This window comes from Salmo salar, unplaced genomic scaffold (genome assembly GCF_965601325.2).
Source record: "Salmo salar unplaced genomic scaffold, fSalSal1 ptg000578l, whole genome shotgun sequence".
Lineage (NCBI taxonomy): Eukaryota > Metazoa > Chordata > Actinopteri > Salmoniformes > Salmonidae > Salmo > Salmo salar.
The window spans coordinates 656,332-800,510 of NW_027675424.1; the positions used below are offsets into that span (position 1 = coordinate 656,332).

Genomic DNA, 144,179 nt, shown 5'->3' on the forward strand with positions numbered 1-144,179 from the left:
TACTGTTAATATATATATCAGAACTAATAGCAGCAGGAATGGTTATACAGCTAGAGACACAATACTGTTCAAATATAAATATCAGTATATTATGTAAACCAGGTATTGCAGGTAAAAACAATTATAATTAACCACATACACCCCAACCCACCCTCCATCCCCTCCTGGACCACCCCAACCCCTCCTGGGACCACCCCAACCCACCCTCCAACCCCTCCTGGGACCACCCCAACCCACCCTCCATCCCCTCCTGGGACCACCCCCACCCCAACCCACCCTCCAACCCCTCCTGGGACCACCCCAACCCACCCTCCATCCCCTCCTGGGACCACCCCAACCCACCCTCCATCCCCTCCTGGGACCACCCCAACCCCTCCTGGGACCACCCCAACCCACCCTCCATCCCCTCCTGGGACCACCCCCACCCCAACCCACCCTCCAACCCCTCCTGGGACCACCCCGCCCCACCCTCCATCCCCTCCTGGGACCCCTCCAACCCCTCCAGTGACCACCCCAACCCACCCTCCATCCCCTCCTGGGACCCCTCCAACCCCTCCAGGGACCACCCCAACCCACCCTCCATCCCCTCCTGGGACCACCCCACCCCAACCCACCCTCCAACCCCTCCAGGGACCACCCCACCCCACCCTCCATCCCCTCCTGGGACCACCCCAACCCACCCAACCTGATCGCTATGAAATAAAATACAAAATCAGTAAAAAATCAGTAAGGCCACATTTGCACTAAAATTAGAATGAACGTCAATCAGTTGGGTAAAAAACAAACTTGTATAGTTTCAGCTGCAGATAACCAGCTGTCAATTGTTTTATAAATTATATCTATAAAAGTGCTGATCCAATGAGGTGTGGTGGTAGCCCCATGGATCCTAGCAGTGGATAGTTGATAATAAATTATATGTATAAAGTGCTGATTCAATGAGGTGTGGTGGTAGCCCCATGGATCCTAACAGTGGATAGTTGATAATAAATGATATGTATAAAGTGCTGATTCAATGAGGTGTGGTGGTAGCCCCATGGATCCTAACAGTGGATAGTTGATAATAAATGATATGTATAAAGTGCTGATCCAATGAGGTGTGGTGGTAGACATCTTAGGTCCAACATCTGTTTAGCTGCTGTCAAACCTGACAACATTAAACATCTTTCTGTAATGATAGTGGTGAATGATCATTAAGTGATAACAGCTTGGGGGAACAAGGTATGATGATATCCACTACAGCAGATAAGACAGAGGGTACCTCTTTCCAAAACATGTCCCCTGGTCACTCCCAGTACATCTGATTAAAGGAGGCCAAGGCACCTTGATTACATAGATCACACAGAGGAGAGGTTCTGATTTTCATTACATGATGTTTTCTACGTGGAAGGTCTTCATTACATAGATCACACAGAGGAGAGGTGATGATTTTCATTACATGATGTTTTCTAGGTGTGAAGGTCTTCATTACATAGATCACACAGAGGAGAGGTCCTGATTTTCATTAAAAGATGTTTTCTACGTGGAAGGTGAACCCTGTGTATGAGATTACAATGTATCAGCTGGTGATTAGGATTGTTAGATGAATCCACTAAGTTCCTGATGAACTCAACTGGTGAGCCTCTTTAGCAGCTAGTTCCATGGACACACTGATTTCCATGTCCTTCACCAAGGTCAGATGACTTTCAGTCAACAGTCTCTTCTGTGTAGCTTCACTCCGTAGCCCACATACTAGTCTGTCTCTAATGATGTCATTTACAACACCATTCAACTCAGTGTTCTGATAGTTTATTTAATGCAAAAGCAAACATTGGTACTGATTCTCCCTCTTCCTGATGTCTCCTGTGTGTCACAGGCCAGCTCATAGCCTGTGGCAAAAATGAGAGGACATCAACAACCGGTATAGGCCAATTCAAAAAGTTCTTTATTATAAAACAAAACTATTAATTCTAAACAAAGACAAAAGAATGAGGTGTGGAAATGTCATAAAGTAGGGTGTATGTAGGGTGCATGGATGCGTGAATATGTGTGTGTGAACATGACTGAGTGGAAACTAAATAAACCAACAAAGGAACAAACATAACAGGATCATACCTGGAGGAGCAGGGAGAGGGAGAGCAAGCCCAGCGAGAGAGGTTGGTGGAGCAGTTTGTTAAATACCCTGAGCCCAGGTGGCTCCAATCACACCAGCTCCAATCACTAACGACCCTCCTCTGCCTGCAGGAGGAACCGCCCCTGCACTGCAGAGGAGGAACCGTGACATGTGGAACCTGAACCTTTCAGCATTAACTAGTCGTTCTGGTGAAAAATGTCCTTTAAGTATCTCCACAATATCCCCATACATCTTATTACCTGTTCTGTCTGGCTGTAGCTGGCTGACTAGTAAATTAAATGTATTTGGTCCTATTACACTAACAACTGTAAGCACAGTGTTGTCATCATCAATGTAATTTGCAAGAACAAAATATTCAAACCGTTCTGTATATGAGCTCCACTCAATACTTTCATCAAACTGTCCATGGTTTCCAACAATTCAGACATTTTTCATTTCTCAATAGGCTCATGATTGTCACTCACTTCAGTATTGTCCTCAACCACAGCAATATTTTCCTCAGTCACATGATCATCCTTCACTTCACTCACTGACGTTTCCTCCTCAAGTTTGCTTATTTAGCAGTTTTTAATTCCAAAGTTCATCTTCACAGTTGAATAAATGTCCTTTTCTTTAATCAATATACACTGCTCAAAAAAATAAAGGGAACACTTAAACAACACAATGTAACTCCAAGTCAATCACACTTCTGTGAAATCAAACTGTCCACTTAAGAAGCAACACTGATTGTCAATAAATTTCACATGCTGTTGTGCAAATGGAATAGACAACAGGTGGAAATTATAGGCAATTAGCAAGACACCCCCAATAAAGGAGTGGTTCTGCAGGTGGTAACCACAGACCACTTCTCAGTTCCTATGCTTCCTGGCTGATGTTTTGGTCACTTTTGAATGCTGGCGGTGCTTTCACTCTAGTGGTAGCATGAGACGGAGTCTACAACCCACACAAGTGGCTCAGGTAGTGCAGCTCATCCAGGATGGCACATCAATGCGAGCTGTGGCAAGAAGGTTTGCTGTGTCTGTCAGCGTAGTGTCCAGAGCATGAAGGCGCTACCAGGAGACAGGCCAGTACATCCGGAGACATGGAGGAGGCCGTAGGAGGGAAACAACCCAGCAGCAGGACCGCTGCCTCCGCCTTTGTGCAAGGAGGAGCAGGAGGAGCACTGCCAGAGCCCTGCAAAATGACCTCCAGCAGGCCACAAATGTGCATGTGTCTGCTCAAACGGTCAGAAACAGACTCCATGAGGGTGGTATGAGGGCCCGACATCCACAGGTGGGGGTTGTGCTTACAGCCCAACACCGTGCAGGACGTTTGGCATTTGCCAGAGAACACCAAGATTGGCAAATTCGCCACTGGCGCCCTGTGCTCTTCACAGATGAAAGCAGGTTCACACTGAGCACGTGACAGACGTGACAGTCTGGAGACGCCGTGGAGAACGTTCTGCTGCCTGCAACATCCTCCAGCATGACCGGTTTGGCGGTGGGTCAGTCATGGTGTGGGGTGGCATTTCTTTGGGGGGCCGCACAGCCCTCCATGTACTCGCCAGAGGTAGCCTGACTGCCATTAGGTACCGAGATGAGATCCTCAGACCCCTTGTGAGACCATATGCTGGTGCGGTTGGCCCTGGATTCCTCCTAATGCAAGACAATGCTAGACCTCATGTGGCTGGAGTGTGTCAGCAGTTCCTGCAAGAGGAAGGCATTGATGCTATGGACTGGCCCGCCCGATCCCCAGACCTGAATCCAATTGAGCACATCTGGGACATCATGTCTCGCTCCATCCACCAACGCCACGTTGCACCACAGACTGTTCAGGAGTTGGCGGATGCTTTAGTCCAGGTCTGGGAGGAGATCCCTCAGGAGATCATCCGCCACCTCATCAGGAGCATGCCCAGGCGTTGTAGGGAGGTCATACAGGCACGTGGAGGCCACAAACACTACTGAGCCTCATTTTGACTTGTTTTAAGGACATTACATCAAAGTTGGATCAGCCTGTAGTGTGGTTTTCCACTTTAAATTTGAGTGTGACTCCAAATCCAGACCTCCATGGGTTGATAGATTGGATTTCCATTGATTATTTTTGTGTGATTTTGTTGTCAGCACATTCAACTATGTAAAGAAAAAAGTATTTAATAAGATTATTTAATTCATTCAGATCTAGGATGTGTTATTTTAGTGTTCCCTTTATTTTTTTGAGCAGTGTATATTCCTTCTTTTTAAATCAAGTTGTTTTCCAGACCTGGCATCCGTCTCGGGTTCTTTTCAGCCGTCTATGCTAACTCTCTCTCTTTGCTAGCTCCGCTATGCACTTGCCTTTGCTAGCAGTACACTGTGGTAACATTAGCCTGGACTGTACCACAGAAAATAACCATTTTAAATAGTTGTAAAAACATACTTCTTCCAGACAGAATAGTTCTTGTAGGTTCAGAATTACCCATCACCAATCTGTTGTTATGTCTGGTGGGTTTCATAACCACGTCTGTATAACAATTCAATAATGATGAGACGGGAGACAGGAATCAGTTCAACCATTTATCTGGAACGTGATCATCTCAACATATACAAACCCTCTGTCACGTCCTGACCATAGAAAGCTTTTATTTTCTATGGTAGAGTAGGTCAGGGTTTTCTAGTTGTTATTTTCTATGTGGGGTTCTAGTTTAGTTTTTCTATGTTTGGTGATTGGTGTGATTCCCAATTAGAGGCAGCTGGTAATCGTTGTCTCTAATTGGGGATCATACTTAAGTAGCTTGTTTTTCACTTGGGGGTTATGGGATATTGTTTATGTTTAGTTGCATTGTAGTCACGGTTCGTCTATTCTTTATTTGTTTTGTATTTGCATTACGTTTCACTTTATAATAAATTATGTGGAACGCTACTCACGCTGCACCTTGGTCCGATCATTCTAACGGACGTGACACCCTCTGTGCTCTGCGGCACAATTCCAATACACAGCAAATACATAATAAATAAGTAAATGGACGCTTAGCAAAACTCAGAGGACTTTAAATGTTTAGTTCTAGAAAGTAGGGCCATGGAATAGGGTCAGAAAGGTCAGTATGTTTGATAGCTGGTTACAGAGGTGACATAACAAGCATAAGGTCCATTATAACACAGTGAACTAGAGGTGGGATAGGGTCAGAAAGGTCAATATGTTTGATAGCTGGTTACAGAGGTGACATAACAAGCATAAGGTCCATTATAACACAGTGACGTAGATGTGGGCGCTAAAATCAGACATGGACAGTGAGACTGTGTGAGGAGGTCAGGGGTCAAACACTAGATCAGGACAGGTAGAAATGGCAGGGCTGGAAATAGACAGAGACACATTCTGATCATGGCTCAGACCTGACCTGAGACTCCCAAACAGAAGATGCCATAACAGTCCTGTCCAGTAGGCTATATGGGATTTTCTTTCATCAACATCCACAACATCAACATCCACAACATTTAAATGAGTCTGTCAATTAAAAGTTACTTTAGAGATTTAGTGAAAGGATGGAATGACTTAGTGTTACTACCATTTAGTGAAAGGATGGAATTACTTTTATTTTTTGTATTTTTATTTTACCATTGTTTTACCAGTTAAGTTGACTGAGAACACATTCTCATTTACAGCAACAACCTGGGGAATAGTTACAGGGGAGAGGAGGGGGATGAATGAGCCAATTGTAAGCTGGGGATGATTAGGTGGCCGTGATGGTATGAGGGCCAGATTGGGAATTTAGCCAGGACACCGGGGTTAACACCCCTACTCTTACGATAAGTGCAATGGGATCTTTAATGACCTCAGAGAGTCAGGACACCCGTTTAACGTCCCATCCGAAAGACGGCACCCTACACAAGGCAATGTCCCCAATCACTGCCCTGGGGCATTGGGATATTTTTTAGACCAGAGGAAAGAGTGCCTCCTACTGGCCCTCCAACACCACTTCCAGCAGGATCTGGTCTCCCATCCAGGGACTGACCAGGACCAACCCTGCTTAGCTTCAGAAGCAAGCCAGTAGTGGGACTTAGTGTTACTAACATCGTATCAAACATAAAACATTTACAACTGATATTTTTATTATACTGAACAAAACAATAAACCCAACATGCAACAATTTCAAAGATTTTACTGAGTTACAGTTCATATAAGAAAATCAGTTAGTTGAAATGCATTCATTAGGCCCTAATCTATGGATTTCACATGACTGGGAATACAGATATGCATCTGTTTATCAGATACCTTAATAAAACAGTAGGAGTGTGGTAACTCCATTGTGTCCTCCTCCCAGAGTGCTAAGAACCTTGGAGTGACCCTGGACAACACCCTGTCGTTCTCCACTGACATCAAGGCGGTGACCCGATCCTGTAGGTTCATGCTCTACAACATTCGCAGAGTACGACCCTGCCTCACACAGGAAGCGGCGCAGGTCCTAATCCAGGCACTTGTCATCTCCCGTCTGGATTACTGCAACTCGCTGTTGGCTGGGCTCCCTGCCTGTGCCATTAAACCCTTACAACTCATCCAGAACGCCGCAGCCCGTCTGGTGTTCAACCTTCCCAAGTTCTCTCACGTCACCCCGCTCCTCCGCTCTCTCCACTGGCTTCCAGTTGAAGCTCGCATCCGCTACAAGACCATGGTGCTTGCCTACGGAGCCGTGAGGGGAACGGCACCTCCGTACCTTCAGGCTCTGATCAGTCCCTACACCCAAACGAGGGCACTGCGCTCATCCACCTCTGGCCTGCTGGCCCCCCTACCTCTGAGGAAGCACAGTTCCCGCTCAGCCCAGTCAAAACTGTTCGCTGCTCTGGCACCCCTATGGTGGAACAAGCTCCCTCACGACACCAGGACAGCGGAGTCAATCACCACCTTCCGTAGACACCTGAAATCCCACCTTTTTAAGGAATACCTGGGATAGGGGAGAGGTCAGACTTGTCTTTTACTTGTCTCTGTTGCTCTGCAGAATATCAGCAAGAGAGGAGGACAGAATGAAATATTGTCTTCATATGTGAATGTCTCTTTACCTATGCTTAAACCACGTGAAGGGATGGCGTGATTACTGGGAAACCAATGACTTGTCTCCACAATGTCTGTGAGCAAGTCACACCCTCCTTTTCCTTATTGTGGGGAGGTTTATGGCAGTGTCTGGGACCATGGTCTCTTAGATCTCACCCTTATCCTGTGATAATATATGGCCTAGAGGCTCACTCCCTCCAGTGAGCCTGTCCAGGAGTGGGGTCAAGAGGGGGTTTGCTTGAGATGGGAGTATCTAGAGTTGACAATTGATATATGCCATTGGATGAAATAGTTCTGTTCAATATCGTACCAGGGAGGGACGGTTCTAAGGAGTTCTAAGTAACTCCTCATTTGGTAATGCGGAAATTAGCCACCACATTTGGCGACGAGGATGGGATGTGAATCTTCACTTGGTGATCGCTCCTGACGACCCAGGTAAATCGTGCACGAGGGATCCCTCTAACTTGGGATCTCAGGGAGACCACACTTCAGGAACTTAGCAGATGGACCCACCTTTGATCTGAGAGGCAGCGAGCCGAGTGGATACCACATTTCGAACTTATTTTTTTTTAAAGAAAGAGGTGAGCAAAACACACTTGAAGTCGAGTTTTTAGAAATTAGCCTCTGTTACGTGAGCTCTGAGTGTGTATTCCTTTGTGAGGGGGGCACCTTGGAGGCGTAAACAGGGCCGAGTCAGAGGAGAGCAATCTGAGAGTTTGCAGACTCAATGATACTCTGCCACTGGTCTGTTGTGGGCGACCTAGAGCCGTCCTGACACTGAATTGATCACAGTGGGGATTGGTGCGGTTTGTGGGGGTGAGGGGCCAGGGTTACTGTGTGTTCTGTGTGACACATGGTACCTGGTGAAGCCCTATTGGAATAAGGACCTAGTTCTGAGAATGTCTGTGTGACTGTCTAAGTGACCCTCAGAGGTGGTGAATTCCAATTATTTTAAATGTGCTAGCCAGGTATGCCCTGGGTTACTCTGTGTGAGTATTTTGTTAAAGTTACCACTAGGTAATCTTTGTAGGAGCGTTCTGTGTGAGCGTGAGTAGGTTTCCTCTGTATGAGTAACCTTTCAATTATGTTCTGATGTTCTGTGTGAGTATCGGGCCAATCCTGTGTGGGTGATCCCCTCTTACATCTAGACGTTCCGCTAGCGGAACACCTGCTCCAATATCCAATGATGGGCGTGGCGCGAAATATAAACTCCTCTAAAATGCAAAAACGTCCATTTTTCAAACATATTACTATTTTACAGCATTTTAAAGACAAGACTCTCATTAATCTAACCACACTGTCCGATTTCAAAAAGGCTTTACAGCGAAAGCAAAACATTAGATTATGTCAGCAGAGTACCCAGCCAGAAATAATCAGACACCCATTTTTCAAGCTAGCATATAATGTCACAAAAAACAAAACCACAGCTAAATGTAGCACTAACCTTTGATGATCTTCATCAGATGACAACCCTAGGACATTATGTTATACAATGCATGCATGTTTTGTTCAATCAAGTTCATATTTATATCAAAAACCAGCTTTTTTACATTAGCATGTGACGTTCAGAACTAGCATACCCCCCGCAAACCTCCGGTGAATTTACTAAATTACTCACGATAAACGTTCACAAAAAACATAACAATTATTTTAAGAATTATAGATACAGAACTCCTCTATGCACTCGATATGTCCGATTTTAAAATAGCTTTTCGGTGAAAGCACATTTTGCAATATTCTCAGTAGATAGCCCGGCATCACAGGGCTAGCTATTTAGACACCCAGCAAGTTTAGCCTTCACCAAACTCCGATTTACTATTAGAAAAGTTTGATTATCTTTGGTGTTCTTCATCAGAATGCACTCCCAGGACTTCTACTTCAATAACAAATGTTGGTTTGGTCCAAAATAATCCATAGTTATATCCAAAAAGCGGCGTTTTGTTCGTGCGTTCAAGACACTATCCGAAGTGTAAATAAGGGTCACGAGCATGGCGCATTTCGTGACAAAAGATTTCTAAATATTTCATTACCGTACTTCGAAGCATGTCAACCACTGTTTAAAATCTATTTTTATGCAATTTTTCTCGTAAAAAAGCGATAACATTCCGACCGGGAAAGCGTGTATACATACAAAGAGAGAGAAAATAAAAGCATGGGATCCCCTCGTGCACGAGCCTGAGTCTCATAGTACTGTTACTGGCCACTATCCAAACGCGCTAATGTTTTTCAGCCAGAGCCTGCAAAGCCACGATTCAGCTTTTTGCCGCCTTCTGAGATCCCATGGGAGCCGTAGGAAGTGTCACGTAACAGCAGAGATCCCCTGTAATGGATAGAGATAATCAAGAAGGGCAAGAAATGGTCAGACAGGGTACTTCCTGTACAGAATCTTCTCAGGTTTTGGCCTGCCAAATGAGTTCTGTTATACTCACAGACACCATTCAAACAGTTTTAGAAACTTTGGAGTGTTTTCTATCCAAAGCTAATAATTATATGCATATTCTAGTTTCTGGGCAGGAGTAATAATCAGATTAAATCGGGTACGTTTTTTATCCGTCCGTGAAAATACTGCCCCCTAGCCATAACAGGTTAAAGTTCTGTGTGAGTACCTAAAAGTTTCTAATGTTTTATATGGATTCTGTGAAAATATGATAAATTGTATGTGTGTGTATAATCGATTACTAGAGATTTGATAAAGTAATGGTGAGAATATAATTAGATACAATTTAAACCATCCATTCGTAGACGTACGTGGGTTTTGAGTTGGTATCTTTAATGGATAATTTGATAAAGATTAGGTTTTAAGCATTATTAAACTGTCTACAATGTTTGGGAAATTGTGCTCTAGAAACTGATTGGAGTGTGTCCACTTTTGGTTATCTTACCCTAACGATGTAACTATAAATGCTTATTGTATTATCCCCATCTGGGTACAACAGTTGAAATAAAAATGCCCTTAACCTCTTGGGGCTATGTGGGACGCTAGCGTGCGTTTTGTAACGTTTTGATAGCTTGATTAGTTTAAATTGAAAGGCTAACTAATTAGAAAATAATAGCGAGGGAATGTTGATATGATACGTTGTCTGTTGCTGGAACTGACATACAGAGAAAGAGTTGAATGAAGTATTTTATAAGTATGGCGATTTACATGTTACTTTTAAAGTCTTGGATATTTCATAAGTGTGAAGCTGAAAGAGAAGAGGAAGTTGTGAAGTTGGGTTTTAATCTTACTATAGAGGTAAGGCAGAACGTTGGTTGAGTAGTGGGTTATATTTTTGCTTACGGGTAAAACAAAAGATGAGAAGAGAATTGGTTATGTGCGCTGAGCTATGCTTGGGCTATGTTTGGCTGGAAGGAAGCATTTTGTGATGTGAAGCTGGTTATTGATTCTTGGTTTGAACGTTTAGGTAACACCAGTGAATTAGAAAAGGAAGTTTATGTATTTAAACATTATACTCTGTTTCCATTACGTGGAAAAATGTCAGGACAGTACAGTGGATTGCAGGTTGAGTTAGTTTTATTTTACAGGGACAGGGCAAATTCATCACAGTTGTGCGTGTGCTTGGCCGGTATGCGCGTTCCTGTAAGACGTAAGATAGCGCGAGGACGAGCTTTGTGAGGGGGTGAGTGTAACCGATGTGAAATGGCTAGTTAGTTAGCGGTGGTGCGCGCTAATAGCGTTACTCGCTCTGAGACCTTGAAGCATAGTTTTGTTACTTCTGTAGTAAAACAATTTCATATGTTTTGGAAATTAGCTAGGTTGCATATGGTTATTTGAAGAATTTTTTTTCATTTGCTTTTAAAAGAGAGGTTGGAATCAAGTATGATGCCGTGGAACTTAAAATCAGATATCACGTGAAACTTTTCCCCTGATACAATAGACTTCTGTCTCAGGGGCATCAGTTGTTTTCCTTGTAAGGAACATGCAGACTGTGTTTGGTGTTTTTTAATTTTATTGAGATGCAAACATGAGTCTCTTAGCAACTTTGTCATCTGAACCATTACAGTAGTGAGTTTTTTGTGTAGGTTGTTTGTTAATTGCATGCATTTATCACTGTATCATCTGCATACATTGGAACTTCAGACCCTGTACAGACAGAAGGAAGATCATTCATGTATGAGCTGAACAGTATTGACCTTTGGGGAATTAAAACATTGTATATTATGAATGGAAAAAAGTTTGTTTTGATTCTTACGCTGATGAGACAGCACACATTTTTTGAAAGGTTTTAGATTTGTTAAACAAGGATTGTTGTACTAAATTTATGCAACAGGTTGAAATGATTTGATTGCTGGAAAGAGGTTATGGGTTTGTTTATTGTTTACTGTTTATTTTTGGTGTTGTTTTCACTTAATTAAACATTGTATTATCTGATGTGTTTGAGTAGGATTCTTTCCTCCAGGACGGATGAAAGTCAACTGAAGTATGTATGTTAAAGGCGACATGAGAGAACACGTCTCAAACTACATTTTATTAAATGCCTGGGATTAAATATTGCTGAACAATCCAAAGGTGAAAAAGCTATCACATATTTGTTGGACATTGGTCTAGTAATGATACCAGGATAATTGTGTCTAAGGGTCAATTAAGCATGCATATACAATTGATGCAGATTAAAACTAATAATTAATGATGAGGGAGTACAGTGGAATTATCATTAGGTTTTGTTTGTAGTTAACTTTTGGGTTTCTGAATCAGTTGTATAATGAATGCTAACGAAGTGTTTTGTGTTTGTCTTTGGGAAAATGGGGATTTCATTGTCTCTCTTTGGAATGTTTCCTGGGACTATAATCTTGGGTGAGTGAGATTGAGGCTGTAAACTACCTAAATGGAAAAGGCCTGGACATGTTTTGTTTGTTTTTACTTTAGGGTTTGATAATACCCACACACAACACTGTCATGACGTTGGCCTGTGGGTAAGGTTTATGACCCCCCCCCCATAAATACCTTTCTCTCTTCCCCTCTCTGAATCTACTGAAGGACCTGAATAGACTGTGTTAAATATAGAGGTTTATGACCCCCCCCCCTATAAACATATTTCTAAATATATATTTTTCTACAACCTTATTTTTTGAAAAACTCACTAGCTTCTAGAACTCTCATCACCCCAATCAGGAACCAAGTCGTCCAAAAGAGGAAAACACAAATCTTTTTAACTGCCCACCCTTGAGACAATCAGAAACCAAGTTGTCCTTATCACAGACATGTCTGATTTCAAGAGGAAACTCCTGCAATATCCATAGTAACTTTCCACCTCACTGCAGAGCTTCTCTCTCTTTTCAGGGTTCACTAGATAGGCATGTTGTTGGATCGGGGCCCAGTCCCCAATGTCATGCTCTAGTACATTTGGGTTGGCACATCTGAGAATGAACCCTGATATTCTAAAAGCAGGGCAACAATGTCAATATAATTGTACCAAAAACCCCCAAATTGTCAGTTGGTTGCATAAATAATTATCAGTACTAAATGTTACATGTAAATATGAAATATTTGATTGTCTTATTTTCAATGACATGTTGCTAGGTGGGATATCCCCAATGTCAAAACACAGTTTAAACGTGTCCAAATCATTAACCAATATGCGGAAACAGTTTGTGATAAATTGAAAACATAAAATGTGCTACATACACAAACATCTGCCACAATAATCATATTACTTGTATTTTTTAAAACAAGCACCTTATAAAATGCACAAGCACCAAAAACGCTGTTGTTTTGACAAGTAGCTATAAATCACTGATATCGATTAGGGGGGAAATCAGGTTGTACATGATGTTGAAACTAACACAACTAAAAAATAAACATATGGAAATGGGAGATATATTTTACCTCACTGGTTAGAGGACAACCTGCAGAAGACAGTCAGCTACATTTTGGAGTGATACATTTAAATTTAGGGGTCGCTAAACAAAGGAACACAACACTTATTTGTCATAACTCATCGCTAAAATCAATTGTGCCGAGAGGAGGGAGATGAGGTTGCACGTCCTGTTAAAACTAACAGCTCAAAAACCACACGGAATCTGGGAATAATGTGTACATCCCCGGTTAGAGGACAACTTGTAGAAAACAGCTAGCTACATTTTGAAGTGTTGCATTTTGATTCAAGTGGGTCACCAACGTGGTAAGTGTAACAGAGCTCTTTTTGTGTTAGTCACTTTTTGTTAAATCACATAAATAGTAACTCTTCCATTTCAGAGCCTGGATTTTCCCCCTGAGGTTAATATCCATATCATGTTGAAATCAATAGAACAGGGGACAAACGTTTAGGGTTCTACATTGTGACATCATTACAATACTCCTTCTACAATGTTTAAACATTCTACATTGTGACATCATTTCATTGATATCACGAAACAACTCCATGTATTTTCTGATGTTTAATCAGAGAGGTTTTATCAGAGTATCTCTGGTCACATTGACCACAGCCAAAAGATTTCTCTCCTGTGTGTGTTCTCTGGTGTACAGTCAGATGTCCATATCGACCAAAACTCTTCCCACATTGATCACAGCTATAAGGTTTCTCTCCTGTATGTATTCTCTGGTGTATAGTCAGATGTCCAGATCGACCAAATCTCTTCCCACATTGATCACAGCTATAAGATTTCTCTCCTGTGTGTGTTCTCTGATGAATTTTAAAGCTTGCTGATGAGGTGAATCTCTTCCCACAGTCAGAGCAGCAGTGAGTTCTCTTCCCTGTGGGTCTCTGCAGGTGATTATTGAGGAGTTCTGATGTGGAGAGACTCTTCTCTGCCTCGTCAGCATCATGAGGTTGTTGAGGCTCCCCAGAGGATCCAAGATAGTCCCGTCTCTCTCCTGTGTGAACAACAAAGTCAGACAGACGGTTAAAGTCCCACAACAGCAGAAATCCACAGTTTATTTGAGGTAAAAGGTGATGCCCAGATCATACCCATGAAGTTGTACAACAATTGATGTCTGTTAAATTATTTGACCATTAAGATAGTCAAGTTAGCAACAATCATATTTTGTCTTGTTTTCACAATAGTGGTAACTAGAAATAAGTTATTAAAGTTGTTGAAACTCTAAGCAGTGTGCCAGATGACTTTTGGTCTCCAATATAGGTCCCTTTCTGTGTTTAATAAAATTGCAGCACGAGGGTGATGCACACATAAATTGATTGCAGAAACTCCTCCCTGCTAACGAGGAAACCCCTAGTTATGGATGTAGTATATCTGGTAACGAGGAAACCACTAGTTATGGATGTAGTATATCTGGTAACGAGGAAACCACTAGTTATGGATGTAGTATATCTGGTAATGAGGAAACCACTAGTTATGGATGTAGTATATCTGGTAATGAGGAAACCACTAGTTATGGATGTAGTATATCTGGTAATGAGGAAACCACTAGTTATGGATGTAGTATATCTGGTAATGAGGAAACCACTAGTTATGGATGTAGTATATCTGGTAATGAGGAAACCACTAGTTATGGATGTAGTATATCTGGTAACGAGGAAACCACTAGTTATGGATGTAGTATATCTGGTAACGAGGAAACCACTAGTTATGGATGTAGTATATCTGGTAACGAGGAAACCACTAGTTATGGATGTAGTATATCTGGTAACGAGGAAACCACTAGTTATGGATGTAGTATATCTGGTAATGAGGAAACCACTAGTTATGGATGTAGTATATCTGCTAATGAGGAAACCACTAGTTATGGATGTAGTATATCTGGTAATGAGGAAACCACTAGTTATGGATGTAGTATATCTGGTAATGAGGAAACCACTAGTTATGGATGTAGTATATCTGGTAATGAGGAAACCACTAGTTATGGATGTAGTATATCTGGTAATGAGGAAACCACTAGTTATGGATATAGTATATATGCCTGGAGCAAAAAATAGTGAGCAAAGATTTTAGTTTTCACAATGTATTCTGAATATTACAGCACAAGATCAGGAGTGCTACTCAAGGAAACTCACATTAAGCTCTGTGTCTATTCACTAATTCACCACCGTGGGGGAAAACTCAGGGGAGTTCTCATAGACTGACAGCAAAAATAGCCTCCATTTACAGGTTGCTTATGAGTGCATTTCACATTAAATATGGATTATAATTGTAAGACTCGCTTGAATCACCTGCTTAATATGTTTGTGTTATTGTCGCATATCAACTGCTTTATACTTAAAAAACACTTCAACCAGTAAAATGCTCTTTGGCTTTGCCATCAGCCTGACAATGAGGGTTTGTACACTGTTTGCCAAATTGGCCCATAACTTCACCTAACAATAACATAGACCTACTGTAGGACCCATAACTTCACCTAACAATAACATAGACCTACTGTAGGACCCATAACTTCACCTAACAACAACACAGACCTACTGTAGGACCCATAACTTCACCTAACAATAACGTAGACCTACTGTAAGACCCATAACTTCACCTAACAATAACATAGACCTAGGACTATAAATCATTTAATATTTCAGGTGAAACATGGAAACTAAAATGTTTTTGTCATGACAATTCATAACCTGATCACCAGATAATTTTGTGAATAATCCCACTAGGCTACTCTGTAATGTGTTGTCATTCTAAATGTCCTGAATAAAGGAAAATAGCTCTGTGTGTTGAACAATAGCCTATCCATCAAGGAACAGTTCTCTACACATTATGAGCTAAGTATCTCCGTTTCCAAACAGACTAACGAGACCCTACAGTAAATCAAGTAGACAATAAGACATTATAAACATCAATTTGTTAGGGATGTTGGATCCAACATGGAGCACGGCATAACTGTCTTTACCAGAGTAATGAATGAAGAAGCACTTTGGTTGTTGTTGCATGTCCTGATGTTTGTCATGTGACTGCCATTCAGAAAATGATTTCCTGGATCAGCTGATGATAGTTGAACATGTGACTGTAACTAAACAGCTACAGTATTAAGTATTATGTGTAATTATTGAAGAACGATGTTAATGACAGTATCTATTTGGGTGTTGTCAATAAAGTTAAGGTGACTCTCGGTTAGAACCATTGGATTTAGCAAACTCTGAAATTATTTAGTATTTCTGTGCCCATGAAAACTGTTTTTCCAGCGTAACATAAGGAGACACTAAATGTTACGTAGGTAGAGAGCATTTCAGAGATCTGAATACAAAAAACTGTCCTAACAGGACAATAACCTAAACCACAAGGCCAAATCTACACTGGAGGAGCTTACCAAGATGACATTGAATGTTCCTGAGTGGCCTAGTTACAGTTTGGACTTAAATCATCTTGAAAGTCTATAGCAAGACTTGAAAATGGCTTTCTAGCAATGATCAACAACCAACTTGACAGAACATTAAGGATTTTAAAAAGAATAATGAATATTCACATGAAGATCAGTCTCCTATTGGATGACATCACGACTTCCCATCAAGCCAACTCCTTGAAGGCCTTACTATGACATCACTCACTCCTTCTAGTTTGCAGTTGTTAAAAAAAACACTATTTTGCTCAAAACATGTATTTGTTTCCCATTAGTGTGTTTATACTTTACTGTATTTATATCACTTTTCAACAGGAAAAGTTTAAAAATCCCTGGAGGACGTCATGAACAATTCATACAGTACAAAAACATATTCAAGTGTAGAATGCCCTTTTAAAAATCACACATTAGTTCAACATCTGCAGAGTTTGTGTCCCTGTTTTATTAGATAGTACTCACTGTATTTACTGGTGTTAATCAGATCAATGTCCCTGTTTTATTAGATAGTACTCACTGTATTTACTGGTGTTAATCAGATCAATGTCCCTGTTTTATTAGATAGTACTTACTGTATTTACTGGTGTTAATCAGATCAATGTCCCTGTTTTATTAGATAGTACTCACTGTATTTACTGGTGTTAATCAGATCAATGTCCCTGTTTTATTAGATAATACTCACTGTATTTACTGGTGTTAACCAGATCAATGCCCCTGTTTTATTAGATAGTACTCACTGTATTTACTGGTGTTAATCAGATCAATGTCCCTGTTTTATTAGATAGTACTCACTGTATTTACTGGTGTTAATCAGATCAATGTCCCTGTTTTATTAGATAGTACTCACTGTATTTACTGGTGTTAATCAGATCAATGTCCCTGTTTTATTAGATAGTACTCACTGTATTTACTGGTGTTAATCAGATCAATGTCCCTGTTTTATTAGATAGTACTCACTGTATTTACTGGTGTTAATCAGATCAATGTCCCTGTTTTATTAGATAGTACTCACTGTATTTACTGGTGTTAATCAGATCAATGTCCCTGTTTTATTACATAGTACTCACTGTATTTACTGGTGTTAATCAGATCAATGTCCCTGTTTTATTAGATAGTACTCACTGTATTTACTGGTGTTAATCAGATCAATGTTCCTGTTTTATTAGATAGTACTCACTGTATTTACTGGTGTTAATCAGATCAATGTCCCTGTTTTATTAGATAGTACTCACTGTATTTACTGGTGTTAATCAGATCAATGTTCCTGTTTTATTAGATAGTACTCACTGTATTTACTGGTGTTAATCAGATCAATGTCCCTGTTTTATTAGATAGTACTCACTGTATTTACTGGTGTTAATCAGATCAATGTCCCTGTTTTATTAGATAGTACTCACTGTATTTACTGGTGTTAATCAGATCAATGTCCCTGTTTTATTAGATAGTACTCACTGTATTTACTGGTGTTAATCAGATCAATGTCCCTGTTTTATTAGATAGTACTCACTGTATTTACTGGTGTTAATCAGTTCTCCAGTCTTCTCTTCTTCGTCCTCCTCTAATGTGACAGTAATCTCCCCCTCTTCATCTTTCATTCCAAAAACGTCTTCATCTTCTTTCACTTCATCCTCCACTCCAAAAACTGCATCTTCCTCCTCTTCTTTCACAGTAACATCCTCCTCCTCTTTCACGCTGAACGCTTCCTCTTCTTTAACTGAAACGTCTTTCTCTTCTTCTTTCACGGTAACAGCCTCACCCTCTACTTGTTTTTGTATTGAAACAGCCTCCTCTTCCTCCTCCTCTTTCACGAGAGTTTCTTTCTCCGTCCAACAGACCTCCTCTTCTTTAACAGGAGGAGAGTAGCTTAGTGAACTCATGGTCGGAGATAATAGCTAGTTACCATTAGCGACTAGACTAGTGCTAACTTAACCAGCCAGCTAGCTGACTTACAACGTAAATATTACATAAAATGGAGTACTATGTTTAAATCACAGTGGCAATTAAACCACGAAATTGTCTAAAGAACTTGAATGTTCAGACTTTGTCGGCTAGCGAGCTACCGAGGTGGCTGCAGTTGTTGAAGAGTTCCGTCCACTAGATTTTACGTCACACTAGAAACATCGCCTGAAAGACACATATCGCCATCTGCTGTCTGGAGGGAGGAAACGCAGTTGAGGAGGGAAAACTATTTTTATTCTTCATTGAATTATAATATTATAAAGCAGTTTAGGGAAACGTTTTTTCTCTCCATTAAATATGAATATTATATCAACACGTACAAAGAGCAACAAGTGTTGTTTGATTAGTTCAGATTTTTTATGAGAATTTTAAACAAACTCTACATCTACTCCACATCTGTATTTCTGATTCAGTCAAATAACTAGATATCAAAATAAGCACCTAGTTATTGATACCCTTGATAAAGATGAGCTAAAATTACTGTATGAAATAAATAAATTAACTTTACCCACTACCAGGATATTTTAGCCCAAAACCTGGTTACCTCTCTGCTAGGAGGCTGAGACTTGGCCATAAGTGGATGTTCCAGCAAGACACATCAACATCCACAAAGAAATGGTTATTTGGCACAAAATCAACATTTTCAATGGCCATCTCAGTCTTCGGACTTGAACTCCATTGAAAACCTGTGGTTTGAATTGAACAGGGCAGTCCATAAGACAGACTAAATAAAACAAGGACCTGGAGAGATTCTGTATGGAGGAAGGGTCTAAGGTCCCACCCAATGTGTTCTCTAATCTCATTAAACATTTCAGTGTTGTTATCCTCCCAAGGGGAGGGTGCTGGAGTATTGAAAACATGGGTGGCAATAATTCAGACCCCAACCTTTTGAGAATTACATGTTAAACTAAATCTCTTTCTCTGAGCAATTGTATTAGTATAAAATAATATAATTTCCTTTTTTTGTGTTGGTGTAACAATACATCATGTAGATGTATATAATGAACAGACTAGGTCTATACTGCTCCTACATGGTGTAACAATACATCATGTAGATGTATATAATGAACAGACTAGGTCTATACTGCTCCTACATGGTGTAACAATACATCATGTAGATGTATATAATGAACAGACTAGGTCTATACTGCTCCTACATGGTGTAACAATACATCATGTAGAAGTATATAATGAACAGACTAGGTCTATACTGCTCCTACATGGTGTAACAATACATCATGTAGATGTATATAATGAACAGACTAGGTTCTATCCTATTCTGCTGTATCTGTCTATGTATTACTCATCACATATGTATATACTGTATTCTATCCTATTCTACTGTATCTTAGTCTATGTATTACTCATCTCATATGTATATACTGTATTCTATCCTATTCTACTGTATCTGTCTATATATTACTCATCTCATATGTATATACTGTATTCTATACTATTCTACTGTATTTTAGTCTATGCCACTCTGACGTTGCTCGTCCAAATATTTATATATTCTTAATTCCATTCCTTTACTTTAGATGTGTGTATTTGTTGTGAAGTTGTTACATATTATTGCACTGTTGTCCTTGAGTGGTCCAGCCAGAGCCCGGACTTGAACCCGATCAAACATCTCTGGAGAGACCTGAAAATAGTTGTGCAGCGATGCTCCCCATCCAACCTGACAGAGCTTGAGAGGATCTGCAGAGAAGAATGGGAGAAACTCCCCAAATACAGTTGTGCCAAGCTTCTAGTGTCATACCCAAGAAGACTCAAGGCTGTAATCGCTGCCAAAGGTGTTTCAACAAAGTACTGAGTTAAGGGTCTGAACACTTATGTAAATGTAGGATTGGGCCGTTGTCATCAAACTTCCATGATTAATAAGAATTAGGGTAGATTTATAGGACTATTGTTTTTATGATTCATACATACTTTCCTAACCCTAAAATGTACCTAAATAATCTACAAGATCAGAGTATTTTTAAATCTACCAGTTGGTGTTGAAACAGAGACGAATGATGACTTTCTTGAATTGATCCCTAGTTTCTGACTCCGTGTATTCTATTGAGTCCGTCAACAAAATTAGAATTAAAAGGTATTTAAAGGTACAACATTCTAATTAAAGGTATTACCGTATTTAAAAGAATGGCTTAAGATGAAATGGACTCTAAACCCTATTGAATGAAAACTCCATGACAAAATCTGTTGGCCAACAACTGTGAGGGTTTTCAGCCAGGTATCAACACATGCAGAGTGTGAGTAAGCAAGACATACATTCCTAAATGGGGATCGGCCCCAGTCTCCTGGTAAAACACCAGAACCCTCCCCCTACAGCATTTATGTTCATTTTGAGAAAGTAGCACTACAGTCTCCAGGTAAAAAACTACTTTTGGGTAAAAATAGACGCGACACCTGTCTATGAATTTGAGAGGTTACATTGATGCTCCAGATACTCAACTAGTCTAAAGCAGACCAGTTTTATTGCTTCTTTAATCATAACAACAGTTTTCAGCTGTGCTAACATAATTGCAAAAGGGTTTTCTAATGATCAATTAGCCTTTTAAAATGATAAACTTGGATTAACTAACACAACGTGCCATAGGAACACAGGAGTGATGGTTGCTGATAATGGGCCTCTGTACGCCTATGTAGATATTCCATTAATAATCATCTGTTTCCAGCTACAATAGTCATTTACAACATTAACAATGTCTACACTGTATTTCAGATCAATTTGATGTTATTTTAATGGACAAAAAATTGCTTTCTTTTAAAAACAAGGTTATTTCTAAGTGACCCCAAACTGTTGAACGGTAGTGTACATCTACATCCTCCCATGTTGCTGAACCACTGATCAATAACTCCCTATTACAGGAAAAAACACTATTTCCATTGGTTGTTAGTACTGTACTGACCTCTCGTCCTCTGTCTCTCTCGTACTCTGCCTTGTGTATTTATCTTCAAAATATTCTTATAGTCCCAACATAGAACCAAATAGACTTCCCAAAAACAATATGGCATTTACTTTATTTCACATTTATTTAATCAGATATGTCAATTGAGAACCAATACGCATTTACAATGGCAATCTGAATGAAGAAATACTAATATCAATCTATTTAATAATTAACATGTTTGAAATATCCCAATGATATAGTGAACAACATTTAGGGGTTTACACTTGCATTCAATCAATCTTAAGTTCATAATCAAAACATTTTTTTTTACTCTTTTAATCCGATTTTCGACATGATCATGTCTTGAGCTGGGAAAAACATGTAGACCTATTTTTCAGTATGATTTCATTCATACAATATTATTTAATGTAGAATGAACAAAAACACAATTTCTCAATCAAAAACATAAGTCAGAACACAGCCTCTCTATTCTCTCGTGTGATTTCAGGTCCTCTGACTGGGAAAATGTCTTTTCACAATGAGAGCAGTGGTATGTCTTCTCCTCCTGTGTATTAGTATGTTGGAAAGGCTTTTCTCCTGTGTGTGTTCTCTCATGCTTTTTCAAGCTCCCTAACCGGGTAAAACTCTTTTCACATCGGGAACATTTGTAAGGCTTTTCTCCTGAGTGTATTCTCTCATGCGCTTTCAGGCTCCCTCGATGGGTAAAACTCTTTTCACAATTGGAACAGTGGTAAGGCTTTTCTCCTGTGTGTATTCTCTCATGCTCCTTCAGGCTCGCATACCACCTAAAATTCCTTCCACAGTGGGAACAGTGATAAGGCTTCTCTCCAGTGTGTCCCCTCTCATGTGGTTTCAGGCTCCCTAACTGAGTAAAACTCTTTACACAGTGGGAACAGTGGTACGGCTTCTCTCCAGAGTGTCTTCTCATATGTATTTTCAGGTTCCCTAACCCAGTAAATATCTTTCCACACTGAGAGCAGTGGTAGGTCTTCCTATCTTCTGTGTGTATTTCTTCATGTTGTTTCAGGTACCGTAACTGGGTAAACCTCTTTCCACACTGGGAACATTGGAAACTCTTTTCTCTTGTGTGTGTCCTCTCATGCTCTTTTAGGTTCCCTAACTTGGTAAAACTCTTTCCACAGTGGGAGCATTCGTAAGGGTTTTCTCCTGTATGCGTTCTCTCATGTACTTTCAGGTTCCTTAACCACTTAAAACTCTTTCCACACTGGGAACAGTGGTGTTGTCTCGCTGGTTTGGGCGTCTCTGGGTCTGGTTCCCCTAAAGGAGTCTCCCTGCTGTCAGAGTGAGAGTCTGGTCCCTCTCCTACCAAAGACAGAGTATTTAGTTAAATATTAAACAGAGAACTGAATTAAACCTCCATGAAATAAAACTGTCTTCCTGTGAGGCTAGATTCCTCAAAAACCTGAAGTCAGTTTTCAGAACATTACATAATTTAATAAAAACTTGGTGGCCGCCCTAATAATAATAATAATGTAGAACATAAAATCTAATCTTTCTCTCATGTTTATAGGCTGAGCAGAGCTCTACAATAGGGAAAGGGGGATACCTAGTCAACTGAATGGATTCAACTGAAATGTGTGTCCCGTATTTAACCCAACCCCTCTGAATCAGAGAGGTGTGGGGGGCTGCCTTAATAGACATCCACGTCATCGGCAGCCAGGGAACAGTGGGTTAACTTCCTTGCTCAGGGGCAGAATGACAGCGTTTTTACCTTGTCAGCTCGGGGATTTGATCCAGCAACCTTTCGGTTACTGGCTCCTACCTGCCAGGCTACATAATGTCGTATTTTAGGCTGAGCAGAGCTCTATAATAATAGATAATGTCATGTTTATAGGCTGAGCAGAGCTGTATAATAATAGATCATGTTTATAGGCTGAGCAGAGCTGTATAATAATAGATAATGTCATGTCTATAGGCTGAGCAGAGCTCTATAATAATAGATAATGTCATGTTTATAGGCTGAACAGAGCTCTATAATAATAAATAATGTCATGTTTACAGGCTGAGCACAGCTCTATAATAATAGATAATGTCATGTTTACAGGCTGAGCAGAGCTCTATAATAATAGATAATGTCATGTTTATAGGCTGAGCAGAGCTCTATAATAATAGATCATGTTTATAGGCTGAGCAGAGCTCTATAATAATAGATCATGTTTATAGGCTGAGCACAGCTCTATAATAATAGATAATGTCATGTTTATAGGCTGAACAGAGCTCTATAATAATAGATCATGTTTATAGGCTGATCAGAGCTCTATAATAATAGATAATGTCATGTTTATAGGCTGAACAGAGCTCTATAATAATAGATAATGTCATGTTTATAGGCTGAGCAGAGCTCTATAATAATAGACAATGTCATGTTTATAGGCTGAACAGAGCTCTATAATAATAGATAATGTCATGTTTATAGGCTGATCAGAGCTCTATAATAATAGATAATGTCATGTCTTCAGGCTGATCAGAGCTCTATAATAATAGATAATGTCATGTTTATAGGCTGAGCAGAGCTCTATAATAATAGATAATGTCATGTTTACAGGCTGATCAGAGCTCTATAATAATAGATAATGTCATGTTTACAGGCTGATCAGAGCTCTATAATAATAGATAATGTCATGTTTCCAGGCTGATCAGAGCTCTATAATAATAGATAATGTCATGTTTACAGGCTGATCAGAGCTCTATAATAATAGATAATGTCATGTTTACAGGCTGAGCAGAGCTCTATAATAATAGATAATGTCATGTTTATAGGCTGAACAGAGCTCTATAATAATAGATAATGTCATGTTTATAGGCTGAACAGAGCTCTATAATAATAGATCATGTCATGTTTATAGGCTGAACAGAGCTCTATAATAATAGATCATGTCATGTTTATAGGCTGATCAGAGCTCTATAATAATAGATCATGTTTATAGGCTGAGCAGAACTCTATAATAATAGATAATGTCATGTGTATAGGCTGATCAGAGCTCTATAATAATAGATAATGTCATGTTTATAGGCTGAACAGAGCTCTATAATAATAGATAATGTCATGTTTATAGGCTGATCAGAGCTCTATAATAATAGATAATGTCATGTTTATAGGCTGATCAGAGCTCTATAATAATAGATAATGTCATGTTATAGGCTGAACAGAGCTCTATAATAATAGATAATGTCATGATTATAGGCTGAACAGAGCTCTATAATAATAGATCATGTTTATAGGCTGAGCAGAGCTCTATAATAATAGATCATGTTTATAGGCTGAGCAGAACTCTATAATAATAGATCATGTTTATAGGCTGAACAGAGCTCTATAATAATAGATAATGTCATGTTTATAGGCTGATCAGAGCTCTATAATAATAGATAATGTCATGTTATAGGCTGATCAGAGCTCTATAATAATAGATCATGTTTATAGGCTGAGCAGAGCTCTATAATAATAGATAATGTCATGTTATAGGCTGATCAGAGCTCTTTAATAATAGATAATGTCATGTTATAGGCTGATCAGAGCTCTTTAATAATAGATCATGTCATGTTATAGGCTGATCAGAGCTCTATAATAATAGATAATGTCATGTTTATAGGCTGATCAGAGCTCTATAATAATAGATCATGTCATGTTATAGGCTGATCAGAGCTCTATAATAATAGATAATGTCATGTTTATAGGCTGATCAGAGCTCTATAATAATAGATAATGTCATGTTATAGGCTGATCAGAGCTCTATAATAATAGATAATGTCATGTTTATAGGCTGAGCAGAGCTCTATAATAATAGATAATGTCATGTTTATAGGCTGATCAGAGCTCTATAATAATAGATAATGTCATGTTATAGGCTGATCAGAGCTCTATAATAATAGATAATGTCATGTTTATAGGCTGATCAGAGCTCTATAATAATAGATAATGTCATGTTTACAGGCTGATCAGAGCTCTATAATAATAGATAATGTCATGTTTATAGGCTGGTCAGAGCTCTATAATAATAGATAATGTCATGTTTATAGGCTGAGCAGAGCTCTATAATAATAGATAATGTCATGTTTATAGGCTGAACAGAGCTCTATAATAATATATAATGTCATGTTATAGGCTGATCAGAGCTCTATAATAATAGATAATGTCATGTTTATAGGCTGAACAGAGCTCTATAATAATAGATAATGTCATGTTATAGGCTGATCAGAGCTCTATAATAATAGATAATGTCATGTTTACAGGCTGATCAGAGCTCTATAATAATAGATAATGTCATGTTATAGGCTGATCAGAGCTCTATAATAATAGATAATGTCATGTTATAGGCTGAACAGAGCTCTATAATAATAGATAATGTCATGTTATAGGCTGATCAGAGCTCTATAATAATAGATCATGTTTATAGGCTGATCAGAGCTCTATAATAATAGATAATGTCATGTTATAGGCTGAACAGAGCTCTATAATAATAGATAATGTCATGTTTATAGGCTGATCAGAGCTCTATAATAATAGATAATGTCATGTTTATAGGCTGATCAGAGCTCTATAATAATAGATAATGTCATGTTTATAGGCTGATCAGAGCTCTATAATAATAGATAATGTCATGTTTATAGGCTGATCAGAGCTCTATAATAATAGATAATGTCATGTTATAGGCTGATCAGAGCTCTATAATAATAGATAATGTCATGTTTATAGGCTGATCAGAGCTCTATAATAATAGATAATGTCATGTTATAGGCTGATCAGAGCTCTATAATAATAGATAATGTCATGTTTATAGGCTGATCAGAGCTCTATAATAATAGATAATGTCATGTTATAGGCTGATCAGAGCTCTATAATAATAGATAATGTCATGTTTATAGGCTGATCAGAGCTCTATAATAATAGATAATGTCATGTTATAGGCTGATCAGAGCTCTATAATAATAGATAATGTCATGTTTATAGGCTGAGCAGAGCTCTATAATAATAGATAATGTCATGTTTATAGGCTGATCAGAGCTCTATAATAATAGATAATGTCATGTTATAGGCTGATCAGAGCTCTATAATAATAGATAATGTCATGTTTATAGGCTGATCAGAGCTCTATAATAATAGATAATGTCATGTTTACAGGCTGATCAGAGCTCTATAATAATAGATAATGTCATGTTTATAGGCTGGTCAGAGCTCTATAATAATAGATAATGTCATGTTTATAGGCTGAGCAGAGCTCTATAATAATAGATAATGTCATGTTTATAGGCTGAACAGAGCTCTATAATAATATATAATGTCATGTTATAGGCTGATCAGAGCTCTATAATAATAGATAATGTCATGTTTATAGGCTGAACAGAGCTCTATAATAATAGATAATGTCATGTTATAGGCTGATCAGAGCTCTATAATAATAGATAATGTCATGTTTACAGGCTGATCAGAGCTCTATAATAATAGATAATGTCATGTTATAGGCTGATCAGAGCTCTATAATAATAGATAATGTCATGTTATAGGCTGAACAGAGCTCTATAATAATAGATAATGTCATGTTATAGGCTGATCAGAGCTCTATAATAATAGATCATGTTTATAGGCTGATCAGAGCTCTATAATAATAGATAATGTCATGTTATAGGCTGAACAGAGCTCTATAATAATAGATAATGTCATGTTTATAGGCTGATCAGAGCTCTATAATAATAGATAATGTCATGTTTATAGGCTGATCAGAGCTCTATAATAATAGATAATGTCATGTTTATAGGCTGATCAGAGCTCTATAATAATAGATAATGTCATGTTATAGGCTGAGCAGAGCTCTATAATAATAGATCATGTCATGTTTATAGGCTGATCAGAGCTCTATAATAATAGATAATGTCATGTTATAGGCTGTAGTTGATCCAATGTAAATAACATTTTGTTGGTGTCCCACTTCATCTCTAAAGTAATAATTACCATATTTTCTAAATGATAATTCTTTAGTTCAGCCTTTCCTTGAAATGGCTATTTTATTTTATGTTTTTTTGTAGACTTACAAACGTTTGCTAATATGTTCAGTCTCCCCAAAACGCTTGTCCTTTTGCTAATATGTTCAGTCTCCCCATAACACATGTCCATTTCATGTCAATAATGCATCTTATTTTATGTATTTCTCCAACATTATTTAGAAATCTGCTTTTTGTTGGTATACACACTCCACACAAGGCCTACAATAGACACACGTCAAAAGTTTCATTTATAACTTGTTTGCCATTCTGTGAGACAATTAAGTTGTTATTTTGTGGTGGAAGGGACTCTGATGGTATGCACATGTTACAGTTAAGCAATAAGACCAGAGGAAGTGTGGTATATGGCCAATATAGCACGGTTAAAGACTGTCCTTATGTACAACACAGCACAACGTGCCTGGATACAGCCCTTAGCCGTGGTATATTGGCCATATATCACAAACCAGAGGTGGCTTATTGCAATTATAAACTGGTTACCAATGTAATCAGAACAGTAAAAATGCATGTTTTGTCATACCCATGGTATACGGCCTGATATACCACGGCTGTCAGCCAATCAGCATTCAGGGCTTTAATCACCCATTTTAAAATGTAGCTTTAACATTATATTATAACATAAATTGCTATAGTACAGAACAACATTTTCAAGTATAGAATTTTAGTAGCATGCTGCTTTAAAACAACACATTCGTTTAAAATTGTTGGACAGTTAGAGCCCGTTTTTAAGACAGTACTTACTGATGGTAATCAGATCTCCTGACTCCTCTGTCAATATGACAGTAATCTCTCCCTCTTTCTCCTCCTTCACTTCAAAAACTACATCCTCCTCTTTCTCCTCTTCTTTTACAGTAACAGCTTCACCCTCTACTTCTTCTTTTACTGTAACAGCTTCCTCTTTCTCTTCCTCCTCTTCTTTCACTGTAACAGCTTCACCCTCTACTTCTTGTTTTACTGTGACATCCTCCTCTTCCTTCTCCTCTTTCACGACAATGTTCAGCCCCAGAGCTTCTTTCTCCGTCCAGCAGACCTCCTCTTCTTTAACAGGAGGGGAGTAGTTTAGGGAGTTCATGTTCGGGGATATTAGCTAGCTAGCTAGTTAGCATGAGCGACTAGTTTAGTGCTAGGCTAACTTATCAAGCCAGCTAGTTGACTAACAATGTACCTATAACATGTAAATGGGGGCAATTAACTAGATGTCAGAAGTATATTTAAAACACAGAGGCAAATATGCACAGAAACAGTCTAAATGTTTCTGCGTCACGCTGCAGCATCACCTGAAAGACGCACATCGCCGTCTGCTGACTGGAGGGAAACGTAGTTAAGATACGTTTTTTGTTGTTGTTGCACACAAATTTATTTTTCATTCCTTTCATGAAATAATAATATTATATTGAGACGTTCAAATAGAGCAATGCATATTTTAAGTGAGAATTTAAAACATACTATCATTCACATCTGTATTTAAGGCAGTTTCATATTCATTCATTAATTTGGTCACTGCGCTCAATGCAATGGCACTTACAAATGTAGATACTTCAAACACCCCCAAACAGGGAAACAGATCCCAATCACAGGTGTTATCAGGTGCACCACTAAGGCAGTTATTTATCTTTTCATTTGTCCTTGTGGTAAAATCTTTTTGGAAGCGAACCCCTTGATTTCGTCCCTACATTATATCGGCATCGAACACGTCACCCTCCCTAGGAGAGGGGGTGACCTCGACAATTTATTGTTAAAAACAAGAGGCTGTCTGGATCTTTAATTTAAAGACCTTTGCTCCCGTCTGTCTCAACGTAGCCATTATTGTAATATTGCTATTCATTGTAAATGTTTGGAGGTCTATGTATCCATTATTGTAATATTGCTATTCATTGTAAATGTTTGGAGGTCTATGTATCCATTATTGTAATATTGCTATTCATTGTAAATCTTTGGAGGTCTATGTATCCATTATTGTAATATTGCTATTCATTGTAAATGTTTGGAGGTCTATGTATCCATTATTGTAATATTGCTATTCATTGTAAATCTTTGCAGGTCTATGTATCCATTATTGTAATATTGCTATTCATTGTAAATGTTTGGAGGTCTATGTATCCATTATTGTAATATTGCTATTCATTGTAAATGTTTGGAGGTCTATGTATCCATTATTGTAATATTGCTATTCATTGTAAATGTTTGGAGGTCTATGTATCCATTATTGTAATATTGCTATTCATTGTAAATGTTTGGAGGTCTATGTATCCATTATTGTAATATTGCTATTCATTGTAAATGTTTGGAGGTCTATGTATCCATTATTGTAATATTTCTATTCATTGTAAATGTTTGTAGGTCTACATAGCCAAATTGTATCTATGATCGTATGCTATCCATTTATGTTTTCATATGTTCTATTTATATCTGTAAATTAACCAATGATATCAGGCCACACTCAGACATGATTACAGACACCTGTGTGTGTCCTTTGACACAATATAAACCAGTTACCTGCAGTGTTTGTCATTATACCGTGATGAAGACAGCTTGTCTGTGGAAACGTTGGTTATTAGGTTATTAAATTATTGCATCTGAGCTCCTGGAGCGTGAAGTTCTCCTTTTCTTTTTCAGGCCACCGGGGTCTGACAACTTGGATGGAAAAATGACTGAGGATAATAGAGGACGACATCGCCACTCCTATTTGCCATATGTTCAATATAAGCCTACTAGAAAGTGAGAAAACCCTACCTTGTCACAACACAACTGATTGGCTCAAATGCATTAAGGAAAGACATTTCACAAATGAACTTTTTATTATTATTTGTTCTGTGACAAATGGTGAATTAGTTATTGATTTATACCACTTTTAAATGGCATTTTATATATTTATGTATTTCTATAAAATCAAAACTGGAATTTTTGTTTAAAAAAAGTTGTAAAAGTATGCTAGACATGTATATAATAAATCTAGTTTGATGTTTCTGTGATAATCAATGAATTAGTTATTGATTTATACCATTTTAAATGGCTTTTGGCCAATGTCTGTTGAATATCTGAATGTGTGAATATAAATCCAACTTTACCTCGGTCTTAACTTTCATTGCCTAGGTCTCATTTTTAGCCATCTTACTCATTGCTATAACCAGGACATTGTGATTAGGAAACTATGAGAACCACACAAAGTCCAGGGGTTGATCACACTCTACCACTAAGGGTCAGTTTAGTTGGAGCAACGTAAGACAGTCTCGTGTTCCAATTGTATGTTTTAGTAGCATGAATTGTTCCGGTTCACACCGAGGTGAAGAGCGGAATAATGGAAGGAATGAATCACAGCCTGACGCTCATCACCTGTGGAAGGCGGGACTTCCAGTCCGGAGCGGATTTCATTGGCCTTTTCAGGTGTGATTTTAGATCCTTCAACCGAAGTCGCGACTCCCTATAGTATGTTGTACCAAAGTTGACTGACCCTGAAGGGAACTACACTGCCATAAATACAAGGAAAGTCAAGTAGTGTTAAATTAAAAAAAAATAAAAAAATACAAATCCAGCAAGGCACCAACTTTGAGAAGGGTTTAAAACAAAGGTTTCAGACAATGTATAAATGTTATTGAATGTAGGTATGTTTCTCCTTTAATGTAATGGCATTGAAAACAATTGAAAAAAGGCGAATATCTGTGTTTGACTACCCATACTAACATACTGTATACAACTTACTTAATGAGTATATACTACATACTATTAGTTAATTGTAGTATACTGTAACTACATACTTAATGAGTATATACTACATACTATTAGTTAATTGTAGTATTCTGTAACTACATACTTAATGAGTATATACTACATACTATTAGTTAATTGTAGTATACTGTATATTAGATACTTAATGAGTATATACTACATACTATTAGTTAATTGTAGTATACTGTAACTACATACTTAATGAGTATATACTACATACTATTAGTTAATTGTAGTATTCTGTAACTACATACTTAATGAGTATATACTACATACTATTAGTTAATTGTAGTATACTGTAACTACAACCTGTTATGGCTAGGGGGCAGTATTTTCACGGCCGGATAAAAAACGTACCCGATTTAATGTGATTATTACTCCTGCCCAGAAACTAGAATATGCATATAATTATTAGCTTTGGATAGAAAACACCCTAAAGTTTCTAAAACTGTTTGAATGGTGTCTGTGAGTATAACAGAACTCATTTGGCAGGCCAAAACCTGAGAAGATTCCTTACAGGAAGTGCCCTCGCTGACCATTTCTTGGCCTTCTACACTCTCTTTATTGAAAACTGAGGATCTCTGCCGTAACGTGACACTTCCTACGGCTCCCATAGGCTCTCAGAAGGCGGCAAAATGGTGAATGATGACTCTGCTGTCTCTGGCTGAAAAACAGTGCTGTCACGTCCTGACCAGTAAAAGGGGTTATTTGTTATTGTAGTTTGGTCAGGGTGTGGCAGGGAGTGTTTGTTTTGGGTGTTTTGGGTGATGTTCTATGTTTGTATTGACTGCTATGTAGGTTAAATGTACACTTCAAATGCAGCTGTCCTACAACATATCTGTACCTTCTTGATCCCAATTGCATTGTGTCCATGTTCTGTCCTATAAGAATTTCAAAGGAAGAGAAAATGTGTCAAAGAATAGTCTTACAAGTATTAATATATATATATATATATATATATATATATTTTTTTTTTAAATGAATATTGAAAGATATATGGCATCGACATACAATGTAATGTAAAATAGAAGAACATATTGGAGAAAGCACTAGCCAATACAGTACTGCCATACAGTAACAGTACTGCCATACAGGCCTAATATCACATTTCAAGATATCTTTGTACACAAATTGTTCAATATTTTATCAGGCTGACTTGAAAGATTATACGCAACATTTTGCTGCGTGGCAATACTGTGTTTGGATTCTGAAGGGCATTTATACAAAAGAGGTAGTCTAGACACTGATGGTATCCACTATATATACTATACTGATGGTATCCACTATATATACTATACTGATGGTATCCACTATATATACTATACTGATGGTATCCACTATATATACTATACTGATGTTATCCACTATATACACTATACTGATGGTATCCACTATATATACTATACTGATGGTATCCACTATATATACTATACTGATGGTATCCACTATATATACTATACTGATGGTATCCACTATATATACTATACTGATGGTATCCACTATATATACTATACTGATGGTATCCACTATATATACTATACTGATGTTATCCACTATATACACTATACTGATGGTATCCACTATATATACTATACTGATGGTATCCACTATATATACTATACTGATGGTATCCACTATATATACTACACTGATGGTATCCACTATATATACTATACTGATGGTATCCACTATATATACTATACTGATGGTATCCACTATATATACTATACTGATGGTATCCACTATATATACTATACTGATGGTATCCACTATATATACACTACACTGATGGTATCCACTATATATACTACACTGATGGTATCCACTATATATACTATACTGATGGTATCCACTATATATACTACACTGATGGTATCCACTATATATACTACACTGATGGTATCCACTATATATACTACACTGATGGTATCCACTATATATACTATACTGATGGTATCCACTATATATACTACACTGATGGTATCCACTATATATACTACACTGATGGTATCCACTATATATACTATACTGATGGTATCCACTATATATACTACACTGATGGTATCCACTATATATACTATACTGATGGTATCCACTATATATACTATACTGATGGTATCCACTATATATACTATACTGATGGTATCCACTATATATACTACACTGATGGTATCCACTATATATACTATACTGATGGTATCCACTATATATACTATACTGATGGTATCCACTATATATACTATACTGATGGTATCCACTATATATACTATACTGATGGTATCCACTATATATACACTACACTGATGGTATCCACTATATATACTACACTGATGGTATCCACTATATATACTACACTGATGGTATCCACTATATATACTATACTGATGGTATCCACTATATATACTACACTGATGGTATCCACTATATATACTATACTGATGGTATCCACTATATATACTACACTGATGGTATCCACTATATATACTATACTGATGGTATCCACTATATATACTACACTGATGGTATCCACTATATATACTACACTGATGGTATCCACTATATATACTATACTGATGGTATCCACTATATATACTACACTGATGGTATCCACTATATATACTATACTGATGGTATCCACTATATATACTATACTGATGGTATCCACTATATATACTACACTGATGGTATCCACTATATATACTACACTGATGGTATCCACTATATATACTATACTGATGGTATCCACTATATATACTATACTGATGGTATCCACTATATATACTACACTGATGGTATCCACTATATATACTACACTGATGGTATCCGCTATATATACTACACTGATGGTATCCGCTATATATACTACACTGATGGTATCCGCTATATATACTATACTGATGGTATCCGCTATATATACTACACTGACGGTATCCGCTATATATACTATACTGGCGGTATCCGCTATATATACTATACTGACGGTATCCGCTATATATACTATACTGACGGTATCCACTATATATACTATACTGACGGTATCCACTATATATACTATACTGACGGTATCCACTATATATACTATACTGACGGTATCCACTATATATACTATACTGACGGTATCCACTATATATACTATACTGACGGTATCCACTATATATACTATACTGATGGTATCCACTATATATACTATACTGATGGTATCCACTATATATACTATACTGATGGTATCCACTATATATACTATACTGATGGTATCCACTATATATACTATACTGATGGTATCCACTATATATACTATACTGATGGTATCCACTATATATACTATACTGATGGTATCCACTATATATGCTATACTGATGGTATCCACTATATATACTATACTGATGGTATCCACTATATATACTATACTGATGGTATCCACTATATATACTATACTGATGTTATCCACTATATATACTATACTGATGGTATCCACTATATATACTATACTGATGGTATCCACTATATATACTATACTGATGGTATCCACTATATATACTATACTGATGGTATCCACTATATATACTATACTGATGGTATCCACTATATACACTATACTGATGGTATCCACTATATATACTATACTGATGGTATCCACTATATACACTATACTGATGCTATCCACTATATATACTACACTGATGGTATCCACTATATATACTATACTGATGGTATCCACTATATATACTATACTGATGGTATCCACTATATATACTATACTGATGGTATCCACTATATATACTATACTGATGGTATCCACTATATATACAATACTGATGGTATCCACTATATATACTATACTGATGGTATCCACTATATATACTATACTGATGGTATCCACTATATATACTATACTGATGTTATCCACTATATACACTATACTGATGGTATCCACTATATACACTATACTGATGGTATCCACTATATATACTATACTGATGGTATCCACTATATATACTATACTGATGGTATCCACTATATATACTATACTGATGGTATCCACTATATATACTATACTGATGGTATCCACTATATATACTATACTGATGGTATCCACTATATATACTATACTGATGGTATCCACTATATATACTATACTGATGGTATCCACTATATATACTATACTGATGGTATCCACTATATATACACTACACTGATGGTATCCACTATATATACACTACACTGATGGTATCCACTATATATACTACACTGATGGTATCCACTATATATACTATACTGATGGTATCCACTATATATACTACACTGATGGTATCCACTATATATACTACACTGATGGTATCCACTATATATACTACACTGATGGTATCCACTATATATACTATACTGATGGTATCCACTATATATACTACACTGATGGTATCCACTATATATACTACACTGATGGTATCCACTATATATACTATACTGATGGTATCCACTATATATACTACACTGATGGTATCCACTATATATACTATACTGATGGTATCCACTATATATACTATACTGATGGTATCCACTATATATACTATACTGATGGTATCCACTATATATACTACACTGATGGTATCCACTATATATACTATACTGATGGTATCCACTATATATACTATACTGATGGTATCCACTATATATACTATACTGATGGTATCCACTATATATACTATACTGATGGTATCCACTATATATACACTACACTGATGGTATCCACTATATATACTACACTGATGGTATCCACTATATATACTACACTGATGGTATCCACTATATATACTATACTGATGGTATCCACTATATATACTACACTGATGGTATCCACTATATATACTATACTGATGGTATCCACTATATATACTACACTGATGGTATCCACTATATATACTACACTGATGGTATCCACTATATATACTACACTGATGGTATCCACTATATATACTACACTGATGGTATCCACTATATATACTATACTGATGGTATCCACTATATATACTACACTGATGGTATCCACTATATATACTATACTGATGGTATCCACTATATATACTATACTGATGGTATCCACTATATATACTACACTGATGGTATCCACTATATATACTACACTGATGGTATCCACTATATATACTATACTGATGGTATCCACTATATATACTATACTGATGGTATCCACTATATATACTACACTGATGGTATCCGCTATATATACTACACTGATGGTATCCGCTATATATACTACACTGATGGTATCCGCTATATATACTACACTGATGGTATCCGCTATATATACTATACTGACGGTATCCGCTATATATACTACACTGACGGTATCCGCTATATATACTATACTGACGGTATCCGCTATATATACTACACTGACGGTATCCGCTATATATACTATACTGACGGTATCCACTATATATACTATACTGACGGTATCCACTATATATACTATACTGACGGTATCCACTATATATACTATTCTGACGGTATCCACTATATATACTATACTGACGGTATCCACTATATATACTATACTGATGGTATCCACTATATATACTATACTGATGGTATCCACTATATATACTATACTGATGGTATCCACTATATATACTATACTGATGGTATCCACTATATATACTATACTGATGGTATCCACTATATATACTATACTGATGGTATCCACTATATATACTATACTGATGGTATCCACTATATATACTATACTGATGGTATCCACTATATATACTATACTGATGGTATCCACTATATATACTATACTGATGGTATCCACTATATATACTATACTGATGGTATCCACTATATATACTATACTGATGGTATCCACTATATATACTATACTGATGGTATCCACTATATATACTATACTGATGGTATCCACTATATATACTATACTGATGGTATCCACTATATACACTATACTGATGGTATCCACTATATATACTATACTGATGGTATCCACTATATACACTATACTGATGGTATCCACTATATATACTACACTGATGGTATCCACTATATATACTATACTGATGGTATCCACTGTATATACTACACTGATGGTATCCACTATATATACTATACTGATGGTATCCACTATATATACTATACTGATGGTATCCACTATATATACTATACTGATGGTATCCACTATATACACTATACTGATGGTATCCACTATATATACAATACTGATGGTATCCACTATATATACTATACTGATGGTATCCACTATATATACTATACTGATGTTATCCACTATATACACTATACTGATGGTATCCACTATATATACTATACTGATGGTATCCACTATATATACTATACTGATGGTATCCACTATATATACTATACTGATGGTATCCACTATATATACTATACTGATGGTATCCACTATATATACTATACTGATGGTATCCACTATATATACTATACTGATGGTATCCACTATATATACTATACTGATGGTATCCACTATATATACTATACTGATGGTATCCACTATATATACTATACTGATGGTATCCACTATATATACTATACTGATGGTATCCACTATATATACTATACTGATGGTATCCACTCGGCTCGCTGCCTCTCAGATCAAAGGTGGGTTCATCTGCTCCGTTCCCGCAGTGTGGTCTCCCTGAGATCCCAAGTTAGAGGGATCCCTGGTGCACCATTTACCCAGGTCATCAGGAGCGGTCACCAAGTCAAGATTCACATCCCCATCGCCAAATGTGGTGAATTTCTTTAATATTAATTGAGACAAACTTATCTTAAACTAAATCTTTATTCACTTATAAGGGAGCAGGTCAATACAACACACATATAAAGTCAATCAATTGGGTGCCCTATGATAATGATGGCTGGTCGAACAATCACCCCCAGATGATTCATTGAGAGATGAATCACCCCCAGATGATTCGTTGAGAGATGAATCAACCCCAGATGATTCGTTGAGAGCCACAATACAAAAGTACAAAGGTCTTTTACAGCCAAGATACACCCCTTTCAACCTACATGACCAACAACAGATCTATAGAACGGGTCGCAAGGTTAAGATTTGTATGAAAGATACTTATAATTCTCAGCAGACAGTATCTGCTTTAAAAACAGTACTCTTTGTGTAGAGACCAGGGTCTGGCCCTGGGGTCATCTCTCCCTGGTACCATATAGAACAGAAACATTAACTCATGTTCTGGAATGCGGTCTCTTTAGGTTTTATCACCCAAAAGACATTGTAAATCTCCTGTCAGTGTTTTCTCCCAGAGGCCCATCCTCCGTAGAACACACAGACACAATAGTTATAAGAACCCTCTATTCTGTTGCATAAAACAACCATTTGATGCAATAAAAGTATTATAACATAATGTTGCAGTTCTGCTCTCAGTGTCCACTGAAAGTTGACTAGTAACAACAACTGGGACCTAAAAGACACCCACCATGAGACCCACTAAATCTGCCCAAGAAGAGGCAAACAAAATAAAAACCCACACCAAACTTAAAGACAGGAAGCAAACCAAAAAGGTGGAGCAACTAAAGGTGTTGACTCTCCACATGTATCAAGATAACTGGAGCACTGGGCCAGACACTCTTAAATAGAACCTGGACCAGCTCAGGTGAAACACCTTCCCACTAACGAGATGGACAAGCCAGCACAGGTGTAACACATACTGACTAACGAGGTGACACCAATCAGTGCGTCCTACGTGCTAACGAGCTAGACGGGCTAACGGTGCTAGACGGGCTAACGAGCTAGACGTGCTAACGAGCTAGACGTGCTAACGAGCTAACGAGCTAGACGTGCTAACGAGCTAGACGTGCTAACGAGCTAGACGTGCTAACGAGCTAGACGTGCTAACGAGCTAGACGGGCTAACGAGCTAGACGGGCTAACGAGCTAGACGTGCTAACGAGCTAGACGTGCTAACGAGCTAGACGGGCTAACGAGCTAGACGTGCTAACGAGCTAGACGTGCTAACGAGCTAAAGTCCAACCTCAAAACATAAATGGAAAAACCAAAGCCTGTAACACCTTCCCCCTTAAGACAACAAATATATCCTATAGTTTGCTCACCACCAACAGAAAACAACTTCCATTTCACATGATAATCAACTACAATGCTTCACCTTCACCAATATAAACATGGTGTCTACTGGATGTCAACAATTAAAAACAAGAAAAAACACGTATTTCTAAATAATAATATACAATAGTATTATTTGTTTCTCCTTTTTCTTTCTATAGAATCCTAAATCCCACTAGCTTCTAGAACTCTCGTCTTCCTAAAACTCACTAGCTTCTAGAACTCTCGTCTTCCTAAATCCCACTAGCTTCTAGAACTCTCGTCTTCCTAAAACTCACTAGCTTCTAGAACTCTCGTCTTCCTAAAACTCACTAGCTTCTAGAACTCTCGTCTTCCTAAAACTCACTAGCTTCTAGAACTCTCGTCTTCCTAAAACTCACTAGCTTCTAGAACTCTCATCTTCCTAAAACTCACTAGCTTCTAGAACTCTCGTCCCCTTGGAACGAGCCCAAACAAAACTCATCTCCAATACGGAAAAACGTGCAGTCAAAATACATTGTGATCCATGGCAACGCACTAGCTAAACGCAAAACTTTTTAACTGCCAACCCTTGAGACAATCAGAAACCAAGTTGTCCTGACCACAGACATGTCTGATTTCAAGAGGAAACTCCTGCAATATCCATAGTAACTTTCCACCTCACTGCAGAGCTTCTCTCTCTTTTCAGGGTTCACTAGATAGGCATGTTGTTGGATCGGGGCCCAGTCCCCAATGTCATGTTCTAGTACATTTGGGTTGGCACATCTGAGAATGAACCCTGATATTTTAAAAGCAGGGCAACAATGTCAATATAATTGTACCAAAAATTGTCAGTTGGTTGCATGAATAAATATCATCAATAAATCGATTACTAAATCTGATCATGAAATGTAAATATGAAATATTTGGTTGCATAGTCATATTTTCGATGTCTTTTCAATGACATGTTGCTAGGTGGGATATCCCCAATGTCAAAACACAGTTTTATCGTGTCCTAATCAATAACCAATATGCAGAAACAGTTTGGGATAAATTGAAAACCTAAACATAAAATGTGCTATATACACAAACATCTGCCACAATAATCATATTACTTAAACAAGCACCTTATAAACTGCACAAGCACCAAAAATGCTGTTGTTTTGACAAGTAGCAATAAATCACTGATATCGATTAGGGGGGGAAATCAGGTTGTACGTGATGTTGAAACTAACAACTAAACAAAAACACATGGAAATGGGAGATATATTTTACCTCACTGATTAGAGGACAACCTGCAGAAGACAGTCAGCTACATTTTGGAGTGATGCATTTAAATGTAGGGGTCACTAAACAAAGGAACACAACACTTATTTGTCATAACTCATCGATATCATGTTAAAATCATTTGTGTGACAGGAGGGAGATGAAGTTGCACGTCCTGTTAAAACGAACAGCTCAAAAAGCACACGGAATCTGGGAATAATGTGTACATCCCTGGTTAGAGGACAATTTGTAGAAAGCAGCTAGCTACATTTTGAAGTGTTGCATTTTGATTCAAGTGCATCACCAACGTGGTAAGTGGAACACAACTCTTTTTTTGTTAGTCACTTTTTGTTAAATCACATAAATAGTAACTCTTCCATTTCAGAGCCTGGATTTTCCCCCTGAGGCTAATATCCATATCATGTTGAAATCAATAGAACAGGGGACAAACGTTTAGGGTTCTACATTGTGACATCATTAAAATATTCCTTCTACAATGTTAAAACATTCTACATTGTGAGATTAATTCATTGATATCATGAAACAACTCCTTCATGTATTTTTTGATGTTTGATCAGAGATCTTTAATCAGATTATCTCGGGTCACAGCTATAAGGTTTCTCTCCTGTGTGTATTCTCTGGTGTTTAGTCAGATGGCTAGATGAAACAAAACTCTTCCCACATTGATCACAGTTATAAGGTTTCTCTCCTGAGTGTATTCTCTGGTGCACTGTCAGCGCTCCAGATTGACCAAAACTCTTCCCACATTGACCACAGCTATAAGGTTTCTCTCCTGTGTGTGTTCTCTGGTGTACAGTCAGAGAGCCAGATGTAGTAAAACTCTTCCTACAATGATCACAGCTATAAGGTTTCTCTCCTGTGTGTGTTCTCTGGTGTGATACCAGATGGCTAGACATACCAAAACTCTTCCCACATTGATCACAGCTATAAGGTTTCTCTCCTGAGTGTATTCTCTGGTGCACTGTCAGCGCTCCAGATTGACCAAAACTCTTCCCACATTGATCACAGCTATAAGGTTTCTCTCCTGTGTGTGTTCTCTGGTGTGATACCAGATGGCTAGACATACCAAAACTCTTCCCACATTGATCACAGTTATAAGGTTTCTCTCCTGTGTGTATTCTCTGGTGTACAGTCAGAGAGCTAGATATAGTAAAACTCTTCCCACATTGATCACAGATATAAGATTTCTCTCCTGTGTGTGTTCTCTGGTGTGATACCAGATGGCAAGATTGACCAAAACTCTTCCCACATTGATCACAGCTGTAAGATTTCTCTCCTGTGTGTGTTCTCTGATGCATTTTAATGCCTGATGAGGTGAATCTTTTCCCACACTCAGAGCAGCGGTGAGTTCTCTTCCCTGTGGGTCTCTGCAGGTGTTTCCTGAGGTGTTCTAATGTGGAGCAACTCTTCTCTGCCTCTTCAGCATCATGAGGTTGTTGAGGCTCCCCAGAGGATCCACGATAGTTAAGTATCTCTCCTGTGTGAACAACAAAGTCAGACAGATGATTAAAGGCCCACAACAGCGGTAATCCACTGTAAAAGGTGATGCCAACAGTGGAGCCATGATGTTGTACAACAATTGACGTCTGTAATGAATGTTAAAATTATTTGACAATTGTCTTAAAATGAGTAGGAATAGTCATATTTTGTCTTCTTTTCACATTAGTAGTGACATCGATGATTGTAGGCTAGAAATAAGTTATTCATGTTGTTGAAACTCTAAGCAGTGTGCCAGACGACTAATTGGTCTCCAATATAGGCCCCTTTCTGTGTTTGCTAAAATTGCAGCACGAGGGCAATTTGATTGCAGAAACTCCTCCCTGCTAATGAAGAAACCGATAGTTATGGATGTAGTATATCTGCCAGGAGCAAAAATGGTGAGCAAAGATTTTAGTTTTTCACAATGTATTCTGAATGTGAATGGGGGAGACTCAGGGGAGTAACCTCCATTTCCAGGTTGCTTATGAGTACATTTCACACTACTTTGGATTATAATTGTAAGGCTCATTTGAATGTCCTGTTTAATATAATATTTGCAACAGTATTATGAATTGTGTGTAATTATTGAAGAACCGTGTTAATGACAGTATCCATTTGGGTGTTGTCAATAAAGTTAAGATTTTATTTTTTATTTCACCTTTATTTAACCAGGTAGGCCAGTCGAGAACAAGTTCTCATTTACAACTGCGACCTGGCCAAGATAAAGCAAAGCAGTGCGACAAAAACACAACAGAGTTACACATGGGATAAACAAACGAACAGTCAATAACACAATAGAAAAATCTGGACTACGGAGGAAAAGCAATAAATAGGCCATAGTAGCGAAGTAATTACAATTTAACACTGAAGTGATGGATGTGCAGATGATGATGTGCAAGTAGAAATACTGGTGTGCAAAAGAGCAGAGAAAGTAAATAAAAACATGGGGATGAGGTAGGCAGTTGGATGGGCTATTTACAGATGGGCTGTGTACAGCTGCAGCGATCGGTAAGCTGCTCAGATAGCTGATGCTTAAAGTTAGTGAGGGAGATATAAGTCTCCAACTTCAGAAATTTTTGCAATTCGTTCCAGTGATTGGCAGCAGAGAACTGGAAAGAAATGTGTCCAAAGTAGGTGTTGGCTTTGGGGATGACCAGTGAGATATACCTGCTGGAGCGCGTGCTATGGGTGGGTGTTGCTATGGTGACCAGTGAGCTGAGTTAAGGCGGCCTAGCAAAGACTTATAGATGACCTGGAGCCAGTGGGTTTGGCGACGAATATGTAGCGAGGGCCAGCTGACGAGAGCATACAGGTCCCAGTGGTGGGTGGTATATGGGGCTTTGGTGACAAAACGGATGGCACTGTGATAGACTGCATCCAGTTTGCTGAGTAGAGTGTTGGAGGCTATTTTGAAAATGACATCGCCAAAGTCAAGGATCGGTAGGATAGTCAGTTTTACGAGGGTATGTTTGGCAGCGTGAGTGAAAGAGGCTTTGTTGCGAAATAGGAAGCCGATTCTAGATTACATTTTGGATTGGAAATGCTTAATATTAGCCTGGAAGGAGAGTTTACAGTCTAGCAAGACACCTAGGTATTTATAGTTGTCCACATATTCTAAGTCAGAAACGTCCAGAGTAGTGATGCTGGATGGGCGGGTGCAGGCAGCGATCGGTTGAAGAGCATACATTTAGTTCTACTAGCGTTTAAGAGCAGTTGGAGGCCATGGAAGGAGTGTTGTATGGCATTGAAGCTCGTTTGGAGGTTTGCAAACACAGTGTAAACAGAATGGGCCAGATGTAAACAGAATGGTGTCTTCTGCGTAGAGGTTGATCAAAGAATCACCCGCAGCAAGAGCAACATCATTGGTATATACAGAGAAAAGAGTCGGTCCGAGAATTGAACCCTGTGGTACTCCCATAGAGACTGCCAGAGGTCCGGACAACAGGCCCTCCGATTTGACACACTGAACTCTGTCTGAGAAGTAGCTGGTGAACCAGGGGAGTCAGTCATTTGAGAAACCAAGGCTATTGAGTCTGCCGATAAGAATACGGTGATTGACAGAGTCGAAAGCCTTGGCCAGGTTGATGAAGACGGCTGCACAGTACTGTCTTTTATCGATGGCGGTTATGATATCATTTAGTACCTTGAGCGTGGCTGAGGTGCACCTGTGACTAGCTCGGAAACTGGATTGCACAGCGGAGAAGGTACGATGGGATTCAAAATGGTCAGTGATCTGTTTGTTAACCTCTTATGGCTAGGGGACAGTATTTTCACGGCTGGATAAAAAACGTACCCGATTTAATCTGATTATTAGTCCTGCCCAGAAACTAGAATATGCGTATAATTATTAGCTTTGGATAGAAAACACTCCAAAGTTTCTAAAACTGTTTGAATGGTGTCTGTGAGTATAACAGAACTCATTTGGCAGGCCAAAACGTGAGAAGATTCTGTACAGGAAGTACCCTGTCTGACCATTTCTTGAACTTGTTTGCCATCTCTATCCATTACAAATGATCTCTGCTCTAACGTGACACTTCCTACGGCTCACATGGTCTCTCAGAAGGCGGCAAAAAGCTGAATGACGTAATTCAAAGCCCTGGCTGAAACACACGAGCGCTTTTGCTAAGTGGTCTATCAGAGGACAAAGGGCTTAGGCGCGAGCACTGGCCGCCCCCGCCTTTCTGTTTTTCCCTCCGTTTACAGTCACGCAGATTCCCGGTCGGAATATTATCGCTTTTCTATGAGATAAATTGCATAAAAATTGATTTTAAACAGCGGTTGACATGCTTCGAAGTACGGTAATGGAATATTTAGAATTTTTTTGTCACGAAATGCGCCATGCGCGGGACCCTGATTTACCATTCGGATAGTGTCTAGAACGCACCAACAAAACGCCGCTGTTGGACATAACAATGGATTATTTGGGACCAAACCAACATTTGTTATTGAAGTAGAAGTCCTGGGAGTGCATTCTGACGAAGAACAGGAAAGGTAAGACCATTTTTATTATAGTAAATCTGATTTTGGTGAAGGCTAAACTTGCCGGGTGTCTAAATAGCTAGCCCTGTGATGGCCGGGCTATGTACTTAGAATATTGCAAAATGTGCTTTCACCAAAAAGCTATTTTAAAATCGGACATATCGAGTGCATAGAGGAGTTCTGTATCTATAATTCTTAAAATAATTGTAATGCTTTTTGTGAACGTTTATTGTGAGTAATTTAGTAAATTGTTAGTAAATTCCCCGGAAGTTTGCTAGTTTGCTAGTTCTGAACGTCACATGCTAATGTAAAAAGCTGGTTTTTGATATAAATATGAACTTGATTGAACAAAACATGCATGTATTGTATAACATAATGTCCTAGGTGTGTCATCTGATGAAGATCATCAAAGGTTAGTGCTGCATTTAGCTGTCTTCTGGGTTTTTGTGACATTATATGCTAGCTTGAAAAATGGGTGTCTGATTATTTCTGGCTGGGTACTCTGCTGACATAATCTAATGTTTTGCTTTCGCTGTAAAGCCTTTTTGAAATCGGACAGTGTGGTTAGATTAACGAGAGTCTTGTCTTTAAAAAGGTGTAAAATAGTCATATGTTTGAAAAATTGAAGTTTTCGGATTTTAGAGGAATTTGTATTTCGCGCCACGCCCATCATTGGATATTGGAGCAGGTGTTCCGCTAGCGGAACGTCTAGATGTAAGAGGTTAACTTGACTTTCGAAGACTTTAGAAAGGCAGGGCAGGATGGATATAGGTCAGTAACAGTTTGGGTCTAGAGTGTCACCCCCTTTGAAGAGGGGGATGACCGCGGAAGCGTTCCAATCTTTATGAATCTCGGACGATACGAAAGAGAGGTTGAAAAGACTAGTAATAGGGGTTGCCACAATGGCGGCGGATAATTTTAGAAAGAGAGGGTCCAGATTATCAAGCCCAGCTGATTTGTACGGGTCCAAGTTTTGCAACTCTTTCAGAACATCAGCTATCTGAATTTGGGTGAAGGAGAAGCAGGGGAGGCTTGGGGAAGTAGCTGCGGGGGGTGGGGAGCTGTTAGTGCAGTACGGCACAGGATGTTTTTGTGCTGGTCGAGTGGCAGTCAGGTCTGGAGTGAACCAAGGGCTATATCTGTTCTTAGTTCTACATTTTTTGAAAGGGGCATGCTTATTTAAGGTGGTGAGGAAATTATAATTAAAGAACAAGCAGGCATCCTCTACTGACGGGATGAGGTCAATATCCTTCCAGGAGACCAGGGCCAGGTTGATTAGGAAGGCCTGCTTGCAGAAGTGTTTTAGGGAGCGTTTGACAGTGATGAGGGGTGGTCGTTTGACCACGGACCCATAACGGATGCAGGCAATGAGGCATTGATCACTGAGATCCTGACTGAAAACAGCAGAGGTGTATTTGGAGGGCAAGTTGGTCAGGATAATATCTATGAGGGTGCCCATGTTTATGGATTTAGGGTTGTACCTGGTAGGTTCTTTGATTATCTGTGTGAGATTGAGGGCATCTAGCTTGGATTGTAGGATGGCCAGGGGTGTTAAGGATATGCCAGTTTAGGTCACCTAACAGAACGAATGCTGAAGATAGATGGGGGGCAATCAATTCACATATGGTGTCCAGGGTACAGCTGGGTACAGCTGGGAGCTAATTTTTTTAATTAGAAGCTCGAACTGTTTGGGCATAGACCTGGAAAGTATGATAGAACTCTGCAGGCCATCTCTGCAGTAGATTGCAACTCCTCCCCCTTTGGCAGTTCTATCTTGACGGAAAATGTTGTAGCTGGGAAATGGAAATTTCAGAATTTTTGGTGGCCTTCCAAAGCCAGGATTCAGACACGGCAAAGACATCAAGGTTGGTGGAGTGTGCTAAAGCAGTGAGTAAAACAAACTTAGGGAGGAGGCTTCTTATGTTAACATGCATGAAAACAAGGCTTCTACGGTTACAGAAGTCAACAAATGAGAGCGCCTGGGGGCACACAGGGCCTGGGTTAACCTCTTCATCACCCGAGGAACAGAGGAGTAGGATGAGGGTACGGCTAAAGGCTATCTGAACTGGTCGTCTAATGCGTTGTGAACAGAGAATAAAAGGAGCAGAATTCTGGGCGTGGTAGGATAGATTCAAGGCATAATGTACAGACAGGGGTATGGTAGGGTGCGGGTACAGTGGAGGTAAACCTAGGCGTTGAGTGATGATAAGAGAGGTTGCATCTCTGGAGGCACCAGTTACGCTAGGTGAGGTCACCGCATGTGTGGGAGGTCGGACAAAAGAGCTCTCTGAGGCATGTTGAGAGGGACTAGGGGCTCCGCAGTAAAATAAAACAATGATAACTACCCTAAACAACAGTATACAAGGCATATTGACATTAGAGAGACAAAGCAAGGCATAAAGCAATCACAGGTGTTGATTGGGATAGCTAGCTAAGACAACAACGGGTAAGACAACAGTTAATCAGCTAAGACAACAACAACAGGTAAAGTGTCGATGAATGGGCAGAGAGGGTCAGTTAACTACACACAGGGCCTGAGTTCGAGGCTGGGGCCGACGGATAAACAAAACAGAGTACCGTGATTAATGAACAGTCCAGCAGGGATCAGCTATGTAGCCAAGTGATCATAGGGTCCAGTGAACAGCAATATATGAACCAGGGAAGCCGTTAGGTAGTCGTTACTATGCTAGCCGGGAGACGCGCCTGGCTTGAGGCTAACTGGTGCTAGCTTCGGGACACCGACGTCTGGCAAAGGCCAGTTGAGGGCACATCGGACGGAATTACGTTGGCAGACCAGTCGTGATGGATCGTCGGGGCTCCATGTCAACAAAGGGTCCAGGCCAATTGGCAAAAGAGGTATTGTAGCTGGAGTAATTTTGTTTGCTAGCCGGGAGATGCACCTGGCTCAAGGCTAACTGGTGATAGCTTCGGGACAAGGGTGTTAGCCACTATAGCCACTCCGGTGCAAAGGTCCAGAGCTTACGGCAGGAATCCGGTGATGTAGTGGCTTCTAGTTGTGTTAGTGAAGAGTCCAGGAGGCATCAGCTGTGTAGCCGAGTGATCATAGAGTCCACTGAGCAGGCCGGGAGATGGGCTGGGCCACTCGGTAGCAGCTAGCTAGCTGCGATTATCCGGTGTAATGGTCCGCTAGCAGTGGCTAACAAGGACTAAATAGCTAGTAGCTAATTAGCTGGTTAGCTTCTGATGGCTAGCTTCTGATGGAGGTTCTAGCTATAAGGTCTAAAAAAATAGCAGATCCGTATCACATTGGGTGAGGCGGGTTGCCAGAAGTAATATTTAATTTAAAAATGGAAAAAGAGATTGAAATATATTGCAATATACATTTGAAGTCGGAAGTTTTCATAAACCTTAGCCAAATACATTTAAACTACATCTTTCACAATTCCTGACATTTAATCCTAGTAAATATTCCCTGTCTTAGCTCAGTTAGGTTCACCACTTTATTTTAAGAATGTGTAATGTCAGAATAATAGTAGAGAATTATTTATTTCAGGTTTTATTTCTTTCATCACATTCCCAGTGGGTGAGAAGTAGGAAATACATTCAATTAGTATTTGGTAGCATTGCCTTTAAATTGTTTAACTTGGGTCAAACGTTTTGGGTAGCCTTCCACAAGCTTCCCACAATAAGTTGGGTGAATTTTGGCCCATTCCTCCTGACAGAGCTGGTGTAACTGAGTCAGAATGTAGGCCTTATAGCTCGCACACACTTTTTCAGTTCTGCCCACAAATTTTCTATAGGGTTGAGGTCAGGACTTTGTGATGGTCACTCCAATACCTTGACTTTGTTGTCCTTAAGCCATTTTGCCTCAACTTTGGAAGTATGCTTGGGGTCATTGTCCATCTGGATGAATCATTTTCGACCAAGATTTAACTTCCTGACTGATGTCTTGAGATGTTGCTTCAATATATCCACATGATTTTCCTCCCTCATGATGCCATCTATTTTGTGAAGTGCACCAGTCCCTCCTGCAGCAAAGCACCCCCACAAAATTGTTATACATTTTGTCAACGTTTATGAGTTCTTCTGTAAATTAATGTGCCCATTCACCGATAGTTATGGGGAGAAAACATTTTCTGAACGTCATGCGCAAATGTAAAAATTGGGTTTTTGGATATAAATATGAACTTGATCGAACAAAAAATGCATGTATTGTGTAACATGATGTCCTAGGAGTGTCATCTGATGAAGATTGTCAAAGGTTAGTGCTTAATTTTAGCTGTATATCTGGTTTTGTGATGGCTATCCGTGCTTGGAAAATGGCTTTTTTTTGTTGCTAAGGTGCTATCCTACAATAATCTAATGTTTTGCTTTCACCGTAAAGCCTTTTTGAAATCGGACAATGTGGTTGGATTAACGAGTAGAGTATCTTTAAAATGCCGTATAATACTTGAATGAAAATTTTGAGAATTTTTGGGGGGGAATTTCGCGCCGTGCTATCTCACTGGTTGTTGTCCAACCAATCCCGTTAACCTCTCTAGGGTATGTGGGACGAAATCGTCCCACCTACTCAACAGCCAGTGGAATCCCGTGGCGCGTTATTCAAATACCTTAGAAATGCTATTACTTCAATTTCTCAAACATATGACTATTTTACACCAATTTAAAGACAAGACTCTCGTTAATCTAACCACACTGTCCGATTTCAAAAAGGCTTTACAACGAAAGCAAAACATTAGATTATGTCAGCAGAGTACCCAGCCAGAAATAATTAGACACCCATTTTTCAAGCTAGCATATAATGTCACATAAACCCAAACCACAGCTAAATGCAGCACTAACCTTTGATGATCTTCATCAGGTGACACTCCTAGGACATGATGTTATACAATACATGCATGTTTTGTTCAATCAAGTTCATATTTATATCAAAAACCAGCTTTTTACATTAGCATGTGACGTTCAGAACTAGCATACCCACCGCAAACTTCCGGTGAATTTACTAAATTACTCACGATAAACGTTCACAAAAAACATAACAATTATTTTAAGAATTATAGATACAAAACTCCTTTATGCACTCGATATGTCCGATTTTAAAATAGCTTTTCGGTGAAAGCACATTTTGCAATATTCTGAGTAGATAGCTCGCCGCCACGGGCTAGCTATTTTGACACCCACCAAGTTTGGCCCTCACCAAACTCAGATTTACTATTAGAAAAATGTGATTACCTTTGCTGTTCTTCGTCAGAATGCACTACCAGGACTTCTACTTCAATAACAAATGTTGGTTTGGTTCAAAATAATCCATAGTTATATCCAAATAGCGGCGTTTTGTTCGTGCGTTCAAGACACTATCCAAGGGTGACGAAGGGTTACACGCCCGACGCGTTTCGTGACAAAAAAATTCGAAATATTCCATTACCGTACTTCGAAGCATGTCAACCGCTGTTTAAAATCAATTTTTATGCTATTTTTCTCGTAAAAAAGCGATAATATTCCGACCGGGAGTCGTTGTTTTCGTTCAAAGACGAAATAATAAAAACATGGGGTCGCCTCGTGCACGCGCCTCCAGTCTCTGTTCTCTGATCGACCACTATCAAAATGCGCTAATGTTTTACAGCCAGGGCCTGCAAAGCCACCATTCAGCTTTTTGCCGCCTTCTGAGTGCCTATGGGAGCCGTAGGAAGTGTCACGTAACAGCAGAGATCCCCTGTTTTGGATAGAGATGATCAAGAAGGCCAAGAAATGATCAGACAGGGTACTTCCTGTACAGAATCTTCTCAGGTTTTGGCCTGCCAAATGAGTTCTGTTATACTCACAGACACCATTCAAACAGTTTTAGAAACTTTAGGGTGTTTTCTATCCAAATCAAACAATTATATGCATATTCTAGTTACTAGGCAGGAGTAGTAACCAGATTAAATCGGGTACGTTTTTTATCCGGCCGTGCAAATACTGCCCCCTATCCCCAACAGGTTAAGCACCAGCTGTCAGAGCAGCTCACAGATCACTGCACCTGTACATAGCCCATCTATAATTTAGCCCAAACAACTACCGCTTCCCCTACTGTATTAATTTATTTATTTTGCTCCTTTGCACCCCATTATTTCTATTTCTACTTTGCACTTTCTTCCACTACAAATCTACCATTCCAGTGTTTTACTTGCTATATTGTATTTACTTCACCACCATGGCATTTTTTGCCTTACCTCCCTTATCTCACCTCATTTGCTCACATTGTATTTAGACTTCTTTTTCTACAGTATGTTTGTTTTACTCCATGTGTAACTCTGTGTTGTTGTATGTTGTCGAACTGCTTTGCTTTATCTTGGCCAGGTCGCAATTGTAAATGAGAACTTGTTCTCAACTTGCCTACCTGGTTAAATTAAAGGACTTGTTCTCAACTAGCCAACCTGGTTAATTAAAGGACTTGTTCTCAACTAGCCTACCTGGTTTAATAAAGGACTTGTTCTCAACTAGCCTACCGGGTTAAATAAAGGACTTCTACTCAACTAGCATACCTGGTTAATTAAAGGACTTGTTCTCAACTTGCCTACCTGGTTAAATAAAGGTGAAATAAAAAATAAATAAAATAAAAGATCAATGTCCCTGTTTTATTAGATAGTACTCACTGTATTTACTGGTGTTAATCAGATCAATGTCCCTGTTTTATTAGATAGTACTCACTGTATTTACTGGTGTTAATCAGATCAATGTCCCTGTTTTATTAGATAGTACTCACTGTATTTACTGGTGTTAATCAGATCAATGTCCCTGTTTTATTAGATAGTACTCACTGTATTTACTGGTGTTAATCAGATCAATGTCCCTGTTTTATATGATAGTACTCACTGTATTTACTGGTGTTAATCAGTTCTCCAGTCTTCTCTTCTTCGTCCTCCTCTAATGTGACAGTAATCTCCCCCTCTTCATCTTTCATTCCAAAAACGTCTTCATCTTCTTTCACTTCATCCTCCACTCCAAAAACTGCATCTTCCTCCTCTTCTTTCACTGAAACGTCTTTCTCTTCTTCTTCTTTCACGGTAACAGCCTCACCCTCTACTTGTTTTTGTATTGTAACAGCCTCCTCTTCCTCCTCCTCCTCCTCTTTCACCAGAGCTTCTTTCTCCGTCCAGCAGACCGCTTCTTTAACAGGAGGAGAGTAGCTTAGTGAACTCATGGTCGGAGATGTTAGCTAGAGATAATAGCTAGTTAGCATTAGCGACTAGACTAGTGCTAACTTAACCAGCCAGCTAGTTGACTTACAACGTAAATATTAAATTAAATGCGGTAGTTAGTTGTTTCCACATAAGTATGTTTAAATCACAGTGGCAATTAAACCACGAAATTGTCGAAACAGCTTGAATGTTCAGACTTTGTCGGCTAGCGAGCTACCGAGGTGGCTGCAGTTGTTGAAGAAGAGTTCCGTCCACTAGATTATACGTCACACTAGAAACATCGCCTGAAAGACACATATCGCCATCTGCTGTCTGGAGGGAGGAAACGCAGTTGAGGAGGGAAAACTATTTTTATTCTTCATTGAATTATAATATTATAAAGCAGTTTAGGGAAACGTTTTTTTCCTCTCCATTAAATATGAATATTATATCAACACGTACAAAGAGCAACAAGTGTTTGATTAGTTCAGATTTTTTATGAGAATTTAAAGCAAACTCTACATCTACTCCACATCTGTATTTCTAATTCAGTCAAATAACTAGATATCAAAATAAGCACCTAGTTATTGGTACCCTTGATAATGATGAGCAAAAATTACTGTATGAAATAAATAAATTAACTTTACCCACTACCAGGATATTTTATCCCAAAACCTGGTTACCTCTCTGCTAGGAGGCTGAAACTTGGCCATAAGTGGATCTTCCAGCAAGACACATCAACATCCAAGAAGAAATGGTTAATTGAGCACAAAATCAACATTTTCAATGGCCATCTCAGTCTTTGGACTTGAACTCCATTGAAAACCTGTGGTTTGAATTGAACAGGGCAGTCCACAAGCGCAGACAAAATAAATCAAGGACATGGAGAGATTCTGTATGGAGGAAGGGTCTAAGATCCCACCCAATGTGTTCTCTAATCTCATTAAACATTTCAGTGTTGTTATCCTCCCAAGGGGAGGGTGCTGGAGTATTGAAAACATGGGTGGCAATAATTCAGACCCCTACCTTTTGAGAATTACATTTTAAACTAAATCTCTTTCTCTGAGCAATTGTATTAGTATAAAATAATATAATTTCCTTTTTTTGTGTTGGTGTAACAATACATCATGTAGATGTATATAATGAACAGACTAGGTCTATACTGCTCCTACATGGTGTAACAATTCATCATGTAGATGTATATAATGAACAGACTAGGTCTATACTGCTCCTACATGGTGTAACAATACATCATGTAGATGTATATAATGAACAGACTAGGTCTATACTGCTCCTACATGGTGTAACAATACATCATGTAGATGTATATAATGAACAGACTAGGTCTATACTGCTCCTACATGGTGTAACAATACATCATGTAGATGTATATAATGAACAGACTAGGTTCTATCCTATTCTACTGTATCTGTCTATGTATTACTCATCTCATATGTATATACTGTATTCTATCCTATTCTACTGTATCTGTCTATGTATTACTCATCTCATATGTATATACTGTATTCTATACTATTCTACTGTATTTTAGTCTATGCCACTCTGACGTTGCTCGTCCAAATATTTATATATTCTTAATTCCATTCCTTTACTTTAGATGTGTGTATTTGTTGTGAAGTTGTTACATATTATTGCACTGTTGTCCTTGAGTGGTCCAGCCAGAGCCCGGACTTGAACCCGATCAAACATCTCTGGAGAGACCTGAAAATAGTTGTGCAGCGATGCTCCCCATCCAACCTGACAGAGCTTGAGAGGATCTGCAGAGAAGAATGGAAGAAACTACCCAAATACAGGTGTGCCAAGCTTCTAGTGTCATACCCAAGAAGACTCAAGGCTGTAATCGCTGCCAAAGGTGTTTCAACAAAGTACTGAGTTAAGGGTCTGAACACTTATGTAAATGTAGGATTGGGCCGTTGTCATCAAACTTCCATGATTAGTAAGAATTAGGGTAGATTTATAGGACTATTGTTTTTATGATTCATACATACCCAAAAATGTACCTAAATAATCTACAAGATCAGAGTATTTTTAAATCTACCAGTTGGTGTTGAAACAGAGACGAATGATGACTTTCTTGAATTGATCCCTAGTTTCTGACTCCGTGTATTCTATTGAGTCCGTCAACAAAATGAGAATTAAAAGGTATTTAAAGGTACAACATTCTAATTAAAGGTATTACCGTATTTAAAAGAATGGCTTAAGATGAAATGTACTCTAAACCCTATTGAATGAAAACTCCATGACAAAATCTGTTGGCCAACAACTGTGAGGGTTTTCAGCCAGGTATCAACACATGCAGAGTGTGAGTAAGCAAGACATACATTCCTAAATGGGGATCGGCCCCAGTCTCCTGGTAAAACACCAGAACCCTCCCCCTACAGCATTTATGTTCATTTTGAGAAAGTAGCACTACAGTCTCCGGGTAAAAAACTACTTTTGGGTAAAAAAGACGCGACACCTGTCTATGAATTTGAGAGGTTACATTGATGCTCCAGATACTCAACTAGTCTAAAGCAGACCAGTTTTATTGCTTCTTTAATCATAACAACAGTTTTCAGCTGTGCTAACATAATTGTAAAAGGGTTTTCTAATGATCAATTAGCCTTTTAAAATGATAAACTTGGATTAACTAACACAACGTGCCATAGGAACACAGGAGTGATGGTTGCTGATAATGGGCCTCTGTACGCCTATGTAGATATTCCATTAATAATCATCTGTTTCCAGCTACAATAGTCATTTACAACATTAACAATGTCTACACTGTATTTCAGATCAATTTGATATTATTTGAATGGACAAAAAATTGCTTTCTTTTAAAAACAAGGTTATTTCTAAGTGACCCCAAACTGTTGAACGGTAGTGTACATCTACATCCTCCCATGTTGCTGAACCACTGATCAATAACTCCCTATTACAGGAAAAAACACTATTTCCATTGGTTGTTAGTACTGTACTGACCTCTCGTCCTCTGTCTCTCTCGTACTCTGCCTTGTGTATTTATCTTCAAAATATTCTTATAGTCCCGACATAGAACCAAATAGACTTCCCAAAAATAATATGGCATTTACTTTATTTCACATTTATTTAATCAGATATGTCAATTGAGAACCAATACGCATTTACAATGACAATCTGAATGAAGAAATACTAATATCAATCTATTTAATAATTAACATGTTTGAAATATCCCAATGATATAGTGAACAACATTTAGGGGTTTACACTTGCATTCAATCAATCTTAAGTTCATAATCAAACATTTTTTTTTTACTCTTTTAATCCGATTTTCGACATGATCATGTCTTGAGCTGGAAAAAACATGTAGACCTATTTTTCAGTATGATTTCATTCATACAATATTATTTAATGTAGAATGAACAAAAACACAATTTCTCAATCAAAAACATAAGTCAGAACACAGCCTCTCTATTCTCTCATGTGATTTCAGGTCCTCTGACTGGGAAAATGTCTTTTCACAATGAGAGCAGTGGTATGTCTTCTCCTCCTGTGTATTAGTATGTTGGAAAGGCTTTTCTCCTGTGTGTGTTCTCTCATGCTTTTTCAAGCTCCCTATCCGGGTAAAACTCTTTTCACAATTGGAACAGTGGTAAGGCTTTTCTCCTGTGTGTATTCTCTCATGCTCCTTCAGGCTCGCACACCACCTAAAATTCCTTCCACAGTGGGAACAGTGGTACGGCTTCTCTCCAGAGTGTCCCCTCTCATGTGGTTTCAGGCTCCCTAACCGGGTAAAACTCTTTACACAGTGGGAACAGTGGTACGGCTTCTCTCCAGAGTGTCTTCTCATATGTATTTTCAGGTTCCCTAACCCAGTAAATATCTTTCCACACTGAGAGCAGTGGTAGGTCTTCCTATCTTCTGTGTGTATTTCTTCATGTTGTTTCAGGTACCGTAACTGGGTAAACCTCTTTCCACACTGGGAACATTGGAAACACTTTTCTCTTGTGTGTGTCCTCTCATGCTCTTTTAGGTTCCCTAACTTGGCAAAACTCTTTCCACAGTGGGAGCATTCGTAAGGGTTTTCTCCTGTATGCGTTCTCTCATGTACTTTCAGGTTCCTTAACCACTTAAAACGCTTGCCACACTGGGAACAGTGGTGTTGTCTCGCTGGTTTGGGCGTCTCTGAGGTCTGGTTCCCCTGAAGGAGTCTCCCCGCTGTCAGAGTGAGAGTCTGGTCCCTCTCCTACCAAAGACAGAGTATTTAGTTCAATATTAAACAGAGAACTGAATTAAACCTCCATAAAATAAAACTGTCTTCCTGTGAGGCTAGATTCCTCAAAAACCTGAAGTCAGTTTTCAGAACATTACATAATTTAATAAAAACTTGGTGGCCGCCCTAATAATAATAATAATGTAGAACATAAAATCTAATCTTTCTCACATGTTTATAGGCTGAGCAGAGCTCTACAATAGGGAAAGGGGGATACCTAGTCAACTGAATGGATTCAACTGAAATGTGTGTCCCGTACATAACCCAACCCCTCTGAATCAGAGAGGTGTGGGGGGCTGCCTTAATAGACATCCACGTCATCGGCAGCCAGGGAACAGTGGGTTAACTTCCTTGCTCAGGGGCAGAATGACAGCGTTTTTACCTTGTCAGCTCAGGGATTTGATCCAGCAACCTTTCGGTTACTGGCTCCTACCTGCCAGGCTACATAATGTCGTATTTTAGGCTGAGCAGAGCTCTATAATAATAGATAATGTCATGTTTATAGGCTGAGCAGAGCTGTATAATAATAGATCATGTTTATAGGCTGAGCAGAGCTCTATAATAATAGATAATGTCATGTTTATAGGCTGAACAGAGCTCTATAATAATAAATAATGTCATGTTTACAGGCTGAGCACAGCTCTATAATAATAGATAATGTCATGTTTACAGGCTGAGCAGAGCTCTATAATAATAGATAATGTCATGTTTATAGGCTGAGCAGAGCTCTATAATAATAGATCATGTTTATAGGCTGAGCAGAGCTCTATAATAATAGATCATGTTTATAGGCTGAGCACAGCGCTATAATAATAGATAATGTCATGTTTATAGGCTGAACAGAGCTCTATAATAATAGATAATGTTTATAGGCTGATCAGAGCTCTATAATAATAGATAATGTCATGTTTATAGGCTGAACAGAGCTCTATAATAATAGATAATGTCATGTTTATAGGCTGAGCAGAGCTCTATAATAATAGATAATGTCATGTTTATAGGCTGAACAGAGCTCTATAATAATAGATAATGTCATGTTTATAGGCTGATCAGAGCTCTATAATAATAGATAATGTCATGTCTTCAGGCTGATCAGAGCTCTATAATAATAGATAATGTCATGTTTATAGGCTGAGCAGAGCTCTATAATAATAGATAATGTCATGTTTACAGGCTGATCAGAGCTCTATAATAATAGATAATGTCATGTTTACAGGCTGATCAGAGCTCTATAATAATAGATAATGTCATGTTTCCAGGCTGATCAGAGCTCTATAATAATAGATAATGTCATGTTTACAGGCTGATCAGAGCTCTATAATAATAGATAATGTCATGTTTACAGGCTGAGCAGAGCTCTATAATAATAGATAATGTCATGTTTATAGGCTGAGCAGAGCTCTATAATAATAGATAATGTCATGTTTATAGGCTGAACAGAGCTCTATAATAATAGATAATGTCATGTTTATAGGCTGAGCAGAGCTCTATAATAATAGATCATGTCATGTTTACAGGCTGATCAGAGCTCTATAATAATAAATAATGTCATGTTTATAGGCTGAACAGAGCTCTATAATAATAGATCATGTTTATAGGCTGAGCAGAGCTCTATAATAATAGATCATGTTTATAGGCTGATCAGAGCTCTATAATAATAGATAATGTCATGTTTATAAGCTGAGCAGAGCTCTATAATAATAGATAATGTTTATAGGCTGATCAGAGCTCTATAATAATAGATCATGTTTATAGGCTGAGCAGAGCTCTATAATAATAGATAATGTCATGTTTATAGGCTGAGCAGAGCTCTACAATAATAGATAATGTCATGTTTACAGGCTGAGCAGAGCTCTACAATAATAGATAATGTCATGTTTACAGGCTGATCAGAGCTCTATAATAATAGATAATGTCATGTTTATAGGCTGAACAGAGCTCTTTAATAATAGATAATGTCATGTTTATAGGCTGAGCAGAGCTCTATAATAATAGATCATGTTTATAGGCTGATCAGAGCTCTATAATAATAGATAATGTCATGTTTATAGGCTGAGCAGAACTCTATAATAATAGATAATGTCATGTTTATAGGCTGAGCAGAGCTCTATAATAATAGATAATGTCATGTTTATAGGCTGATCAGAGCTCTATAATAATAGATAATGTCATGTTTATAGGCTGAGCAGAGCTCTATAATAATAGATAATGTCATGTTATAGGCTGATCAGAGCTCTTTAATAATAGATAATGTCATGTTATAGGCTGATCAGAGCTCTTTAATAATAGATAATGTCATGTTTATAGGCTGATCAGAGCTCTATAATAATAGATAATGTCATGTTTATAGGCTGAGCAGAGCTCTATAATAATAGATAATGTCATGTTATAGGCTGATCAGAGCTCTATAATAATAGATAATGTCATGTTTATAGGCTGATCAGAGCTCTATAATAATAGATAATGTCATGTTATAGGCTGATCAGAGCTCTATAATAATAGATAATGTCATGTTATAGGCTGATCAGAGCTCTATAATAATAGATAATGTCATGTTTATAGGCTGATCAGAGCTCTATAATAATAGATAATGTCATGTTATAGGCTGAGCAGAGCTCTATAATAATAGATAATGTCATGTTATAGGCTGATCAGAGCTCTATAATAATAGATAATGTCATGTTATAGGCTGAACAGAGCTCTATAATAATAGATAATGTCATGTTATAGGCTGATCAGAGCTCTATAATAATAGATAATGTCATGTTTATAGGCTGATTAGAGCTCTATAATAATAGATCATGTTTATAGGCTGATCAGAGCTCTATAATAATAGATAATGTCATGTTATAGGCTGATCAGAGCTCTATAATAATAGATAATGTCATGTTATAGGCTGAGCAGAGCTCTATAATAATAGATAATGTCATGTTATAGGCTGATCAGAGCTCTATAATAATAGATAATGTCATGTTATAGGCTGAACAGAGCTCTATAATAATAGATAATGTCATGTTATAGGCTGATCAGAGCTCTATAATAATAGATAATGTCATGTTATAGGCTGATCAGAGCTCTATAATAATAGATAATGTCATGTTATAGGCTGAACAGAGCTCTATAATAATAGATAATGTCATGTTATAGGCTGATCAGAGCTCTATAATAATAGATAATGTCATGTTATAGGCTGATCAGAGCTCTATAATAATAGATAATGTCATGTTTATAGGCTGATCAGAGCTCTATAATAATAGATCATGTTTATAGGCTGATCAGAGCTCTATAATAATAGATAATGTCATGTTTATAGGCTGATCAGAGCTCTATAATAATAGATAATGTCATGTTTATAGGCTGATCAGAGCTCTATAATAATAGATAATGTCATGTTTATAGGCTGAACAGAGCTCTATAATAATAGATAATGTCATGTTTATAGGCTGAACAGAGCTCTATAATAATAGATAATGTCATGTTTATAGGCTGATCAGAGCTCTATAATAATAGATAATGTCATGTTATAGGCTGATCAGAGCTCTATAATAATAGATCATGTTTATAGGCTGAGCAGAGCTCTATAATAATAGATAATGTCATGTTATAGGCTGATCAGAGCTCTATAATAATAGATAATGTCATGTTATAGGCTGATCAGAGCTCTATAATAATAGATAATGTCATGTTATAGGCTGAGCAGAGCTCTATAATAATAGATAATGTCATGTTATAGGCTGATCAGAGCTCTATAATAATAGATAATGTCATGTTATAGGCTGAACAGAGCTCTATAATAATAGATAATGTCATGTTATAGGCTGATCAGAGCTCTATAATAATAGATAATGTCATGTTATAGGCTGATCAGAGCTCTATAATAATAGATAATGTCATGTTTATAGGCTGAACAGAGCTCTATAATAATAGATAATGTCATGTTATAGGCTGATCAGAGCTCTATAATAATAGATAATGTCATGTTTATAGGCTGATCAGAGCTCTATAATAATAGATAATGTCATGTTATAGGCTGATCAGAGCTCTATAATAATAGATAATGTCATGTTTATAGGCTGATCAGAGCTCTATAATAATAGATCATGTTATAGGCTGGTCAGAGCTCTATAATAATAGATCATGTTTATAGGCTGAACAGAGCTCTATAATAATAGATAATGTCATGTTATAGGCTGATCAGAGCTCTATAATAATAGATCATGTTTATAGGCTGATCAGAGCTCTATAATAATAGATAATGTCATGTTTATAGGCTGAACAGAGCTCTATAATAATAGATAATGTCATGTTTATAGGCTGATCAGAGCTCTATAATAATAGATAATGTCATGTTATAGGCTGATCAGAGCTCTATAATAATAGATAATGTCATGTTTATAGGCTGATCAGAGCTCTATAATAATAGATAATGTCATGTTATAGGCTGATCAGAGCTCTATAATAATAGATAATGTCATGTTTATAGGCTGATCAGAGCTCTATAATAATAGATAATGTCATGTTATAGGCTGATCAGAGCTCTATAATAATAGATAATGTCATGTTATAGGCTGATCAGAGCTCTATAATAATAGATAATGTCATGTTTATAGGCTGAACAGAGCTCTATAATAATAGATAATGTCATGTTATAGGCTGATCAGAGCTCTATAATAATAGATAATGTCATGTTATAGGCTGTATTTGATCCAATGTCAATAACATTTTGTTGGTGTCCCACTTCATCTCTAAAGTAATAATTACCATATTTTCTAAATGATAATTCTTTAGTTCAGCCTTTCCTTGAAATGGCTATTTTATTTTATGTTTTTTTGTAGACTTACAAACGTTTGCTAATATGTTCAGTCTCCCCAAAACGCTTGTCCTTTTGCTAATATGTTCAGTCTCCCCATAACACATGTCCATTTCATGTCAATAATGCATCTTATTTTATGTATTTCTCCAACATTATTTAGAAATCTGCTTTTTGTTGGTATACACACTCCACACAAGGCCTACAATAGACACACATCAAAAGTTTCATTTATAACTTGTTTGCCATTCTGTGAGACAATTAAGTTGTGATTTTGTGGTGGGAGGGACTCTGATGGTATACACATGTTACAGTTAAGCAATAAGACCAGAGGAAGTGTGGTATATGGCCAATATAGCATGGGTAAAGACTGTCCTTATGCACGACGCAACACAGAGTACCTGGATACAGCCCTTAGCCGTGGTATATTGGCCATCTATCACTGAGGTGTCTTATTGCAATTATAAACTGGTTACCAACGTAATCAGAACAGTAAAAATACATGTTGTCATACCCATGGTATACGGCCTGATATACCACGGCTGTCAGCCAATCAGCATTCAGGGATTTAAAATGTAGCTTCAACATTATATTATAACATAAATTCCTATAGTACAGAACAACATTTTCAAGTATAGAATTTCAGTAGCATGCTGCTTTAAAACAACACATTCGTTCAAACCCTTTGCAGTTAGAGCCCGTTTTTAAGACAGTACTTACTGGTGGTAATCAGATCTCCTGACTCCTCTGTCAATATGACAGTTCTCTCTCCCTGTTTCCCCTCCTTCACTTCAAAAACTACATCCTCCTCTTTCACCTCTTCCTCTTCTTTTACTGTAACATCCTCCTCCTCTTTCACTCTGAACGCATCTTCTTCTTTCACTGAAACGTCTTTCTCTTCTTCTTTCACTGTAACAGCTTCACCCTCTACTTCTTGTTTTACTGTGACATCCTCCTCTTCCTTCTCCTCTTTCACGACAATGTTCAGCCCCAGAGCTTCTTTCTCCGTCCAGCAGACCTCCTCTTCTTTAACAGGAGGGGAGTAGTTTAGGGAGCTCATGTTCGGGGATGTTAGCTAGCTAGCTAGTTAGCATGAGCGACTAGTTTAGTGCTAGGCTAATTTATCAAGCCAGCTAGTTGACTAACAATGTACCTATAACATTTAAATGGGGGAAATTAACTAGATGTCAGAAGTATATTTAAAAAACAGAGGCAAATATGCACAGAAACAGTCTAAATGTTTCGGCTGTTGGCTACCGAGGTGGCTGACTAGATGTTGTTGAAGAAGTGTTCCGTCCACTAGATTATACGTCACGCTGCAGCATCGCCTGAAAGACGCACATCGCCGTCTGCTGACTGGAGGGAAACGCAGTTGTTGTTGCACACAAATGTATTTTTCATTCCTTTCATTAAATAATAATATTATATTGAGACGTTCAAAAAGAGCAGTGCATATTTTGAGTGAGAATTTAAAACATACTGTCCTTCACATCTGTATTTAAGGCAGTTTCATATTCATTCATTTAAAGAAACCCACTGGTCACACTGGTTGAATTATCTGTCAAAATAGGAACTCTGCAGCCTAGTTGAACAGTGATCTATGTTCTATTAATGCTGCTGGGAGCAAACTGGAGAGTAGCTAGAGGAAAACAAACCTAACTGCATGTCCAGGCCCTGGTATATCACCAGACTGTACAAACCTAACGGCATCCCCAGTCCCTGGTATATCATCAGACTGTACAAACCTAACTACATCCCCAGTCCCTGGTATATCATCAGACTGTACAAACCTAACTACATCCCCAGTCCCTGGTATATCACCAGACTGTACAAACCTAACGGCATCCCCAGTCCCTGGTATATCACCAGACTGTACAAACCTAACTACATCCCCAGTCCCTGGTATATCATCAGACTGCATACAAACCTAACTACATCCCCAGTCCCTGGTATATCACCAGACTGTACAAACCTAACTACATCCCCAGTCCCTGGTATATCACCAGACTGTACAAACCTAACTGCATCCCCAGTCCCTGGTATATCACCAGACTGTACAAACCTAACTGCATCCCAGTCCCTGGTATATCACCAGACTGTACAAACCTAAGTGCATCCCCAGTCCCTGGTATATCACCAGACTGTACAAACCTAACTACATCCCCAGTCCCTGGTATATCACCAGACTGTACAAACCTAACTGCATCCCCAGTCCCTGGTATATCATCAGACTGTACAAACCTAACTGCATCCCCAGGCCCTGGTATATCACCAGACTGTACAAACCTAACTACATCCCCAGGCCCTGGTATATCACCAGACTGCATACAAACCTAACTGCATCCCCAGTCCCTGGTATATCACCAGACTGTACAAACCTAACTGCATCCCCAGACCCTGGTATATCACCAGACTGTACAAACTTAACTACATCCCCAGTCCCTGGTATATCATCAGACTGCATACAAACCTAACTGCATCCCCAGTCCCTGGTATATCATCAGACTGCATACAAACCTAACTGCATCCCCAGTCCCTGGTATATCATCAGACTGCATACAAACCTAACTGCATCCCCAGTCCCTGGTATATCACCAGACTGTACAAACCTAACTGCATCCCCAGTCCCTGGTATATCATCAGACTGTACAAACCTAACTACATCCCCAGGCCATGGTATATCACCAGACTGCATACAAACCTAACTGCATCCCCAGTCCCTGGTATATCATCAGACTGCATACAAACCTAACTGCATCCCCAGTCCCTGGTATATCATCAGACTGTACAAACCTAACTACATCCCCAGTCCCTGGTATATCATCAGACTGCATACAAACCTAACTGCATCCCCAGTCCCTGGTATATCATCAGACTGTATACAAACCTAACTGCATCCCCAGTCCCTGGTATATCACCAGACTGCATACAAACCTAACTACATCCCCAGTCCCTGGTATATCATCAGACTGCATACAAACCTAACTACATCCCCAGTCCCTGGTATATCACCAGACTGTACAAACCTAACTACATCCCCAGTCCCTGGTATATCATCAGACTGTATACAAACCTAACTGCATCCCCAGTCCCTGGTATATCATCAGACTGTATACAAACCTAACTGCATCCCCAGTCCCTGGTATATCACCAGACTGCATACAAACCTAACTGTATCCCCAGTCCCTGGTATATCATCAGACTGCATACAAACCTAACTGTATCCCCAGTCCCTGGTATATCATCAGACTGCATACAAACCTAACTGTATCCCCAGTCCCTGGTATATCACCAGACTGCATACAAACCTAACTGTATCCCCAGTCCCTGGTATATCATCAGACTGCATACAAACCTAACTGTATCCCCAGTCCCTGGTATATCACCAGACTGTATACAAACCTAACTGCATCCCCAGTCCCTGGTATATCACCAGACTGTACAAACCTAACTGCATCCCCAGTCCCTGGTATATCACCAGACTGTACAAACCTAACTACATCCCCAGTCCCTGGTATATCACCAGACTGCATACAAACCTAACTGCATCCCCAGTCCCTGGTATATCACCAGACTGTACAAACCTAACTGCATCCCCAGTCCCTGGTATATCACCAGACTGTACAAACCTAACTGCATCCCCAGTCCCTGGTATATCACCAGACTGTACAAACCTAACTGCATCCCCAGTCCCTGGTATATCACCAGACTGTATACAAACCTAACTACATCCCCAGTCCCTGGTATATCATCAGACTGTACAAACCTAACTGCATCCCCAGTCCCTGGTATATCATCAGACTGTATACAAACCTAACTGCATCCCCAGTCCCTGGTATATCACCAGACTGTACAAACCTAACTACATCCCCAGTCCCTGGTATATCACCAGACTGCATACAAACCTAACTGCATCCCCAGTCCCTGGTATATCACCAGACTGTACAAACCTAACTGCATCCCCAGTCCCTGGTATATCATCAGACTGCATACAAACCTAACTGCATCCCCAGTCCCTGGTATATCATCAGACTGTATACAAACCTAACTGCATCCCCAGTCCCTGGTATATCACCAGACTGCTGTGACCCTCCCACTCTGTCTGCTGAATTCTTTCTCTTTGCTCTTGTTTTCCTTAATAGGATGTCGGTGGGCGGAGCCGGGAGGGTCGTCAGTGAAATGGGACACACCTGGGCTCGGGGGGGGCGCTGGAAGATGGCGGCGAGTGTAGACGAGATTTCAGCTTGCTCCGAGTAACCTTAACTTTTATCCCCCTCAAACTTAAATGTAACGGAACTTGGCTTATAGTAAACACAATAGAGAACAACACTTAGTTGACCGATAATTTGATTCATAACTTTGAGAAATGGAAGGAAAAAATGTGCGAAAGAGCAAAGGGAGGAGAAGGCAGTTGCTAGCTGAGCACTCATATGTTGGAGAAAAACCGCCACCTGACTCATCAGGAGAAGAAATGGAGGATTCTGGACATTCGGTTGATTCTGAAAATGCAGTCAATAGTCCTGCACCCAAAAAGACACAGAAAGAATTATCTTTGCGCGAATTACAGGTCAACATAATCGATGCTGTCTCTGCAAAGATAAACGAAAGAGCCGATGGTCTGGAGAAAATGATACGCGAAAACACATCAAAAATAGTTGACCTCGAGACCTCTGCATTCTGACTGTACACCAGAGAAGACACACAGGAGAGAAACCTTATATATGTGGTCAATGTGGGAAGAGTTTTGGTCAATCTGGAGAACTGACTTTACACCAGAGAATACACACAGGAGAGAAACTTTTAGCTGTGATCAATGTGGGAAGAGTTTTACTACATCTGATCATCTGACAGTACACCAGAGAATACACACAGGAGAGAAACCTTTTAGCTGTGATCAATGTGGGAAGAGTTTTACTACATCTGATAATCTGACAGTACACCAGAGAATACACACAGTAGAGAAACCTTATAGCTGTGGTAAATGTTGGAAGAGTTTTGGTCAATCTGGACATCTGACAGTGCACCAGAGAACAAACACAGGAGAGAAACCTTATAGCTGTGGTAAATGTGGAAAGAGTTTTGGTCAATCTGGAGATCTGACTCAACACAAGAGAACACACACAGGAGAGAAATCTTTTGGCTGTGGTCAATGTGACCAGAGATACTCTGATAAAAGATCTCTGATTAAACATCAGAAAATACATGGAGTTGTTTCGTGATATCAATGAAATGATGTCACAATGTAGAATGTTTTTAACATTGTAGAAGGAGTATTTTAATGATGTCACAATGTAGAAACCTAAATGTTTGCCCCCTGTTCTATTGATTTCAGCATGATATGGATATTAGCCTCAGGGGGAAAATCCAGGCTCTGAATTGGAAGAGTTACTATTTATGTGATTTAACAAAAAGTGACTAACACAAAAAGAGCTCTGTTACACTTACCACGTTGGTGACCCACTTGAATCAAAATGCAACACTTCAAAATGTAGCTAGCTGTTTTCTACAAGTTGTCCTCTAACCGGGGATGTACACATTATTCCCAGATTCCGTGTGGTTTTTGAGCTTAGTTTTAACAGGACGTGCAACTTCATCTCCCTCCTCTCGCACAATTGATTTTAGCGATGAGTTATGACAAATAAGTGTTGTGTTCCTTTGTTTAGCGACCCCTAAATTTAAATGTATCACTCCAAAATGTAGCTGACTGTCTTCTGCAGGTTGTCCTCTAACCAGTGAGGTAAAATATATCTCCCATTTCCATATGTTTATTTTTTAGTTGTGTTAGTTTCAACATCATGTACAACCTGATTTCCCCCCTAATCGATATCAGTGATTTATAGCTACTTGTCAAAACAACAGCGTTTTTGGTGCTTGTGCATTTTATAAGGTGCTTGTTTTAAAAAATACAAGTAATATGATTATTGTGGCAGATGTTTGTGTATGTAGCACATTTTATGTTTTCAATTTATCACAAACTGTTTCCGCATATTGGTTAATGATTTGGACACGTTTAAACTGTGTTTTGACATTGGGGATATCCCACCTAGCAACATGTCATTGAAAATAAGACAATCAAATATTTCATATTTACATGTAACATTTAGTACTGATAATTATTTATGCAACCAACTGACAATTTTGGGGTTTTTGGTACAATTATATTGACATTGTTGCCCTGCTTTTAGAATATCAGGGTTCATTCTCAGATGTGCCAACCCAAATGTACTAGAGCATGACATTGGGGACTGGGCCCGATCCAACAACATGCCTATCTAGTGAACCCTGAAAAGAGAGAGAAGCTCCGCAGTGAGGTGGAAAGTTACTACGGATATTTGCAGGAGTTTCCTCTTGAAATCAGACATGTCTGTGATAAGGACAACTTGGTTTCTGATTGTCTCAAGGGTGGGCAGTCAAAAAGATTTGTGTTTTCCTCTTTTGGACGACTTGGTTCCTGATTGGGGTGATGAGAGTTCTAGAAGCTAGTGAGTTTTCAAAAAATAAGGTTGTAGAAAAATATATATTTAGAAATATGTTTATAGGGGGGGGGGGGTCATAAACCTCTATATTTAACACAGTCTATTCAGGTCCTTCAGTAGATTCAGAGAGGGGAAGAGAGAAAGGTATTTATGGGGGGGGGTCATAAACCTTACCCACAGGCCAACGTCATGACAGTGTTGTGTGTGGGTATTATCAAACCCTAAAGTAAAAACAAACAAAATATGTCCAGGCCTTTTCCATTTAGGTAGTTTACAGCCTCAATCTCACTCACCCAAGATTATAGTCCCAGGAAACATTCCAAAGAGAGACAATGAAATCCCCATTTTCCCAAAGACAAACACAAAACACTTCGTTAGCATTCATTATACAACTGATTCAGAAACCCAAAAGTTAACTACAAACAAAACCTAATGATAATTCCACTGTACTCCCTCATCATTAATTATTAGTTTTAATCTGCATCAATTGTATATGCATGCTTAATTGACCCTTAGACACAATTATCCTGGTATCATTACTAGACCAATGTCCAACAAATATGTGATAGCTTTTTCACCTTTGGATTGTTCAGCAATATTTAATCCCAGGCATTTAATAAAATGTAGTTTGAGACGTGTTCTCTCATGTCGCCTTTAACATACATACTTCAGTTGACTTTCATCCGTCCTGGAGGAAAGAATCCTACTCAAACACATCAGATAATACAATGTTTAATTAAGTGAAAACAACACCAAAAATAAACAGTAAACAAACCCATAACCTCTTTCCAGCAATCAAATCATTTCAACCTGTAGCATAAATTTAGTACAACAATCCTTGTTTAACAAATCTAAAACCTTTCAAAAAATGTGTGCTGTCTCATCAGCGTAAGAATCAAAACAAACTTTTTTCCATTCATAATATACAATCTTTTAATTCCCCAAAGGTCAATACTGTTCAGCTCATACATGAATGATCTTCCTTCTGTCTGTACAGGGTCTGAAGTTCCAATGTATGCAGATGATACAGTGATAAATGCATGCAATTAACAAACAACCTACACAAAAACTCACTACTGTAACGGTTCAGATGACAAAGTTGCTAAGAGACTCATGTTTGCATCTCAATAAAATTAAAAAACACCAAACACAGTCTGCATGTTCCTTACAAGGAAAACAACTGATGCCCCTGAGACAGATGTCTATTGTATCAGGGGAAAAGTTCCAGGTGGTATCTGATTTTAAGTTCCACGGCATCATACTTGATTCCAACCTCTCTTTTAAAAGCAAATGAAAAAAATGTCTTCAAATAACCATATGCAACCTAGCTAATTTCCAAAACATATGAAATTGTTTTACTACAGAAGTAACTAAACTATGCTTCAAGGTCTCAGAGCGAGTAACGCTATTCGCGCGCACCACCGCTAACTAACTAGCCATTTCACATCGGTTACACTCACCCCCTCACAAAGCTCGTCCTCGCGCTATCTTACGTCTTACAGGAACGCGCATACCGGCCAAGCACACGCACAACTGTGATGAATTTGCCCTGTCCCTGTAAATATAAAATTAACTCCACCTGTAATTCACTGTACTGTCCTGACATTGTTCCACGTAATGGAAACAGAGTATAATGTTTAAATACATAAACTTCCTTTTGTAATTCACTGGTGTTACCTAAACATTCAAACCAAGAATCAATAACCAGCTTCACATCACAAAATGCTTCCTTCCAGCCAAACATAGCCCAAGCATAGCTCAGCGCACATAACCAATTCTCTTCTCATCTTTTGTTTTACCCGTAAGCAAAAATATAACCCACTACTCAACCAACGTTCTGCCTTACCTCTATAGTAAAATTAAAACCAATGTTCCAACTGTATCTCTTTCGGCTTCACATTTTTGAAATGTCTATGACTTTATATGTACCATGTAAATCGCCAAATTTATATAATACTTAATACAATTTATTACTACTCCCTATCCGCTCATTATAATTCATTAGATTTCGGTAACCTTCTCTTCATTTTAAACTAAACAAGCCATCAAAACGTTCGGTTTATATCTTAAACAACCACCATCAACCTTATGGTTCCATTCAAAACATAACAATACAATTTTAGTCCCATAGTGCATGGGCTGGGATCCGAACCCAGGCCTCCCGCGTGGCAGGCGAAAATTCTACCACTGAACCACCAATGCTATTGCTTGGAGGTGCAATTTCGGTGGTTATGTCCAACTCCGTCACAATGTTTACAGGGTGTATAACAGTTTCTTGCGAGATGTCCCGTCCTATCGCAGTTAAAACACCGCTTCACTCCGTCTTTGTCAGCGTATCTCCCTGTTTTTCCCCTTCTGTCTACGGAGTCTCTGCTCCTCCCCGCTATTTCTCCTAGGTTTGTTATCAGGTACTCTGTTACCCCGACAGTTACGGTTAGTTGCTCTATCTCAACCGATTCACTCTTTTTGCAGTTTCGACCTATTTTATTGCAGTGTTTACACAGAACCTCACATTCTCTAGCAAAATGACCCGGTTTGTGACAGTTAAAGCATCCATCTCCCCCTTTCTTTTGTCTATTCCCATCCGGACTTTGGTTATGGTAAACGGGTCTACCGGGGGCTCTGGGTGGTGCAGCACCACTTACACGCTCTCGACCCCACGTTCTTATCATTATATCTCCCTTTGTTTCTATCCACTTTTTTAATAAAGTGGCTACATCCTGTCCTCCTCCCTGTGTCTCTTCCTCTTTACCTCCCTCGGCTCCCTGAGGACTAGCATATGGGGGAGGGGGTAAAGTTACGGGCGGCACTTGATATAGTTGCCTCCGTCCCACTACCACCACCTCGCTATCTGGTTTCTCCCGCCACCCCTGGTCAGCCAGGGAGGGGTATAATATGGTTTTAGATGTTGTCTCTGTGTGAGCCGTGGGAGTCCTCTCTGTCTTTTCCTGTTCCTCCTCGTTACTTTGTTTTTCTTTCCCCATTTACTTAAGCTTCTCTATCATTATCAGTCCTATTCTCTCCTTCTGTCTGGCTTTCTCCATTGCTTCCATAAATTTACCTTCTCCGGGTTATCCCGCTTTCTTCCATTTCCCCTCTGCTTTCTGAATTTTCCGCTTCAATGCTCCCAGTATTCTACCTGGCTCACCTTCTGTGGGAACTCCATCAGGAGACAATACCCAACCATCCTCTATCCAATCCATATAGAGTTTCTCTCCTCGTCTCTTCTATTCTTTCCCTCCGTTGATTTCCAGCGTGGATTTTAGAGCCTGTAATACTCTCTCCGCTTCTTCACTGATAGTCATATTTTAGTTTTACTGCATTATTTTCATTTTTATTTCTGACCAATTCGATAATTAGTCCCTTATTTAAAGCACGTTAACTATTTATTTAAATCCACTTATTTCAACCTATTTAGTTAAACTCGGTTCTTATTTTAACCTAATTATATGGAACCGGAGTTATTCAATACAATTCAAATATCACTCCATAACATTTCAAACCAATTATTTAAACCCGTGTTTTACAGTGTCAAGCTTCAAACATCAACTAATTTGATAACTCTCCAGTCGAGTCAACAATATCTCTCATTTAAACCATATATTCTTCAGACCCAACCACTCCCGCAGTATGGGCCTTGCCAATAGCCACAATTATCGTCCTATCTAAAATATTCCTCCCGTCTTTTATTGCTTTTTCGTTAATAATTTCAAACAGTAAACTATTCCCTATTATTCCACGCCTAAATGTATCATATTATTTTATTTCCAATCCTTTTATTATACCATTATTCTCTTATCTTTAAATCCTCAATTCAGTATTCCTCTTTTATTTCGCCTTATAACCTCACCTCCTTTCCCAAGAATTACTCTACCGAACCCAACCGCACCTTTATATGAACGAATCTTGCCTGTCATCCAGTATTCTTATCTAAAATTTCACGATCATTGTCGGGGTAATTCCTTGAACCTAACCGCACTTTTATATGTACGAATCATTACCGATACCAATTACAAACCCAATTATTCTCTATCTAAAATTTCCCGATCGAACCTAACCGCATTTCTATATGTACGAATCATTGCCGATACCAATTACAAACCCAATTATTCCCTATATCATCGAACCTAATCGTATCCTTCCTTACGAATCTCGCCGATAGATTTCAGTATTCTCCCTGAACCTAACCGCACCTTTTATATTTTACGGATCTCGCCAGGTGCAAAATACTCAAAGGTACCATTAATAACAACACATCTACCACAGGTTTGCATTTCACAATGGTGACTATCAAATTTCTTATCTACTCATAATAATTCATAATTTTGTTCACTTACATCGAACAGGTGCTTCACAAAATTAATTTGGTTAAAGCCAATATGCAGATCTTTAGTTATTATAACAATAGGTGTCTGCTTACCTGTTTTTAGTAGCCCGGACAATTTGTAAAGTACACCGTTTCCCCGAAAGCGAAGTCCAATTGGCTGATTAAATGCTCAGCGTAAACGTCCTATATACCAGACCGTCGGGGTTCACCATGTTAATGTTGCGACAGTTCGTTTCTGGTAACAGAACAAAATAGTCAGCACATAGTAACTTCTGATTTAGCTGTACTTTAATTAATGCAAACACGTGCGTGGTATATGTGTGGTTCGTGTATATATACGGTCTCACTGTTTTACCTTGCAGGGCAAAACAGAGAAGAGGACGACACATCCTATTGTTCTGTCTTTTACACTGACAGAGATAGTTCCTGCTCAATGCTGGCCTGTCCGAGGGAGGAGGAGCGTGGTTTAAACTTGCTCCTCCTGTCGTCGGCGTGTAGGCTGATAACCAGCGTCGTGACGCACTTCCTGTTGCCGGTTGTAGTTCTTCTTGTCTTCAGTTGATTTACTCGCAGTTCATATACTTAATATTGTAGCATAGCTTCCCCAGTATATTATAAAGGTTATGCATACAAATAGCCAGTTCAACCCTAACAATTGTTACACCATGTAGGAGCAGTATAGACCTAGTCTGTTCATTATATACATCTATATGATGTATTGTTACACCATGTAGCAGCAGTATAGACCTAGTCTGTTCATTATATACATCTACATGATGTATTGTTACACCATGTAGGAGCAGTATAGACCTACAGCAGCTGGCTACTTATTTATATGTTGTTTGACTGAATGAAACTGCCTTAAATGTGCTGTAGTAAACATTTTTTATTCTCACTAATCAATCACCACATTCCTGTCTTTGTATGTCTCAATAGTATTATTTAATTAAATCCATGTAAAATAATCTTTGACTGAATATAAAATGTGATCCTCAACTGCGTTTCCCTCCAGTCAGCAGACGGCGATGTGCGTCTTTCAGGCGATGCTGCCAGCGTGACGTATAATCTAGTGGACGGTTCTTCATAAACAGCTCGTCAACCACCTCGGTAGCTTGCTAGCCAACATAGCCGAAAGAATCAAGCTATTTATACGCTTTCGGTCTATATTAGCTACTGTGTTTTAGACACACTTCTGTCGTATCTACTTGTTAACCTATTTAATTTAATATTACGTTATTTTTTATTAGTCAGCTATAGTAGCTGGCTGGTTAAGTTAGCATTAGCCTAGTCGCTAATGATAGCTAGCTAGCTAACATCCCCGAACATGAGCTCCCTAAACTACTCCCCTCCTGTTAAAGAAGAGGAGGTCTGCTGGACGGAGACAGAAGCTCTGGGGCTGAACATTGTCGTGAAAGAGGAGAAGGAAGAGGAGGATGTTACAGTAAAACAAGAAGTAGAGGGTGAGGCTGTTACAGTGAAAGATGAAGAGAAAGACGTTTCAGTTAAACAAGAGGAAGAAGAGGATGATGCTGTTTTTGGAGTGAAGAAGGAAGGGGAGATTACTGTCACATTGAAAGATGAAGAGGAGGAGATAGGAGATCTGATTAACACCAGTAAGTACCGCCTTCAATTAGTTTTTAACTTTGGATATTCGGAGTTGGCTCGTCAATACCTCTTCAACGGAGGGTCCTGGGATGATGACTGATATGTCCAGAATCAGACGACGTAGAGACAAGCTACCCCTTGTTTTCTCCGTTCCGTTTCCAAAAAGTGACTTAACATATATATTTGAGGAGGGTCTATCTGCTGACTGCAGACTGGGGGGCCACGGCATGTAGTGATTTTAATGTAGTGATGTTTTACTACACACCGTGACCCCCAATAGAGCCATGTGAGAGTTGGGTTGGCTACACCAAAGATTATGGATATACTGACAAGATGTCTCTCCGTCCTGACAAGGGGAGTCGTTGTCCACAAAGCTGCACTGTGGGTTGTCTATCTCCCGCCTATCCTGTCTTTGGATTGGTGGATACATCTTATTATTGTAATCTATTGTTTATATTCTATGAGGGTTGTTGTCGTCAACCGCCTGTATTCAATGGAGAGAGATGCTAAGCTACTAGCATGAATATGCATAGCAATCTGGAGACAACTCCAATAGTGTTTTTATCAAAGTTGTCGGTATGTCACGTGTCCACGTAACAACTTAATCATTACGAAACTTCTGTTAGATCAAGTAAACCTCACGTAGCAAATAAGCCATTCATTTTGTTGTTGACCAAATTCAACACTTTCCACATTGGGTTGATAATTGTTTCCACTTGGATACAACCAACTGTAACCTACTGGCATGACCTAGAGAGATACAACCTACTGTAACCTACTGGCATGACCTAGAGAGATACAACCTACTGTAACCTACTGGCATGACCTAGAGAGATACAACCTACTGTAACCTACTGGCATGACCTAGAGAGATACAACCTACTGTAACCTACTGGCATGACCTAGAGAGATACAACCTACTGTAACCTACTGGCATGACCTAGAGAGATACAACCTACTGTAACCTACTGGCATGACCTAGAGAGATACAACCTACTGTAACCTACTGGCATGACCTAGAGAGGTACAACCTACTGTAACCTACTGGCATGACCTAGAGAGTTACAACCTACTGTAACCTACTGGCATGACCTAGAGAGTTACAACCTACTGTAGCCTATTGGCATGACCTAGAGAGGTACAACCTACTGTAGTCTACTGACATGACCTAGAGAGATACAACCTACTGTAACCTATTGGCATGACCTAGAGAGTTACAACCTACTGTAGCCTACTGGCATGACCTAGAGAGTTACAACCTACTGTAACCTACTGGCATGACCTAGAGAGATACAACCTACTGTAGCCTACTGGCATGTCCTAGAGAGTTACAACCTACTGTAACCTACTGGCATGACCTAGAGAGTTACAACCTACTGTAGCCTACTGGCATGTCCTAGAGAGTTATAACCTACTGTAACCTACTGGCATGACCTAGAGAGTTACAACCTACTGTAACCTACTGGCATGACCTAGAGAGGTACAACCTACTGTAACCTACTGGCATGACCTAGAGAGGTACAACCTACTGTAACCTACTGGCATGACCTAGAGAGATACAACCTACTGTAACCTACTGGCATGACCTAGAGAGGTTCAACCTACTGTAACCTACTGGCATGACCTAGAGAGTTACAACCTACTGTAACCTACTGGCATGACCTAGAGAGATACAACCTACTGTAGTCTACTGGCATGACCTACAGAGTTACAACCTACTGTAACCTACTGGCATGACCTAGAGAGTTACAACCTACTGTAACCTACTGGCATGACCTAGAGAGGTACAACCTACTGTAACCTACTGGCATGACCTAGAGAGTTACAACCTACTGTAACCTACTGGCATGATCTAGAGAGATACAACCTACTGTAACCTACTGGCATGACCTAGAGAGATACAACCTACTGTAACCTACTGGCATGACCTAGAGAGATACAACCTACTGTAACCTACTGGCATGACCTAGAGAGTTACAACCTACTGTAACCTACTGGCATGACCTAGAGAGATACAACCTACTGTAACCTACTGGCATGACCTAGAGAGGTTCAACCTACTGTAACCTACTGGCATGACCTAGAGAGATACAACCTACTGTAGCCTACTGGCATGACCTAGAGAGTTACAACCTACTGTAACCTACTGGCATGACCTAGAGAGATACAACCTACTGTAGCCTACTGGCATGACCTAGAGAGTTACAACCTACTGTAACCTACTGGCATGACCTAGAGCGTTACAACCTACTGTAATCTACTGGCATGACCTAGAGAGTTACAACCTACTGTAACCTACTGGCATGACCTAGAGAGATACAACCTACTGTAACCTACTGGCATGACCTAGAGAGATACAACCTACTGTATTCTTTCTACCAATTGATTGGTTGAAATTTTATGACGTGTATTTGTTCATATAGACACACCCCATGTGTTTAATAAAATCAACTGTATGTGCAGAACTTGAATTGAACTGATGCTTCAAGCATTTGATTAAATAATTAACACAAACAAATTACTTGAGGAAGCCAGAGGTCAATATAACCAGAAGAAAATAACCAATTCCCCACCTGCTGCTGGCCTTCGTTAATTCTGACGTTATGCTCCTGAAGTTTCCGGTAAAATAGGCAAACTTTTTCCATTTCCGTTTGAAGTGCCAATTTATCTTACCATTTCTACGATCTGCGTGCCAGTTATGAAGGAGTTACAACACCTGTTTGGCTCCTCCACTTCCTGGGTCGGTGAAGTGAGGTATTACATTTAAGGATTAAATCATTTAACCTCTATGGGCTAGGTGGGACGCTACGTAACAGCCACTGGCAGCCTGTGGCGCGATTTTCAAAACCTTAAAAATCCTATTACTTCAATTTCTCAAACATATGACTATTTTACAGCTATTTAAAGACAAGACTCTCGTTAATCTAACCACACTGTCCGATTTCAAAAAGGCTTTACAACGAAAGCAAAACATTAGAAAATGTCAGCAGAGTACCAAGCCAGAAATAATCAGACACCCATTTTTCAAGCCAGCATATAATGTCACCAAAACCCAGAAGACAGCTAAATGCAGCACTCACCTTTGATGATCTTCATCAGATGACAACCCTAGGACATTATGTTATACAATACATGCATGTTTTGTTCAATCAAGTTCATATTTATATCAAAAACCAGCTTTTTACATTAGCATGTGATGTTCAGAACTAGCATACCCCCCGCAAACTTCCGGGGAATTCGCTAACATTTTACTAAATTACTCACGATAAACGTTCACAAAAAGCATAACAATTATTTTAATAATTATAGATACAGACCTCCTCTATGCACTCGATATGTCCGATTTTAAAATAGCTTTTTGGTGAAAGCACATTTTGCAATATTCTAAGTACATAGCCCAGGCATCACGGGCTCGCTATTTAGACACCCGGCAAGTTTAGCACTCACCATAATCATATTTACTATTATAAAAGTTTGATTACCTTTTGTTGTCTTCGTCAGAATGCACACCCAGGACTGCTACTTCAATAACAAATGTTGGTTTGGTCCAAAATAATCCATCGTTATATCCGAATAGCGGCGTTTTGTTTGTGCATTCCAGACACTATCCGAAATAGTAAAGAAGTGTCGCGCGCATGGCGCAATTCGTGACAATAAAATTCTAAATATTCCATTACCGTACTTCGAAGCATGTCAACCGCTGTTTAACCTCTTGGGGCTAGGTGGGACGCTAGCGTGCCACCCGTGGTGCACTCCATCAACAGCAGGTGCATTTCAAGAGCGGCAAATTTGAATCCAAATAAATGTCAAAATTCAAATTTTTCAAAAATACAACTATGTTACACCATTTGAAAGATAAACATCTCCTTAATCTAACCACGTTTTACGATTTCAAAAAGGTTTTACGGCGAAAGCATAAATTTAGAGTATGTTAGGACAGTACATTTACAAGAGTTGTGTGTAATGTTTTGTCAAGTCAAAGACAGGGTCACCAAAACCATAAAACCAGCTAAAATGATGCACTAACCTTTTACAATCTCCATCAGATGACACTCCTAGGACATTATGTTAGACAATGCATGCATTTTTAGTTCTATCAAGTTCATATTTATATCAAAAAACAGCGTTTTACTATGGCATTGATGTTGAGGAAATCGTTTCCCTCCAATAACCGGCAGTCAAGTCAGCGTCACAAATTAAATAATTAAAATTAGAAAACATTGGTAAAATATTATATTGTCATTTAAAGAATTATAGATTTACATCTTTTGAACGCAATCAACTTGCCAGATTTAAAAATAACCTTACTGGGAAATCACACTTTGCAATAATCTGAGCACTGCGCCCAGAAAAATACGCGTTGCGATACAGACTAGACGTCATGTTGGGGAGATCTAAAATCGAAAATACTATGTAAATAATCCATTACCTTTGATTCTCTTCATCAGATGTCACTTCCAGGTATCACAGGTCCATAACGAATGTAGTTTTGTTCAAAAAAGCTCATCATTTATGTCCAAAAATCTCCGTCTCGTTAGCACATGATGTAAGCCAGCCGGACTTCTCGTCATGAACGAGGGGAAAAAATATATTTCCGTTCGTTCAAACATGTCAAACGTTGTATAGCATAAATCATTAGGGCCTTTTTTAACCAGAACATGAATAATATTCAAGGTGGACGAATGCATACTCTTTTATAACGTATTGGAACGAGGGTACCCAACATGAACTAGCGCGCCAGGTGTCTAATGGGACATCACCGTTCCATGGCTCTTGTTCGGTCAGATCTCCCTCCAGAAGACTCAAAACACTTTGTAAAGGCTGGTGACATCTAGTGGAAGCAATAGGAAGTGCCAAAATATTCCTAAACCCCTGTGTTTTTCAATGGGATAGGTTTAAAGTCAATACAACACATCAGGTATCCACTTCCTGTCAGAAAATGTCTCAGGGTTTTGCCTGCCAAATGAGTTCTGTTATACTCACAGACACCATTCAAACAGTTTTGGAAACTTTAGAGTGTTTTCTATCCATATATAATAAGTATATGCATATTGTAGTTACTGGGTAGGATTAGTAACCAGATTAAATCGGGTACATTTTTTTTATCCAGACGTGCAAATGCTGCCCCCTAGACCCAACAGGTTAAAATCAATTTTTACGCCATTTTTCTCGTAGAAAAGCGATAATATTCCGACAGGGAATCTCCTTTTCGGCAAACAGAGGAAAAAATCCCAAAGGCGGGGGCGGTCGGGTCACGCGCATAAGCCCAGTGTCCCTTGATCGGCCACTTGAGAAAGGCGATAATGTGTTTCAGCCTGGGGCTGGAATGACGACATTCTGTTTTTTCCCGGGCTCTGAGCGCCTATGGACGACGTGGGAAGTGTCACGTTAGAGCAGAGATCCTTAGTAAATGATAGAGATGGAAAAGAAGTTCAAGAAATGGTCAGACAGGCCACTTCCTGTAAAGGAATCTCTCAGGTTTTGACCTGCCATTTGAGTTCTGTTATACTCACAGACACCATTCAAACAGTTTTAGAAAATTTAGGGTGTTTTCTATCCATATGTAATAAGTATATGCATATTGTAGTTACTGGGTAGGAGTGGTAACCAGATTAAATCGGGTATGTTTTTTATCCAGCCGTGTCAATACTGCCCCCTAGCCCTAACAGGTTAAGGAATATATCCGAGTCTCACGCTCATCACCTGTGGAATGCGGGGCTTCCAGCGAGGTGTGGATTTAATAGTATGTTGTACCTAGTTTCCCTCCTTCAGGGAACAGTAATTATAGTCACAAATCAAATCAAATGTATTTCTTACATCAGCTGATATCACAAAGTGCTGTACAGAAACCCAGCCTAAAACCTCAAACAGCAAGCAATGCAGGTGTAGAAGCACGGTGGCTAGCAAAAACTCCAGAGAAAGGCCAAAACCTAGGAAGAAACCTAGAGAGGAACCAGGCTATGAGGGGTGGCCAGTCCTCTTCTGGCTGTGCCGGGTGGAGATTATAACAGCACATGGCCAAGATGTTCAAATGTTCATAAATGACCAGCATGGTCAAATAATAATAATCATAGTAGTTGTCGAGGGTGCAACAAGTCAGTAACACAAGAGTAAGTGTCAGTTGGCTTTTTCATAGCCGATCTTTGAGAGTATCTCTACCGCTCCTGCTCTCTAGAGTGTTGAAAACAACAGGTCTTTGACAGGTAGCACCTCCGGTGAACAGGTCAGGGTTCCATAGCTGCAGGCAGAATAGTTTGAACTGGAGCAGCAGCACGGCCAGGTGAACTGGGGACAGCAAGGAGTCATCAAGCCAGGTAGTCCTGAGGCATGGTCCTAGGGCTCAGGTCCTCCGAGAATTAGAGAGAGCATATTTAAATTCACACAGGACACCGGAAAAGACAAGAGAAATACTCCAGATGTGACAGACTGACCCTAGCCCCCCCGACACATAAACTACTGCAGCATAAATACTGGAGGCTGAGACAGGAGGGGTCAGGAGACACTGTGGCCCCATCTGATGAAACCCCCGGACAGGGCCAAACAGGTAGGATATTACCCCACCCACTTTGCCAAAGCGCAGCCTCCACACCACTGGAGGGATATCTCCAACCACCAACATACCATCCCGGGACAAGGCCGAGTATAGCCCACAAAGATCTCCGCCACGGCACAGCCCAAGGGGGGGCGCCAACCCAGACAGGAAGACAACGTCAGTGACTCAACCCACTCAAGTGACGCACCCCTCCCATGGACGGCATGGAAGAACACCAGTAAGCCAGTGGATTTAATAGTATGTTGTACCTAGTTTCCCTCCTTCAGGGAACAGTAGTTATAGTCATAACGTGTGGATTTAATAGTATGTTGTACCTAGTTTCCCTCCTTCAGGGAACAGTAGTTATAGTCATAACGTGTGGATTTAATAGTATGTTCTACCTAGTTTCCCTCCTTCAGGGAACAGTAGTTATAGTCATAACGTTATGCTTGTCATATGATGAACTTTAACTTAAATACTGGATCTTGCTGTCGGACAGTTGTTTTGTATATTCAGATCTCCGAAATGCTCTCTACCTACGTAACATTTAGTGTCTCCTTTTGTTACGCTGGGAAAACAGTTTTCATGGGCACAGAAATCCTAAATCATTTCAGTTTACTAAATCCAATGGTTCTAACCGAGAGTCACCTTAACTTTATTGACAACTCCCAAATGGATACTGTCATTAATGCGGTTCTTCAATAATTACACATAATACTTAATACTGTAGCTGTTTAGTTACAGTCACATGTTCAACTATCATCAGCTGATCCAGGAAATCATTTTCTGCATGCCAGTCAAACGTAGTTCTTCATTCATTACACCGGTAAAGACAGTTATGCCGTGCTCCACGTTGGATCCAACATCCCAAACAAATCGATATTTATAATGTGTTATTGTCTACTTGATTTACAGTAGGGTCTCGTTAGTCCGTTTGGAAACGGAGATACTTAGCTCATAATGTGTAGAGAACTGTTCCTTGATGGATAGGCTATTGTACAACACACAGAGCTATTTTCCTTTATTCAGGACATTTAGAATGACAACACATTACAGAGTAGCCTAGTGGGATTATTCACAAAATTATCTGGTGATCAGGTTATGAATTGTCATGACAAAGACATTTTAGTCTCCTTGTTTCACCTAAAATATTAAATGATTTATAGTCCTAGGTCTATGTTGTTGTTAGGTGAAGTTATGGGTCCTACAGTAGGTCTATGTTATTGTTAGGTGAGATTATAGACCATTTTGGCATACACTTAGTGGACAAAACCTCATTGTCAGGCTGATGTCAGGCTGATGGAAAACTAGCCAATGAGCATTTTACTGGTTGAAGTCGTTTTTAAATATAAAGTAGTACATTTGACAATAACACAAATATTATATTAAATCAGGACATTCAAACGAGCCTTACAATTATAATCCAAAGTAGTGTCAAATGATGATAATAATCATAATCAACCTGGAAATGGAGGCTATTTTTGCTGTCAGCCTATGAGAACTCCCCTGAGTTTCCCCCACGGTGGTGAATTAGTGAATAGACACAGAGCTTAATGTGAGTTTCCTTGAGTAACACTCCTGATCTAGTGCTGTAATATTCAGAATACATTGTGAAAACTAATCTTTGCTCACCATTTGTTAAATATATATTTTTTTTCACCCCTTTTTTCTCCCCAATTGGTACTTACAGTCTTGTCTCATTGCTGCAACTCCCATACGGACTCTGGAGAGGCGAAGGTCGAGAGCCATGCGTCCTCTGAAACACAACCCAACCTAGCCGCGCTGCTTCTTGACACAATGCCCATCCAACCCGGAAGCCAGCAGCACCAATGTGTCGGAGGAAACACTGTACACCTGGCGACCTGGTCAGCGTGCACTGCGCCCGGCCCGCCACAGGAGTCGCAGTGCGCGATGAAACAAGGATATCCCTGCCGGCCAAACCCTCCCCTAACCCGGACGACGCTGGGCCAATTGTGCGTCGCCCCATGGGCCTCCCGGTCGCGGCCGGCTGCAACAGAGCTTGGACTCGAACCCAGAATCTCTAATGGCACAGCTTAGGCCACTTGCTCACCATTTTTGCTCCAGGCAGATATACTACATCCATAACTAGCGGTTTCTGCATTAGCAGGGAGGTGTTTCTGCAATCAAATTGTGTGCGCATCGCCCTTGTCGCAATTTTAGCAAACACAGAAAGGTGCCTATATTTGAGAACAAAAGTCGCCTGGCACACTGCTTAGGAGTTCAACACCTTTTACTTATTTCTAGTTACTACTAATGTGAAAACAAGACTAAATATGACTATTGTTGCTCACTTGACTGTCTTAAGACAATTGTCAAGTCATTTTAACATTCATTACAGACGTCAATTGTTGTACAGTATCATGGCTACGCTGTTGGCATCACCTTTTTCAGTGGATTTCTGCTGTTGTGAGCCTTTAACTATCTGTCTGACTTGTTCACACAGGTGAGAGACGTGACTATCATGGATCCTCTGGGGAGCCTCAACATCATGATGCTGACGAGTCAGAGAAGAGTCTGTCCAGATTCTATCACCTCAAGAAACACCAGCAGAGACCCACAGGGAAGAAATCTATCTGCTGCTCTGACTGTGGAAAACATTGCAAATCTTCATCAGAACTTAAAATACACCAGCGAACACACACAGGAGAGAAATCTCACCACTGTTTTGATTGTGGGAAGAGTTACTCAAGTTTAAAAGCACTAAAAGTACACCTGAGAATTCACACTGGAGAGAAACCGTACAGCTGTACTCAATGTGGGAAGAGTTTTACTCAGTCAAGCAACCTGTTATCACACCAGAGAACACACACAGGAGAGAAACCTTATAGCTGTGATCAATGTGGGAAGACTTATATTTCATCTTGCCATCTGAGTAGACACCAGCGAGTACACACAGGAGAGAAACCTTATAGCTGTAATCAATGTGGGAAGAGTTTTACTCGGCCAGACAGCCTGATAATACACCAGAGAACACACACAGGAGAGAAACCTTATAGCTGTGATCAATGTGGGAAGACTTATATTTCATCTTGCCATCTGACTAAACACCAGCGAGTACACACAGGAGAGAAACCTTATAGCTGTAATCAATGTGGGAAGAGTTTTACTCGGCCAGACAGCCTGATATTACACCAGAAAACACACACAGGAGAGAAACAATATAGCTGTGATCAATGTGGGAAGAGTTTTGCTGCATCTGGCTCTCTGACTCTACACCAGAAAACACACACAGGAGAGAAATCTTTCCACTGTTCAGATTGTGGAAAAATATTCTCAACTTCACAGAATATGAAGAAGCACCAGAAAACACACACAGGAGAGAAACCTTATAGCTGTAATCAATGTGGGAAGAGTTTTACTCGGTCAGACGGCCTGATATTACACCAGAGAACACACACAGGAGAGAAACCTTATAGCTGTAACCAATGTGGGAATAGTTTTTCTACATCTAGCTATCTCACTATACACCAGAGAACACACACAGGAGAGAAACCTTTTAGCTGTAACCAATGTGGGAATAGTTTTTCTACATCTAGCTATCTCACTAAACACCAGAGAACTCATACAGGAGAAAAACCATATAGCTGTACTCAATGTGGGAAGAGTTTTTCTACGTCTAGCTATCTCACTATACACCAGAGAACACACACAGGAGAGAAACCATATAGCTGTACTCAATGTGGGAAGAGTTTTTCTACGTCTAGCTATCTCACTATACACCAGAGAACACACACAGGAGAGAAACAATATAGCTGTAGTCAATGTGGGACAAGATTTTCTTGGCTAACCAGCCTAGTATCACATCAGAGAACACACACAGGAGAGAAATCTCCTAGCTGTGATCAATGTGGGAAGAGATACTCTGATAACAGATCTCTGATTAAACATCAGAAAATACATGAAGGAGTTGTTTCATGATATCAATGAAATAATGTCACAATGTAGAATGTTTTAACATTGTAGAAGGAGTATTTTAATGATGTCACAATGTAGAACCAAAAAGAGCTGTGTTACACTTACCATGTTGGTGACGCACTTGAATCAAAATGCAACACTTCAAAATGTAGCTAGCTGCTTTCTACAAATTGTCCTCTAACCAGGGATGTACACATTATTCCCAGATTCCGTGTGCTTTTTGAGCTGTTCGTTTTAACAGGACGTGCAACTTCATCTCCCTCCTGTCACACAAATGATTTTAACATGATATCGATGAGTTATGACAAATAAGTGTTGTGTTCCTTTGTTTAGCGACCCCTACATTTAAATGCATCACTCCAAAATGTAGCTGACTGTCTTCTGCAGGTTGTCCTCTAATCAGTGAGGTAAAATATATCTCCCATTTCCATGTGTTTTGTTTAGTTGTTAGTTTCAACATCACGTACAACCTGATTTCCCCCTAATTTCCCCCTATTTTATAAGGAGTAACATGATTATTGTGGCAGATGTTTGTGTATATAGCACATTTTATGTTTTCAATATATCCCAAACTGTTTCTGCATATTGGTTATTGATTTGGACACGTTAAAACTGTGTTTTGACATTGGGGATATCCCATCTAGCAACATGTCATTGAAAAGACATTGAAAATATGACTATGCAACCAAATATTTCATATTTACATTTCATGATCAGATTTAGTAATCGATTTATTGATGATATTTATTCATGCAACCAACTGACAATTTTTGGTACAATTATATTGACATTGTTGCCCTGCTTTTAAAATATCAGGGTTCATTCTCAGATGTGCCAACCCAAATGTACTAGAGCATGACATTGGGGACTGGGCCCCGATCCAACAACATGCCTATCTAGTGAACCCTGAAAAGGGAGAGAAGCTCTGCAGTGAGGTGGAAAGTTACTATGGATATTGCAGGAGTTTCCTCTTGAAATCAGACATGTCTGTGGTGAGGACAACTTGGTTGCTGATTGTCTCAAGGTGGGCAGTCAAAAAGTTTTGTGTTTAGACAGTGCGTTGCCATGGATCACAATGTATTTTGACTGCACGTTTTTCCGTATTGGAGATGAGTTTTGTTTGGGCTCGTTCCAAGGGGACGAGAGTTCTAGAAGCTAGTGAGTTTTAGGAAGACGAGAGTTCTAGAAGCTAGTGGGATTTAGGAAGACGAGAGTTCTAGAAGCTAGTGGGATTTAGGATTCTATAGAAAGAAAAAGGAGAAACAAATAATACTATTGTATATTATTATTTAGAAATACGTGTTTTTTTTCTTGTTTTTAATTGTTGACATCCAGTAGACACCATGTTTATATTGGTGAAGGTGAAGCATTGTAGTTGATTATAATGTGAAATGGAAGTTGTTTTCTGTTGGTGGTGAGCAAACTTGTCCAAAAGAAATATAGGATATATTTGTTGTCATAAGGTGTTACAGGCTTTGGTTTTTCCATTTATGTTTTGAGGTTGGACGTTAGCACGTCTAGCCCGTTAGCCCGTCTAGCCCGTTAGCTCGTTAGCACGTCTAGCTCGTTAGCCCGTCTAGCTCGTTAGCCCGTCTAGCTCGTTAGCACGTCTAGCTCGTTAGCCCGTCTAGCTCGTTAGCACGTAGGACGCACTGATTGGTGTCACCTCGTTAGTCAGTATGTGTTACACCTGTGCTGGCTTGTCCATCTCGTTAGTGGGAAGGTGTTTCACCTGAGCTGGTCCAGGTTCTATTTAAGAGTGTCTGGCCCAGTGCTCCAGTTGTCTTGATACATGTGGAGAGTCAACACCTTTAGTTGCTCCACCTTTTTGGTTTACTTCCTGTCTTTAAGTTTGGTGTGGGTTTTTCTTTTGTTTTCCTCTTCTTGGGCAGATTTAGTGGGCCTCATGGTGGGTGTCTTTTAGGTCCCAGTTGTTGTTACTAGTCAACTTCCAGTGGACACCCCCATAGTGTCTTTCAGAGCCCCTCCTAAAAACATGCTTATATTTTGGGTTGGATGTTGCATCCAATTAATATTTTAATCAATGGATTTTCCTTAGAATGCTAATTCGTCTTTCAGTTGTTAATCTTATGTTTGTTGTGGTAAATATTTCTGTTTATTTTCATTGTTTTATTTTTTTCCTGTGAAGCATCCATGTCTGAAATGTGTTGTATAAATAAAGCTTGATTTGAACATATTGCAAAAGAAATTAACATAATGACTGACAATCAACAGACTCTTGCAAAACCAATACGTATCTTGGTCCATCTTATTATGAAAAAAGTATAAATTCAGTATATTTCCCACTATGTCAAAATAGTGCTGGTATGTACGTTTAGTATCACTTTTCAACCAACCCAGTGCATTTGTTGAAGATAAATGTTTAATTCAACAATATGTCAAAGGATTCAACTACTGGAAACGGACACAAACAAATGGATCAACCAGATCAATCCCACTTTTCCAGCCTGCTGAAGGCGTGGTGGAGTGGTAAACACCACCCCCGGCTCTACCAGGGGCTTGAAGTGGTCTCCCACAGCTCTGCTTATGTCATGTTCTGTGGCCTTGCTGTTCCATTTCTTGACTGTCCCTGCAACACAGAAACACATTTAGTCATATTATATAAAACTCTCAAAGTAATGGATATGGAGCATCTATGGCCTCAGTTACACCTGGCACCTAAATGTGACTTCTGTCATCTGATCACTCCAAGCTGCATTAGGTTCAGATCTACCAGGATGGGCCTTTGACACAGTCAGGCCACTGATTATGCATCAGCAATGTAAAGAGGTGGGGTGAATGAGGGGAAAAGTAAATTTGACACAAATGACCTTCATAATAAATCAAATGTTGTTGGTCACATACAGGTGTTCAGCAGATGTTATTGCAGGTGTAGTGAAATGCTTGTCCTTCTAGTTCCCACAGTGCAGTAATATCTAACAATTAATATCTAACAATTTCACAACAAATACCTAATACACACAAATCTAAGTAAAGGAATGGAATTAGGAATATATAAATATATGGATAAACAATGTCAGAGCAGCATAGACTGAGATACAGTTTATACATATGAGATGAGAAATGATATGTAAACATTATTAAAGGGACTAGTGTTCCATTTATTAAAGTGGCCAATGATGTCAAGTCTATATGTAGGCTGCAGCCTCTCTGTGCTATTTAACAGTCTGATGGCCTTGAGATAGAAGCTGTTTTTCAGTCTTTCGGTCCCAGCTTTGATGCACCTGTACTGATCTCGCCTTCTGAATGATAGCAGGGTGAACAGGCAGTGGCTCAGGTGGCTCGGGTAATAACAAAAAACATGTATGTATGCCTGGGGGGAAATTCACTTTCATACAGCAATACCAGAGGACAATTTGCACTAAATAAACATAAATGGAACATATTCCCTTTTGCTGACGTGATGAACCACTAAGGGGACATAAATATTTAATCCCAAAACTTTCCCTTTGGTTTAACTGTTTAAGACGGTCCCCTTTTCTAATAGAGGCCGGAATGTGATCAATACCCACAGCTTGTAGGTGTAACCGATGTGAAATGGCTAGTTAGTTAGCGGTGGTGCGCGCTAATAGCATTTCAATCAGTGACGTCACTCGCTCTGAGACTTGAAGTAGGGTTTCCCCTTGCGTTGCAAGTGCCGCGGCTTTTGTGGCGCGATGGGTAACGTTGCTTCGTGGGGTGTCAGGTGTTGATGTGTGCAAGGGTCCCTGGTTTGAGGCCGGGTTGGGGCGAAGAGATGGAGGCAGGGTTGCCTTGGTGTAAGGACTTATAGTGCCTTGCCATGGGGTAGTCGTCATTGCCTACCCGTATGGCGTACTTGTGTTCCGCTAGGCGGTCTTGAAGGCGTCTCTTTGTCCGTCCAATGTAGAACACCTTGCACTGTGGACATTCCAATCTATAGATGACATGAGTGGTTTTGCAGTTAATGAAATGCTTGACGTAATACTCCATTTTGGAAGCTGTATCAACAAAATACTTTTTCTGTGCAATATTTCTGCAGTGGTTATATTTAAAAGAGCCCTTGGGTTTGTGGTCAAGCCAAGTTTTTTGAGAGTCACCCGGAAGATAACTGTGTACTAATTTATCATTTAGGGTAGGACATCTTTTAAAGCTTATGACTGGTGGCACAGGAAAGACTTGGCGTAGTAGAGTATCACTTTGGATAATTCCCCAATTATTTTTATTGATTATTTTAATGTTCTCTGCTTCAGGACTGTATTTTGTGGGTATTGATCATATCCCGGCCTCTATTAGATATACCCTGGTTTACATGAAGATATGGATTTACAAACTACAGGCCACTAAATACCCAGGTTTACATGAAGATATGGATTTACAAACTACAAGCCACTAAATACCCTGGTTTACATGAAGATATGGATTTACAAACTACAGGCCACTAAATACCCAGGTTTACATGAAGATATGGATTTCTCACCATTCCTGTAGGGTTGTGATAGGTCCATTCCTGTAGGGTTGTGATAGGTCCATTCCTGTAGGGTTGTGATAGGTCCATTTGCTATCATCTAGTGGTCTTTCTTCTCAATTGCCCTCAGCTATGTTTAGACTGTTGTTCATGTTTTGTTGGGTTCAAGTGTACTAGGGAATAGATTGCTTTCTTGTTCTTGACTTCTCTCCCAGACATGTTTAGGGTTGGAACTACCTTGCTGGGTGTTCTAGTGCCTCTAGCTTGGAGTTGTATTACCTTTCCTTTTTTGTGATGACACAGCCACAGTGTTTCACTTTTTAATGTGTATAGTATTGCTTACTAGGTGTGTCCAATCAATTTTGTAACCACTCCCTCTCCAATTAGGGCTGATTGGAAAAGCTGTTAAAAAGAGGACATTGTATTATTTCTTTGTACTCCCTGACGAAGGCCATGCAGCCGAAACGCGTTGGATTTTTTTTTAAACATTGTTTCTATTGAACCTGCCATACTAATAAAGGCATTTTAATCAATTATATGAAGAGTGCCTTGGTCCTCCTTTCTTTTTGATGACCAACTCACCCCTTTTACCAAAGAGCACCTTCTGTCTACCAACATTTACTATTGTGTACCTTAGTAGCACTTCCCTTCCTCATTTTTCTACTAGTTGAAAATAACTTCTATTTCACATTATAATCAACTACAATGCTTCACCTTCACCAATATAAACATGGTGTCTACTGGCTGTCAACAATTATAAACAAGAAAAAATATATATATTCTCCCCACTAGCTTCTAGAACTCTCATCTTCCTAAAACTCACTAGCTTCTAGAACTCTCGTCCCCTTGGAACGAGCCCAAACAAAACTCATCTCCGACACGGAAAAACGTGCAGTCAAAATAAATTGTGATCTATAGCAACGCACTAGCTAAACGCAAAAAAACTAATCTTCTTGACTGCCCACCCTTGAGACAATCAGAAACCAAGTTGTCCTTACCACAGACATGTCTGATTTCAAGAGGAAACTCCTGCAATATCCGTAGTAACTTTCCACCTCACTGCGGAGCTTCTCTCTCTATTCAGGGTTCACTAGATAGGCATGTTGTTGGATCGGGGCCCAGTCCCCAATGTCATGCTCTAGTACATTTGTGTTGGCACATCTGAGAATGAACCCTGATATTATAAAAGCAGGGCAACAATGTCAATATAATTGTACCAAAAAAATTGTCAGTTGGTTGCATAAATAATTATCACTACTAAATGTTACATGAAATGTAAATATTTGATTGCATAGTCATATTTTCAACGTCATTTTGCTAGATGGGATATCCCCAATGTCAAAACAGTTTTAACGTGTCCAAATCAATAACCAATATGCAGAAACAGTTTGTGATAAATTGAAAACCTAAACATAACATGTGCTATATACACAAACATCTGCCACAATAATTATATTACTTGTATTATTTAAAACAAGCACCTTATAAAACTGTACAAGCACCAGAAACACTGTTGGTTTGACAAGTAGCAATAAATCACTGATATCGATTAGGGGGGAAATCAGGTTGTACGTGATGTTGAAACTAACACAACTAAAAAAACACATGGAAATGGGAGATATATTTCACCTCACTGATTAGAGGACAACCTGCAGAAGACAGTCAGCTACATTTTGGAGTGATGCATTTAAATTTAGGGGTCCCTAAACAAAGGAACACAACACTTATTTGTCATAACTCATCGATATCATGTGGATTTTTTTTTCTTTTTACCGTTGTTTTACCAGTTAAGTTGACTGAGAACACATTCTCATTTACAGCAACAACCTGGGGAATAGTTACAGGGGAGATGAGGGGAATGAACGAGCCAATTGTAAGCTGGGGATGATTAGGTGGCCGTGATGGTATGAGGGCCAGATTGGGAATTTAGCCAGGACACCGGGGTTAACACCCCTACTCTTACGATAAGTGCAATGGGATCTTTAATGAGCTCAGAGAGTCAGGACACCCGTTTAACGTCCCATCCGAAAGACGGCACCCTACACTGGGCAGTCACTGCCCTGGGGCATTGGGATATTGTTTAGACCAGAGGAAAGAGTTCCTCCGACTGGCCCTCCAGCAGCATATGGTCTCCCATCTAGGGACTGACCAGGACCAACCCTGCTTAGCTTCAGAAGCAAGCAAGCAGTGGGATGCAGGGTGGTATGCTGCTGGCAATCAATTGTGCGAAAGGAGGAAGATGAGTTTACACGTCCTGTTAAAACGAACAGCTCAAAATCCACATGGAATCTGGGAATAATGTGTACATCCCTGGTTAGAAGACAATTTGTAGAAAACAGCTAGCTACATTTTGAAGTGTTGCATTTTGATTCAAGTGGGTCACCAACATGGTAAGTGTAACACAACTCTTTCTTTTGTTAGTCACTTTTTGTTAAATCTCATAAATAGTAACTCTTTCAAATCAGAGCCTGGATTTTCCCCCTGAGGTTAATATCCATATCATGTTGAAATCAATAGAACAGGGGACAAACGTTTAGGGTTCTACATTGTGACATTAAAATACTCCTTCTACAATGTTAAAACATTCTACATTGTGAGATTTCATTTCATTGATATCATGAAACAATTCCTTCATGTATGTATTTTCTGATGTTTGATCAGAGATCTTTTATCAGAGTATCTCTTCCCACATTGACCACAGCTATAAGATTTCTCTCCTGTGTGTATTCTCTGGTGTCGAGTCACAGTGCCAAATGTAGTAAAACTCTTCCCACATTGACCACAGCTATAAGATTTCTCTCCTGTGTGTGTTCTCTGGTGTGTTCTCTGGTGTGCAGTCAGATTTCCAGACCCACCAAAACTCTTCCCACATTGACCACAGCTATATGGTTTCTCTCCTGTGTGTGTTCTCTGGTGCACTGTCAGCCATCCAGATCCACCAAAACTCTTCCCACATTGATCACACCTATATGGTTTCTCTCCTGTGTGTATTCTCTGGTGTCGAGTCACAGTGGCAAATGTAGTAAAACTCTTCCCACATTGATCACAGCTATAAGATTTCTCTCCTGTGTGTGTTCTCTGGTGTGCAGTCAGATTTCCAGATCGACCAAAACTCTTCCCACATTGATCACAGCTATACGGTTTCTCTCCTGTGTGTGTTCTCTGGTGCACTGTCAGCCCTCCAGATCCACCAAAACTCTTCCCACATTGACCACAGCTATAAGGTTTCTCTCCTGTGTGTATTCTCTGGTGTGATACCAGATGGCCAGATTGACCAAAACTCTTCCCACATTGACCACAGCTATAAGGTTTCTCTCCTGTGTGTGTTCTCTGGTGTGATACCAGATGGCCAGATTGACCAAAACTCTTCCCACATTGATTACAGCTATAAGGTTTCTCTCCTGTGTGGATTCTCTGATGAATTTTAATGCCTGATGGGGAGGTGAATCTCTTCCCACAGTCAGAGCAGCAGTGAGTTCTCTTCCCTGTGGATGTCTGCAGGTGTTTATTGAGGTGTTCTGATGTGGAGAGACTCTTCTCTGCCTCTTCAGCATCATGAGGGTGTTGAGGCTCCCCAGAGGATCCACGATAGTTAAGTATCTCTCCTGTGTGAACAACAAAGTCAGACAGATGATTAAAGGCCCACAACAGCGGTAATCCACTGTAAAAGGTGATGCCAACAGCGGAGCCATGATGTTGGACAACAATTGACTTCTGTAATGAATGTTACAATTATTTGATATTTGCCTTAAAATGAGCAAGAATAGTCATATTTTGTCTTGTTTTCACATTCGTAGTAACATCAATGATTGTAGGCTAGAAATAAGTTATTCATGTTGTTGAAACTCTAAGCAGTGTGCCAGACGACTTTTGGTCTCCAATATAGGCCCCTTTCTGTATTTGCTAAAATTGCGGCACGAGGGCAATTTGATTGCAGAAACTCCTCCCTGCTAATGAGGAAACCACTAGTTATGGATGTACTATATCTACCTGGAGCAAAAATGGTGAGCAAAGATTTTAGTTTTTCACAATGTATTCTGAATGTGAATGGGGGAAAACTCAGGGGAGTAACCTCCATTTCCAGGTTGCTTAGGAGTGCATTTCACACTACTTTGGATTATAATTGTAAGGATATTTTTGAATGTCCTGTTTAATAAAATGTTTGCTAAAGCATTAAGAATTATGTGTAATTATTGAAGAACCGCGTTAATGACAGTATCCATTTGGGTGTTGTCAATAAAGTTCAGATTTTATTTATTTATTTAACCAGGTAGGCCAGTTGAGAACAAGTTCTCATTTACGACTGCGACCTGGCCAAGATAAAGCAAAGCAGTGCGACACAAACAACACAGAGTTACACATGGAATAAACAAGCATACAGTCAATAACACAATAGAAAAATCTATATACAGTTGTGCAAATGGAGTAAGGAGGTAAGGCAATAAATAGGCCATAGTAGCGAAGTAATTACAATTTAGCAAATTAACACTGGAGAGATAGATGTGCAGATGATGATGTGCAAGTAGAAATACTGGTGTGCAAAAGAGCAAAAAAGTAAATAAAAACATGGGGATGAGGTAGGCAGTTGGATGGGCTATTTACAGATGGGCTGTGTACAGCTGCAGCGATCGGTAAGCTGCTCAGATAGCTGATGCTTAAAGTTAGTGAGGGAGATATATGTCTCCAACTTCAGCGATTTTTGCAATTCGTTCCAGTCATTGGCAGCAGAGAACTAGAAAGAAATGTGTCCAAAGTAGGTGTTGGCTTTGGGGATGACCAGTGAGATATACCTCCTGGAGCGCGTGCTATGGGTGGGTGTTGCTATGGTGACCTGTGAGCTGAGTGAAGGCGGCCTAGCAAAGACCTATAGATGACCTGGAGCCAGTGGGTTTGGCGACGAATATGTAGCGAGGGCCAGCCGACGAGAGCATACAGGTCGCAGTGGTGGGTGCTTGATAAGAGAATTATCTATTAAATGTAAATGAATCAATAAACCATGATGAATTATTAGTCATACAGCATGGTTAATGAATAATCAAAGTAAAGATCAATGTAGGGATCGATTAGTCTGATTAGTTCCGGAAAGTCCAGGAACCACTGGAGAGGGAAAGAAATGTGTGTATGCAATTAGTATAGAGAGATAGAGAAGCAGATGGTCAAGGGAGTAAAACCTCAGAGAGTTCCTAACCTTGAAGGAAAGGAACAGGCTGAGCCAGAAGGTGATAAACAGTGTGAGAAGTTTATGGGGGTTGCAGGTCACCAACAGATTGTGTGTAAATGCATGTGCGTAAGAAAGCAAGAACTATATAATGACTGTTTTGTTATCCTGACCTCAGAACGTTCTCTGAATAAAGCTACAGATACCTTTTGCAGAAAGCTGAGTCCTTGCCTAATTATTTGAACCCATTGTCTTACAAACTTTGGGCATTAGTCAAGGCGAATTGATTATTGATTATTATCATAAAAGATATAAAATTCCTTTAACAATTGGTCCTTCGAGCCGGATCTCAAACTGCCGCTGTCGTTCCAAGGAGACACGGAAACCGTGCGGATGAAATATCCGTAAATCAAAGACCTGGCCCTTTACTGTGGGTTCTTCACAGGCCGGTGGCAAACTGGTACGCGACAGAGGTGGTGACGAGATTCAACGAACATTGAAAAACTCAGCTGCAAATAACAAGGTTAGTAAGCTTTATTCATTGTTTTGGGGAATAGCACCTGCATGATTACATTAAATAAGGAATGAGTGAGAGCACCTGAATGTCTGCGTTGCATGATGAGTGATACACCTGTAGGTCTGCATTACATGATGAAATGAGGAATACACCGGTATGTCTGCATTGCATGATGGAATAAGGGACACAATTGGGTGTTGGCATTAAATAGCTCAGTCTTATCACTCAATATGAGTCAAAATCTGTCACTTCCAGGAGTGCTCATTTTGTCAAAAATGAAAAAATAACAACTCACAGCTGTGTTAATAGACCCAACTCAAACATCTGCTATCTTGAAATGTCCAAAAAAGGTATTTAAATGGGCCTACCAGACATCTTCTTGAGAGAAGATAAGGTCAGGGACTCCTGTCTTACTTTCTGTCATGTTGAGATGGGTTAGTTCTTCTTGAGAGAACTAACCCAAAATTAGTCGAAAGGCTAAGGGATTCTCTTCCTGAGAAGAAGCTGACAGCCTTCAAACAGAGCAAAAAAAGTGGTCCCAAACAATATGTCAAAATGAATAAAAAAATGATACAGCCGTCTTTAATAAGATCAAACTGAACTAACTGCTATCTTGAAATGTTGAAAAAGTGTTTTTAAATAGCTCAGTCTTATCACTCAATATGAGTCAAAATCTGTCACTTCCAGGAGTGCTCATTTTGTCAAAAATGAAAAAATGAAAAAAATAACAACTCACAGCTGTGTTAATAGACCCAACTCAAACATCTGCTATCTTGAAATGTCCAAAAAAGGTATGTAAATGGGCCTACCAGACATCTTCTTGAGAGAAGATAAGGTCAGGGATCTCTCTGGTTACCCACAAAGCCATTTCCTCCTTTGGCCGTCTCTCCTTCCAGTTCTCTGCTGCCAATGACTGGAACGAACTACAAAAATCTCTGAAACTGGAAACACATATCTCCCTCACTAGCTTTAAGCACCAGCTGTCAGAGCAGCTCCCAGATCACTGCACCTGTACATAGCCCATCTATAATTTAGCCCAAACTACTACTTGTTCCCCTACTGTATTTATTTATTTATTTATTTTGCTCCTTTGCACCATATTATTTATATTTTAACTTTGAACTTTCTTCAAATTATAAATCTACCATTCCAGTGTTTTACTTGCTATATTGTATTTACTTTGCCACCATGGCCTATTTATTGCCTTTACCTCCCTTATCTCACCTAATTTGCTCACAATGTATATAGACTTATGTTTTTACTGTATTATTGACTGTATGTTTGTTTTACTCCATGTGTAACTCTGTGTTGTTGTATGTTGTCGAACTGCTTTGCTTTATCTTGGCCAGGTCGCAATTGTAAATGAGAACTTGTTCTCAACTTGCCTACCTGGTTAAATAAAGGTGAAATAAATACAAATGTATATACTGTATTCCAGTCCTGGTTCATCCTATATAACTACTGCTGTCCACTTCATATGTATATACTGTATTCCAGTCCTGGTTCATCCTATATAACTACTGCTGTCCACTTCATATGTATATACTGTATTCTAGTCATGGTTCATCCTATATAACTACTGCTGCCCACTTCATATGTATATACTGTATTCTAGTCCTGGTTCATCCTATATAACTACTGCTGTCCACTTCATATGTATATACTGTATTCCAGTCATGGTTCATCCTATATAACTACTGCTGTCCACTTAATATGTATATACTGTATTCTAGTCCTGGTTCATCCTATATAACTACTACTGTACATCTACTATTCTTCAGATATACTACAGATGTACTCCAAATTGTCTATGCATCACATCACAGTATACAGTGTATATATGTATATATATATATATATATATATATATATATATATATATATATATATATATATATATATATATATCATTGCTTGTCCTAATATTTTCATTGACTTCTGCCCTCTGTGAGCTGGGAACACAAGCATTGTTAGATATTACTGCACTGTTGGAGCTGGGAACACAAGCATTGTTAGATATTACTGCACTGTTGGAACCAGGAACACAAGCATTTCCCTTCACCCACAATAACATCTGATAAATATGTGTATGAAACCAATAAAATAAAATGTGATTGTATTGTTGAAAGTGTTAGATAATTCTCAATCCGTGTTGTGTCTTGTCTAAGAACAGCCCTTAGCCGTGGTACTGTATAATAACCATATATCACACCTCCTCAGGACTTATCGATTTATAAGGCATTATAAAGGTGATTAAAATAATGATACATACGTACTTCATAGAAAACTGTTACCCTTCATATATTCTAACAACTCACATTTTAAGATTCATTATGTCATTTGTTCCATGTTAAGGGCTCTAACATTGGAACAAAACTATTTGTCTCCCTCTTGATGTTGCATGCAGTTCCTCTCTCTCTTCCTGCATTCCTCCCTCCCTCCCTCTAACCCCACCCCTCTGGCAGAACCAGGAAGTCCATCCCCCTTCACAAACTCTCTTCTGAGGAAACGAAACTGATCTGAGTCTCTGTGTCGTCTGTCTGTGTGAGAGTGAACAACCGTCCAAATGGCTCAACAGGGAGTTCTGCTGGACCAGGACCAGTTCTGTTGTTCTGTCTGTCTGGATCTACTGAAGGAACCAGTCGCCATCCCCTGTGGACACAGTTACTGTAGGAGCTGTATTGAGGGCTGCTGGGATCAGGATGTTCTGAAAGGGGTCTATAGCTGTCCTCAGTGCAGACAGACCTTCAGTCCGAGGCCGACGCTGAGTAAAAATAACATGTTGGCTGAGGTGGTGGAGAAACTGAAGAAGACAGGACTCCAGGCTGCTCCCCCTCCTGCTCTGTGCTATGCTGGACCTAGAGATGTGGTGTGTGATGTCTGCACTGGGACCAGAAAGCAGAAAGCCCTCATGTCCTGTCTGGTGTGTCTGGCCTCTTACTGTGAGACTCACCTCCAATCTCACTACGAATCTCCTGCTTTGAAGAAGCACAAGATGGTCAAAGCCACCGCACAACTACAGGAGAAGATCTGCTCTCATCATGACAAACTGCTGGAGGTTTACTGTCGTACCGATCAGCAGTGTATCTGTTATCAGTGTACAATGGACGAACATAAAGGCCATGATACAGTGTCAGCTGCAGCAGAGATGACTGAGAAACAGGTAAGACCAGAACAACTTATTGGTGACTGTCTGATAAACAAAGAATTAAAGATACAGTAGGAACTAAGGCTGTTTGAATATGAGATCATTGAAATGAAATGAATCCTCAGCAGAACAAATATGAACACAAACCTTGAGTATATTGATATGTCAACCCAGATTCTCTAAATGTATCACCATTTTATAATGTCAAAGACTATTATCATTCTGAATGCCCTTTTATGAGTCCAAAGTTCAGTCTCAACCTGTTGATACATGTAGTCCTACCATAAAAACTATAATCATTCACATAGCAACAAATAAATATCATTTAGTAAATGGACCATCCATTTTTTTAGATCTTCCTCTCTATGGGCCCTATGTCACATTACTATACTATTGATCTACTGGACTAATAAAGCTTGATAGCTCATTGAAGAGTGATTCTCCACAGAGGCAGCTGGGGATGAGTCAGCAGAAGGTCCAGCAGAGATTCCAGGAGAGAGAGAAGGAGCTGAAGGAGCTCCAACAGGCTGTGGAGTCTCTCAAGGTGAGTATTGTTGACCAGAGGAGACACACCATTTCACCTGTCTCCTCCAGTCAGAGAGAGAGAGAGAGGAAGAGGGGCCCCTATCCAATCCCACTGACCCCACTGTTGGGAACAGGTTGTCACTGCTGAGGCAGTGAAGAAAGTAGAGGAGGATGGGTCAAGGCTGAGGGATCCTGAGAGGATCCCTGTGAGTAGTAGATCTGTGACAGCACAGAGGGATGGGCCAACCATTGATATATGCTTCAGTAAGGTTGGCTTCTTAGTGTTCATAGCAAATGGTTATCAACTGTACCGCAGAAATGGAATGTAAATCACAGAAGAAAAAAAATGTTTTGGTGGCAGCTGCAGAGAAGTATTTGGTCATACTAGATTTGACTTCAGAAGAGTTCCAGGGTGTGTTGAGTGGTGGTGTCCTGTCCTCCCAGGTCGTTGGCCTGGTGCAGGAGCAGATAGGGTCAAAGTAGTGGAATGGGGTAGTGGGTTTTAATGAGTGTAGGGTTAGTTGGCCTGGTGCAGGAGCAGATAGGGTCAAAGTAGTGGAATGGGGTAGTGGGTTTTAATGAGTGTAGGGTTAGTTGGCCTGGTGCAGGAGCAGATAGGGTCAAAGTAGTGGAATGGGGTAGTGGGTTTTAATGAGTGTAGGGTTAGTTGGCCTGGTGCAGGAGCAGATAGGGTCAAAGTAGTGGAATGGGGGTAGTGGGTTTTAATGAGTGTAGGGTTAGTTGGCCTGGTGCAGGAGCAGATAGGGTCAAAGTAGTGGAATGGGGGTAGTGGGTTTTAATGAGTGTAGGGTTAGTTGGCCTGGTGCAGGAGCAGATAGGGTCAAAGTAGTGGAATGGGGTAGTGGGTTTTAATGAGTGTAGGGTTAGTTGGCCTGGTGCAGGAGCAGATAGGGTCAAAGTAGTGGAATGGGGTAGTGGGTTTTAATGAGTGTAGGGTTAGTTGGCCTGGTGCAGGAGCAGATAGGGTCAAAGTAGTGGAATGGGGTAGTGGGTTTTAATGAGTGTAGGGTTAGTTGGCCTGGTGCAGGAGCAGATAGGGTCAAAGTAGTGGAATGGGGTAGTGGGTTTTAATGAGTGTAGGGTTAGTTGGCCTGGTGCAGGAGCAGATAGGGTCAAAGTAGTGGAATGTGGGTAGTGGGTTTTAATGAGTGTAGGGTTAGTTGGCCTGGTGCAGGAGCAGATAGGGTCAAAGTAGTGGAATGGGGTAGTGGGTTTTAATGAGTGTAGGGTTAGTTGGCCTGGTGCAGGAGCAGATAGGGTCAAAGTAGTGGAATGGGGTAGTGGGTTTTAATGAGTGTAGGGTTAGTTGGCCTGGTGCAGGAGCAGATAGGGTCAAAGTAGTGGAATGGGGGTAGTGGGTTTTAAAACCTCTCTAGGCTAGGCGGGACGAATTCGTCCCACCTACGTAACAGCCACTACTATCCTGTGGCGCGATTTTCAAAACCTTAAAAATCCTATTACTTCAATTTCTCAAACATATGACTATTTTACAGCCATTTAAAGACAAGACTCTCGTTAATCTAACCACACTGTCCGATTTCAAAAAGGCTTTACAACGAAAGCAAAACATTAGATTATGTCAGCAGAGTACCAAGCCAGAAATAATCAGACACCCATTTTTCAAGCCAGCATATAATGTCACCAAAACCCAGAAGACAGCTAAATGCAGCACTCACCTTTGATGATCTTCATCAGATGACAACCCTAGGACATTATGTTATACAATACATGCATGTTTTGTTCAATCAAGTTCATATTTATATCAAAAACCAGCTTTTACATTAGCATGTGACGTTCAGAACTAGCATACCCCCCGCAAACTTCCGGGGAATTCGCTAACATTTTACTAAATTACTCACGATAAACGTTCACAAAAAGCATAACAATTATTTTAAGAATTATAGATACAGACCTCCTCTATGCACTCGATATGTCCGATTTTAAAATAGCTTTTTGGTGAAAGCACATTTTGCAATATTCTAAGTACATAGCCCAGGCATCACGGGCTCGCTATTTAGACACCCGGCAAGTTTAGCACTCACCATAATCATATTTACTATTATAAAAGTTTGATTACCTTTTGTTGTCTTCGTCAGAATACACACCCAGGACTGCTACTTCAATAACAAATGTTGGTTTGGTCCAAAATAATCCATCGTTATATCCGAATAGCGGCGTTTTGTTCGTGCGTTCCAGACACAACCTGAAATAGTAAAGAAGTGTCGCGCGCATGGCGCAATTCGTGACAATAAAATTCTAAATATTCCATTACCGTACTTCGAAGCATGTCAACCGCTGTTTAAAATCAATTTTTACGACACTTTTCTCGTAGAAAAGCGATAATATTCCGACAGGGAATCTCCTTTTCGGCAAACAGAGGAAAAAATCCCAAAGGCGGGGGCGGTCGGGGTCACGCTCATAAGGCCAGTGTCCCTTGATCGGCCACTTGAGAAAGGCGATAATGTGTTTCAGCCTGGGGCTGGAATGACGACATTCTGTTTTTTCCCGGGCTCTGAGCGCCTATGGACGACGTGGGAAGTGTCACGTTAGAGCAGAGATCCTTAGTAAATGATAGAGATGGAAAAGAAGTTCAAGAAATGGTCAGACAGGACACTTCCTGTAAAGGAATCTCTCAGGTTTTGACCTGCCATTTGAGTTCTGTTATACTCACAGACACCATTCAAACAGTTTTAGAAAATTTAGGGTGTTTTCTATCCATATGTAATAAGTATATGCATATTCTAGTTACTGGGTAGGAGTGGTAACCAGATTAAATCGGGTATGTTTTTTATCCAGCCGTGTCAATACTGCCCCCTAGCCCTAACAGGTTAAGCTCTAGTGTTATGTTTTGGGAAGTGTGTTTTCATCACCTTAGGGTGACACTAGAGACTTGTGAAGAGCAGACTCCTTAGGGTGACACTAGAGACTTGTGAAGAGCAGACTCCTTAGGGTGACACTAGAGACTTGTGAAGAGCAGACTCCTTAGGGTGACACTAGAGACTTGTGAAGAGCAGACTCCTTAGGGTGACACTAGAGACTTGTGAAGAGCAGACTCCTTAGGGTGACACTAGAGACTTGTGAAGTGCAGACTCCTTAGGGTGACACTAGAGACTTGTGAAGAGCAGACTCCTTAGGGTGACACTAGAGACTTGTGAAGAGCAGACTCCTTAGGGTGACACTAGAGACTTGTGAAGAGCAGACTCAACAACCTCTCTCTGCATCATCAGGACAGTTGCTTTGTGAGAAAGTGTTAACTGTGGAAGGCGTTAACCCATGTACACAGTTAGCCAATTGTTATGTAAAATGCCGCTCGGAAGGTCCAAGTGGTCTCGTCTTGGCCCCAAGTCAGAGCAGGACCACTGAGGCCATAGCTCAGCGGGACACTGGATCCAGGCTGTGGAGTTGGAAACAAAGTCTGTGGCCACTCTGGGGAAAATCCTCAATGGAAATGGCTGATATCTGTAGAGGTTCTGTATAGAAGCTTATAGAAAGTATGGATTAAACACACCTTTATCTCCATCCTCTAGATGTTTACATTTTAACATCCTTATATAACCAGCTCAGGGCTCCATGCCTGTTTTCTAGTTAGTTTAAAGACTTTCCTACAGTAGCTTCTCCAACCTCGCCTCATGCTGTGAGTATCTGGTACTATGCTACACTGCACATTGGAGATTCAGGAACGTTTAGAGGTATTGGCCTATCAGAGAGTCAGAGCCGGCATCCCAAATGGCACCCTGTTCCCTATATAGTGCCCTACTTTAGATCAGAGTTCTGGTCAAACGTAGTGCTCTGGCCATTAGGCTCTGGTCAAAAGTAGTGCACTATATAGTGAATAGGGTGCCACTTGGGACGCAAACTGGGAGTCTGTTGGCTCTGTTCCTCTAGTCTTAGACAGACCTTTAGTTTGAATTATGGCCACCACATGCTGGGACAACCACCCCAGGAGGTAATGTCACACTCTTCTTCTGGCTTCTCTTCCATTATCTCTTTCTTTCTCTCTTCTGGTCTTCATTCCTGCCAGTGTCAGAGGAATAAGGAGGAGATTGTAGAGAGATAGTGTGTCACAGCTTGCCTCTTTGGAATATATGTACTATCTAGAATGGAGACTGCCATTGTCATTTAGTCCAGTTAGCTTTTACCAGTCCTATCACATTTTAGAGAGATATACGTCTGTATGACATTACAACAGATAACTGGAAACATTTTATGTTCTTTTTAAGGCAGCTGCATTTAGAAGACAGATTTCTTCTGTCCACAGCTGTACAACTAGTGGAATTCTGGATATAGATACTGTAGTTACTGTAGTAATGTGGTTGTAGATGTATAGATGTACTGTAGTTACTGTAGTAATGCGGTTGTAGATGTATAGATGTACTGTAGTTACTGTAGTAATGCGGTTGTAGACGTATAGATGTACTGTAGTTACTGTAGTAATGTGGTGGTAGATGTATAGATGTACTGTAGTTACTGTAGTAATGCGGTTGTAGATGTATAGATGTACTGTAGTTACTGTAGTAATGCGGTTGTAGATGTATAGATGTACTGTAGTTACTGTAGTAATGCGGTTGTAGATGTATAGATGTACTGTAGTTACTGTAGTAATGCGGTTGTAGATGTATAGATGTACTGTAGTTACTGTAGTAATGCGGTTGTAGATGTATAGATGTACTGTAGTTACTGTAGTAATGTGGTTGTAGATGTATAGATGTACTGTAGTTACTGTAGTAATGCGGTTGTAGATGTATAGATGTACTGTAGTTACTGTACTAATGTAGTAATGCGGTTGTAGATGTATAGATGTACTGTAGTTACAGTAGTAATGCGGTTGTAGATGTATAGATGTACTGTAGATCTTTTCTATTTAAATTAAATTGTTGTCTCAGTTCATTCCAATATATAAATTAAATGGCTTTTTACTGTATTACAACCAACCTTTTATGTAAAATGTTCACAATATCAACATTCCCGTAACTTGTTTCGATATCATAGCGTAAACAAAATTAGCCCGACCATTTGACAGAACTAACCGCTCCTCAAAACATACAATTAATCTTTATTCTCTCTAATGCCTATGTTTTTGTATTTTTTGGGCAATGTTTTTGCCCATTTAACATACTTCTTATCAATTTGCGTGAATTAATTGATATGGCAGTAGATCCATTTACATTAATTTTAAGGTTGTGAGCTTTCTTTGACAACAAAAGGATAACTCAAAGTCATTAACCTTGACTCTAGATGTGATCAGTCGTCATGTCCTCATTTTGTATTTAGTCTGTTCAAGACGTAAATGTGTTTCAGATGACGTCTCGATATGGTATGACCCAACCAGAGCAGAGTGTGTGTGTTACACGGTCCTCATATTGTTGGCTAGCAGATATTGTACAGTTTTAACCATTTCTATAGAGTCTTGCTTAAAAACCCCAGATCCACATATTAATATTTTCATCTATAGGTCATCTATAAAACAGTATTATCCATTTCTTATCACAAATTATTTTCACATACAGTATAATGTATAATATCCTAATTTACTGTTATGGTGCTGTGTTATTACAAACAAATATTTATTCTTCATCATTTCATTCAAGGCAAGCAAGTCCAGTGGAATTATACCCTTCCAGTGTCCTACAGCAAAGCAGGTAAGAAAGCTGCATTCTTGTTATTAGATAAAATAGTTAATGTTCTTTGTAAACACATTGTGGTATTTTTGATGTGAGGAAACATTGTAGTAATTTCCAGTAAGACTTATACAAATTAATTTTAGAAAAAGACGCTATCTGCAAAATCTGAAGCGCCATCATGATCGTTATGAGAAGGCTAAAAAAGAGATAGCTGAGAGACAGAGGTCTTTCAATCAGTTCACCATAATTAATTTATCTGTGAGTATGTAGGTGTTATGCACAATGTGATGGTACTGTAGGGAGTATGATACCCCAGGTATTAATACATGTATAAGTTATTGACAGAATTAGATGCTTTTTTTCTCCATTTTTCTTCAGACCTCTACTGACCTACTTGATGAATCTTCGGATGCTACGGACTATGACGATGCAGACTATGTTCCAGACACATGTGGCAGTTTCTTGGATGCTTCTATTATAAGTACTATAAGTTCTTGTAGTAAGGAATATAAAACCACAGAAAATAATCTCCACCACAAACTGTCAGAGAACACACCATTAGGGAACGTTACAGCACACAGTGGGGATAGTACCACCAGTTCAGAGAAGCCAAGAACATTAAGTTATTCAAAGATGCGCAGCAATCCTTGTACTTCAGTAATAAGCTGCAGTGTGAATTCATCAGAGAACACATCACACCAGAAAAGCTCCATAAATGTCACACCTTTGTCAATAACAGCAAAAGGAAGCAAGTACAACAAGAAGCAATTTTGTCTTTATTGTAAAAAGGCCATTTCTAAATTGGCAAGACACCTCGAATCCATCCACAGTGAAAAGCCTGATGTTGCAATGGCTTTCAGTTTTAATAAAGGATCCCGCAAAAGAAGAGAGTTGTTACGCTCTCTTAAGAAGAGAGGAAACTTTGACCATAATGCTGAAGTGGCAAGCTGTGGCACTGGAGAGATGGTTGCCTGTAGAAGACCTAGTACTGCAAAACCATCTGATTACTACCGTCACTGCAAATTTTGCGAAGGACTGTATGCAAGAAATTCCCTATGGAGACGTGAGAAACTGCCCGAAGAAATCTGTTGAGGGAGAGCCTCAAGTTGGGCGGAAATGGATTCAATTGCACATACCAAGACCTGACTCAGTTAAGGAAGCTGTTTGGAAGATTGTTTGTGAAATGAACCAGGATGACGTTTCCTCGGTTGTAAGGAGTGAAACTGAAATCCTTTGTATCGGCGAGTCAGTGTTAAATTCCAGGAAACCATATGAGAAAAGGAATGACTACGCACGCCAAAAAATGAGAGAGATGGCAAGACTATTGATAACGGCAAGGGCTATAACACCATTGAAGAGCACCGAAGACCTTGTTATGCCCTGTAACTTTCCCCATGTGATACAGGCAGTAAGATCTGTTGCTGGTTATGATGTTGAAAGCAACTCGTATAAAATCCCATCATTGGCTTTGAAATTGGGACACAGTTTAGCCAAAGTTGCAGGCATTGTGCAATGCAATGCCATCATTGCAAATCGCCCTGCTGTTGCAGAGTCTGCAAAGCAATTTGCCACTTTACATCAGAAAAAGTGGACAGAGTCCATTTCAGCTGCCGCGTTGGGTACACTTCAACAAGCCAAATGGAATAAACCACAGGTTTGACCCTTTACAGAGGATGTGTCGGCGCTGCACAAGTTTCTTGCTACTGAGCGTGCTAAGTGTATGAAGGACCTTGAGGAAGAACCCAACAGCAAAAGCTTTGGAAATCTTGCTAAAGTGACTTTGACGCAGGTAGTACTATTTAACAGAAGGAGGGAAGGGGAAGTTTCAAAAATGGAGCTTCAGTCTTTCACATCCAGGGATCTTACGGAGCTGAATCCAGACATTGTGAGTGGCCTTACTGACTTTGAGAGGAAGCTTGCAGAGCACTTTGAGAGAGTTGAGATTCGAGGTAAAAGGTCAAGAAAGGTTCCAGTGCTTCTAACCCCTGACATGATTGCTGCTATGGACCTCCTCATGATAAGCAGGAAAGAGTGTCAAATCCACAAAGAAAATGTGTACATGTTTGCACGGCCAGGTATCCTTTCCCATTACAGAGGCTCCGACTGCTTTCGCAAGTATGCAAATCAATGCGGCGCAAAGAACCCAGAGGCACCTTTCTAGGACATGACATCCATGTCCATAGAGAATTCTATCGGCTTCCAGAGAGTACCCTGCAGCTCGCAAAAGTCAGCAAACTGTTGATAGCAATCGAAAAAGGAAGACTGCCTTACCTGCAGGGGAAAGGGCTGGATGACATTGAGGTCAATCCTGAAGTTAAAACTTTGTTTGAAATATAGTTTTTAGCAACTTCAAATATAACTATTATAAGTGTTGTTAGTCCTTCATTTAAATAATTGGCCGTAAATGTTTTTTACCCAACCAGATGAAGTAGAAATGAGTGATGATGATTCCAGCGAAGAATCCATTGCTGACCTACATCAATGCAAAGGTATCCTGACTTGTATATATGTGGTAATATCTTTAAGTTATGTCACATAAATGCACATTTCTGTTGGGATTATCGAAACGATCCTCTATCTGTTTTTAAACAATCACATTGGTGGTGATAAGTAATTCCACATTTATGGATTTGCAATCAGTTTATGTTTATATCTGAAATATCAGTTAATATCTAATGTAGAATTGCGTATTGCCTGACATTGAGGTTGTTTACAGTGAATAATACAAGCAAGCAAATGTATTGTCATAAAGCTCATAGAAAATAATCACATTCATTATTACTTTGCAAAGGCTCAACAACAGAAACTTCTAGGGACCAGACACTTCTGAGGCAAACACAAGAGTCAACCACCCTGGATAACATGGAGGGCACTCCTGAGTCAACCACCCTGGATAACATGGAGGGCACTCCTGAGCCAACCACCCTGGATAACATGGAGGGCACTCCTGAGTCAACCACCCTGGATAACATGGAGGGCACTCCTTAGCCAACCACCCTGGATAACATGGAGGGCACTCCTGAGCCAACCACCCTGGATAACATGGAGGGCACTCCTGAGTCAACCACCCTGGATAACATGGAGGGCACTCCTGAGCCAACCACCCTGGATAACATGAGCAACACACAACCAAGACATGGTAAAATAGTCACATCCCAAGCTTCCTCAAAGTGCTCCAAAGGAAAGCAAGGTTAGTAAGCATTTTGTATTCACATGTATTGATAACATCATATAACTACTAACTAGAATCCTTTGTATCATATCCTCCATTTGTCACTTTAACAGAGCTCATTGTTAATCAGCTGTATTTTGTTTGCATTTATGAAAGCTGTGAAGGTGAGAAGCAAGTGGACAGGTGATGAAGTGAAAGCTGTTGAGCGGCATTTGCTTAATTTCATAACAAGTTGCAGAATACCAGGTAAAAAGGACTGTGACTCCTGCCTACAAGCAGAGCCAGTAGCTCGGAAAGACAGAGACTGGTTTGCTATCAAATATCCACAACAGAAACGTAGCATTAAAAAGGAAGATGAATAGATAGAACTAGAGCCAACTGTAGCTCAGGTACCATCCAATTCCAATCAGCTTCTCCTCAGATAGTGTTAATATCTGTGGGTTTCATTTTCATATTATTTTCCTTAAATGATTTATATTTTTGGTTCTTGTACAAACATGCCACATAGGCTCGACTGTAGATCCAACATGTTCGTATTGTTTATGTATAATTGAGGGCTATTAATGAGCATATGTTTGCCACTTATGGTCACATGTTTTTGGAATAACAGTTGATGATATAGGTTAATACTCTGCTCTCATTGACAGGGAAAAGAGATAAACAGTCCTTAAAGGGATTGTTATTGTTCCCAAGTTTTCAGCAGCACTTTGTTCTTAACCACAAGTTGTTGAATGTGGCAAGGTGTTTCAATTACTGTTAAACTATTACCATTTCAATGGGTGCTTGTAACAGGCCTTGTGTATAGTAACTTGCACTACGTAAATATGATGTAAATCCCTACGTTATTTAGACAGTTAGCTGAATATACTGTACACTGTCATGTTTCATAAAAGCTGGATGCTTTAATAGAGAGTTTCTCATTCATTTTAAACATGCCATTTCTACTGCCTTGTGCATAGCAGGGAAGGAGGCAAAGTGTAGGTGGTCTATTCTGGGTATTCAATTGATTTGTTAATTTGCATATTTTCACTGGCACTCAATAAAAGTAAGAAAGGCATAAAGTGTTCCCTCTTTTTTTACATTAATATTGACTGCAAATGTATATATATATATATATATATATATATATATATATATATATATATATATATATATATATATATATATATATATATACAGTGGGGGGGAAAAGTATTTAGTCAGCCACCAATTGTGCAAGTTCTCCCACTTAAAAAGATGAGAGAGGCCTGTAATTTTCATCATAGGTACACGTCAACTATGACAGACAAAATGAGAAAAAAAATCCAGAAAATCACATTGTAGGATTTTTTATGAATTTATTTGGAAATTATGGTGGAAAATAAGTATTTGGTCAATAACAAAAATGTATCTCAATACTTTGTTATATACCCTTTGTTGGCAATGACACAGGTCAAACGTTTTCTGTAAGTCTTCACAAGGTTTTCACACACTGTTGCTGGTATTTTGGCCCATTCCTCCATGCAGATCTCCTCTAGAGCAGTGATGTTTTGGGGCTGTCGCTGGGCAACACGGACTTTCAACTCCCTCCAAAGATGTTCTATGGGGTTGAGATCATTACAAGACCATGGTGCTTGCCTACGGAGCTGTGAGGGGAACGGCACCTCCATACCTTCAGGCTCTGATCAGGCCCTACACCCAAACAAGGGCACTGCGTTCATCCACCTCTGGCCTGCTGGCCCCCCTACCTCTGAGGAAGCACAGTTCCCGCTCAGCCCAGTCAAAACTGTTCGCTGCTCTGGCACCCCAATGGTGGAACAAGCTCCCTCACGACGCCAGGACAGCGGAGTCAATCACCACCTTCCGGAGACACCTGAAAACCCACCTCTTTAAGGAATACCTGGGATAGGATAAAGTAATCCTTCTAACCCCCCCCCCCCCCCCTTAAAAGATTTAGATGCACTATTGTAAAGTGGTTGTTCCACTGGATATCATAAGGTGAATGCACCAATTTGTAAGTCGCTCTGGATAAGAGGGTCTGCTAAATGACTTAAATGTAAATGTAAATGAGATCTGGAGACTGGCTAGGCCACTCCAGGACCTTGAAATGCTTCTTACGAAGCCACTCCTTCATTGCCCGGGCGGTGTGTTTGGGATCATTGTCATGCTGAAAGACCCAGCCACGTTTCATCTTCAATGCCCTTGCTGATGGAAGGAGGTTTTCACTCAAAATCTCACGATACATTCATTCTTTCCTTTACACGGATCAGTCGTCCTGGTCCCTTTGCAGAAAAACAGCCCCAAAGCATGATGTTTCCACCCCCATGCTTCACAGTAGGTATGGTGTTCTTTGGATGCAACTCAGCATTCTTTGTCCTCCAAACACAACGAGTTGAGTTTTTACCAAAAAGTTATATTTTGTTTTCATCTGACCATATGACATTCTCCCAATCATCTTCTGGATCATCCAAATGCTCTCTAGCAAACTTCAGACGGGCCTGGACATGTACTGGCTTAAGCAGGGGGACACGTCCGGCACTGCAGGATTTGAGTCCCTGGCGACGTAGTGTGTTACTGATGGTAGGCTTTGTTACTTTGGTCCCAGCTCTCTGCAGGTCATTCAATAGGTCCCCCCGTGTGGTTCTGGGATTTTTGCTCACCGTTCTTGTGATCATTTTGACCCCACGGAGTGAGATCTTGCGTGGAGCCCCAGATCGAGGGAGATTATCAGTGGTCTTGTATGTCTTCCATTTCCTAATAATTGCTCCCACAGTTGATTTCTTCAAACCAAGCTGCTTACCTATTGCAGATTCAGTCTTCCCAGCCTGGTGCAGGTCTACAATTTGGTTTCTGGTGTCCTTTGACAGCTCTTTGGTCTTGGCCATAGTGGAGTTTGGAGTGTGACTGTTTGAGGTTGTGGACAGGTGTCTTTTATACTGATAACAAGTTCAAACAGGTGCCATTAAGCTCTCTGGGCTAGGGGGGACGAATGCGTCCCACCTACGCAACAGCCAGTCTAATCCAGTAGCGCAATTTTCAAATACCTTAAAAATCCTATTACTTCAATTTCTCAAACATATGACTATTTTACAGCTATTTAAAGACAAGACTCTCGTTAATCTAACCACACTGTCTGATTTCAAAAAGGCTTTACAACGAAAACAAAACATTAGATTATGTCAGCAGAGTACCAAGCCAGAAATAATCAGACACCCATTTTTCAAGCTAGCATATAATGTCACAAAAACCCAGAAGACAGCTAAATGCAGCACTAACCTTTGAGGATCTTCATCAGATGACAACTCTAGGACATTATGTTATACAATACATGCATGTTTTGTTCAATCAAGTTCATATTTATATCAAAAACCAGCTTTTTACATTAGCATGTGACGTTCAGAACTAGCATAACCCCCGCAAACTTCCGGCGAATCACTAACAATTTACTAAATTACTCACGATAAACGTTCACAAAAAGCATAACAATTATTTTAAGAATTATAGATACAGAACTCCTCTATGCACTCGATATGTCCGATTTTAAAATAGCTTTTTGGTGAAAGCACATTTTGCAATATTCTAAGTACATAGCCCAGCCATCACGGGCTAGCTATTTAGACACCCGGCAAGTTTAGCACTCACCAATATCAGATTTAATATTACAAAAGTTTGATTACCTTTTGTTGTCTTCATCAGAATGCACTCCCAGGACTGCTACTTCAATAACAAATGTTGGTTTGGTCCAAAATAATCCATCGTTATATCCGAATAGCGGCGTTTTGTTCGTGCGTTCCAGAAGCTGTCCGAAATGGTAAATCAGGGTCGCGCGCATGGCGCAATTCGTGACAAAAAAAATCTAAATATTCCATTACCGTACTTCGAAGCATGTCAACCTCTGTTTAAAATCCATTTTTATGCCATTTTTCTCGTAAAAAAGCGATAATATTCCGACCGGGAATGTCCATTTAGCTAAACAGAGGAAAGAAAACAAGGCTTTCGGTCGACGCGGGCACGAGCCTGAGTCTCACAGTACTGTAACCAGCCACTACCCAAACGCGCTACTTTGTTTCAGCCAGAGCCTGCAAAGCCACGATTCAGCGTTTTGCCGCCTTCTGAGAGCCTATGGCAGCCGTAGGAAGTGTCACGGGACAGCTAAGATCCTCACTCTTCAATAAACAGAGACAAGAAGAACGACACCTTGTCAGACAGGCCACTTCCTGCATGAAATCTTCTCAGGTTTTTGCCTGCCATATGAGTTCTGTTATACTCAAAGACACCATTCAAACAGTTTTAGAAGCTTTAGGGTGTTTTCTATCCAAAGCCAATAATTATATGCATATTCTAGTTACTGGGCAGGAGTAGTAACCAGATTAAATCGGGTACGTTTTTTATCCAGCCGTGTCAATACTGCCCCCTATCCATAAAAGGTTAAAGAAGAGGAGGGGCATTTGTAAGGGGTATGACATATGGTATGACCAAATGTCAGGTATAAAATGCTGTGTACATTGTATGATATTCAGAGCTCTCGTAAATAAACATTCTGACCAATTGTAGGCTGGCTCTCCGTCTGCTTCATTCAACCAGAATCTTACACCCTCTGGGATGGCAGACTGAGTAGTTTAATTGAAGTTCAGTTTATGAACATTGGGAACAGAATTCCCATGACAGAAGGTAGAAACTAGGGCCTGTAGGACCTGCCTTGTTGATAGTGTTGTTAAGAAGGTAGAGCAGGGCTTTATTATGGACAGACTTCTCCCCATCTTAGCTACTGTCGTATCAATATGTTTTGACCATGGCAGTTTACAATCCAGGGTTACTCCAAGCAGTTTAGTCTCCTCAACTTGCTCAATTTCCACATTATTCATTACAAGATGAACAGGTGAGCAGTACGCGTCTATGAAATGAGAGCATGAACAGTGTGAGGACCGTTAAAACGTCTTAGGGCTAGAGGGCAGTTTTCGGAAGTTCGGAGAGTCTGGCGAGCCCAAAGTAAAATGCCTGTTACTCAGGCCCAGAAGCTATGCATAGAATTGGTAGATTTGGAAAGAAAACACTCTGACGTTTCCAAAATTATTAAAATAATGTCTGTGAGTATAACAGAACAGATATGGCAGGCGAAAACCCGAAGAATATCCGACCAAAAAATAAATAAATAAAATCACAGGCTCATATTTTGTAAAGCTATTGAAAACTCCTATGTCCGTCACCCAGATTGCAATTCATAATAGCTTCCACTAGATGTCAACAGTATTTATTCAAGGTTTTGAGGCTTCAATTTTGAAAAATAAATAAATATTTACACTTTCAGTGAGCTGACTGCTTGGGTCACATCAGTGTTTTTGCGCGCAATGGAGAGGGTGCGCACTTGCGAATTTGGCATTCCTATTGAACACAGTACTTTCCGTATGAAATATTATAGTTTATTTACATTTTAGACAACCTGAGGATGATATAGACCCATTATTTGACTTGTTTGGACTAAATTTACTGGTAGCTTTTAGAACTTCTTTGTCTGCATGTTGAAGGAGTGGATTTCTGAAGTCATGGCGCCTGCTAAACAGACTATTTTGGGATATAAAGAAGGACTTTATCGAACAAAACGACCATTCATTGTGTAGCTGGGACGCTTGGGATTGCAAACAGAGGAAGATCTTCAAAGGTAAGGGATTTATTTTATCGCTATTTGGGATTCTGTGACTCCTCTGCTTGTTTGGAAAATATGTTGTTGTGGGGTGCTGTCCTCAGATAATCGAATGCTATGCTTTCACCGTAAAGCCTTTTTGAAATCTGACAACGCAGTTCGATTGCCAAGATTCTAAGCTTTTAAATGATGTATGACACTTGTAATTTCATGAATGTTTAACCTCTTAGGGCTAGGGGGCAGTATTTACACCGCCGGATAAAAAACGTACTCGATTTAATCTGGTTACTACTCCTACCCAGTAACTAGAATATGCATATACTTATTAGATATGGATAGAAAACACCCTAAAGTTTCTAAAACTGTTTGAATGGTGTCTGTGAGTATAACAGAACTCATATGGCAGGCAAAAACCTGAGAGATTCCTTTACAGGAAGTGGCCTGTCTGACCATTTATTGGCTCTCTTTGACATCTCTTTCCAAAACAAAGGATCTCTGCGGTAACGTGACACTTCCCACGGCTCCAATAGGCTCTCAGAGCCCGGGAAAAAGCTGAATGTCGTCATTCCAGCCCCAGGCTGAAACACATTATCGCCTTTGTCAAGTGGCCGATCAAGGGACAGTGGGCTTAGGCGCGTGCACTGGTCGCCCCCGTCTTTCTTTTTTTTCCTCTATTTACCGAAACGCAGATTCCCGGTCGGAATATTATCGCTTTTTTACGAGATAAATTGCATAAAAATTGATTTTAAACAGCGTACCCGAGTTAATCTGATTATTACTCCTGCCCAGTAACTAGAATATGCATATACTTATTACATATGGATAGAAAATACCCTAAAGTTTCTAAAACTGTTTGAATGGTGTCTGTGAGTATAACAGAACTCATTTGGCAGGCAAAAATCTGAGACGGTTTCATGCATGAAGTGGCCTGTCTGACAAGGTATCGTTCTTCTTGTCTCTGTTTATTGAAGAGTGAGGATCTTAGCTGTCCCGTGACACTTCCTACGGCTGCCATAGGCTCTCAGAAGGCGGCAAAACGCAGAATCGTGGCTTTGCAGGCTCTGGCTGAAAAAAAGTAGCGCGTTTGGGTAGTGGCTGGTTACAGTACTGTGAGACTCAGGCTCGTGCCCGCATGACCGAAAGGTTTGTTTTCATTCCTCTGTTTAGCTAAATGGACATTCCCGGTCGGAATATTATCGCTTTTTTACGAGAAAAATGGCATAAAAATGGATTTTAAACAGCGGTTGACATGCTTCGAAGTACGGTAATGGAATATTTAGATTTTTTTTGTCACGAATTGCGCCATGCGCACAACCCTGATTTACCATTTCAGATAGTGTCTGGGACGCACTAACAAAACGCCGCTATTCGGATATAACGATGGATTATTTTGGACCAAACCAACATTTGTTATTGAAGTAGCAGTCCTGGGAGTGCATTCTGACGAAGACAACAAAAGGTAATCAAACTTTTATAATAGTAAATATGATTATGGTGAGTGATAAACTTGCCGGGTGTCTAAATAGCTAGCCCGTGATGCCTGGGCTATGTACTTAGAATATTGCAAAATGTGCTTTCACCAAAAAGCTATTTTAATAAAATCGGACATATCGAGTGCATAGAGGAGGTCTGTATCTATAATTCTTAAAATAATTGTTATGCTTTTTGTGAACGTTTATCGTGAGTAATTTAGTAAAATGTTAGCGAATTTACCGGAAGTTTGCAGGGGGTATGCTAGTTCTGAACGTCACATGCTAATGTAAAAAGCTGGTTTTTGATATAAATATGAACTTGATTGAACAAAACATTCATGTATTGTATAACATAATGTCCTAGGGTTGTCATCTGATGAAGATCATCAAAGGTTGGTGCTGCATTTAGCTGTCTTCTGGGTTTTTGTGACATTATATGCTAGCTTGAAAAATGGGTGTCTGATTATTTCTGGCTTGGTACTCTGCTTACATAATCTAATGTTTTGCTTTCGTTGTAAAGCCTTTTTGAAATCAGACAGTGTGGTTAGATTAACGAGAGTCTTGTCTTTAAATAGCTGTAAAATAGTCATATGTTTGAGAAATTGAAGTAATAGGATTTTTAAGGTTTTGAAAATCGCGCCACAGGCTTCAAGTGGCTGTTACGTAGGTGGGACGAATTCGTCCCGCCTAGCCCAGAGAGGTTAAAATGTAATATTGTCATTCTAAGATTTATAGATGAATATCTCTTGAAAGCACCTGTCGTACCAGATTTAAAAATAACTTTACTGGGTAATCACACTTAGCGCCACAGCAGTTTCGAAATATTCCTTTTTTTTCACATTTAGGTTCGTTCAAACATGTCAAACGTTGTATAACATAAATCTTCAGGGCCTGTTTCAACAAGAGAGCCAATAAGATTCGAGGGGGATGATTTCATCGTGTTTCAAAACGTTTCCAAAGGTGGGGGTAGACAGGGCCGCCGGCGTCATAATGGTGATGGCCCTCCCCCTGTGACCAATTTCCAACGCGTCTCATTCACTGAGTTTCGACAGTAGAAGGCTCAAAACACTTTGTAAAGACTGGCGACATCTTGTGGAAGCAATAGGAAGTGCTCAATAAACGATATCGCACGGTGTGAATAATAGGCGACGACGTGAAGTTGAGTCCACAATTCAGAATGCCACTTCATGTTTCAATCGGTCTCGGGGTTTTGACTGCCATATGAGTTCTGTTATACTCACAGACACCATTCAAACAGTTTTAGAAACTTTAGGGTGTTTTCTATCCACATGTATTAATTATATGCATATCCTAGCTTCTGAGTCTGATTAGTAGGCCGTTGAAAATGGGCACGAATTTTTTCCAAAATGCGCTGTGGCGCCCCCTATCCTAGGGTAACATCAAGAGGTTAAGTATATAGGATATATTCTAAGCCAACAGGACAGGGATATATGACATCTGTGGTGATCATGAAGAGTATGGAGATACATTTAACTCTGGCATTCTATATGGTTTACCTGATCAGCTAAAATGTAATCTATTATTTAAAGAGATAGATCCTAGTAAACCAACTACCCTAATCGTGTCCACCCAGTAAGTTGGGACCACTTCTTCCCATTTAATATACTTATCTATTATAAAAAAAATGTTTTAAGTAGTTCGTTTTCCAATAGGCCACAAAGTGTTTCCGAACCTGCTCTACTATCCCCCCTGTTGACACATGGCTCTGCCCATGTGTCAATCTTGCCGCATCTCTAAACAATGACTTAAGTAGTATTGGTAACTTATCATGATACCAAATACCGTCCTTATATAAATTGCTCCTAACTTCTCCCATTTCGAAATCCCTTTCACTGGTGCTCTAGACTGACAATTTTAATATAGCTTTGTCTATTTTTACTTCCTCTTTTAAGAACTGCTGTGTCGACGGCTGCGGTTTAAGACCTGCCTTTTTCGTTTCCGCATCTGCTTTTCTGTTGTTGTTACTGACACTATCTGTCCCTCTAATGTGGGCCTCACATTTACAAATAGCTAACTTTTCTGGCAAAAGTACAGCATCTAATAGATTCAAAATCAACTGAGCGTGTGTAATAGGTTTCCCAGGAGTGGTTACCATTCCCCTGCTTCTCCATTGGGCTGCAAATATGTGTACTGTGTTAAATGCATAGGCACTGTCTTTGTAAATAGTAATACGTTTTCCTGTCCCTAACTGACACGCACGGGTAAGTGCTACTATTTCTGCTTATTGTGCTGAATAGTTTCTCGGTAACGGCTCTGCTTCCAAGACCTCTGTGTCTGTAACTATAGCATATCCTGTCGCATTAGTGCCATCATGGTTTTTTCTTGATGATCGATCTACAAACATAGTCAGTTCCCCATCAGGTAAAGCTAGATAAGTCAAATCGGGTCTTGGTACGACAACTTTCTCAGTTTCTGTTACACAATCATGTGGGCTGCCATCTGTTGCAATATCCTATTGTCAAATTAGGCATGTTCAAAAGAATTATCATACAAGACAAATGTCTAGCTGGTGACCTGTAAGCCATCTTATGTTCTAACAACAGTATGGATACGGCATGAGGAACTTTTAAAGTCAAATCATGATAGAGCACAACAGATGCCGAGTCCTCAACTGCCTGAGCTGCTGCCACCACAGACTGCAAACATAGTGGCATGGCTTGGGCTACTTCATCTAATCGGGAGGAATAATAAGCATTAGGCCTATTTCTCTCCCCCCCCCCCGTGTCTCTGGGTTAGTACTGACGTCATGAATCCTTCCCTACAGTCTACTGTCTGTGTAAAAGGACAATCATATCTGGGAAACGCTAGGACAGAGCTAGTTGTCAATAACTTCTTTATCGTTACAAACTGGTTCTCAACCTCATCTGTCCACTTGATCTTATCTTTTGCTGCCATAGCTTTACCATATATCAACTCACTAAGCTTCCCTGTATGTAATGCAAAGTGGGGTATCTACGCACGACAATAGTTAATCATTCCAAGAAAACTCATCTGTTTCTTATTGAGTGGTTTAGGTGCTTCTAGAATGGCTGTCTTTCTGGTGGAATTAAGTGTTCTCCCTTCCTGTCTTATTGTGTGTCCCAAATAAATGACCTGTTCCTGCCAGAGCTGTAACTTCCTCTTATTAACTTTATGACCTTGTTCTGCTAAGAACACTAACAGAGCTAGAGTGTTCGCTTTACAGCCCCCCTGGGAGGGATTCGCCACCAATATGTCATCTTCATATATTCAAATGTGGCTCTCCTCTGGAGGGTCAAATCTTCCTAAATTACTCCTAATTACTTTTTAAAAAATCATATAATACCCTTTTATATATCCATTCCCTCCCTTAAAAGGTAAAGCCAAACCAACCTTGGCTATCAGGATATACTACTTATACTAAAATAAAAATACATTAACCTGTTAGGGCTAGGGGGCAGCATTTGCACGTCTGCATAAAAAAATGTACCCGATTTAATCTGGTTACTAATCCTACCCAGTAACTAGAATATGCATATACTTATTATATATGGATAGAAAACTCTAAAGTTTCTAAAACTGTTTGAATGGTGTCTGTGAGTATAACAGAACTCATTTGGCAGGCAAAACCCTGAGACATTTTCTGACAGGAAGTGGATACCTGATGTGTTGTATTGACTTTAAACCTATCCCATTGAAAAACACAGGGGCTGAGGAATATTTTGGCACTTCCTATTGCTTCCACTAGATGTCACCAGCCTTTACAAAGTGTTTTGAGTCTTCTGGAGGGAGATCTGACCGAACAAGAGCCATGGAACGATGATGTCCCATTAGACACCTGGCGCGCGAGTTCATGTTGGGTACCCTCGTTCCAATACGTTATAAAAGAGTATGCATTCGTCCACCTTGAATATTATTCATGTTCTGGTTAAAAAAGGCCCTAATGATTTATGCTATACAACGTTTGACATGTTTGAACGAACGGAAATATATTTTTTCCCCTCGTTCATGACGAGAAGTCCGGCTGGCTTAGATCATGTGCTAACAAGACGGAGATTTTTGGACATAAATGATGAGCTTTTTTGAACAAAACTACATTCGTTATGGACCTGTGATACCTGGAAGTGACATCTGATGAAGAGAATCAAAGGTAATGGATTATTTACATAGTATTTTCGATTTTAGATCTCCCCAACATGACGTCTAGTCTGTATCGCAACGCGTATTTTTCTGGGCGCAGTGCTCAGATTATTGCAAAGTGTGATTTCCCAGTAAGGTTATTTTTAAATCTGGCAAGTTGATTGCGTTCAAGAGATGTAAATCTATAATTCTTTAAATGACAATATAATATTTTACCAATGTTTTCTAATTTTAATTATTTAATTTGTGACGCTGACTTGACTGCCGGTTATTGGAGGGAAACGATTTCCTCAACATCAATGCCATAGTAAAACGCTGTTTTTGGATATAAATATGAACTTGATAGAACTAAAAATGCATGCATTGTCTAACATAATGTCCTAGGAGTGTCATCTGATGGAGATTGTAAAAGGTTAGTGCATCATTTTAGCTGGTTTTATGGTTTTGGTGACCCTGTCTTTGACTTGACAAAACATTACACACAACTCTTGTAAATGTACTGTCCTAACATACTCTAAATTTATGCTTTCGCCGTAAAACCTTTTTGAAATCGTAAAACGTGGTTAGATTAAGGAGATGTTTATCTTTCAAATGGTGTAAAATAGTTGTATTTTTGAAAAATTTGAATTTTGACATTTATTTGGATTCAAATTTGCCGCTCTTGAAATGCACCTGCTGTTGATGGAGTGCACCACGGGTGGCACGCTAGCGTCCCACCTAGCCCATAGAGGTTAACCAAAATCTGGTACACATAAAGATCCAGGTATTACACTCTAAATCACCTCTTATAGTAGCCGAGTAGATATAACATCCTCCAGTCATTACTCGGCGCTGCTTTCTTTACCAAAAACATTGGAGAATTGCACTATGCTTCATCTCCTTCTCTGATTACTCCCCCTTCTACCCATTCCTCAAATATGGGAGTAATCCCTTTTATTACCTCGGGCTTCATTAAATTTTACTTCTGGTATGGTCTATGATTAGATTTCGGCAATACCTGTATTGGAATTACCCCTTTAATTAATCCTACATCTGCTGGACCTTGTGACCATAAGTGCTCAGGGACTATTTGTAATTCTAATTCCTGTTCTTCTGTTAACAGGTAACTTCTGTTAACAGGTATGCCTCTCCTCAGTTATACCCTCCTCGGATTATACCCTGATGAAGACAGCTTGGCTGTCGAAACGTTGCATCTGAGCTCCTAGGGTGTGCGGCTCTCCCTTATTTTCATGCCTCTCCTCAGTACCTCCCACATTCACTCAAATGTACCACAGGAACACTATTAGCTCTCCAATATAGCTTCCTACGATATCTATCGGTTGATGGACTATGCTGATCTCCACTCATCATGTCTGCCCAGTCTGTGATTCTCTTTCCCTTAAATATCCACTGACATGTCCTCCCACCCTTCTGAAGGTTCTTTCGCAAGAGAGACATGGGGGCCACACCTTTCCCTGAACAGTCTTTGTGTCTGATGCTGTGGCTCTACTTCCCCTGCTGCATGTGTACTGTCATAGTGGAACCACTTTAGCCCTATAATTCTCTCTGTGGTTTTAAGTAATGCCTCCTCATAGACTGGATTGGGGCCTGGGTGTCTATTATACCAGAGAGGGCAGTGTAAGTCATCGGGGGGCATCTTAGTGAGGCCTGGTACTGCATCATCCGCAAGTTCCATCAAGGTTTTAGGATTATCCGTTACTCCCCCCCTTAACAGATCTTGACTCTACCAATAGCACGGTTCCCTGCAAACTACCATGTTGTCTTGAACAATGTGTGCCATCATTCCCCATTCAATGGGAGTGACAGCTACATTTAATTTGGTCATTACATCACGTCCCAGCAGGTTCACAGTTTGGATATCAAGACAGGGACGGTTGCCTCCCCTCCAGACTGCTCATGTTTTAAATTGATTGGTGAGGACAACCTTTCCATGAATTGATGTCCATGAAGCTGAGCGAACTATAATCTTTTCCCCATATATTCTTACTCCCTCAGGTTTATCAGCAGCACAGATCGCTGTACGGCATGCTCCTCTGTCACAAAGAAATTGTATTTTCTTTCCCATTACCGTCAATATCAACTGTGGTTTCTGTTCCTGTTGTAATGCCAAATCAATGGTTGCCAATTCAAACACTTCACAATTTGGTTCTGTTACCCCCTCGTCTAGTTCACTCAGATCTTCCCCCTCCTCTGAATCTAGTCATGCCTCATCCTCTTTTTCCTCCTTCCCTGAATCGGGCTGTGGGCGCCTATTGTTCTTCTCTCCCTTCCCACCCCGATTGTCACGCCTGCCTTTCCCCTTATGTCTGCAGATACGGTGATTGTGTCCTACTTGGTTACAGTATTTGCAGGGTGTTTTACAGTCCCTGGTGAAATGTCCTGTTTTATCACAATTAAAACACCGCTTCTCTCCGTCTCTGTCATCGTGTTTCCCTGTTTTTCCCCTCCTGTCTACAGAGTCTCTGCTCCTCCCCGCTAGTTCCCCTAGGGTTGCTACCAGGTACTCTGCTCTTTTCTGTTCTTTTTTCATTCTGTCGTTTTTCCCATCCTGCTCATAGTGAACGGCATATCTCTTTACCTCTGCCAGAGTTGCTGTTCCCTACCCTACTAGAGTCTTTTTTATGGTACGACTTATCTCTGGGCGCATTCCACTGAGGGAAGCTATTTTCAGTTGTTGGTGATATGCTGTATCGTTCCCCTGGGCTACTGGTGGCTCTATTAACCCACTGTTGGCATTGAAAACATATTTCAGCCTCTCTAGGTACTGACTTATGGTCTCACTGTCTCCCTGCTTACATTCGTGGACCTTGGAAAAATCGGCATGTCGGTGATAGTGTTCCCTCAGATTATTACACAGCTGTGCTATTTTGTCGGCATATGGCCCATCTGCTGCCCAGGGCAATACCACCAAATCATTATGTCCAGGTACCCACTGTCCCCGGACTGCTGCCCAGTCCTTCCCCACCAGCTGTCTTACTGCTCTCTCAATCTCCCCTGTGTCTAGCTTAAAGCTGGCTGCTAGACCTTCCAGATCTCTTCTGAACCCTTCTATACCTGTCTTAGGATGCACTACACCCTCTACGGCTCGGACCACATCTCTCTGTGTCCATGCCCTGTATACATCCAGAGTGGCCAGTGCCCCATCATCCCCAGCCCGTGGGTTTGGCAATGCTATCATAGGGTACTGGCCACTCTCCCCATCCTCCTCTATCCATTCTGAATCTCCCTGGCTTCTGACTCTGATTATGGGGATCCAGTCTACTGAGGGCCTTAGGTCTTCCACACTTATGTCCTAGTCCCCGTCTATCTTTTTCCCATTCTTGGGTTAATTTTCTGAACTCTCTATCCTCACTCTTTCTCCTTACTGGCTCAGTACTCTCCTCTCTCAACTTCAGTAGTTCCTCTCTCTCCTTTCGCTGTTCTTCCAGCAGCCTTCTCAGGGCTTTGACTGTCCTGTCCTCTTCACTATCTTCATGTCTATGTTTGACCATTAAGTTCGTACTTCTTTCTCCATTTTGGGCCAAAATAAATGTTCCTTTTATCCTTGGATTCCATATACCTCTCATCCCCGGTTAATTCCGGGACCTCCTTTGAGGATTTACCACCCATGTTATTCAATTACCTTCCTTGTTATTATGCTTATTCTCACAATCTATGTGTGTGCTTTTACTGTTTTTATACTTAAATCTTACAATCTATATATTTTAACTTGTCCCAGACAACTTCCCATATACTTTTACTAGTCCCAGATGACTTCCCATATACCCCTAATAGTCCCAGACTATTTCCCATATATTTTGAATAGTCCCAGACTACTTTCCATATATTTTTAATAGTCCCAGACTACTTCCCATATTCCTCTAATAGTCCCAGACTATTTCCCATATACCCCTAATAGTCCCAGACTACTTTCCATATATTTTGAATAGTCCCAGACTACTTTCCATATATTTTTAATAGTCCCAGACTACTTCCCATATTCCTCTAATAGTCCCAGACTATTTCCCATATATTTTTACTAGTCCCAGACTACTTCCCATATTCCTCTAATAGTCCCAGACTATTTCCCATATATTTTGAATAGTCCCAGACTATTTCCCATATATTTTTACTAGTCCCAGACTACTTCCCATATTCCTCTAATAGTCCCAGACTACTTTCCATATATTTTTACTAGTCCCAGACTACTTCCCATATTCCTCTAATAGTCCCAGACTATTTTGATACGGGGTAGTTTCTTTTGGTAATGGCCTCAACTACCTTGAGACATTGCGGACCCAATTTTGTTCAATACTCAGCCCCCCGTTTTATATTTATCTAGATACTTTGTTACTTTTGAACTTTCTCTATATAAACTTTTTTTTAAACGGTATACTGAATATGAATCCTCCTGGACTTTAGTAATTATCACCTTACCTACACAAGATTTATACCGATGTATACGTCTAATGCAAGTTTAGATCCTACCCCCAAAATCCATGAATAAAGACTACTGACCTTATTCTTGCAGCTAAAAATTAAATGTAGGTTGGATCTTGTCACCATGTCACGCTTGTCGTTGGAAATGGAGGACCAAAACGCAGCAGGTATGTGTATGCTCATCTTGTTTTTTTAATAAATACAAAATGAACACCAAAATAACAAAGAACGAACAATCAACAAAAACAGTCTGGTAAGGCACAAGGCTAAACACAGAATAATCACCCACAAATCACACACACAAACACACCCTCATATATGGGACTCTCAATCAAAGGCAGATAGACAACACCTGCCTTCAACTGAGAGTCCCAACCCCAATTAACCAAACATAGAAACACACACACCAGACTAACCATAGAATACAAACACATAGACCATCAACCAAAAACCCGGAAATACTAAATCAAACACCCTTTACACAAACACACCACCCCGAACCACATAAAACAAATACCCTCTGCCACGTCCTGACCAAACTACAAAAACAATTAACCTTATACTGGCCAGGACGTGACACACCACCTCTGTCGTGTACCAGTTCACCACTGGCCTGAAATAAACCCTCAATTCAGAGGTCAGGTCTTTGTCTTACGGATCCTGGATCCACCCGTGCACGGTTTCCAGCAGTTCCTTGGGACGACAGAGGCAGGTATTGAGATCCGGCTCGAAGGACCAAGTTGTCACGAGAATTTTCATCCCAATGTTATTAACTCAAAACTCACTATATGCTTTGACCAATTCCCCGGGGGTTGTAAGGCCCCGGTTAATAGAAGAATTCGACAAAGTCCCCGAAGTCAGCAAAAGGTTAGTTCTTTATTGAGAGAGCTCTTAATATCATACAATGTACACAGCCTTTTATACCTAACATTTGGTCATAACATATGTCATACTCCTTACAAATGCCCCTCCTCTTCTTTAACCTGTCTGGGCTAGGAGGCAGTATTTTCACGGCCGGATAAAAAACGTACCCGATTTAAACTGGTTACTACTCTTTTCCAGTATATTCGGATATAAAACACTCCAAAGTTTGTAAAATTGTTTGAATGGTGTCTGTGAGTATAACAGAACTCATATGGCAGGCCAAAACCTGAGAAGATTCCATACAGGAAGTGCCCTGTCTGGCCCATTCTTCTGCTTCTGTGGCATCTCTATTGAAAATACAGCATCTCTGCTGTAACGTGACAATTTCTAAGGTTCCCATAGGCTCTCTGAAGGAGAATGAGTTATGAATTAACAGGTATAAATTATGGGTTATGAATTAACAGGTATAAATGATGGGTTTTGAATTAACACATCCCATGCGAGCCCAGGCATTTCAATACATTCAGGATTTCTTACGGTCCATGTGCAATGTATATGGTTATCTCTGTCTCTCTCTCCATCTTTTCTTTAACAAGCAGCCATGTTGTTGTCATTCCACTAGGGACCTGTTTTCAGCATTTTAAGTCTGCAGTCAATAACCGGTGCACTGGAATTATCCCTTTACACATGTACTGTACTGGAATTATCCCTCTACAGTTAGGAGCACTCCCTTTAAGAGTGTGCTCCTAATCTCAGCTCGTTACCTGTATAAAAGACACCTGGGAGCCAGAAATCTTTCTGATTGAGAGGGGGTCAAATACTTATTTCCCTCACTAAAATGCAAAAAATTTTATAACATTTTTGACATGCATTTTTCTGGATTTTTTTGTTGTTATTCTGTCTCTCACTGCTCAAATAAACCTACTATTAAAATTATAGACTGATTATTTCTTTGTAAGTGGGCAAATGTACAAAATCAGCAGGGGATCAAATACTTTTTCCCCCCACTGTACATCTACATGATGTATTGTTACACCATGTAGGAGCAGTATAGTCCTAGTCTGTTCATTATATACATCTACATGATGTATTGTTACACCATGTAGGAGCAGTATAGACCTAGTCTGTTCATTATATACATCTACATGATGTATTGTTACACCATGTAGGAGCAGTATAGACCTAGTCTGTTCATTATATACATCTACATGATGTATTGTTACACCAAAAAAAAGGGAAATTATATTATTTTATACTAATACAATTGCTCAGAGAAAGAGATTTAGTTTAACATGTAATTCTCAAAAGGCAGGGGTCTGAATTATTGCTACCCATGTTTTCAATACTCCAGCACCCTCCCCTTGGGAGAATAACGACACTGAAATGTTTAATGAGATTAGAGAACACATTGGGTGGTATCTTAGACCATTCCTCCATATAGAATCTCTCCATGTCCTTGATTTATTTAGTCTGTCTTATGGACTGCCCTGTTCAATTCAAACCACAGGTTTTCAATGGAGTTCAAGTCCGAAGACTGAGTTGGCCATAGAACATTTTTGATTTTGTACCCAATTTACAGTTTCTTTGTTTTGCTGGAAGACCCACTTATGGCCAAGTTTCAGCCTCCTAGCAGAGAGGTAACCAGGTTTTGGGCTAAAATATCCTGGTAGTGGTTAAAGTTGATTTATTTTATACATTTTTGCTCATCTTTATCAAGGGTATTAATAACTAGGTGCTTATTTTGATATCTTGTTTTTTGACTGAGTCAGAAATACAGATGTGGAGTAGATGTAGAGTTTGTTTTAAATTCTCATAAAAAACTGAACTAATCAAACAACACTTGTTGCTCTTTATACGTGTTGATATAATATTCATATTTAATAGAGAGGAAAAAAAAAACGTTTCCCTAAACTGCTTTATAATATTATAATTCAATGAAGAAGAATAAAAATAGTTTTCCCTCCTCAACTGCGTTTCCTCCCTCCAGACAGCAGATGGCGATATGTGTCTTTCAGGCGATGTTTCTAGTATGACGTAAAATCTAGTGGACGGAACGCTTCTTCAACAACCGCAGCCACCTCGGTAGCTCGCTAGCCGACAAAGTCGGAACATTCAAGTTCTTTAGACAATTTCGTGGTTTATTTGCCACTCTGATTTAAACATACTTATGTGGAAACAACTAGCTACCCCATTTAATTTAATATTTACGCTGTAAGTCAACTATCTGGCTGGTTAAGTTAGCATTAGCCTAGCTAGCTAACATCCCCGACCATGCGCTCACTAAGCTACGCTCCTCCTGCTAAAGAGGAGGTCTGTTGGACGGAGAAAGAAGCTCTGGGGCTGAACATTGTCGTGAAAGAGGAGAAGGAAGAGGAGGATGTCACAGTAAAACAAGAAGTAGAGGGTGAGGCTGTTACCGTGAAAGAAGAAGAGAAAGACGTTTCAGTGAAAGAAGAGGAAGACGCGTTCAGAGTGAAAGAGGAGGAGGATGTTACAGTAAAAGAAGAAGAGGAAGAGGAGGATGCAGTTTTTGGAGTGGAGGATGAAGAGGGGGAAATTACTGTCACATTAGAGGACGAAGAAGAGAAGACTGGAGAACTGATTAACACCAGTAAATACAGTGAGTACTATCTAATAAAACAGGGACATTGATCTGATTAACACCAGTAAATACAGTGAGTACTATCTTATAAAACAGGGACATTGATCTGATTAACACCAGTAAATACAGTGAGTACTATCTTATAAAACAGGGACATTGATCTGATTAACACCAGTAAATACAGTGTGTACTATCTTATAAAACAGGGACATTGATCTGATTAACACCAGTAAATACAGTGAGTACTATCTTATAAAACAGGGACATTGATCTGATTAACACCAGTAAATACAGTGAGTACTATCTAATAAAACAGGGACATTGATCTGATTAACACCAGTAAATACAGTGAGTACTATCTAATAAAACAGGGACATTGATCTGATTAACACCAGTAAATACAGTGAGTAATATCTAATAAAACAGGGACATTGATCTGATTAACACCAGTAAATACAGTGAGTACTATCTAATAAAACAGGGGCACAAACTCTGCAGTTGTTGAACTAATGTGTGATTTTTAAAAGGACATTCTACACTTGAATATGTTTTTGTACTGTCGGAATTGTCCATGAAGTCCTACAGTGATTTAAAAAAAAAAACTTTTCCTGTTGAAAAGTGATATATAAATATCGTAAAGTATAAACACACTAAAAGGAAACAAATAAATGTTTTGAGCAAAATAGTGTTTTTTTAACAACTGCAAACTAGAAGGAGTGAGTGATGTCATAGTAAGGCCTTCAAGGAGTTGGCTTGATGGGAAGTCGTGATGTCATCCAATAGGAGACTGATCTTCATGTGAATATTCATTATTCTTTTGAAAATCCTTCCTGTTCTGTCAAGTTGGTTGTTGATCATTGCTAGAAAGCCGTTTTCAAGTCTTGCCATAGACTTTCAAGACGATTTAAGTCCAAACTGTAACTAGGCCACTCAGGAACATTCAATGTCATCTTGGTAAGCTCCTCCAGTGTAGATTTTGCCTTGTGGTTTAGGTTATTGTCCTGTTAGGACAGTTTTTTGTATTCAGATCTCTGAAATGCACTCTACCTACGTAACATTTAGTGTCTCCTTATGTTACGCTGGAAAAACAGTTTTCATGGGCACAGAAATCCTAAATCATTTCAGAGTTTGCTAAATCCAATGGTTCTAACCGAGTCACCTTAACTTTATTGACAACACCCAAATGGATACTGTCATTAACGTCGTTCTTCAATAATTACACATAATTCTTAATACTGTAGCTGGTTAGTTACAGTCACATGTTCAACTATCAGCTGATCCAGGAAATCATTTTCTGAATGACAGTCACATGACAAACATCACGACATGCAACAACAACCAAAGTGCTTCTTCATTCATTACTCTGGTAAAGACAGTTATGCCGTGCTCCACGTTGGATCCAACATCCCTAACAAATTGATGTTTATAATGTGTTATTGTCTGCTTGATTTACAGTGGGGTCTCGTTAGTCTGTCTGGACACAGAGATACTTAGCTCATAATGTGTAGAGAACTGTTCCATGATGGATAGGCTATTGTACAACACACAGAGCTATTTTCCTTTATTCAGGACATTTAGAATGACAACACATTACAGAGTAGCCTAGTGGGATTATTCACAAAATTATCTGGTGATCAGGTTATGAAATGTCATGACAAAGACATGTTAGTTTCCATGTTTCACCTGAAATATTAAATGATTTATAGTCCTACGTCTATGTTGTTAGATAAAGTTATGGGTCCTACAGTAGGTCCATGTTGTTGTTAGATAAAGTTATGGGTCCTACAGTAGGTCTATGTTATTGTTAGGTGAAGTTATGGGTCCTACAGTAGGTCTATGTTATTGTTAGGTGAAGTTATGGGCCAATTTGTTAAACACTTAGTGTACAAACCCTCATTGTCAGGCTGATGGAAAAGCCAAAGAGCATTTTACTGGTTGAAGTGTTTTTTAAGTATAAAGCAGTTGATTTGCGACAATAACACAAACATATTAAGCAGGAGGTTCAAACAAGCCCTACAATTATAATCTAAAAGTAATGTGAAATGCACTCATAATCAACCTGTAAATGGAGGCTATTTTTGCTGTCAGCCTATGAGAACTCCCCTGAGTTTTCCCCCACGGTGGTGAATTAGTGAATAGACACAGAGCTTAATGTGAGTTTCCTTGAGTAGCACTCCTGATCTTGTCCTGATAGTGCGCTGTAATATTCAGAATATATTGTGAAAAACGATAATCTTCGCTCACCATTTTTGCTCCAGGCAGATATACTACATCCATAACTAGTGGTTTCCTCATTACCAGATATACTACATCCATAACTAGTGGTTTCCTCATTACCAGATATACTACATCCATAACTAGTGGTTTCCTCATTACCAGATATACTACATCCATAACTAGTGGTTTCCTCATTACCAGATATACTACATCCATAACTAGTGGTTTCCTCATTACCAGATATACTACATCCATAACCAGTGGTTTCCTCATTACCAGATATACTACATCCATAACTAGTGGTTTCCTCATTAGCAGATATACTACATCCATAACTAGTGGTTTCCTCATTACCAGATATACTACATCCATAACTAGCGGTTTCCTCATTACCAGATATACTACATCCATAACTAGTGGTTTCCTCATTACCAGATATACTACATCCATAACTAGCGGTTTCCTCATTACCATATATACTACATCCATAACTAGTGGTTTCCTCATTACCAGATATACTACATCCATAACCAGTGGTTTCCTCATTAGCAGGGAGGTGTTTCTGCAATCAAATTGTGTGCGCATTGCCCTCGTGCTGCAATTTTAGCAAACACAGAAAGGGGCCTATATTGGAGACCAAAAGTCGTCTTGCACACTGCTTAGAGTTTCAACAACATTAATAACTTATTTCTAGTTACTACTAATGTGAAAACAAGACAAAATATGATTGTTGCTAAGTTGACTGTCTTAATGGTCAAATAATTTAACAGATGTCAATTGTTGTCCAACATCATGGCTCCGCTGTTGGCATCACCTTTTACAGTGGATTACCGCTGTTGTGGGCCTTTAACCATCTGTCTGACTTTGTTGTTCACACAGGAGAGAGGCGGGACAGTCGTGGATCCTCTGAGGAACCTCAACAACCTCATGATGCTGAAGAGGCAGAGAAGAGTCTCTCCAGATCAGAACTCCTCAAGAAACACCAGCAGAGACCCACAGGGAAGAGAACTCACTGCTGCTCTGACTGTGGGAAGAGATTCACCTCATCAGGCATTAAAATTCATCAGAGAACACACACAGGAGAGAAATCTTATAGCTGTACTGAATGTGGGAAGAGTTTTGTTCAATCTGGCCAGCTGACATCGCACCAGAGAATACACACAGGAGAGAAATCTTATGGCTGTGGTCAATGTGGGAAGAGTTTTGTTCAATCTGACATCGCACCAGAGAACACACACAGGAGAGAAACCTTATAGCTGTACTCAATGTGGGAAGAGTTTTGTTCAATCTACAGATCTGAGAGTGCACCAGATAAGACACACAGGAGAGAAACCTTATAGCTGTACTCAATGTGGGAAGAGTTTTGTTCAATCTGGCCAGCTGACATTACACCAGAGAACACACACAGGAGAGAAACCTTATAGCTGTGGTCAATGTGGGAAGAGTTTTACTCAGTCAGTTGGCCAGATTAAACATCAGAAAATACATGGAGTTATTTCATGATATCAATGAATTAATGTCACAATGTAGAATGTTTTAACATTGTAGAAGGAGTATTTTAATGATGTCACAATGTAGAATGTTTTAACATTGTAGAAGGAGTATTTTAGTGATGTCACAATGTAGAATGTTTAACATTGTAGAAGGAGTATTTTAATGATGTCACAATGTAGAACCCTAAACGTTTGTCCCCTGTTCTATTGATTTCAACATGATATGGATATTAACCTCAGGGGGAAAATCCAGGCTCTGTAATGGAAGAGTTACTATTTATGAGATTTAACAAAAAGTACTAACAAAAAAAGAGTTGTGTTACACTTACCACGTTGGTGACCCACTGGAATCAAAATGCAACACTTCAAAATGTAGCGAGCTGTTTTCTACAAATTGTCCTCTAACCAGGGATGTACACATTATTCTCAGATTCCATGTGGTTTTTCAGCTGTTAGTTTAACAGGATGTGCAACCTCATCTCCCTCCTCTCACCCAAATGATTTCAACATGATATCGATGAGTTATGACAAATAAGTGTTGTGTTCCTTTGTTTAGTGACCCCTACATTTAAATGCATCACTCCCAAATGTAGCTGACTGTCTTCTGCAGGTTGTCCTCTAATCAGTGAGGTAGAATATATCTCCATTTCTATGTGTTTTGTTTAGTTGTGTTAGTTTCAACAGCACGTACAACCTGATTTCCCCCCTAATCGATATCAGTGATTTATTGCTACTTGTCAAAACAACAGCGTTTCTGGTGCTTGTGCAGTTTATAAGGTGTTTGTTTAAACAAATACAAGTAATATGATTATTGTGGCAGATGTTTGTGTGTAAATACCACATGTTATGTTTAGGTTTTCAATTTATCCCAAACTGTTTCTGCATATTAGTTATTGATTTGGACACGTTAAAACTGTGACATTGGGGATATCCCACCTAGCACAATGTCATTGAAAAGCTGTTGTACTAGAGCATGACATTGGGGACTGGGCCCCGATCCAATATAGGAGATGAGTTTTGTTTGGGCTCCTTCCAAGGGGACGAGAGTTCTAGAAGCTAGTGAGTTTTCCCCCCAAAATGTATTATTTAGAGATGTTTTTTCTTGTTTATAATTGTTGACAGCCAGTAGACACCATGTTTATATTGGTGAAGGTGAAGCATTGTAGTTGATTATAATGTGAAATGGAAGTTGTTTTCTGTTGGTGGTGAGCAAACTTGTCCAACAAAAATATAGGATATATTTGTTGTCTTAAGGGGGAAGGTGTTACAGGCTTTGGTTTTTCCATTTATGTTTTGAGGTTGGACTTTAGCACGTCTAGCTCGTTAGCACGTCTAGCTCGTTAGCACGTATAGCTCGTTAGCACGTAGGACGCACTGATTGGTGTCACCTCGTTAGTCAGTATGTGTTACACCTGTGCTGGCTTGTCCATCTTGTTAGTGGGAAGGTGTTTCACCTGAGCTGGTCCAGGTTCTATTTAAGAGTGTCTGGCCCAGTGCTCCAGTTGTCTTGATACATGTGGAGAGTCAACACCTTTAGTTGCTCCACCTTTTTGGTTTACTTCCTGTCTTTAAGTTTGGTGTGGGTTTTTCTTTTGTTTTCCTCTTCTTGGGCAGATTTAGTGGGTCTCATGGTGGGTGTCTTTTAGGTCCCAGTTGTTGTTACTAGTCAACTTCCAGTGGACACCCCCATAGTGTCTTTCAGAGCCCCTCCTAAAAAACAAGTTATATTGTGGGTTGGATATAGCATCATATTGTTGATATTTTAATCAATGGCATTTCCTTACAATGCTCATTAGTCTTTCAGTTGTTATTGTTTTTTATCCTCATATTTGTGTACTAAATATTTCTGATTATTTTCATAGTTTTTTCCTGTGAAGCCATTGTGTTGCATCCATGTCTGACATGTGCTGTATAAATAAAGCTTGATTTGATTTGAACACATTGTAAAACAAATTAACCCAATGACTGACCAATCAACAGACTCTTGGTCCACCTTAGTATGAAAAACTGTATCAATCCCACTTTTCCAGCCTGCTGAAGGCGTGGTGGAGCGGTAAACACCACCCCCGGCTCTACCAGGGGCTTGAGGTGGTCTCCCACAGCTCTGCTTATGTCATGTTCTGTGGCCTTGCTGTTCCATTTATTGACTGTCCCTGCAACACAGAAACACATTTAGTCATATTATATAAAACACTCAATGTAATGGATATGGAGCATCTATGGCCTCAGTTACACCTGGCACCTAAATGTGACTTCTGTCATCTGATCACTCCAAGCTGCATTAGGTTCAGATCTACCAGGATGGGCCTTTGACAAAGTCTGGACATAGTCAGGCCACTGAATATGCATAAGCAATGTAAAAAGATGGGGTGAATGAGGGGAAAAGTATATTTGACACAAATGACCTTCATAATAACAAAGAACAAATGTGTGTCTGAGGGGAAATTAACTTTCATACAGCCAAAAGGGGTGAGAAATTACACCAATATCAGTGGACAATTTGCACTAATGTTAATAAACATAGATGATGGAACATATTCCCTTTTGCTGACGTGATGAACCGCTAAGGGGACATAAATATTTACCATCTAAACCATGTGTGACCTCTCACCTCTCTGGCTGTAGAAGTGGTCTTCCTAACCAGTTCCTCAACAGCTCTCTGACTGAGCTCCACCCTCACTGGGTCTTCAGAGGAGAGGAAGGCTGAGGAGGGATGGAAGGATGAATGGATCAGTCAGTCAATAAAGTTTAGAGCTGCTGTCTATGCTGTCTGACAAAATCACTATTTTAGTAGTTTATTAAAGTAAATAAGGCTTTATGACTGCTGAATACCAACTATCAATCACTTAGATCATGTATTTTCAGGTAGAGATACATCCTTGGGACGTCCCTAGCCCATTGAAGTTGACATTTAAAATGGTTAAGGTAGGGGTTAAGGTTAGGGTTTAGGGTAGGGATGTCCCAAGGATCCCAGATAGCATTGACCATTGTGCATTCTTCTCTCTTTTACATAGCAGGTGATGGGTTCTGAACTTGAAAATATGAAATATCCTTATTCATGTCAATGTTTGAGGGGAATGTAGAACGTTTACATTCTGTCAGAATGTGTTATTGTTAGACGTCAGGGATCCTATGGAAGAAGAAGGGCCACAGTCTGGAACAAGTCAACAGGACAGCCGTGAGGTGGGGAGGAGAAGGACCACAGTCTGGAACAAGTCAACAGGACAGCCGTGAGGTGGGGAGGAGAAGGGCCACAGTCTGGAACAAGTCAACAGGACAGCTGTGAGGTGGGGAGGAGAAGGGCCACAGTCTGGAACAAGTCAACAGGACAGCCGTGAGGTGGGGAGGAGAAGGACCACAGTCTGGAACAAGTCAACAGGACAGCTGTGAGGTGGGGAGGAGAAGGGCCACAGTCTGGAACAAGTCATCAGGACAGCCGTGAGGTGGGGAGGAGAAGGGCCACAGTCTGGTACAAGTCAACAGGACAGCTGTGAGGTGGGGAGGAGAAGGACCACAGTCTGGAACAAGTCAACAGGACAGCCGTGAGGTGGGGAGGAGAAGGACCACAGTCTGGAACAAGTCAACAGGACAGCCGTGAGGTGGGGAGGAGAAGGGCCACAGTCTGGAACAAGTCATCAGGACAGCTGTGAGGTGGGGAGGAGAAGGGCCACAGTCTGGAACAAGTCATCAGGACAGCCGTGAGGTGGGGAGGAGAAGGACCACAGTCTGGAACAAGTCAACAGGACAGCCGTGAGGTGGGGAGGAGAAGGGCCACAGTCTGGAACAAGTCAACAGGACAGCCGTGAGGTGGGGAGGAGAAGGGCCACAGTCTGGAACAAGTCAACAGGACAGCCGTGAGGTGGGGAGGAGTGAGGAATTTAGGCTGAGGTCAGGTCAGGTCAAGTGAGGAAGAACTCATGTGACTAAAGTTCTGCCTAGCAACAGAGGTGTAATTCAACATCAGTTCACCGTCTCAACTCATACTGTATTGGAGCTGCAGCAGCTTCTACTAACGTTAGCTTCGTTAACTAACTAACTAAGGACGGTGACCTGTCCAGACCAGATGTTACAACGAACTGAATCGTCAATAGAGGTCTTCCTCTTTATATAGCCTGCTACAGCATGCAATACTATTAACTCACAAGGGGGCAGAACGTTACATGTACAATACTATCCCATTTTGGACACGTTACATGGACAATAGTATCCCATTTTGGAAACGTTACATGTACAATACTATCTCATTTTGGAAACGTTACATGGATAATACTATCCCATTTTGGAAACGTTACATGTACAATACTATCCCATTTTGGAAACGTTACATGTACAATACTATCCCATTTAGGAAACGTTACATGTACAATACTATCCCATTTTGGAAACGTTACATGTACAATACTATCCCATTTTGGAAACGTTACATAGACAATACTATCCCATTTTGGAAACGTTACATGTACAATACTATCCCATTTTGGAAACGTTACATGTCCGCCCCCTTGTGGAGGGAAATTAATATCTTAGATGGTAGCTCTAGATGGGATTCAAATGCATAATGGTATTAATACAGTGTCTAGACTACCTCTTTTGTATAAATGCCCTTCAGAATCCCAACACAGTATTGCCACGCAGCAAAATGTTGCATATAATATATAACACTTACTCTTGAGTTGCTGACTTGTTGCACCCTTGACAACTACTATGATTATTATTATTTGACCATGCTGGTCATTTATGAACATTTGAACATCTTGGCCATGTTCTGTTATAATCTCCACCCCGGCACAGCCAGAAGAGGACTGGCCACCCCTCATAGCCTGGTTCCTCTCTAGGTTTCTTTCTGGGTTTTGGCCTTTCTAGGGAGTTTTTCCTAGCCACCGTGCTTCTACACCTGCATTGCTTGCTGTTTGGGGTTTTAGGCTGGGTTTCTGTACAGCACTTTGAGATATCAGCTGATGTAAGAAGGGCTATATAAATAAATTGTATTTGATACAGATCTCTGTGAGGAACTATAGATCTCTGAGAGGAACTATACATTTACATTTAAGTCATTTAGCAGATGCTCTTATCCAGAGCGACTTACAAATTGGTGCATTCACCTTATGATATCCAGTGGAACAACCACTTTACAATAGTGCATCTAAATCTTTTAAGGGGGGGGGGGGGGTTAGAAGGATTACTTTATCCTATCCTAGGTATTCCTTAAAGAGGTGGGGTTTCAGGTGTCTCCGGAAGGTGGTGATTGACTCCGCTGTCCTGGCGTCGTGAGGGAGCTTGTTCCACCATTGGGGTGCCAGAGCAGCGAACAGTTTTGACTGGGCTGAGCGGGAACTGTGCTTCCGCAGAGGTAGGGGGCCAGCAGGCCAGAGGTGGATGAACGCAGTGCCCTCGTTAGGGTGTAGGGACTGATCAGAGCCTTAAGGTACGGAGGTGCCGTTCCCCTCACAGCTCCGTAGGCAAGCACCATGGTCTTGTAGTGGATGCGAGCTTCAACTGGAAGCCAGTGGAGTGAGCGGAGGAGCGGGGTGACGTGAGAGAACTTGGGGAGGTTGAACACCAGACGGGATGCGGAGTTCTGGATGAGTTGTAGGGGTTTAATGGCACAGGCAGGGAGCCCAGCCAACAGGGAGTTGCAGTAATCCAGACGGGAGATGACAAGTGCCTGGATTAGGACCTGCGCCGCTTCCTGTGTGAGGCAGGGTCGTACTCTGCGAATGTTGTAGAGCATGAACCTACAGGATCGGGTCACCGCCTTGATGTTAGCGAAGAACGACAGGGTGTTGTCCAGGGTCACGCCAAGGTTCTTAGCACTCTGGGAGGAGGACACAATGGAGGTGTCAACCGTGATGGCGAGATCATGGAACGGGCAGTCCTTCCCCGGGAGGAAAAGCAGCTCCGTCTTGCCGAGGTTCAGCTTGAGGTGGTGATCCGTCATCCACACTGATTTGTCTGCCAGACATGCAGAGATGCGATTCGCCACCTGGTTATCAGAAGGGGGAAAGGAGAAGATTAATTGTGTGTTGTCTGCATAGCAATGATAGGAGAGACTATGTGAGGATATGACAGAGCCAAGTGACTTGGTGTATAGCGAGAATAGGAGAGGGCCGAGAACTGAGCCCTGGGGGACACCAGTGGTGAGAGCACGTGGTGCGGAGACAGATTCTCGCCACGCCACCTGGTAGGAGCGACCTGTCAGGTAGGACGCAATCCAAGAGTGGTCCGCGCCGGAGATGCCCAACTCGGAGAGGGTGGAGAGGAGGATCTGGTGGTTCACAGTATCAAAGGCAGCAGATAGGTCTAAAAGGATGAGAGCAGAGGAGAGAGAGTTAGCTTTAGCAGTGCGGAGAGCCTCCGTGACACAGAGAAGAGCAGTCTCAGTTGAATGACCAGACTTGAAACCTGACTGATTTGGATCAAGAAGGTCATTCTGAAAGAGATAGCAAGAGAGCTGGCCAAGGACGGCACGCTCAAGAGTTTTGGAGAGGAAAGAAAGAAAGAAGGGATACTGGTCTGTAGTTGTTGACATCGGAGGGATCGAGTGTAGGTTTTTTGAGAAGGGGTGCAACTCTCGCTCTCTTGAGGATGGAAGGGACATATCCAGTGGTCAAGGATGAGTTGATGAACGAGGTGAGGTAAGGGAGAAGGTCTCCGGAAATGGTCTGGAGGAGAGTGGGGGGATAGGGTCAAGCGGGCAGGTTGTTGGGCGGCCGGCCGTCACAAGTCGCAAGATTTCATCTGGAGAGAGAGGGGAGAAAGAGGTCAAAGCATAGGGTAGGGCAATGTGAGCAGGACCAGCGGTGTCGTTTGACTTAACAAACGAGGAGCGGATGTCGTCAACCTTCTTTTCAAAATGGTTGACGAAGTCATCCGCAGAGAAGGAGGAGGGGGGAGGGGGGAGGAGGATTCAGGAGGGAGGAGAAGGTAGCAAAGAGCTTCCTCGGGTTAGAGGCAGATGCTTGGAATTTAGAGTGGTAGAAATTGGCTTTAGCAGCAGAAACAGAGGAAGAAAATGTAGAGAGGAGGGAGTGAAAGGATGCCAGGTCCGCAGGGAGGCTAGTTTTCCTCCATTTCCGCTCGGCTGCCCGGAGCCCTGTTCTGTGAGCTCGCACTGAGTCGTCGAGCCACGGAGCAGGAGGGGAGGACCGAGCCGGCCGGGAGGATAGGGGACATAGAGAGTCAAAGGATGCAGAAAGGGAGGAGAGGAGGGTTGAGTAGGCAGAATCAGGAGATAGGTTGGAGAAGGATTGAGCAGAGGGAAGAGATGATAGGATGGAAGAGGAGAGAGTAGCGGGAGAGAGAGAGCGAAGGTTGCGACGGCGCAATACCACCCGAGTAGGGGCAGAGTGAGAAGTGTTGGAGGAGAGCGAGAGGGAAAAGGATACAAGGTAGTGGTCGGAGACTTGGAGGGGAGTTGCAATGAGATTAGTGGAAGAACAGCATCTAGTAAAGATGAGGTCAAGCGTATTGCCTGCCTTGTGAGTAGGGGGGAGGGTGAGAGGGTGAGAGGGTGAGGTCAAAAGAGGAGAGGAGTGGAAAGAAGGAGGCAGAGAGGAATGAGTCAAAGGTTGACATGGGGAGGTTAAAGTCACCCATAACTGTGAGGGGTGAGCCATCCTCAGGAAAGGAACTTATCAAGGCGTCAAGCTCATTGATGAACTCTCCAAGGGAACCTGGAGGGCAATAAATGATAAGGATGTTAAGCTTGAATGGGCTAGTGACTGTGACAGCATGGAATTCAAAGGAGGAGATAGACAGATGGGTCAGGGGAGAAAGAGAGAATGTCCACTTGGGAGAGATGAGGATTCCAGTGCCACCCCCCGCTGGCCAGATGCTCTCGGGGTATGCGAGAACACGTGGTCAGACGAGGAGAGAGCAGTAGGAGTAGCAGTGTTTTCTGTGGTAATCCATGTTTCCGTCAGCGCCAAGAAGTCGAGGGACTGGAGCGTAGCATAGGCTGAGATGAACTCTGCCTTGTTGGCCACAGACCGGCAGTTCCAGAGGCTGCCGGAGACCTGGAACTCCATGTGGGTTGTGCGCACAGGGACTAGGTAACCTCGATAGTTTATCTGTACTACACCTTTATCATGATACAAAGGCAACTATGTAGCTAGCTAATGTAACACTAATCAAGACGTTCCTTTGTAATGTATTGAGTTTCTACAGTGCTGCTAGTCGGTAAAGTTGGCTAGCTAGCAGTGGTGTTGACTAAGTTTGACTAGGTTTAGAAAACAGCGTCGCGGCGGACGAAAATAGCTGGCTAGCTAACCTCGAAAATTACTCTAAACTACACAAAGACAGCAAAGACAGCTATGTAGCTAGCTAACACTACACTAATCAAATCGTTCCGTTGTAATGTATTACTTTCTGCAGTGCTACAGTGCTGCTATTGGTAAAGTTGGCTAACTAGCGGTGGCTGTGGAGTTGACTGTTAGGAAAACGGCGCCGCTGCGAGCTGGCTAGCTAACCTCGATAATTTCTCTAAAGTTGGCGGTAAACTACACAATTATCTTTGATACAAAGACAGCAAAGACAACTATGTAGCTAGCTAACACTACACTAATCAAATCGTTCCGTTGTAATGTATTTAGTTTCTACAGTGCTACAGTGCTGCTGTTGGTAATGTAGGCTAGCTAGCAGTGGCTGTGGTGATGACTAGGTTTGGAAAACGGTGTCGCGGCGGACGAAAATAGCTGGCTAGCTAACCTCGATAATTTCTCTAAACTACACCACTATCTTTGATACAACGACAGCAAAGACAGCTATGTAGCTAGCTAAAATTGCTCAGATCAAACAAATCAAACCGTTGTAATGTAGTGAAATGTAATATTACCTGCGGAGCGAAGTGCAGCACGACTACTCGCTCCAAACCCGGAAGTTTCTATAGATCTCTGAGAGGAACTATAGATCTCTGTGAGGAACTATAGACCTCTAGGAGGAACTATAGACCTCTAGGAGGAACTATAGATCTCTAGGAGGAACTATAGATCTCTGTGAGGAACTATAGATCTCTAGGAGGAACTATAGACCTCTAGGAGGAACTATAGACCTCTAGGAGGAACTATAGATCTCTAGGAGGAACTATAGATCTCTGTGAGGAACTACAGACCTCTGTGAGGAACTATAGACCTCTAGGAGGAACTACAGATCTCTGTGAGGAACTACAGACCTCTGTGAGGAACTATAGATCTCTGTGAGGAACTATAGATCTCTGAGAGGAACTATAGATCTCTGAGAGGAACTATAGATCTCTAGGAGGAACTATAGATCTCTGTGAGGAACTATAGATCTCTAGGAGGAACTATAGACCTCTAGGAGGAACTATAGACCTCTAGGAGGAACTATAGATCTCTGTGAGGAACTACAGACATCTAGGATGAACAACAGATCTCTGTGAGGAACTACAGACCTCTGTGAGGAACTATAGATCTCTGTGAGGAACTATAGATCTCTGTGAGGAACTATAGATCTCTAGGAGGAACTATAGATCTCTAGGAGGAACTATAGATCTCTAGGAGGAACTATAGATCTCTAGGAGGAACTATAGATCTCTAGGAGGAACTATAGATCTCTGTGAGGAACTATAGATCTCTGTGAGGAACTACAGACCTCTAGGAGGAACTACAGATCTCTGTGAGGAACTACAGACCTCTAGGAGGAACTACAGATCTCTGTGAGGAACTATAGATCTCTGTGAGGAACTATAGATCTCTAGGAGGAACTATAGATCTCTAGGAGGAACTATAGATCTCTAGGAGGAACTATAGATATCTGTGAGGAACTATAGATCTCTGTGAGGAACTATAGATCTCTAGGAGGAACTATAGATCTCTGTGAGGAACTATAGATCTCTGTGAGGAACTATAGATCTCTAGGAGGAACTATAAATCTCTGTGAGGAACTATAGATCTCTATGTTACTATCCAAACATCAGATTAAGACTCAGTCACACAACTCTCATATCCACAGTCACACAACTCTCATATCACAGTCACACAATGCTATTCCCAAACATACCTAATCAATTAGTTGTTTTTCAACAATATTTTAACCTGCAGGAATATCTTCACATTTCTATCTCATGGTTAGTTGCTAGGATAATGTAACTCATACATGTACATATTTCAATACTTCTAAAATGGGGTCCAGGTTTAAAACAATTACAGGTTTAAAACAATTACAGGTGCACCGTACTATCATAAATGGTCTGTGTGGTTTCCCTGAGATCCCAAGTTTGAGGGATCCCTCATGCACCCTTTACCCAGGTCGTCAGGAGCGGTCACCAAGTCAAGATTCACATTCCCATCGCCAAATGTGGTGGTTAATTTCTTTAATATCAAATGAGGAGACAAACTTATGACACAAGTCAGAGTTATTCTTAAAATCAATCTTTATTCACTTATAAAGGAGCAGGTCAATACAACGTACACATATAAAGTGAATCAATTGAGTGCTCTACGATAAATGATGGCTGGTCGACGAATCACCCCCAGATGATTCGTTGAGAGCCACGATACAAAAGTACAAAGGTCTTTTACAGCCAAGACACACCCCTTTTAACCTACATGACCAACAACAGATGTATAGAACGGGTCACAAGGTTAAGACTTGTATGAAAGATACTTATAAATTCTCAGCAGAGACTATCTGCTGTAAAAACAGTACTCTTTGTGTAGAGACCAGGGTCTGGCCCTGGGGTCATCTCTCCCTGGTACCATATAGAACAGAAACATTAACTCATGCTCTGGAATGCAGTCTCTTTAGGTTTTATCACCCAAAAGACATTGTAAATCTCCTGTCAGTGTTTTCTCCCAGAGGCCCATCCTCAGTAAAACACACAGACACAATAGTTCCAAGAACCCTCTATTCTGTTGCATAAAACAACCATTTGATGCAATAAAAGTATTATAACATAATGTTGCAATTTTGCTCTCAGTGTCCACTGAAAGTTGACTAGTAACAACAACTGGGACATAAAAGACACCCACCATGAGACCCACTAAATCTGCCCAAGAAGAGGCAAACAGAAGAAAAACCCACACCAAACTTAAAGACAGGAAGCAAACCAAAAAGGTGGAGCAACTAAAGGTGTTGACTCTCCACATGTATCAAGACAACTGGAGCACTGGGCCAGACACTCTTAAATAGAACCTGGACCAGCTCAGGTGAAACACCTTCCCACTAACGAGATGGACAAGCCAGCACAGGTGTAACACATACTGACTAACGAGGTGACACCAATCAGTGCGTCCTACGTGCTAACGAGCTAGACGGGCTAACGAGCTAGACGTGCTAACGAGCTAGACGTGCTAAAGTCCAACCTCAAAACATAAATGGAAAAACCAAAGACTGTAACACCTTACGAGAATGCTCACCACCAACAGAAAACAACTTTTATTTCACATTATAATCAACTACAATGCTTCACCTTCACCAATATAAACATGGTGTCTACTGGCTGTCAACAATTAAAAACAAGAAAAAAAAATTTTTTTCCCCCCACTAGAACTCTCGAACGAGCCCAAACAACACATATCCAAAACGGAAAAACGTGCAGTCAAGATAAGATCCATGACAACTCACAGGCTAAACGCAAAACACAAAACAGCCCACCTTGAGAAAATCAGAAACCAAGATGTCCTCACCATGGACACTCACCATGGACTGCAATATCCATAGTAACTTTCCACACCTCACTGCAGAGCTTCTCTCTCTTTTCAGGGTTCACTAGATAGGCATGTTGTTGGATCAGGCCCAGTCCAAAATGTCATGCTCTAGTACATTTGGTTTGGCACATCTGAGAATGAACCCTGATATTCTAAAAGCAGGGCAACAATGTCAATATAATTGTACCAAAAATGTCAGTTGGTTGCATTAAAAATAATCATTACTAAATGTTACATGAAATGTAAATATGAAATATTTGGTTGCATAGTCTACTTTCAACAGCTTTTCAATGACATGTTGCTAGGTGGGATATCCCCAATGTCAAAACACAGTTTTAACGTGTCCAAATCAATAACCAATATGCAGAAACAGTTTGTGATATTGAAAACCTAAACATAAAATGTGCTATATACACAAACATCTGCCACAATAATCATATTACTTGGATTTTTTTTAAACAAGCACCTTTATAAAACTGCACAAGTAGCAATAAATCACTGATATCGATTAGGGGGGAAATCAGGTTGTACGTGCTGTTGAAACTAACACAACTAAAAAAACACATGGAAATGGAGATATATTTTACCTCACTGGTTAGAGGACAACATGCAGAAGACAGTCAGCTACATTTTGGAGTGATGCATTTAAATGTAGGGGTCGCTAAACAAAGGAACACAACACTTATTTGTCATAACTCATAGATATCATGTTGAAATCATTTGTGCGAGAGGAGGGAGATGAGGTTGCACCTCCTGTTAAAACTAACAGCTCAAAAACCACACAGAATCTGGGAATAATGTGTACATCACTGGTTAGAGGACAACTTGTAGAAAACAGCTAGCTACATTTTGAAGTGGTGCATTTTGATTCCAGTGGGTCACCAACATGGTAAATGTAACACAGCTCTTTTTGTGTTAGTCACTTTTAGTTAAATCACATAAATAGTAACTCTTCCATTTCAGAGCCTGGATTTTCCCCCTGAGGCTAATATCCATATCATGTTGAAATCAATAGAACAGGGGACAAACGTTTAGGGTTCTACATTGTGACATCATTAAAATACTCCTACTACAATGTTAAAACATTCCACATTGTGACATTAATTCATTGATATCATGAAACAACTCCTTCATGTATTTTCTGATGTTTGATCAGATGTCTTTTATCGGAGTATCTCTTGTTACATTGATCACAGCTACAAGGTTTCTCTCCTGTGTGTGTTCTCTGGTGTAGAGTCAGAGTGCTAGATGTAGTAAAACTCTTCCCACATTGATCACAGCTATAAGGTTTCTCTCCTGTGTGTGTTCTCTGGTGTTGAGTCAGAGTGCTAGATGCAGCAAACCTCTTCCCACATTGACCACAGCTATAAGGTTTTTCTCCCGTGTGTGTTCTTTGGTGTATCTTCAGTTTGCCAGATTGAACAAAACTCTTGCCACATCGAGTACAGCTATAGGGTTTCTCTCCTGTGTGTCTTCTCTGGTGCATCTTCAGTTCTCCAGATTGAACAAAACTCTTCCCACATTGAGTACAGCTATAGGGTTTCTCTCCTGTGTGTCTTCTTTGGTGTATCGTCAGATGGTTAGATTTTAAAAAAAACTTCCCACATCGAGTACAGCTATAGGGTTTCTCTCCTGTGTGTGTTCTCTGGTGAAGAGTCAGATTGCGCAAGCAAGTAAAACTCTTCCCACACTCATCACAGATATACGGTTTCTCTCCTGTGTGTATTCTCTGGTGTGATATCAGGCTGCTTCGATGAGTAAAACTCTTCCCACATTGATCACAGCTAAAAGGTTTCTCTCCTGTGTGTTTTCTCTGGTGGAATTTCAGGCTGGTTGATTGAGTAAAACTCTTCCCACATTCATCACAGCTATATGGTTTCTCTCCTGTGTGTGTTCTCTGGTGTGTTATCAGGTTGCCTAGTTGAGTAAAACTCTTCCCACATTGATCACAGCTAAAAGGTTTCTCTCCTGTGTGTGTTCTCTGGTGTAATTTCAGGCTGGTTGAACGAGTAAAACTCTTCCCACATTCATCACAGCTAGAAAGTTTCTCTCCTGTGTGTATTCTCTGGTGTGATATCAGGCTGCTTCGATGAGTAAAACTCTTCCCACATTCATCACAGCTATAAGATTTCTCTCCTGTGCGTGTTCTTTGGTGTACAATAAGATGGCTAGATGTATCAAAACTCTTCCCACATTGAGTACAGCAATAAGCTTTCTCTACTGTGTGGCTTCTCCGATGAATTTTAATGCCTGATGAGGTGAATCTCTTCCCACAGTCAGAGAGGTTAATTATCTTCCCTGTGGGTCTCTGCTGGTGTTTCTTGAGGAGTTCTGATCTGGAGAGACTCTTCTCTGCCTCATCAGCATCATGAGGTTGTTGAGGCTCCCCAGAGGATCCACGATAGTCCCGTCTCTCTCCTGTGTGAATGACAAAGTCATACAGATGGTTAAAGGCCCACAACAGCAGAAATCCACTGTAAAAGGTCATGCCAACAGCGTAGCCATGATGTTGTACAACAATTGACATCTGTAATGAATGTAATGATTACTTGACATTTGTCTTAAAATGAGCAACAATAGTCATATTTTGTCTTGTTTTCACATTAGTAGTAACATCTAAGATTGGAGGCCCTTTTCTATGTTTGCTGGTGAGAAAAGATTTTTGCTCAGGGGAGTAACCTCCATTACCAGGTTGCTTATGAGTTCATTTCACACTACTTTGGATTATAATTGTCAGGCTCGCTTGAATCTCCTGCTTAATATGTTTGTGTCGTCATCGCAAATCAACCGCTTTGTACTTAAAAAACACTTCAACCAGTAAAATGCTCTTTGGCTTTTCCATCAGCCTGACAATGAGGGTTTGTACACTGTTTGCCAAATTGGCCCATAACTTCACCTAACAACAAATATAGACCTACTGTTGGACCCATAACTTCACCTAACAATAACATAGACCTACTGTAGGACCCATAACTTCACCTAACAATAACATAGACCTACTGTAGGACCCATAACTTCACCTAACAACAACAACATAGACCTACTGTAGGACCCATAACTTCACCTAACAACAAATATAGGAAAATAGCTCTGTGTGTTGAACAATAGCCTATCCATCAAGGAACAGTTCTCTACACATTATGAGCTAAGTATCTCAGTTTCCAAACGGACTAACGAGACCCTACAGTAAATCAAGCAGACAATAACACATTATAAACATCAATTTGTTAGGGATGTTG

General features: G+C 40.0%; 8 protein-coding genes across 9 annotated transcripts; 3 read left to right on the forward strand and 5 right to left on the reverse strand.

The window, feature by feature from the left end:
• Positions 1–21,302: 21,302 nt before the first annotated feature.
• LOC145876316 (uncharacterized) lies at positions 21,303–28,298 on the reverse strand. Its single transcript, XM_082972107.1, has 2 exons — positions 27,968–28,298; positions 21,303–22,531 (listed from the first exon to the last, which is right to left on the reverse strand). Exons 1-2 carry the CDS (start codon positions 28,296–28,298, stop codon positions 21,645–21,647), a joined length of 1,218 nt encoding a protein of 405 aa, XP_082828233.1. The 3' UTR covers positions 21,303–21,644.
• A 12,559-nt stretch (positions 28,299–40,857) lies between these two features.
• LOC145876317 (uncharacterized) lies at positions 40,858–47,571 on the reverse strand. Its single transcript, XM_082972108.1, has 2 exons — positions 47,544–47,571; positions 40,858–41,819 (listed from the first exon to the last, which is right to left on the reverse strand). Exons 1-2 carry the CDS (start codon positions 47,569–47,571, stop codon positions 40,915–40,917), a joined length of 933 nt encoding a protein of 310 aa, XP_082828234.1. The 3' UTR covers positions 40,858–40,914.
• A 7,427-nt stretch (positions 47,572–54,998) lies between these two features.
• LOC123733129 (uncharacterized) lies at positions 54,999–62,573 on the reverse strand. Its single transcript, XM_082972134.1, has 2 exons — positions 61,704–62,573; positions 54,999–56,146 (listed from the first exon to the last, which is right to left on the reverse strand). The coding sequence occupies exons 1-2, from the start codon at positions 62,041–62,043 to the stop codon at positions 56,031–56,033; spliced, it is 456 nt and encodes a 151-aa protein (XP_082828260.1). The 5' UTR covers positions 62,044–62,573; the 3' UTR covers positions 54,999–56,030.
• A 10,301-nt stretch (positions 62,574–72,874) lies between these two features.
• Positions 72,875–86,056, forward strand: LOC145876338 (uncharacterized). The gene is made up of 2 exons (XM_082972127.1): positions 72,875–73,399; positions 82,388–86,056. Exons 1-2 carry the CDS (start codon positions 73,111–73,113, stop codon positions 83,860–83,862), a joined length of 1,764 nt encoding a protein of 587 aa, XP_082828253.1. The 5' UTR covers positions 72,875–73,110; the 3' UTR covers positions 83,863–86,056.
• A 2,074-nt stretch (positions 86,057–88,130) lies between these two features.
• Positions 88,131–94,081, reverse strand: LOC145876318 (uncharacterized). The gene is made up of 3 exons (XM_082972109.1): positions 94,063–94,081; positions 90,997–91,851; positions 88,131–88,141 (listed from the first exon to the last, which is right to left on the reverse strand). Exons 1-3 carry the CDS (start codon positions 94,079–94,081, stop codon positions 88,131–88,133), a joined length of 885 nt encoding a protein of 294 aa, XP_082828235.1.
• A 2,369-nt stretch (positions 94,082–96,450) lies between these two features.
• On the forward strand, positions 96,451–107,519 carry LOC145876339 (E3 ubiquitin-protein ligase TRIM8). Of its 2 annotated transcripts, XM_082972129.1 has the most exons (7): positions 96,451–97,144; positions 97,578–97,673; positions 103,264–103,314; positions 103,675–103,777; positions 105,720–105,785; positions 106,088–106,486; positions 106,625–107,519. In XM_082972129.1, exons 1-6 carry the CDS (start codon positions 96,548–96,550, stop codon positions 106,282–106,284), a joined length of 1,110 nt encoding a protein of 369 aa, XP_082828255.1. In that variant the 5' UTR covers positions 96,451–96,547; the 3' UTR covers positions 106,285–106,486; positions 106,625–107,519. The 2 variants fall into 2 exon arrangements, with proteins under 2 accessions (XP_082828255.1, XP_082828254.1); XM_082972128.1 differs by lacking the exon at positions 106,625–107,519 and having other exon boundaries at positions 103,675–105,785; positions 106,088–106,485.
• A 17,475-nt stretch (positions 107,520–124,994) lies between these two features.
• Positions 124,995–129,204, forward strand: LOC145876341 (uncharacterized). The gene is made up of 2 exons (XM_082972133.1): positions 124,995–125,582; positions 128,661–129,204. Exons 1-2 carry the CDS (start codon positions 125,234–125,236, stop codon positions 129,035–129,037), a joined length of 726 nt encoding a protein of 241 aa, XP_082828259.1. The 5' UTR covers positions 124,995–125,233; the 3' UTR covers positions 129,038–129,204.
• A 12,850-nt stretch (positions 129,205–142,054) lies between these two features.
• Positions 142,055–143,428, reverse strand: LOC145876319 (uncharacterized). Its single transcript, XM_082972110.1, has one exon. It carries the CDS (start codon positions 143,426–143,428, stop codon positions 142,055–142,057), a length of 1,374 nt encoding a protein of 457 aa, XP_082828236.1.
• Positions 143,429–144,179: the final 751 nt, after the last annotated feature.

Bases quoted from the DNA above. Each gene is read 5' to 3' on its own strand.
- LOC145876319 (XM_082972110.1), bottom strand. From the start codon at position 143,428: ATGACCTTTTACAGTGGATTTCTGCTGTTGTGGGCCTTTAACCATCTG.
- LOC145876317 (XM_082972108.1), bottom strand. From the start codon at position 47,571: ATGTGCCCTCAACTGGCCTTTGCCAGAC. The intron at 41,820-47,543 runs GTCGGTGTCCCG...TTGTTCACACAG, and splicing joins TCAACTGGCCTTTGCCAGAC to GAGAGATACTTAACTATCGT.
- LOC145876316 (XM_082972107.1), bottom strand. From the start codon at position 28,298: ATGAACTCCCTAAACTACTCCCCTCCTGTTAAAGAAGAGGAGGTCTGC. The intron at 22,532-27,967 runs GTAAGTACTGTC...TGTCTTTGGTAG, and splicing joins AGGAGATCTGATTACCATCA to GAGAGGGACCAGACTCTCAC.
- LOC145876341 (XM_082972133.1), top strand. From the start codon at position 125,234: ATGCGCTCACTAAGCTACGCTCCTCCTGCTAAAGAGGAGGTCTGTTGG. The intron at 125,583-128,660 runs GTGAGTACTATC...TTGTTCACACAG, and splicing joins GATTAACACCAGTAAATACA to GAGAGAGGCGGGACAGTCGT.
- LOC145876339 (XM_082972128.1), top strand. From the start codon at position 96,548: ATGGCTCAACAGGGAGTTCTGCTGGACCAGGACCAGTTCTGTTGTTCT. The intron at 97,145-97,577 runs GTAAGACCAGAA...GATTCTCCACAG, and splicing joins CAGAGATGACTGAGAAACAG to AGGCAGCTGGGGATGAGTCA. The intron at 103,315-103,674 runs GTAAGAAAGCTG...ATTTTTCTTCAG, and splicing joins AGTGTCCTACAGCAAAGCAG to ACCTCTACTGACCTACTTGA.
- LOC123733129 (XM_082972134.1), bottom strand. From the start codon at position 62,043: ATGAGCTCCCTAAACTACTCCCCTCCTGTTAAAGAAGAGGAGGTCTGC. The intron at 56,147-61,703 runs GTAAGTACTGTC...TGTCTTTGGTAG, and splicing joins AGGAGATCTGATTACCACCA to GAGAGGGACCAGACTCTCAC.
- LOC145876338 (XM_082972127.1), top strand. From the start codon at position 73,111: ATGAGCTCCCTAAACTACTCCCCTCCTGTTAAAGAAGAGGAGGTCTGC. The intron at 73,400-82,387 runs GTAAGTACCGCC...TTGTTCACACAG, and splicing joins AGGAGATCTGATTAACACCA to GTGAGAGACGTGACTATCAT.